The 108,873-nt window shown below is 35.2% G+C and overlaps 14 protein-coding genes and 1 long non-coding RNA gene across 30 annotated transcripts; 8 read left to right on the forward strand and 7 right to left on the reverse strand.

Moving 5' to 3' along the window:
- Nucleotides 1–1,904: 1,904 nt before the first annotated feature.
- LOC109158737 lies at nt 1,905–3,628 on the reverse strand. The gene is made up of 2 exons (XM_019306639.1): nt 3,617–3,628; nt 1,905–2,513 (listed from the first exon to the last, which is right to left on the reverse strand). The coding sequence occupies exons 1-2, from the start codon at nt 3,626–3,628 to the stop codon at nt 1,905–1,907; spliced, it is 621 nt and encodes a 206-aa protein (XP_019162184.1).
- A 1,856-nt stretch (nt 3,629–5,484) lies between these two features.
- On the reverse strand, nt 5,485–8,504 carry LOC109157972 (tRNA (guanine-N(7)-)-methyltransferase non-catalytic subunit wdr4). Of its 2 annotated transcripts, XM_019305790.1 has the most exons (11): nt 8,275–8,504; nt 7,985–8,146; nt 7,301–7,478; nt 7,072–7,128; nt 6,925–6,995; nt 6,745–6,823; nt 6,558–6,617; nt 6,343–6,446; nt 6,189–6,249; nt 5,694–6,096; nt 5,485–5,648 (listed from the first exon to the last, which is right to left on the reverse strand). In XM_019305790.1, exons 1-10 carry the CDS (start codon nt 8,406–8,408, stop codon nt 5,710–5,712), a joined length of 1,293 nt encoding a protein of 430 aa, XP_019161335.1. In that variant the 5' UTR covers nt 8,409–8,504; the 3' UTR covers nt 5,485–5,648; nt 5,694–5,709. The 2 variants fall into 2 exon arrangements, with proteins under 2 accessions (XP_019161335.1, XP_019161326.1); XM_019305781.1 differs by having other exon boundaries at nt 5,485–6,096.
- A 776-nt stretch (nt 8,505–9,280) lies between these two features.
- LOC109163989 (F-box/kelch-repeat protein SKIP30) lies at nt 9,281–11,977 on the reverse strand. 2 transcript variants are annotated; one of them, XM_019312725.1, is made up of 2 exons: nt 11,741–11,977; nt 9,281–10,654 (listed from the first exon to the last, which is right to left on the reverse strand). In XM_019312725.1, the coding sequence occupies exon 2, from the start codon at nt 10,566–10,568 to the stop codon at nt 9,531–9,533; it is 1,038 nt and encodes a 345-aa protein (XP_019168270.1). In that variant the 5' UTR covers nt 10,569–10,654; nt 11,741–11,977; the 3' UTR covers nt 9,281–9,530. The 2 variants fall into 2 exon arrangements, with proteins under 2 accessions (XP_019168270.1, XP_019168279.1); XM_019312734.1 differs by having other exon boundaries at nt 9,281–10,650; nt 11,737–11,900.
- A 1,494-nt stretch (nt 11,978–13,471) lies between these two features.
- Nucleotides 13,472–15,233, reverse strand: LOC109160872 (non-specific lipid-transfer protein-like protein At2g13820). The gene is made up of 2 exons (XM_019309121.1): nt 14,853–15,233; nt 13,472–13,942 (listed from the first exon to the last, which is right to left on the reverse strand). Exons 1-2 carry the CDS (start codon nt 15,178–15,180, stop codon nt 13,719–13,721), a joined length of 552 nt encoding a protein of 183 aa, XP_019164666.1. The 5' UTR covers nt 15,181–15,233; the 3' UTR covers nt 13,472–13,718.
- Nucleotides 15,234–17,414: 2,181 nt separating this feature from the next.
- LOC109160878 lies at nt 17,415–17,853 on the forward strand. Its single transcript, XR_002050822.1, has 2 exons — nt 17,415–17,668; nt 17,803–17,853. It is a non-coding gene; the product is annotated as an uncharacterized LOC109160878 (long non-coding RNA).
- On the reverse strand, nt 17,709–24,212 carry LOC109160835 (tRNA(His) guanylyltransferase 1-like). 6 transcript variants are annotated; one of them, XM_019309098.1, is made up of 14 exons: nt 23,973–24,212; nt 23,315–23,420; nt 22,855–22,986; nt 22,724–22,768; nt 22,369–22,538; nt 22,205–22,290; nt 21,197–21,307; nt 20,402–20,658; nt 19,639–19,770; nt 19,521–19,565; nt 18,931–19,100; nt 18,730–18,815; nt 18,217–18,321; nt 17,709–17,994 (listed from the first exon to the last, which is right to left on the reverse strand). In XM_019309098.1, exons 2-14 carry the CDS (start codon nt 23,416–23,418, stop codon nt 17,824–17,826), a joined length of 1,614 nt encoding a protein of 537 aa, XP_019164643.1. In that variant the 5' UTR covers nt 23,419–23,420; nt 23,973–24,212; the 3' UTR covers nt 17,709–17,823. The 6 variants fall into 6 exon arrangements, with proteins under 6 accessions (XP_019164643.1, XP_019164649.1, XP_019164638.1 ...); XM_019309104.1 differs by having other exon boundaries at nt 23,968–24,212; XM_019309093.1 differs by having other exon boundaries at nt 23,959–24,212.
- Nucleotides 24,213–32,200: 7,988 nt separating this feature from the next.
- On the forward strand, nt 32,201–33,543 carry LOC109159300 (classical arabinogalactan protein 9-like). 2 transcript variants are annotated; one of them, XM_019307413.1, is made up of 3 exons: nt 32,201–32,569; nt 32,702–32,821; nt 33,286–33,543. In XM_019307413.1, the coding sequence occupies exons 1-3, from the start codon at nt 32,221–32,223 to the stop codon at nt 33,519–33,521; spliced, it is 705 nt and encodes a 234-aa protein (XP_019162958.1). In that variant the 5' UTR covers nt 32,201–32,220; the 3' UTR covers nt 33,522–33,543. The 2 variants fall into 2 exon arrangements, with proteins under 2 accessions (XP_019162958.1, XP_019162967.1); XM_019307422.1 differs by having other exon boundaries at nt 33,289–33,543.
- A 4,609-nt stretch (nt 33,544–38,152) lies between these two features.
- Nucleotides 38,153–39,493, forward strand: LOC109159311. Its single transcript, XM_019307436.1, has 2 exons — nt 38,153–38,587; nt 39,234–39,493. The coding sequence occupies exons 1-2, from the start codon at nt 38,307–38,309 to the stop codon at nt 39,391–39,393; spliced, it is 441 nt and encodes a 146-aa protein (XP_019162981.1). The 5' UTR covers nt 38,153–38,306; the 3' UTR covers nt 39,394–39,493.
- An 8,184-nt stretch (nt 39,494–47,677) lies between these two features.
- On the forward strand, nt 47,678–55,152 carry LOC109160881 (protein NETWORKED 1D-like). Of its 5 annotated transcripts, none has more exons than XM_019309169.1 (6): nt 47,678–47,847; nt 48,196–48,290; nt 48,398–48,628; nt 48,872–52,934; nt 53,166–53,727; nt 53,831–55,152. In XM_019309169.1, the coding sequence occupies exons 3-6, from the start codon at nt 48,526–48,528 to the stop codon at nt 54,938–54,940; spliced, it is 5,838 nt and encodes a 1,945-aa protein (XP_019164714.1). In that variant the 5' UTR covers nt 47,678–47,847; nt 48,196–48,290; nt 48,398–48,525; the 3' UTR covers nt 54,941–55,152. The 5 variants fall into 5 exon arrangements, with proteins under 5 accessions (XP_019164714.1, XP_019164709.1, XP_019164700.1 ...); XM_019309164.1 differs by having other exon boundaries at nt 47,679–47,847; nt 48,872–53,059; nt 53,270–53,727; XM_019309155.1 differs by having other exon boundaries at nt 47,680–47,847; nt 48,872–49,696; nt 49,730–53,727.
- A 2,051-nt stretch (nt 55,153–57,203) lies between these two features.
- Nucleotides 57,204–62,572, forward strand: LOC109160914 (serine/threonine-protein kinase Nek2-like). Its single transcript, XM_019309179.1, has 15 exons — nt 57,204–57,349; nt 57,655–57,816; nt 58,019–58,085; nt 58,374–58,439; nt 59,075–59,121; nt 59,230–59,275; nt 59,404–59,484; nt 59,580–59,622; nt 59,997–60,046; nt 60,195–60,276; nt 60,366–60,415; nt 60,541–60,614; nt 60,782–60,833; nt 61,054–61,470; nt 61,768–62,572. The coding sequence occupies exons 2-15, from the start codon at nt 57,731–57,733 to the stop codon at nt 62,410–62,412; spliced, it is 1,806 nt and encodes a 601-aa protein (XP_019164724.1). The 5' UTR covers nt 57,204–57,349; nt 57,655–57,730; the 3' UTR covers nt 62,413–62,572.
- Nucleotides 62,573–64,153: 1,581 nt separating this feature from the next.
- On the forward strand, nt 64,154–68,271 carry LOC109158383 (VAN3-binding protein-like). 2 transcript variants are annotated; one of them, XR_002050378.1, is made up of 7 exons: nt 64,154–64,595; nt 64,679–64,816; nt 66,600–67,026; nt 67,367–67,588; nt 67,659–67,766; nt 67,862–68,183; nt 68,230–68,271. XR_002050378.1 is itself a non-coding variant. In XM_019306299.1 (6 exons), the coding sequence occupies exons 1-6, from the start codon at nt 64,287–64,289 to the stop codon at nt 68,074–68,076; spliced, it is 1,419 nt and encodes a 472-aa protein (XP_019161844.1). In that variant the 5' UTR covers nt 64,154–64,286; the 3' UTR covers nt 68,077–68,213. The 2 variants fall into 2 exon arrangements, 1 of the variants encoding a protein (XP_019161844.1); XM_019306299.1 differs by lacking the exon at nt 68,230–68,271 and having other exon boundaries at nt 67,862–68,213.
- An 877-nt stretch (nt 68,272–69,148) lies between these two features.
- On the reverse strand, nt 69,149–70,979 carry LOC109164299 (BI1-like protein). Its single transcript, XM_019312955.1, has 4 exons — nt 70,620–70,979; nt 70,380–70,493; nt 69,623–69,780; nt 69,149–69,509 (listed from the first exon to the last, which is right to left on the reverse strand). Exons 1-4 carry the CDS (start codon nt 70,864–70,866, stop codon nt 69,303–69,305), a joined length of 726 nt encoding a protein of 241 aa, XP_019168500.1. The 5' UTR covers nt 70,867–70,979; the 3' UTR covers nt 69,149–69,302.
- Nucleotides 70,980–74,738: 3,759 nt separating this feature from the next.
- On the forward strand, nt 74,739–79,844 carry LOC109160962 (protein TIFY 4B-like). Of its 2 annotated transcripts, none has more exons than XR_002050844.1 (8): nt 74,739–75,067; nt 75,185–75,339; nt 75,500–75,645; nt 76,476–76,566; nt 76,654–76,816; nt 78,567–78,627; nt 78,719–78,822; nt 79,447–79,844. XR_002050844.1 is itself a non-coding variant. In XM_019309239.1 (8 exons), the coding sequence occupies exons 1-8, from the start codon at nt 74,929–74,931 to the stop codon at nt 79,458–79,460; spliced, it is 867 nt and encodes a 288-aa protein (XP_019164784.1). In that variant the 5' UTR covers nt 74,739–74,928; the 3' UTR covers nt 79,461–79,844. The 2 variants fall into 2 exon arrangements, 1 of the variants encoding a protein (XP_019164784.1); XM_019309239.1 differs by having other exon boundaries at nt 78,725–78,822.
- A 1,174-nt stretch (nt 79,845–81,018) lies between these two features.
- Nucleotides 81,019–86,731, forward strand: LOC109160927 (probable protein phosphatase 2C 51). Of its 2 annotated transcripts, none has more exons than XM_019309190.1 (7): nt 81,019–81,163; nt 81,488–81,805; nt 81,942–82,122; nt 82,556–82,658; nt 82,739–82,874; nt 83,020–83,194; nt 86,312–86,731. In XM_019309190.1, exons 2-7 carry the CDS (start codon nt 81,529–81,531, stop codon nt 86,583–86,585), a joined length of 1,146 nt encoding a protein of 381 aa, XP_019164735.1. In that variant the 5' UTR covers nt 81,019–81,163; nt 81,488–81,528; the 3' UTR covers nt 86,586–86,731. The 2 variants fall into 2 exon arrangements, with proteins under 2 accessions (XP_019164735.1, XP_019164739.1); XM_019309194.1 differs by having other exon boundaries at nt 81,503–81,805.
- Nucleotides 86,586–102,401, reverse strand: LOC109158745. Its single transcript, XM_019306647.1, has 22 exons — nt 101,923–102,401; nt 101,238–101,493; nt 100,941–101,046; nt 100,652–100,793; nt 100,251–100,515; nt 99,650–100,017; nt 98,985–99,040; nt 98,173–98,282; nt 97,879–98,105; nt 97,345–97,519; nt 96,697–96,862; nt 90,299–90,802; nt 89,783–89,840; nt 89,190–89,277; nt 88,777–88,851; nt 88,544–88,627; nt 88,210–88,353; nt 88,037–88,100; nt 87,676–87,758; nt 87,475–87,529; nt 87,179–87,300; nt 86,586–86,875 (listed from the first exon to the last, which is right to left on the reverse strand). Exons 1-21 carry the CDS (start codon nt 102,203–102,205, stop codon nt 87,217–87,219), a joined length of 3,393 nt encoding a protein of 1,130 aa, XP_019162192.1. The 5' UTR covers nt 102,206–102,401; the 3' UTR covers nt 86,586–86,875; nt 87,179–87,216.
- Nucleotides 102,402–108,873: the final 6,472 nt, after the last annotated feature.

A 108,873-nucleotide genomic window follows, 5' to 3' on the forward strand; every position in this document is an offset into this window, starting at 1 on the left:
ACATTGATGATAAGGGATAGTCGATAGAAAGCCCTCCCTCTCGGGACATAGCTCAATCAATTGACAAATCAAAAGAAAGTTTAATAATAGCCTTGTTTCATTGGCAATCACAAGTTCATTTTTACGAGAGGTATAAAGTTTATCTTGGTGTGTTCTCTACCACTCTACGAGGACCACCAATTCTTCGGGACAGGGACATGTGAGAGCCATTGGGATTGAAGTGCAATCCGTTTTAGAATCTATTCCAACCCTAGTGCAAAACAAAGAAAGGGGAATGGACCAGATTCTCATAGACTGCAAAAGCAAAGCTATGAAAATTCGATATTTAAAAAAAAAAAAAAAAACTGTACTTTCCACCCATTTTTTATCTTAACATCATAAGCACTCCCTCTCTATCTATTGTCACATCACACAACATAATTGGTGTTGGAATATATTTATATATTAGGGTGAGAACAAAGGAGGTGAGAGGGTAAAGGCGTACCATCAAGAGCCCACTCATCCCATCTCCAAAGCCATTAACAGTTCAAACCTACAAACCAGACAAATCCCGCTGGACCAGCAGCCGATTCTTGAAAATTCTTCAGCAGAAAAAGAAAAATAATTGCGATGGTGACTACAGTCAATTGATTAAAGGAAGAATAGGGATATCCACGATAACTACCCATCTGCACAAAGAAATTAGTTCAATCATTCAAAATACTGCTTGTACACTATTAGCTTGTTCATATTCTCGACGACAACTTAATCCATTTAGTTGAGAGGAACATACCGCATAAAAACCCAAGTTGTGGGTCGTCTGGTCTGGTCCGTTCTCTAAATTTCACATCTTCACTAGGTACTGCAGATAAAAGATTATACCACTGTCTTCCAACATTCCTCTCTCTCTCAAAAAACACAGATTATAACTCATGCTAAAATTTCAGGAAAAGAAGCAAACTTTGAGGATACAAGGAAACTTTAAGATATGGGGTCAACAGCAATAACGTTAACTAGATCTACATCTGGGCTATGGTAATCAGTAAAGAATAATGAATTAGATATCATATAACCTAAAAATAGATAATAAAAACATGTCTCCAATTGTCTGTCAGAACACTTCAGACAGCAGCGACAGAGCATTATTTAAGGTTAATGCTCTGTTATATCCATCTTCAATAAAAATACAATCGACTAATCGAGACAAAGTGACAAACCACCTAACTTCAAAACAAATACAACTTAAACAACTACCCAAATCGCAAAGTGTTCTATAGCAGAGTAGCTGATACTCAGTAAGAGAAAAGACCACCGAGACTAAGGAATCGAAAAGGACAATAGAAATCAGCTGATCAAGAAAACTTAGCAAGTAGAGATGGAGGAGAATACAAACAACTAAAGTACTCAAATTCAAATGAATTTATTTAACACGTATAAAGGGGTGAACACAAGTAACTAAAGTCAACAAAGTTATCATTAAAGGAGGCATTAAAAAGTAACATGAGTTCCAACATAAATAACCACCATAAACCATTCCATTGGACTTTGCACAAACCTCAAATGAAACAGAAGATTAGTGCTAAAAAAAGGAATTATAATCCATTCCATTGCACTTCTGATCATGATGGCAAACTATGCAAGAAAAGTGTATTTTTTATCTAATGATTACAACTTTCAACTACTGGGTTATTTACCTGCAATTCAAGATAGCAAGCAATGATTCTGCAACTAATATTCAAGAAAACAGGGGAATGGTAAAAAAAGGAACACCAGTAAAAAAAAGATGAAAATAAAGGAAGGTAACATTTCATTTTACCATAACATCATTCATCTGTTGTTCCATTACCAGAACGAAGTCACAATTGAACCTTAAGAGAAACTGAAACAGAAAAAAATAAACCAAGCAGGTTTGTTTTGATGAAGAATTACTGTACAAAAACAAGCTGCTCAGCTCCAATATCGCCGGCATCTTCACCCTCGCCGTCTTCTTCGTGGGGCCCTTTAGGCACGGTGACCACCAGTTCGCCGTCGCTAAACGCCGCGCTGGCCATCCCGGGGAGAGTCGACGCCGGGAGCCGAAACCGCCACAGGTCGAGCTCCAGCTCAGTAAGAGGCGAGTCAACTAGGCCGTCCCCTCGGATAACAATCTTAGTAACACCCGGGTAGATCTGGATGGTGTGGGCCCTGATATTATCCCCGCTAACGTCGTCGGTCGGGACGATGAAGCGGAAGAAATCGTGGGTCTCTTCAATCAAAACATCGGCGTCGGAGCGGAAAGGGAGCTCCAGTACCTTGGCAAAGATGTGGGGCAGTCGCCGGAGCTTCTTCTGTCGGCAAGCCACGGCGGCGCCGGCCTGAGAAAGCGCCGACGCGATGTCGTATCTGACCGTGATGTTTCGTTTCTTGGGCACCGGGTGAACCTTCATGGCTTTAGAACCTGCAAACTCTGGGGTGAATTCAGAGGAAAAGATTCCAACTTCCGATAAGAAACGGGTGATTTCAAGAAACAGAGAGAGGAACGCAGAACCCAAACCCTAAAACGAAACAAAAATTTTATCAGATATGCAGTTTACTGAGTAGAAATTGAGTTCTGGGCATTTGAGTTGTTGGTAAAGAGGACGTTGCGGGATATATATGGAGGATGAGGATGGCAGGAATTGTTTATTACTCCGGGACTACGGAGAAGTATACTTATGCGCTGTTTGGAGCAATTCAATTACAATTTACAACAACATTTTTTGGTCACTTACCATGTTTGGTTAGGGAGGGAATTGCAATTTCGTCAAATTACAATTCTCCCTCTATTTGTAAAATTAGAATTTTTAGATTCTGTCCGTATGAGTTTAACTTAATGGTTCAGTGGACAGTATTTGAGAGAAGAATTAAGGTTCGAATCTCGACGGGTGACAGTGTGCGCACCGAGACGGGCGGCAATGTGCGCACCGATATTTGGTCATGTCTGTTGAATCATTGAGTCATCCGGATAGGAATTGTAATTTGGAGTAGTGGGAAATGAAAAAACTAAAGAAATGACCCTTTTACCCTTGATAATGATGATTATTATGGAGTATTATTATTATACAAATGCATTTGAGTCTTTATATCACTTTTTCCTTTTCAATTCCCAATAATTTGATTCCTCATTACCAAACAATATAATTTGAATTCCTATTTTATTCTCACTTTATTACAATTCTTTTCCACCTTAATCCCTCCCTTCTAAGCAAACGTTATGTTAATATTTTATGAGGGTTTAACTGCGTCCCGAAAGACAAAGGACCTGGTGCAAATTTCTTAATAAATTCACTTAAAAACAAATTATTAATATTGTGATCATACGCAATGGACCACAAATACATCAATTAGGTTAAATTGTTTGATTGGTTCATATTAAGGTCACAACTTTCCTAAAAAGTTAAATCTCTTAAAAATAAGTTAATTGTCTTACTAACCTTATTGAGTTGTCTTAAAATAAAATATTATGAAACAATAGGTGTATGATGTGTTCCGGCTTAGGAAATGAACAATGCACCAAAATGGTATAGTGACAATGTTGTAGTCGACCGAAGACCTAGCCCAAGGGAGTCTAATATGGAAGCATTTGGAATGATTTCATATAAGTTGGTTTGCCAATTACCTTAGCAACCATAATATCACAAGTTTGATTCCTAGCAGAAATAGCATATTGACTTTTTTTATTTGAGTTTGTCAGTAACTTAAGTTTATTTATCTCATTGTGGTCATTTTTCAGTTAGGGTCACAATGTAAAGTTCATTCAGTGCATATCATTGGATAAGTATTACGGGTTCCTCTCATCACTACTTTATTTATATATGGAAGCATTTTGGTGGCTTAAGAAATATGAAAGAAACCCAATGAGGAATTTACCTGCATAATTGGAGTCTAATTAAGGCAATTGCATAAATTTTAGAAACTTTGTCCTAATTAAATGAGGATTCGAACGCGTATAATTCAAGAATATAATGCAAGTTTTATTATTTTATTAAGATATATATGGTTCAACTTTTAGTTAGTTATCCAAAAAATTGGTTAAAGCTACTAATTTTGATGTATAATTTTATTTGATTAGTTACATGCATTAACTAATTCGTAAACAATTAATAAATAATAAAAAAATAAAATAGGAAGTTAAGTAAACATTACCATATTGCATGCATTCACATATCTTGCATTATTACGCGTTTTAAGGAAATACTATGAAATGAGGAATGATGGCTGCTTCATTCTCTCGTTTGTCTTAATCCACTCTTTTCTCTTTCTCACTTTGGAGATATATGGTAGATTGCTGGTGTAAGGTTTCTCAATTTGATATTCAGGCCGATTATGACATGTGTTGATAGTTAGATAAATGATAGATTACTGATGTAAGGTTTTTTGATTGGATACTGTCGATTATGACACGTGTTGATAAATTTCTGGTGTAAGATTTTTTGATTGGATATTTAGGTCGATTATGACACGTGTTGATTGTTGATGTGATGATTAGTAAAGTGATATCAGAACATGCAATTTATATCTCAATTAACCAACATGGTTGGCATGGTGGTTCAGCACCTTGTCCCTTAAGCATGAGGTTGGAGGTTTGATCCGCACTCATGTGAATAGAGCAAATCATTTAGTCAATCCCCACTCATGTGAATAGAGCAAATCATTTAGTCAATCCCCTATTACTTATTAAGAATTAGTCTTCTGGCTATCGGCTAGAGGGATGCCCAGTCGAGATAAATGTTTATAGGGTAGAGAGATGAATATTTGAGGGGTTACATCCCTGGCGAATTGAATAATGGGAGGGGACATTTCGTATTGGTTACATATTGTTTTCGGCATGCAAGCAAGACGAAAGAGGAAGTTGCGTGGATGTTTCCCTTGTTTTTTTCAAAACCTCAAAGACCTTCAATTCAAATCCCATAAAACAAAAAACCCAATCTTCCTTTTCGGCCTCAAATGCAACAAGCATTTTTCCTAATAATAATAATAATAGAATAAAGAAGCAAATGTAATGTTGTTATTGAGGAAGACGCAAGTGCAACATAAATAATTGCATGCGTCACACCACCGATCACCAAAGTCAGCACGCCTTTGAAGCCTCGAAACGGAAATTGTTATACCATGGACCAGGATTCGTTAACAGTTTCACTTCATGTAAACAAATGACTTCATAATATGATAATAACTACAAATACAGAAAAATATAGAAACTATCAGAATGTATAGAATGTGACTATAAATACAGAATCTGACTTAATAATTACTGACACCTAATACTAACTTGATAATTGCTGACACATAATATGAAAGCAGAATCTGAAAGTTATTTTTAGACCAGCATCTACAATGCAAGATAGACCCTGGTTTATGGTATAATTTGCCTTAAAACGGGTAGAATATGATTCAAAAAGTTATAATAATAAAATAAAGTGTGTTTGATTACGTAATTTTCTTTGGCACCACCAACTCCATTGACAGATAAAACGCGGTGCAAAATTGTTGCATGAATCAGCTCATTCGTACTTTCGTATTATAAATAAAAACTGGAAAGTAAACAAGTTCAAGAGAATTTGGAAGTCCATCAAAAAGATAAAGAATGAAGCAAAACCAGGGTAATAAAACACTGTTCCAACTAGTTTTTACAACAATTATCATCAGAAGACAATGCCAAATTGCAAAATCAGCAGCCTTCCATCTTTATAGAACAAGAAATAATATTATCTACTTTTTCTTGTCGTTCCTGCCTCGCTTTCTGAATTCCCGTCTCTCTGAAGAGTACTGCTTCTTGATCAAGAGATTTCGCATTGCTGTCTTGACTGCTTCAGCGGCTGTTAAGAAGACTTCGGTTTTTATACACAAATCTCCTTGCAATTTCTGGAGCATTGCTTCTCCCCCCGGTACGTCTTTATCTTCTAAAAAAGATGGTTCTTGATCGGTAGAGCCTTGGTTGGTCTTCCCGAAACCAGAGAGGACCCTCACGCGTGCCAAAGATCCTGATTCCGAAGCATTTAAACTCGAGACACCCATGACCAGCCATAATAACCCTGCTGAGGTAGCTCCCGCTCCCAAGCTCGTGGGAATGAAAGTCTCCCCATCAATTCGCACCACCTGCAAAAAAACGAAACAATTTGTGTATTGGGGAACGGAGCGAAATGACAGTAGAACAAGTTCAAGGAGAAGCATAGTGGTAAAAGGGTTACTTTGAAAACAGAGAGACTTTTCGTTGAAAGGTCACAGCTCAACAACATCACTCCCGGTAAGCTGCATTATGATCGAAGAACGGCACGGAATACCAATCAGAGCTTGAGAAGATGAAGAAGAAGATATATTAAAAATATAACAAGATGGTTTTACCTCTGAATGGCCACTGCAACTAGAGATCCATCAGGCGTCGCACAGAGATCAGTGACAGCAGGAATAATATCTTCTTCGCCGCCATTTGACTCTGCAACTCCTGCCTTGAGTAATGTTGGGAGAAGTGAAAATGGAGTTAGAACTAATAAATACGGTCTAGAAGAAAAACGATAGTATAGTTCAAATGTTTCTGGGTACTAGAGAAGAAAAGCTACCAATGATCCAACATGGCATGTGTCTAGAAGAGAACCACAAGCATAGTCCCATAAGCGAATCTGAAAAAATTTCTGCAGTGAGATCCGCAAGACACTATAAAAAAAAATACAATGGGGAACTGGACCCTAATATACTTAATATAAACATTCAATAATGCAATATCTTGGATCGGCCACTTTCACTCACAGTTGAATCACCACCTCCCGAGACTAGAAAACCCTGTGGAAAATCCGGATTGCAAACAAAGGCAAGGCAGGTGACAAACCTGACAACAAAGAAGTCCAAAAAATCCACAGCACTTGTTAGCTTAACTATCATCTTTCAGGAGATAATTGTCAGCAAATGCACTTGAAGAGAGATACTTACTCGGTATGGCCGAGACAAAAGCTCTGAATCTCATGAGCTCCATTCAACGGGTTTTGGGGAAAGAGAGTAACCTAACATTTTGGATTATAAGTGACCTCAAAAGTTACAAAATCACATATTACTAATGAGTATGGAAAGTTATATTACTCGGATTTTGAAGTCCCGATCAGCACTAATGATAAATCGCCCATCTGGTGAAAACTCCTGCTTGGATAAGCATAAATTGAAAATAGCATTAATTAGTTTATTCAAAAAAAAAAAAAAAAAAAAAAAAAAAACTAGATAAATCTCAAGACACCTCCTGACAGGAGTATTAAAATAAAATAAAACAAAAAAACAACAACATTATGTAAGGAGCAGGCGAAAAAGCCAATACCAGGCTAGTAATGATGCTGCAATAGTGGGAAAGAATTGGAACTGCCTTCTTATTGGGAATATCTTGCTTTTCAGAACTCTCTATATCGGTTATATATACCATCCCAAATTTGTCTGCAAAGCACACAAAGCGACCATTCTTGCTTATAGCAACAGCACTAACTCTTTTCTCCGATAAACTGTTAACAGGACCAAGAGTAAGATAAATATGCATTAGCCTATTAAACATGCAATATTTCTATGAGCTTTTGTTGATTGAACTATCTATTTTAAGAACGAATCACCCATGTGGATAACACAAGCAACAAAAATTAATTTTATAATTTACCAATATTTATCTATGGAAAAATCAATATTCACCACATCAAAAGCTGAACATATAAACATCAGAAGCTGAGTGCAGGTTTGTTTATTACTTCATGCATAATAAGACAAAAGAAAGCAAACTCCTACTAGTTAAAACTTGAAAGTTGAATGAACATAATCCGTTATTCTTTCTTTGCATTTCTTACTGTCTAAATCCAGAATATCCAAGTAAAAACTCTATTAAACTGAAATGTTCAAAACAGCAAGGAAAGTTTAAAGTTAGTTAATTTTTGCTTGGGATATGGTCAATTTTAAGATTGAGCTAATTATAAACTAGCTTTTATACTGAACTGGATGAAATATGGCATCAGAAACTTACACAGAATGTGTACAACGCCAAGAATCAGTGACCCAAATCTTAACAAGCTTGTCATCCCCTGCAGATACGAATAGCTTCCCTTCTGCTCCATATCGGATCGCTCTAATTGAATCCTTATGCTTGTTTCCTCCAGACTCATCCAGCAACGATACTGAATGACCTCTGCCAGGTAATTGTTGAGTAAAAAATACGATATAGCCGTAACAGCAGTTTTGTTTTTCTTCCAATTCCGCTTTAACAAACAAAAAAAAAAAACAAAAAAAGGTTTAATATCATCTAGGGTGGCTTACCGAAGATTGAAGACGCGGAGGTCCGAGCCAACAGCGACGGCAACCGATTCTTGGGTCGGATGAACTGCAATTAGTGCCGGAGCAGCCTCCGTTTCCCGGTTCTGCTCGTTATCATCCATGTTGGTTTCCTCCATTCCTTTGCAGATCGAAATTCGAGTTCGGTTCCTTTCAGGGTTTAATGATTAACAAACGTTTTCACCTAGGGTTTTTCGATTTTGTTTTAGCGGTTTTGCATCGGATTATCGAGAGGAGATCTGAGAAACCGTAAAGCCCAATAAGACAATTGAAATGGGTTTATAAGCCTAAGGCCCGTAATTAATTTGGGCCTGACCCTACACTGTAGTGCTCCAACAGTTATACCATGGACCGAGGTCCACCTTAAGGTGGGCGGGCAAATTATGCTGTGGAACTGTGTCCACCTTGCAAGGTGGACACGGTTCTAAAAGTTTTTCATAGTTCAAAAATTATGAATGTATAGTTATATAATTATGAATATAAAGTTGTGAACATAATTATGAATATATAATTCTGTAATTATGAATATATAGAGATTCAATACTTGTGAATATAAAGTCCAAAATTTATGAAAACATAGCTTTATAATTATGAACATAGAGTTCTGTTATTATGAATATAGAGTTAAATAATTATGAATATATAATTTTATAATTATGAACATATAGTTTAGTAATTATGAATATAGAACTGCGTCCACCTTGTAAGATGGACACAGTTCCACAGCATAACAATTGAGGTGAACCAGGGTCTAAAGTACACAAATAACATACTGAATTGTGAATATTTAGTATGTAAATTGTAAATATTTAGTATGTAAAATTGTAAAAATTCAATATACAAATTGTGTATTTTTAGACTTTTGTGCCTTATGTGCCATACTAAGCAATGAGGGTACTATATTAAGGGGTATAATCAGGCTTTACACAATACTAACAGATAGAAAGACAACATAAATTAGGGAATATGCAGCTAAAGAAAAGAGGAAGGGAGCAAAACAAAGCAAATTTGTCATGTTAACATAGTAAAGCTGGATTTCAAGTATCCACAAAGCTACAAAGTTTCTTGATTGTAAAAACTCTGCAAACAGAAAAGCAGTATGGTTTACATGCATGCAATTATGCAAAAACAAGGTAGCTAAGCTAGCAGGAAAACCCGATTCCATAAACCTTCATCAACACCATATCTGAAAACAATAGAAAGAAGTAACGAATAACCTTCTCCACATTATCGATGGTAACCTAAATTCTCAGCTGGGTGCACCCAAGAATCGTTCCCCGGCATAATGTCATGGGAGACACCTGGCGCCACGCCGGTCTTTCGCTCCCAAGCGTCAGAACATCGACATCAGACGTTGATATGATGTCCCAGTTCCACCTCTCGGGGCCAATGACCCCTCCGATTATGTAAATGTCGTCCCCGAGTCCTGTCATGGCAAACCCAATTCTTCTACGAAACTCAGATGCCGAAACTACCACCCTGTTCGATTCCGTTTCCTGTTTGTAAATGAGGCCGTGGCTCATAACATAAAGCTTTCCCCTAACCACGGCCATGGGGCCCTGGAGCCAACCATAGTCATGAACGGTCCAACCTTGCTTCGCACTTTCCAAGACCTGAACTGTCGACAACCCTTTGTGCAAAACGTGAACTTTACCGTCAATAACCACGCCCGTACACGCGGTATTATGAGTGTGATGGAGATCGGGTATTGAAACCCAGACGTTTTTCTCGGGGTCATATATTTCAGCTTTAGATATCGATTTCCGGCAGCTAGTAAACCCCCCCGCAACGACTATCTTCCCATCCAATACACAACAAGCGAACATTGCACGTGGAACGATCATCGGTGCACAGAGGGTCCATTGCCAGGTTACCGGGTCATATTTCCAGACCTCATCGGTCGCAAAGCTTCCGTCTTGGTCACCGGTCAAGGGGTCCACAGCATCACTGCCACCACCGAGAACAAAAAGCTTTCCAGCAGTGGAGACAACGCCGAAATGGGCGAGTTGTCTTATATTCGAAGGGAGGACGGGGAGTTTAATCCAAAGGTCACAAGCAGGATCGTAAAGCTGCCATTGATTATCAGGCTCAAAAGCGCATACACACAAAAACTCTTCGGATGAATTGACTTCTTGTCGAGCTTTGAATAGTTCACCACTTCGAACAGCTGCCCTCCAAGAATGGGAAACGAGTTCTAACTTGGGATGAAGGTAGAAGGGAACCCATGCAAGGCACCTTAGGGCAACCGCATCGGGGAGACCTTCAATGAGTACAGACATAACAGTTAAACTTGCATCAATCTCTACCTGGCAAAGAATGATGGCAATTTGCAGCTCTCGCCAGAAATGCTTTTGAAATTTGAAACCTGCATGATTACATAAAATTTGTAACCGGCAAAGAATTATGGCAATAGATGCTGTGTTTGGGATGCATCTACCTTTTTTTTTTTTTTGAATGTTACTGGCCCTATTACATTGTAGTATCTGTTCATATACTTTCTCAACCTACTGAAACACAAAGAACCAATAACGCCTTCACTGAGGCTTGAACTCATAACCTTCCAAATGGAAGTCCAACCCAGGATGCATCTACCTAGTATTAGAAGTTACCTCTAAACCGGGCTTTACACTAAGCCCTTCCCACCTTTAAAACTCGAATTTTGTTCCAATTGGTAAAAGATAAGAGAAAAATAGAACCTAAAAATGTTGCAAATTGGAGATTTGGGAGAAACAAGTAGGCAGCAAAGAAGGGCAACTGAATAGTTCGAGGAAAACTAATCACCATGTCATAAGACCAAAACTGCAAAAACAATTGTGATATCGAAATGCACATTGGCAGTTTCGCATCAAAACCTCAATCTTGAGTCTTGACAATCAGACATCGTATTGGACAGTTACAACCGAGAAGACATAGACTTCTATTTTAACAAGTATATAATATGAGTTCATTTCTCTCCAAAGTTCAAGAATCAAATCAGCTTCTTGGCTTACTAGTAGTTAAAGGTAATCCCAGAGTTAATACATTCTCATTTCAGCAAATTATGATCAAGGCACTAAAGATCAGAATGAATCAACAAGCACTATAACGCACAGCCAAAGAATTAATAAAAATCAACTCCGCAACACAAGAATTTAATCTTTCCGATAAATTCAAAAATTTATTAGCAAAAGAACATACACCCACATCTTAAATTCATGAATCAATCCATGCAAACCCCAAGGGCAAGATAAATCAGCCCAAATTATAAAAATTAAAGCCCTAAAACAAGATTCCGAACGAAAAAAAAAAGGAAATCTGCAAAATTCACAATCTTATACCAGAAACAACATTACGAAACAACGCAAAACATAAATGGGTTTTACCGGAACCCCAAAAGGAAGTCCAATTTCAGCAGATTTGAACCAAATTTGCAGACAAAAAAATAAAAAGAACAAGAAAGATGAACACTTGCCTGCGAAGCAACCGCAACCCGAATTAGCTGTGCCCTTCAAGAATTCAAAGAGTGTTAAAGAAGGGTGGAAAAGGGTGCCCGAGAGGCCCAGTGGTCGCAGAATTTCGTGTGGAATTACAGAGTTATTGAAAAATAGCTTAAGGCTTGGTGTGCGTTTACCTTACCCTAGGACATGGGAAATGTAGAAATAGAATTAGGCACCAGTATATTCGTATTCCTCAATCGCTGTTGGTGTTCTGGGTTCTGGTTGTTTGGACAACCCGTATGCCACGCGCACAACGTGTTCATTTTTCGTTGAAAAAAATCATTTTTATTTTTCTTTTTCACTTTTTCTTGCTCTCCTTCTTGCCTTCTTATTCCAATGGACAACTCAATTGGTCACATAAATTTAGAAACAATACTTCAAATATTCAGTTGAATTACTATAATTTACATCTTTTCAAATATTTTATCAGGTCGAAACGTGGAACCCTTAGAGTTGGGGATTCATTATCTATTGATTGGAATTTGAAAATTTCCTCACATAATGATAGCAAAATGCAATTAACCATATCATACATATCACATATCCAACAAGTTAATCTTTCTTTCTAATTTCTATTAGTAATATGATAAAAATGACATTGACACATTAACAAAAATTGACATGGTAACTGTGAACTATGTAGTAATCGAATTATGAAATAGTTATACTTTTTTTTTTCAATGTAATAGTCGGATTATGAAACAATTAGTACTTTTTTTTCAAATTTGTACGTTTGTATGAAGTTGTTTCCAATTCAAAAACGGAATTGGATGTTCTCGAACATTGTATGAATAACAAAGAAAAAATATTGGATAACGTGACATAATTAACTATATAATTAAAACACAAACACGTTATCTTAAAAGAGGTGGTCGAGTGATGGACTATAACTTATATACTTTAAAGTCATGATTCGCACTATAATTTATATACTTTAAAGTCATGATTTGTAATTTTTACCAACACCTTTTCAATTGAGTTTATTACATGTCGTATATGATTTATTGCATAGAAGTGGGGTTAATGAGAGTTTTAAACGCAACCTAGCACCTAACCCATAGCTTGGTAGTTGGTAGACTCCAGCTGCTCACTGACTGGTACCATCTCAAATACGAAAATGCTATCTTTCCACTGCCTATATTGCTTACTAAGAATGATATTTTCCACACAGTTAGGCAGCCTACAGATTTGCAAATTATGTTCTGGATCTGAGTCCATCTTGCAGTGGATTTGGGTCCGAATATTCATAATTTATCTTTTAAAAGTTTATAATTTGTATACTACAATGTTAATATATATATATAATTGATTATCTTGTCTTGCGTTCACAAGTTCCTTTCAAATACTGCACTGAAACAATATGAACAGATTGTTGTATTCACAAATTATCTTCTACAACGATTATATTGTAGAAGTTCACAATTCCAATACTAAAAATACACAATTCATACGTCATTTAGGACTAAAGTACACCTTGCAAGGTGAATCCTGGTTTATGGTATAATAACTCCTACAGATTGGGTCAGGACTATATGCCGGACTCGCTCTCATTTTATTTTATGATGAAAGGAATTGATATTCACTATTGATTGTATATATTGAGTAAAAATTAATGTTTGTATTTTTATTTTGCAGTATTTTGTATTTTAATTGTGTCTTTTGGACTCGGTTCCATGGTATACCAATTGCAAGATCCCCCAACCAAGTGAGAAAATGGACCAATATAATATAATGCAAACTCTCATAGTGAAGCAAATACAAAGCATTACAATCAATATAATCACACCAGTTACATATATACTCAAAAACGTAACACAAACTAACAAAGAATAATGACACGTTTCGGAATTGATACAATAATAATGGTACAAGTCAAAAGCTGCTCCGATCCCTCTCGATCGAGTAGAAATGATGCATTGTATGATCACGCCGATCTATATACGCCGTCGGAAATTAGATTCCGAAACCAGCCATAGATAACGTTGCAGCGAATACGAGGAAACCCAGAAAACGGAAAGAAGCTTTCGCCGTTCCATCAGCCGCCGATGAGGGGCCGCCGGCTGTTGTTGAGGGAACCGTTTTAGACCCTGCCGGCGTGTTGGGAACTTGAGGCGTTTCCTTCGGCTCCGACGTCGGCGGTGCTTGGGAACCAACCGGAGAACTCGCCGGCACAGCAGCTTTAATTTTAAACACCATTAACAACCGTAAGAGAGTGTTTATCATGTAATATATATATATGAGTTAATACCCAAAATGGTCCCTCGATTATGTCATAATTACTAATTTGGTTCTCAACTATCATTCTTACCCAATTAAGTCCTCAACTATGTAACTTTTACTCAATTAAGTCCTCAACTATACAATTCTTACCCAATTTAGTCCTCTGTATTAATTTAACTGTTTGTTGACTGTTAAAAGTCGGGATAAAATTATAATTTTACAAGATTTCTCCTTCCTCTCCATTTAGCAGCGCCAAACCATGCAGCAATACACTCCGATCAGATTTCGATCGTCAAAAAATCGTTGGAAATCAAATTCATGGGCTATCCGATGCATAACCACTACTTCGATACTGACAGGTTTAGAACCCAACCGGAGCTTATTGCTACATGGTTTGGCGCTGCTAAATGAGGAGGAAGGAGAAAACTTGTAAAATTACAACTTTATTTCCACTTTTGACAGTCAACAAACAGTCAAATTGACGAAGGACTAAATTGGGTAAAAATTGTATAGTTGAGGACTTAATTGGGTAAGAATGATAGTCGAGGACCAAATTGGTAATTACGACATAGTCGAGGGACTATTTTGGGTATTAACTCTCTCTCTCTCTCTCTCTCTATATATATATATATATATATATATATATATATATATATATATAAACGTGTAGTGGAAATTAAAGCATGTGCTCACTAAAAAATCTAAACTCATAGTTGGATTGCACATTAATGGTTATCTGCTCAACACATCCCCTCAGGTGCGGTGAAACAACACGTGGACCGTAATCGCTTATTGGGTGACGTGGAGATTCGAATCCATAACCTTTGATATAGCTCTTATACTAAATTGAACTCCTAAATATCTTACCATTGCATTGGCTGACCGGAGGAGTTTGAACCTTGCAGGCGGCGGGCAAGGCGAGGGCGAGACTTTGGTTGATATTCACTCCGAGATTCGAACCTCCGCCGTTGAGCAACAAACAGAGGCACTGCGGGTTCGATTGAACCACGCCGGAGAGCTGCGTGCAGCACGAAGACGACGGCGCCGACGAATTCCCGGTGACGTAAGTCAAGCACGGCGTCAAACCAATCAGTGCGCTCGTGCAGCTGTTAGACTGAGCCGTGGCTCCTTTCCACAGCATCATCATGGCGGCAACAGCCAGGATTAAACCCATCTCAGCCACCTTGGAAGCCATTGCAAGAAAGCTTGAAGAATTGAGATGAGATGGTTGGGAAAATTGGAGTTTGAGTGAGGGAGTAGGGCAATGATGTCTGCAATTTAAATGCGAAGAAATGAAGAATCATCTTCATAATACAGATGGGTAGGTTTTGGTTGGCCAACTCTAACGACGAATGATTTGTTTTTGCTAATTAGATGCTGGTTCCATAACTAAACCGGTTAAATTAATAGGATTATTGTTGGATGATGATAACTACCCATACTTAGTATTGTGACAAGTGTTCAATTTGGTGTGATGATAACTACTATACCCACCCTAAGTCCGTAACCCTGTTAATGAATTTTGCTAAAAGTCATAATAAATGATTATTGGGTTTTAACGATAATTGCCGGTTTGATTGGTAAAACTAAGATTGTTATTTTTTTTTGTGTGGAGAATTTCGAGTTATTATCTTAGGTGTGCATAGAGTAAACTTGCACAATGTTTATTTTAAGGCTTTAATGACCATATTTTAGATATATATTACTATATGATTTTTGATATATCATCAATCCATGGATAGATCTCATAGTTTTGTTTTCTAAGGAATTAATTGATGAATTTGGTGCAACAAAAAGTAGTTATGATTTTCATATACAAAAATTATGTTTCACCCACTTGATCACCAATTGAGACATTACTGGAGTTGGCTACCAATTCTCAGAGCATCCTCTTTGATTTTGCAAAATTTTTATGAGCCAAGTAAGAAAGAGGATGGAAAAAAAGGGTAATAGATTAGTTGGCAACCACCTTCAACACGGTCACTGGGCGTAAGAGCATCCAGATTAGTGAATTTTTGTTGGTTTTTGGTGGAGCTCGTGGTGAGATGAATGTGAGAGAAGCAAATTTTAACTCCGACAAAAAATAGTTTTTTTGTGTGCCCAAGGAGAGAGAATGAGAGGAATAGATATGACAATTGTTGTTGTTGTTTTTTTTTTTTTTTTGTTAAAAAAAAATTCTTTTTCTTCCATTTTCTCTTTTTCTTTCCTATTTGGGTTCTAAAACAATTGTTCAAAAAAAAAAAAATTGATGTGGATACTCTAAGCACATTAACTGTCTTTTTTTTCTTTTCTTTTCTTTTTAGTCATTTGGTAGGGGCCCACATCAAGACCCAACTTTCTCTCTCTCATCCTTCTCTCAATAAGTTCCACATAGGACTCCAAGTCTCAAAAACCTCCCCAAAAACTCTATTGGGAATGTTCTCAGAGCCTAACATCTATTGTGATTTGGATTATGCCAATCTTGTGGGCTTGACCGAACTATTTGAACTCTTCGAAGACAAATTATATCGTGGATTTTGGATCCATTTAACAATATTAATCCTAATAAAGTTCATTTTTTATAGGGAAAATTGCACTTTTTCTCCCTAAATTATATATTTATAGCACTTTTTCCCCTCAATTATTTATGTAAGCACATTAGTCCCCTCAATTATTTTAAAAGTAGTGGTTTTTTCCCCAAATATATTAAATTGACATTTCTACCCTTAAAGCAAACATTTTATTTATTTTACTTCTCCAACAAATTATTGTGTATATGTAGCGATTACCACGGTTCGGTTCGAACTGAACCAGACACTATAGCAATCGAATTAAAAGTTTTCAGTTATGATTCAGATCTAGAATCCAATATTTGAATTTCAATTTATTAAATTTAAGAATAAAAAAAAACTGGATCATGAACCGTGAACCGACGGTTCCGGATCCGATTCGCGATTTTGAACCGTCTTTATTTAAAATAGTCTAAATTCAACAATAAATATATTTTATTTTTTCAGTTCGGAACATGAACTGGCCATTCCAGTTCGCGATTTTAATAAACTCTAAATATCGCGTTTTGATTATAAATTGTAATTGAAATATTTTAGTTTGGTTGCTATAGTATCTCTTTGGTTTGAACCAAATTATAGTAATAATTTGTTGGAGAATAAAAATAAATGAAATATTAATTTTATATATTTATTTTAAGGGTAAATATGTCCATTTAATATTTCAGAGGAAAAAAGAGCCACTTAAATAATTGAGGTGAAAAAAGTGCTATAAGTATATAACTTAGGGAGAAAAAGTGTCATTTTCCCTTTTTTATATATTCATTATATTTTTATACGTGTTCATTTTTAATGTACTAATACACTAAAAATGAATGTGTATCTATGATCTATTATATAAAATGAACCCTAGTCCATAACATAAAGATTGCCCCATGAATGGTCAGGCCTGATCCAAGTACCATATGCTCCACCAGAATTCATAACTATAGCAAAGCCAAAGCTAAAGATAAAAAATTACCAATTTTGTGAAGATTGCCAAACAAAGCCAAATGTTATTTAATAATCAACGAGATTTAAATCCTAAATTCACCACCTTTGCTTCATTTTAAAGAAAATGTACAGAAAAGAAAAGAAAAAATGCTTTTGGATAGGTACAGGAATCAAGATACATAATGAAATATTGGTGTAAATACGGTGACTCAATGGCTTAGTAGACAGGGCCAAATGCTAGTGCGCACTCCACACTGCCGCCGCCGAAGTTCAAACATTGGTCTCTTCTCCCAAATATTGCCTACTGAACTATTGAGCTAAACCCATGCGGACAAAAGCTACGAGTATCAAAAGGTGCATTAGCTACAAGTTGAGGTACCTAGTGCTTGACAACAGTGGGTACCCTCTTCAAGTATTGTTGGGTGTGCTTTCCAAAAGCTTGTATCGATTATATTGCAATGCTCAACCACGACTTTCTTGCGACATTTCTCAATTGCACCTTCAGTACTGCAGTCTGATTTTGTTTCCTCCTGGACAAGTCAGCATAAGCCGAAGTATATTTAAGTACCCCAATGTCGAAATATATGTGCATATATAGAAAATGTTCATTGCAAATGAAATAAATTTTCATGCTAGTATTGATCAACATCATAAAACAAAATGAAGCGAAGATCACGTAACAAATAAAGTTTAAGGAGCAAAGGGTAGTAAGTTGTGGCAATCAATGCCAAATTGGAAAGCAGAGGAACTACCTTGTCCCAGAAAACAGAGGACCCCTGACGGAAAATGGCAGGTAAATTGTGGTAATCAATCCCAAATTGGGAAAGCATTTCATTTTTTTCTCGCGTTTGAGTGCCCTGCAAAACAAAGATATTCAGCATGGAGTATATGATGCTTGTTCCAGTGGGTAGTGATGGTCTATTTTCACATTGATGGTTCCATAAAAGTATGAAAGGTTTTTTGGATTGCTTTTGGATATATAAATCTTATTTTGTCCCAAAAGGTTTTGCTCAATTGAATCACATGATACATACACCTTAAGGATTCTATGACTGATTATTAGAATATTTCTCTTTTCTCTTCACTATTTTCAAAGTACCAAATTATAAATAAATAAATAAAAAGTACAAACATTTGCTGGAGAAATATGCAAAAGATATCAATTTGTTCCAACAATTGTATATAAGTATATAACAGATAGGCCACTGCCACTTCAACTTAAAAAAAGACATCCCGAAAAGATATTCCAAAAAGAAGCAATGCACCTTAAGGCAGTTTTGAGACTCAGTTTTGCTCTTGCCAGATTTGACGAGCATCCAGAAACAAGTATTGTACTGATTATTAATGTGACCTGCATGTTCCGAACCAATGATCAAGAAAAAGGGACATCAAACTTTATTATACTTGATATTCTCAGACTACCTCACTCAAATTTTTATATAAAACTTATACTTAAAAGTACTCACAGTCAACTTGTCTCCAAGCCAAATAATCTTGGAGAATCTTTGAGGAAGGATAGCAAACAGATCGTCCATCAAAGAATGGTGGGTACTTCAAGTCTTTTTGGGGGAAAAACTCATTCCACTTCATCATATATTTCGAAGAGAAAAGAGAGACAATGGCAGAGACTATTTCACTGCACACATGATCAAAGTAGCTAGTAAATAGTCAACATTTTTTTTACATTTGCCAATCAAAAAGGTCCTAGTGTACTGTTGAAATAGGTTAAATGTATTAAACCTCACTTAAGAAAACATGATTTGTTAAATGATGACCTCAAAGCAAAAATCGGCAAAGGTCTTTTACTCTTTTCTGCATAGCATGCATAAGGATACAAAGAAAGTAAAAGAAGGGAAGATAATAGGAATAAACATATTATTCCTTTCCATATGCTCTACATATTATGGTTAATTATACAATTCATTAAGCTACTTCTCGACATATATCTACAATACGCAAAGAGCCAAGGAGTATACAATTTCATCTTTCTTTATAATACTAATTAACAAAGAGAAAAAAATATATTTAAGACTAGGTGGGATTATGAAAGAGTTACCTGGCATGCCTTTCATAGAGCAAAGAGTCTTTCTTCAGAACAAAGCTGAAAAAAAAAGTGAATCAGAATCTGTTATAAAGAAAAAGAACTATCACACAAGCAAATAAGTAACTATTACCTGTATTCATCGCTCACCCCATATGCGAAGACAATATCTTTAAACTCCTCCACCACAGAAACTGCGCAAGAATTCATAAGGTTCAAAGCTTGCACATCATTTGGTTTGTCAAAACCATGAGCATCACAAAACCTATCAAATGTGCAAGTATATTGAATTATTTCAGAGTTAGTACACAAAAAATCACATTATGAAGCACCACTATTCATTAAATATCATTTTTAAAGCTTGTCAAGCTAAGACTATTATCCACGCTCCTTATTAAGCAATGACTAATTCCATATTACAATTTGAATACAGATATTGATGCTTCAAAAGTAAGTTATCAACCAATAAAGGAGAACAACAGAAATACTAGCACATTTCAAAGCAGAAAATAAAGTAAATATTTCGTAAGGAAATACAGATAAGCCAGATAAGTTTTATACTAATTTGAGGACTAAATAAATAATTAGCTACTGCATTGTTCATTTCATTAATTTGACCAATTATGAAATAAGTTTCAGTAATTGTAAAATTTTTATTTTTAAAAAATAAAACAGAGTAGTTAAAAATTAAACCACATGAAAATTACTACTTTTTTTCAGCAATTGAAATCTCATAACTTTGGAAGTGTATAGTTGACAATGTCAATCAAAGATTACTTTAGCTCACCACATAAAGTGATTAAAATGCATTAGAGGGAGCAGTTATCTTATTTATTCAATAAGATTGCACCCAATGGAACAATGAGCATTAAAAGGTGAAGTACAAGGAACTTTACCTATGGAAGTGGCAACCATCAATTCGAATGACAATCCAAGTAGATGGCATCAGTTTGGTTTCAAATTGGAAAGACTTGATATACTCAGGTTTAATATTTTCAATGCATTCTCCAAAAGAGCCCACATCTTTACTAAGAGATTGCTGATCATTCCAGAAGCTTCTAGCTGTTATATTTTCAGAATGCTCAATAATTACTTTCTTCCTCCTCCTCCTAACAGGAGTGCCATCTTCCTGGTACTTCACAATATCTTCAACCTGAATCATAATGGATAAAGAATGACATAAAAGTTGGAGGTGCGCAGATATAGAATAGCACTAAATCATATGCTGATTTGCAAACTATACCTTATGTTAACTCCAACATGGTGGTGGGGGCACTGGGGGAAGGGGGGCTTGGGATGTTACTTCATGAATTACACAGGAAATGTCTAAAAATGTGGTGAATAGCAGTTCCTGGTATTAAAAAGTGGAAGCTTTGATCCCCTAAAGTGTGTTTGTCATACATTGTGGGGATTACACAAATGCCAAATGTTGAAGGAATATGATAAAAAAAATAAAAATAAACCTGGTTTTCACTCAGTGTGGTACTTCCCAAGTAAGATTGATCAGAATGCAATATCATATGGTCTGTAACCTTAAAGTCTCTGATAGTATGCACTATGCAACATGGAACTAACATGAAATGGAGCCCATTATAGTGTTTTCTACCCCAACTAAAACTGATATATTTCAAATTGGACCAATTAGAACATTTGAAGAACCGAAGGATGTAGCATATACTTGAGATTGATACCTCTTTCCTAAGAGCACATGATCCCTGACGAAATATCTCCTGAACATCTTTTTTGTAGTTAATACCAAACTGTTGAAAAAGAAGTTCATTTTTCTCCTGTTTTTGAGTTCCCTACCAAAGAAAAAAATAAATAATAATTGAAAATTGCATTTCAATCAATATCAACTTTCTCTTCAACTAAATCTATGCTGAATATACCCAAATATATTATCAGTAAGCTACTAAGCTGTAAGTGAACTATAAACCCATGTAAAGTAAACAAATTGTAAATTGCCTTTGAACAACAATCAAGTGGATGAAAGACATGACAGCTGTGGGAATACTTAATTGAGAAAACTACAAGTAACCCAAAATAAAACAGCAGAAACATTAACTCCAATTTGAGCGATAGGATTACAGATAAATACATGAGAAAAAGTTAATATAAAAACTCCAAACTCACTACATTCAAGTAATATGAATTATAAGTGTTTTGAATTACATGAGTCATATATGCTGGAAATCATTTAAATGCCTATTTTAAGAACAACTGGTTCTCCAAGATATCCCATCTCAGAACATTACTAAGGAAAATGAAAAATAAGATGATGTCTGGGAACTTTAAATTTCTTATAATCTTATTTGCATCCGTTTCCTTCATTTAAATATAGAGGAGATGCCTCCATGGCACCATGCTCCTTGAGTGAAAGAACAAATATTTATCAATCTCATATTCATATTTGAAACCTCCCTCTAAACAAATTGAAGATTTTTCAATCCAACTGGATCAAGGGGATAAATATTATAAGTTGTTTCATTTTAATATGTAAGGTCACCATGAGAAATGCAAGTCAGAATTTCTTGTTTATCATAGAACTGGGTTCCACACTGTCTTTTTCTCCTCTTTTTTTTTTTTTTTTTTCCTTTTTTTTGCTGTGTGTGTGTGGGGGGGGGGGGTAGGGGTGGGGGGGGGGGGGGTTGTAAAAGATTGAAGAAAATATTATGTATAACAGACTAAATGGCTACCACCTTCAGAATCAATTTAGCCTCTATTTCAGGCTTTCCACATTTTACAAGCTCCCAAAAACAAGTAGCATACAGATTTTTTATGTGACCTGCAAAGAATAGGACTCTATAAAATAAGGCAGTAGTATCCATTTTGCAACATTAATTGGAATTATTCACTAGCTTACACTCATTTTGTCTCCAGGTAAGATATGCTTGCAGAACCTCCATTGATGCACAAAAAATGACGCGTGATTTAAATGAAGGAGGAATCCTTAGTTCCAGTTGAGGAAAAAAGTCCTTCCATTTGGTGACAAATACAGACGTGAAAAAAGACACAATAAGGGAGTATATTTTGCTGCAAAGTATGATTACTAATGTATGATTACTTACAAATATTTCAAGGTTATCTGGAAGAAAGGGATACAAGACCACAATACTCTTTTTTTTTTTTTTTTTTTTTTTTTTTTTTTACATTCTACACTTCTAATGTAATAAGACACTGCAAATATAAAACATTCGGACTATCAGGTAATGCAATACCTGGCTCGTCTCTGGTAAAATTTGGTTTCTTTCTTGAATACAAAACTGCAAAGGCAAAAAAATAGCACATATTAAGTTATAAATTTATAATACACGTACAGTGAAGAAAAGTAAAAGAAAACACACTGTACCTAAACTCATCACTGAATCCATATGCAAATGCGATATCTGGAAACTCCTCCAGGACTGCAGTACTGCAAGCATTCATCAAGAGCAAGGCCTTTGCATCATACGGTTTGTCAAACTCATGAGCTTCTGAAAACCTAATGAAATGAATGCATAATCATAATTAAAACCCAAACAGAAAATGTGGCAATCACAATGAGTCTCATTTAGAAGGAGTTTTGTCATTAATGACTGAGGGCATCAGAAATTATTTTTGACGGTAAGTTGTACTAAATTACAAGTTCTAATAGGTTTGGCTATAATTGACACAATACAAGAAGGTTTGAATTTTTTAAACCAATAGGCTAATTTTAAAATTAATTCATTGATGTTGAAATGTAACAATGAGGGATAATTTTTTTAATAGAGAAAAAATGGTAAACAACTAAACACATTCTTTCAGCCATTGCCATGCATGTATATTACCTTCCAAAATCACGGCCATCTATGCGCACAACTATGATGTTGGGTACCATGACTTCGTCTTCAACTTCAAATGACTTCACATACTCATACTTGCTGTTCGCCATGCCTGCCGGATGATTTTCAATTAATTTATTACCCTATACTTCCAAGTGCACAAGTTTAGTGTGGTATTAGACTATTAGGTGCGTATTGAGGTGTCATAGGAATATCTAATTTTTATCCTAGGAGTCAACTTAAATCAATCTAAGTGATTATACAAGTTTTGAACATTGATCCTCCAAATCTGAAAGGCACTCTAATACTATGTATCATCCAACAACCACTCAACCCCAAACAGAGCTACAATTTTAGGTCAAAACCCTATCAAATGGTTTAATGAGGTGTAACAGAACAAAAAATTCAACAGAACAATGAACAGAAGAACACAATCTCTTTAGCTATTAGTGAGCAGTACAGTTCCTTTTGAATTTTCACATATTCACCTTTTAAAATATCCTCATCCTTATGGCTTATTAGATTGTTCAATGCATCTCCGAGAATATATGGTAGAATATAGGAGGAACAAACAATTTAGCATTATAACTCCACAGTTCAAAAACTAAGAAACAAAAAACAAAATGAACCAATTAACATAGCAATAGTACGTTTATAACTCTACAGTTCAAATATATGGGAGTGCTGGAGCTGCTGCTTTCCTCTGTCGATGTGGGCCGTGAAGATGCGGTGGCGAAGTGGCGTTAAGTGGAGACGCGGAGTTGCGGTCTGATTTTTTGCAGAACGCCCAGAGGAGACTAGAGATCGGCGCTGGAGCATGAAGAGACCTGAAGGCTGAAGCTGCGTTAATTTTTTGGTTTAACTAGAGAACGACGTCGTTCTTTAAACTGAATTGTATACATACACTAATACACATACTATTTTTATAACTAGTAAATTACTCGTGCTATAGAGGATAAAATCTTTTTTATTATATATTTAGATAATAAAATTAAAGATAAAATTATAAATAATTCTAATATTTGAAAGTGTACATTTATTTGATTATAAGATTAGTGCAAAAAGATCACCAATTAATTGAATAATATATAACTCGGTTGTTTGCAAATATCTTGAAAAAAATCATATTGTAATATTATTTAGGTAATTATATTATTATTACTAAAATAAATATGAGAAAAAAAAAAGAAAAATAATTTTAAAAGACATTAAGCTAAGAAAAAAAAAAAAGAAGAATGAAATCACTTGATTTAAAACTGTTTTGCTCCCATATATGATTTATGTAATTTTTTATTGTAAAATAAATATGTTTCAAAGAGAAAAAATTATGCGTAGTATGGAATTAAAAATGCTTGGAATCAAAACATGATGAATTTTATTATTACTTTTGCAAATTTGTGTTAAAAAGTAAAAAAAAAAAAAAATATAAGAATATAATATTAAAATATGATGATATAATATGGTCAAATTTGGGAAAACTTCATTGTATATAATGCTTATTGTTATCACCGTCACAAATCATGAAATCAATATTTTCAACTCATTTAGAGTAGTGTAAATTTGTATGAATTTTCAAATGGAAAGTATAAGTAAGACAATTATGTTACGGAGTAATAAATAATTATTGTTTCGGTACATTAATTTCGGCCTGTTAGTACATATAATTAATTCTTTAATTATAATAATATTATACCTTACTAGTATTTTCATCCGTGCGATGCACGGAATGGAAATGTGGTAATATATTAAAAATATTTAAATCGATAAAGAGTTAATTTCACCCGAGGTCGCTTATCTTTCCTGACAATTCCAAATTTAATCTTAGATTATAGTTATTAATTATTACGATTTATTCTATGTTATAATTCTTATAATAGAATTTTAACCCAGAATTATTGTACGAATAGGAAAGTAGAAATCAACATATTTTAGTAGGAAGAGAGATTTTTTAGGTATTGGGCGGGAAGTTAAAATTGCAGGATTTTGTTTTTATATATAGTATAGAAGTATAGATGTATAGATAGATAGATTACAATAGGAATTGTATTACAGTATTTTATAATATTAGTATAGAATTTTAACCTAGAATTATTGTACGAATAGGAAAGTAGAAATCAACATATTTTATTAGGAAGAGAGATTTATTAGGAATTGGGCGGAAAGTTAAAATTGCAGGATTTTGTTTTTATATATATTATAGATATTATAGATGTATAGATAGATAGATTACAATAGGAAATGCATTACAGTATTTTATAATATTAGAATAAAATTTTAACCCATAATTATTGTACGAATAGGAAAGTAGAAATTAACATATTTTATTATGAAGAGAGATTTTTTAGGAATTGGGCGGGAAGTTAAAATTGCAGGATTTTGTTTTTATATATAGTATAGATTATTGTACAAATGGGAAAGTAGAAATTAATATATTTTATTGGGAAGGGAGATTTTTTAGGAATTGGGCGGATAGTTAAAATTCCAGGATTTTGTTATTATATATAGTATAGAGTATAGATGTACAAAGGAAATTGTATTACACTCTTTTAAAATTTTAGAATAGAATTTTTACCCAGAATTATTGTACGAATGAGAAAGTAGAAATCAAGATATTTTATTGGGAAGAGAAATTTTTTAGGAATTGGGGGAAGTTACAATTCCAGGATTTTGTTATTATATATAGTATAGATGTACAAAGAGAATTGTATTACACTATTTTAAAATTTTAGAATAGAATTTTTTCCCAGAATTATTGTACGAAAGGGAAAGTAGAAATCAATATATTTTATTGGGAAGAGAGATTTTTTAGGAATTGGGCGGGAAGTTAAAATTCTAGGATTTTGTTATTATATATATATATATATATATATATCTACTATACTAATAAGAGCCTAAGAGAGTTAGGCCTATAATGGGTAGAAAAAATGGCGGTCAAATTTTTTAATCAAATGAATGGCTTAGATTGATCAGATTTTAATTTTTCCTTAAGATTTACTAATTTATCCTTAATGAATATGATTTTCCTTTAACTTTTCCGTTAAATATTATCTTTTCCGTTAATTTCTGTTAGTTCACTGTTAACTTACTCATTGATTTCAATAAGAAAGGTCTTAGGTTCGAACCCCATCCCAATCAAAATTGACATAATTAGTACTCTATTTTACTCTTGCCTATAATGGGTATAAAAAATGGCGGTCAAATTTTATAATGAAATGAATGGTTCAGATTGATCAGATTTTAATTTTTCCTTAAGATTTACTAATTTATCCTTAATGAATATGATTTTCCGTTAAATATTATCTTTTCCGTTAATTTCTGTTAGTTCACCGTTAACTTACTCATTGATTTCAATAAGAAAGGTCTTAGGTTTGAACCCCATCCCAATCAAAGTTGACATAATTAGTACTCTATTTTACTCTTATTAAATTAAATAATAATTTAGTAGCTACAACCAAAAATAATACATGCATATGCATTTCTTTAAATTATGTGTCTACAATGTCTTTATTCAAAAAAAAAAATTATTCATTATCAATAAATTAAATAAGATAAATAAGCATTCAAAAAAAAAAAAATAAGATAAATAATTTAATTAGTTATATTGTCTTTATTTTTCTCCATTATAAAAATTCTTTACATTCAATTTCATCAATTGATTATATTCGCTACATTATCCCTACAATGTCTTTATTAAAAAAATTTATTCATTATCAATAAATTAATTAAGAGAAATAATTCTATTAGTTATATTGTCTTTATATTTCTCCAATGTAAAAATTCTTTACATTCAAATTCATCAATTGATTATATTCAGTACATTGTCTATTATCTTTTTTGTGCACCATTTTTTAATTAAATATCAAAGTTATAATACAAAATAATGTTATATATTTATTTACCAACTATTTTATTAATACCATGAAAAAATTAAAAAAATATATAATTAATAAAGCCAATCATATTAACTACTTGAGGGATTTGTTGACAAAGAGAGTATTCAAATCACACAACAAAAAGTGAGAACTACCTCGCAATGTCCTTGTTTGACAATCAGCAGTTAACGGATTATATTAGCGGATTTGACCTGCGAATTATATCAGCGGTTGGTAATATATTTGAAAAAATTAGCTGTATAAATTACCATATAAAATGACCTAAGGGTATACATAATAATAATAATAATAATAATAATAATAATAATAATAATAATAATAATAATAATAATAATAATAATAATAATAATAATAATAATAATAATTGTTATATATATATATATATATATATATATATATATATATAATTAAACCAATCATATTAACTACCTTTGGGATTTATTGACAAAAAGAGTATTTAAATCATTCACACAACAAATTGAAGTGGAAAACTACCTTGCAATGTCCTTGTTTGGCAATCAGCAGTTAACTATTCAATATTAGTATATATTTAATATTTTATGCATTAATTTTTATTTGCTCTCCCTTATGTCCCGTATTTGGTTTCAGCCATACCTATACAATTATAATCAATCTTGAGTATAGTATCTTGCATTTGTAAACTTAGAATTACCTATTTAAATACACAAATTCAACATTCAAGTATCTATGCATGAACAATTCCAATATAATCTTGCATTTATATACTTTAGAGTACTTATTTAAAAAAATATTGGGCATTATCCCAATCGCGCAATGCGCGTAAAAAACTAGTATATAGTATAGAAGAGAATTGTATTACACTATTTTAAAATTTTAGAATAGAATTTTTTCACAGAATTATTGTACGAACGGGAAAGTAGAAATCAATATATTTTATTGGGAAGAGGGATTTTTTAGGAATTGGGCGGGAAGTTAAAATTCTAAGATTTTGTTATTATATATAGTATAGATGTACAAAGAGAATTGTATTATTTTAAAATTTTAAAATATAATTTTTACCCAGAATTATTGTACGAATGGGAAAGTATAAATCAATATATTTTATTGGGAAATGAGATTTTTTAGGAATTGGGCCGGAAGTTAAAATTCTAGGATTTTGTTATTATATATAGTATAGATGTACAAAGGGAATTGTAATATTGTATTACACTATTTTAAAATTTTTGAATAGAATTTTTACCCAGAATTATTGTATGAATGGGAATGTAGAAATCAATATATTTAATTGGGAAGAGAGATTTTTCAAGAATTGGGCGGAAAGTTAAAATTCCAGAATTTTGTTATTATATATAGTATAGATGTACAAAGAAAATTGTATTACACTATTTTAAAATTTTAGAATAGAATTTTTACCCAGAATTATTGTACGAATGTGAAAGTAGAAATCAATATATTTTATTGAGAAGAGAGATTTTTTAGGAATTGGGCGGGAAGTTAAAATTCCTGGATTTTGTTACTATATATAGTATAGAGTATAGATGTACAAAGAGAATTGTATTACACTATTTTAAAATTTTAGAATAAAATTTTTACCCAGAATCATTGTAAGAATTGTATTTTTTAGGAATTGGGCGGGAAGTTAAAATTTCAGAATTTTTTTTGTTATATATAGTATAGATGTACAAAGGAAATTATATTACACTATTTTAAAATTTTAGAATAGAATTTTTACCCAGAATTATTGTACGAATGGGAAAGTAGAAATCAATATATTTTATTGGGAAAAGAGATTTTTTAAGAATTGGGCGGGAAGTTAAAATTATAGGATTTTGTTATTATATATAGTATAGAAGTATAGATGTACAAAGAGAATTGTATTACACTATTTTAAAATTTTAGAATAGAATTTTTACTCAAGAATTATTTTACGAATGGGATTTTACCCAGAATCATTGTACGAATGAGAAAGTCGAAATCAATATATTTTATTGGGAAGGGAGATTTTTTAGGAATTGGGCGGGAAGTTAAAATTCCAGGATTTTGTTATTATATATAGTATAGACTATAGATGTACAAAGGGAATTGTATTACACTATTTTAAAATTTTAGAATAGAATTTTTACCCAGAATTATTGTACGAATGGGAAAGTAGAAATCAATATATTTTATTAGGAAGAGAGATTTTTTAGGAATTGGACGAGAAGTTAAAATTCCAGGATTTTGTTATTATATATAGTATAGAAGTATAGATGTACAAAGAGAATTGTATTACACTATTTTAAAATTTTAGAATAGAATTTTTACTCAGAATTATTTTACGAATGGGATTTTACCCAGAATCATTGTACGAATGAGAAAGTCGAAATCAATATATTTTATTGGGAAGAGAGATTTTTTAGGAATTGGGCGGGGAGTTAAAATTCCAGGATTTTGTTATTATATACAGTATAGACTATAGATGTACAAAGGGAATTGTATTACACTATTTTAAAATTTTAGAATAGAATTTTTACCCAGAATTATTGTACGAATGGGAAAGTAGAAATCAATATATTTTATTGGGAAGAGAGATTTTTTAGGAATTGGACGAGAAGTTAAAATTCCAGGATTTTGTTATTATATATATTATAGATTATAGATTATAGATAGATTATAGATATTATAGATGTACAAAGTGAATTGTATTACACTATTTTAAAATTTTAGAATAGAATTTTTACCCAGAATCATTGTACGAATGGGAAAGTAGAAATCAATATATTTTATTGGGAAGGGAGATTTTTTAGGAATTTGGCGGGAAGTTAAAATTCCAGGATTTTTTTATTATATATAGTATAGATGTACAAAGGGAATTGTATTACACTATTTTAAAATTTTAGAATAGAATTTTTACCTAGAATTATTGTACGAATGGGAAAGTAGAAATCAATATATTTTATTAGGAAGAGAGATTTTTTAAGAATTGGGCGGGAAGTTAAAATTTCAGAATTTTATTTTTATATATAGTATATATATAGATTTTGTGTGTGTGTGTCAACTAAAATCACAAAAACTCTGAATCAATCCCAATCAAGTTGGTCAAATTATTAGTTTGTTAATCACAAAATTTTAAATTTGATATCAAGAATTTATAGTCCATTGATACCCAGTTGCTCCCATATGTGGGAGGTGAATGATGCGATTATAATATCATTTGATATATATTGTGGTCTATTAAATTTATTGGGTTAAATCAATTATGAGCCGGGAGCCACGTAAATTGTATTGGTTTTGATCTTTAGTGACTTCATATGCATAGTCATCCTTTTTTGAGATTATTTTTATATTTTTTTTAATAATACAAAGTGCATTAAATTCACATCTCCAATACTACCTTAATTTTTTTGAATCAATGAAAAACACGCAATCACCATATACTAAGTAAATGTCGCAAACTATATCAAAAAACACTAAGGGGGTGTTTGGTTAGATGTAATTTTAGTGTTATTGAATTACAATTATGTGGAAGGTCCAATTACGCTGTTTGGTTGGAGGGAATTGCAATTCCCTTCAAATGCTGAATTGCAATTCATACCTCCCCCTATGAATTGCAATTCGATGGTTTGATACTTTGATGGGAGAAGAAAATATAGTGTAAAGACCATTTTACCCTCCAATATTATTTTGTCTTATTAGCTTTACTTCCTTCTTTTTCTTGTTCCTTCTTCCCCATTCATCATTCTTTCCTTTCTTTTTTCTTTTCCCTTCCTTATTCTTTCGGCTATTCTGTTTCTTCCCCATTCTTTTTTCTTTCCTTTTTGTTTTCCTTTCGTCCTCTTCCTTATTCTTTCCCCTTTCTTTTTTCTTTCATTTCGTCATCTTCCTTATTATTTCACCTTTCTACGTATTATTATTATTATTATTATTACATAAGGGCATTTCAGTCATTGTATCACTTATTCCCTTTCAATTCCATGCCTTATTCCTGCATACCAAATACTGTAATTTGAATTCATACTTTATTCTTACCTGTATACCAAACAATGTAATTCGAATTCCTACTTTATTCACACCTTATTCTTTTCCTACCGAATTACAATTCCTTTCCACCCTAATTCCTTCCTTCCAACCAAACACCCCATAAGAAAACTCAGCTCAAATCCTTTGTTAAAAGATCAAAGTCATGACATTTAGACAATGTCGCAAAAAACGTTAGGCGCCCCCTAGGCGCCGATTTTTTTTTTTTAATTAAAAAAAATTCCAAAATTACAAATTTTCAAAATTTAGTACTAAAATATAAGGTTTCCATAGTTATTTCTTAGAAACTATTTATAAAAGTGGCTGTAAAATTGTTCAAAAGATTGTTTAAACCATCTAAATACATAAAAAAACTAAAATTAAGAGCTAAAGAAGTATTTTTTTTTGAGAAATTAGTGGACCTAGGCGGTTTGCCGTGTATAGATCTCGAAAAAATACGCGATTTGAAGAAAAAAATTGTCCAAATCGGATAACCGAGTTAAAAGTTATACCTTCCGAAAGTTTTCTGACATTTTCAAAAAAATAAAAAATAAAAAATAAAAAATCGCCGAACCGCCAAACCGACCGGTTAGGCGGCCGGCCACGGAGGAGGTCGCCGAGGCCATTCCTCGCGGCGGTCTTCTACCGCCTAGCACCTAGGCCCGATTTTTGCAACCTTGCATTTAGATATAAAGAATTATGATATAGTAATTAACTTCGGATCTTTTCAAGGATACTTACTTCAATCTTTCTTGAAAGAGTAAGTAAGTTGGTCAAAATATGAGCAGTGTCATAACTGTCACCACCTAACTGGCTAACTTGCTCCCATCTATCCAACCCAAAATTTCTGGAAACAAAACAGCACTACTGGTCAATATAATAGAAACCAGTCAAAGAAGTTGATCCAACTCCATAGATTCAAAACAACCATCTTTACCTCCAACTCTCCAAGAAAGGTCACAATCCACAGAAAGCTATAAATCACGACATCCTTAATTAACTCCCACAATCGTCCAAGGATTATTGACGACGTCGCATGCAATGGCACATCTGAAGGCTTCTGGGAGCCTGAGCGCAGTAGTGACAGCAGGTTTAGTACTAATATTCTTCTCGGGGATTTTAAGGTCGAATGGTCAAATAAACACAGCATGCACTACTACAGCACTCACCACCTTCACCCCTTGCTTCAATTACCTCACCGGAAGTAGCCGCAACGGCGCGTCGCCGACGGAGGACTGCTGCAATACACTCAAGTCGGCGATGACTGATAGCATTGACTGCGCGTGCCTCATCGTCACCGGAAACGTCCCTGTCTCCATCCCGTTTGTTCGGACCTTGGCACTTGCCCTTCCTCAGATGTGTAACGCCGGTGTGCCGGTCCAATGCAAAGGTACGATGAACATATATGATTTATTCGATCTCTAAACCTCGTGATTTTGCACTGTTGATCGATCGAGAAACTAAGATATGTCTGATCTTTTGTCGGTACATTCGATTTGATATATATTCGATCTGCACGCAGCCACCGGCGCCCCTCTACCAGCTGCAGCAGGTCCGGCAATTCTGTCGCCGCCGGCGCCTCACTCTCGTCCTCGTACTCCTTCACCCCATCCACCTGCGGCGCCTCCCCACAGTCATAGAGGTACGTACCACTGCATGCACCCTTTAATGCTGACAATAATGCCCCGGGCCCACTCAAGTCAAGGTGGACGAGTTGTTGACTCGGAGAGAACAGTTTATTAAACTTCTTGATTTGAGCGAATGAGCTATGAACTATCTAAATTGCTTCATTTCTTATGATCACTTATCAGCTATGATTACAATGTCACATTTACTTTCCTGCACACAACACAATGGGTTTATGACGGTATAACTGTGGTTCGAACCTAACTATTTTAGTTCTTGTCCTAATAATTATAATTTTGTCTACTCCTTATGATCTGATGTGACATGTTTTGATTGCTGAATATAATGGAGTTATGATTCTTATCTTTTTTTTCCTCTAATAAAAATTGAATACAAGTGAAAGTAAAAGGTAGGAGTAAGTTTTTGGAGTTGAAGTAGTATTTTTGTAATAATAATGGACATGAAAAATTTTGTATGAAGCAGCGGCGGCAGTGTCAGTTGTTAAAATGGAGAAGGCAACATTAAAAGTTGAGCCACCAACTACGCCGCCCACGGCGGCAGCCGCACCTCCATTGTTCGTCCCAAAGACAACTCCGGCAGGGATCAGACCGGTGATGGTTCCAACATCTGCTAATTCATCATCATACCTTATTTCTTCCTCCCCGTCTCTTCTTCTTTTGTTTTTGGCATTCCTAAATATGTTCCTCTATTATTAATGGATGAGTATGAATTCCGATCCGATTATTATTATTATTATTATTATTATTATTATTATTATTATTATTATTATTATTATTATTATTATTATTATTATTATTATTATTATTATTATTATTATTATTATTATTATTATTATTATTATTATTATTACAGTAAACTATATCAATTACATATATACTTCTCACCATGTCCTATTTTATGTCATATTTACTATTCATTGGATATTGGTCAACTCAACTCTTTTTTCTTTGTTTATTTTTTTTAATATTGTTTACTTATAATGATTTTCTTTTAATAATATAACTAACTTCACGAATAAGCAACATTAAATGCATTGTAATGTACTATTTTTGTGACTCGGACACATGTAATATAAATGTTTTGACTTTTTTCCAGAAAAAGGAAAAGAAAACGTACACTAAACATGGCATTTTCTTCGTCTTCGTCGTCGTCCTCTTTCTTGGCTATTGCGAGAAAAGACGACGAAAAGGAGCAAATATCGTTGTAAGGTAACAAACTAATAAAAGCAAAAAATGGTCATATCCACGTTCACGTGTAAGGGCAAGGATGGCATCACGTACCAACCAACACCGCAATTATAATTAATATAAATCTAAACAAATACTTGTCACCAAGAGTCTACATACATAGTATCCCGGTTGTTCAGACAGTTGTCTTATTAATCATACAACATTTTAAATTTGATATTTTGTGAAAGTTGTTTATTGATTTTTTTAATTTGAGTCTGTCATCAGTTATGAACAACCTAAGTTTGTTTATCATGAAGTGTTGTATTGACTTCTTGATTTGAATATCGTCAACTTATTATAAGTAACATAGGTTCAGCTAGTTCATTTTATTATGGTTATAAGACATACTTCACCCATAGTGTATGCATATGCTACATTTTATCCCGTAAATAAAAAAGACGAACAGTATATCTGGCATAGTAGGTGCATTTAAGGAGTGGTTAAGTTAATAAAACATGAATATCGTACTAAGTCATGAGTTTGATTATTGTCAATATTTTTTTGATCGAACTCGTTATAATACTTTAATTGCACTCTACAACATAGTAGCCGTACCAGGCAAATTATATATCAAATACGTCATATATATATCATATGAAATAAAAGTTCATATTGTTATAAACTTATAATCACACATACAAGCATATATATGGTAAATAATTCTTTATAAAATATTAAAGTACGTTTTTCCATACTATGAAAAAAAGTGTGTAACATAATGTACGATATTATTAAAGAGTATAAATATAAATATAAATATAGTTAAGAGATGACAATGGTAGGAAACTACATACAAAAAAGTTAACATGCCAAGTTGGGAAAAAAAATTAAGAATAAGTAAAGAGTAATGGTCTGATACAAATAAATAAATAAAATATTACATAATATTGTAGTCTATTGCATGACCTTATTGATTTTTTACCGGGTAATGTAATAAGGCAAAATGTATACACTACACACAATTGAATAGTGGATGCGAATTCTCATTGTTAGAAAAATAAAAAATAAAAATTATTACATAATATTTATGTGTTTAATTTTGAGCTAAATTTAAATTATAATTTCTCTTGAGTTATAAGTATGTCTCGGTTTAAATTGAATTAGTCTCACGGTGATATATCAAATTATGTCCTATGCATGCTCATATACATTAACAAATTATAAAATGAATTTTATAGAGATCAATTGCTAAAGTTAGATGGTGATATTTTTGTATTGCTTTTTTCTTTTTAAGACTTATGATTTCTTACAAGATAGTATTTGTTCTAAATATACTTTCGCAATAAGATTTAATCTTGTGACTACCGATTTGTATTGTTGTTATTATTGTAACTAGTTTTTTTACGCGCTTTGCGCGAATGGGATAATGCCCAATGATTATTTTAAGTATATTAACGCAATATTATATCGGAGATGTTCATGCATATGTAAATAAATATTGAATTTGTTTATTTAAATCGGTAATTCAAAATATATAAATGCAAGATAATATTGAATTTTCTAATCGATATTTGGTAGTGGTAGTTTTCCCCTACATGTTTCATGCATTGTGAGATTTGTGTCGTAGGTTATCATGTGAAAATATTGAACAACATATTAATATTTATTATATTTGTATAAAATACTTGGTAAATAAATATATATAATGCATTTTGTATTATAACTTTGATATTTAATTACAAGATAATGTAAAAAGAAGACAATGGACAATGCAGTGAATATAATAAAATTAATAAATTTGAAGGTAATGAATCTTTGAATTGTAAAAAATAAAGATAATATAACTAATGAAATTATATCTATTTTTAAATTTTTTATAATGAATAATTTTTTTTTAAATAAAGGCATTATATATAGACATCTAATTCTAAATTAATTAAATGCATATGTATTTTTTTTTTGTATCTAATACTTTATTTATAGTTTAATAAGAGTAATAAAGTGGCGTACATATTTTTCATCAACAACAACACAATCATTGATTTTTTTTTTTTAATTTACATTCGTTGTTGAGACAAATTGTTTTGAGAGTGTGTCAATGACAATTGTTACAATTCCTGTCAATATAGGATATAATAAATAATTCAAAATATATAGTTACAATAGATATTGTTATAATAATATAGTAAAAATTAACTTACAATTTTTTTTTTTATAAATTTTCATGCATTGATAAAATTCTGATGTCTAAACTTGTTCAATTAGAGCCAGCGGGATGTCAACATTGTCATTCGTTAGAAAATTATCCTACCGTTTTAGAGTCCAGCTGTAATTGTATTTATGATCAACAATTTTGTAGTTAGGTCGCGCAGGCCTGACAATGATGTAAGAACAATTTTGTCTGATAAAAAAATAATAGTATAATATTTGTAAAGTAATGTACAATAATTGTACCATTATAAAAATACATACAAAAAATATTAATACCATAACAACCTAAATCATACTAATAATGCAAAAGTATAATTGAAATATTAAATTTTTTTATGATCTAAATAATCAAAAGAAGATTAATTAAACAAAAAGAAAAAAAGAAAAAAAACTCAACCTAAATATGTTTTTTTTTTTAAATGCATAAAAATCAAATGATTTTTAAAGTTCTTGATTTATAATCTTTGATGTTTAACTTTGAATGTTATATATTTACTGAAACTAATTATTTGAACAAAGTTTATGTTAAATTTTATATTATATATATTTTAAATATATTTTAACATATTCGTAGTATATGTTTAACAATTATGCCAACTCTAATTGGGATGTGGTTCAAAACTAAGACTTTTCTTATATAAATTAATGTGCAAGTTAAAATAATAAATAGTTAACGGAATATTCCGTTACTAAAGTTTATGGTAACGGAATTTAGGTTATTTAAGGGGAGAAAATAATATAATAGAGGGTAAATAAGGAAAATCAATAAAAAATACTAAAATAAAAATAATATGAACCATTCATTTTAAGAAACAATAGGACCGACATTTTTTTGTTTCAATTAAGGGCCTAACATTATTCGCTCTTATTAGAATTGTATATGTATGTAGATTGTAGATAGATGTAGAAATAGATAGATGTAGATGTAGATAGATAGATGTAGATGTAGATAGATGTAGATAGATAGATTGTAGATAGATAGATAGAAGATGTAGAAGATAATAAAAATAAAGATTTATATAATTCTAAAAAGTAAAAAATAAATAGTTATTACTATAAATAAATGTTTATATTTATGTAAATAGAACAATAAATTTGTATTTTATATTTTAAAAATGTTAACCTACTCTTGTGTAATAAGTCCTTAGAAAAAACCCTTTGAATTGATTTGATACAGAATGTATTGGTAATAATCAAATTCAACCACCTAGGAGAGATAAATTATGTCTGATTGAGGAGGTATTGACATATGTCCTATTTGGTAAAGTAGTTAGCATATAAGTCAATTTCGACTTATTTGATCACTATTAATTATTTAATTTGGTTAAAAATCAATATAAGTATTTGATTAATTAGTTTTTTTGTAACTCCAAAATACTAAAATTCAAAAAGCTACTCAAATCAATTTTTTCAATTAACTTTTTGGACTAGAAATTATACCAAATAGCTATCAGCTAACAACTAATTTAGCAAACAACTCTCTACAATCAGCTAATGTCATCAACTAGTTATACCCTATAATTAACCCAATCAGCTAACAGCTAACAACCATTTACCAAACAGGGCCATAGCTAACAACCATTTACCAAACAGGGCCATAAGTGAACTAGTTATATTCATGTACAAGAGTCGTGCTTCAACAATTTGACTACCATTTTGCGATAAGTTGTACTACATGTACTCTCAAATCTTATTTCCTTGATGTGACCGGCGCTAATATGTTATTTTTCTTTATGTTGACCCCTGTAAAAATGTCAACATCAAATATATGTGAAAATGTCAACATCAAAACTTTAAGAGTACATATAGTATTTTCCTGTGTTTTTTAAAAAGTTAAAGAATGACTAAAAAAGGGTATAAGGTAAAGTAAAAGGAAACTGAATGTGCTTTTTGGTCAATATTGTGGCCTATAAATACTTACATTACATGTAATAGATTCACCGCACTTTTCTACCTTGTGTCTCATCACTCACCTGCTCTCTTCCTGCTATAAGCTGCGTTTGTCCTCCGCTCTATAGCGATTCTTCCGTGTACGGTTCCATTGTCCCGTCCACCGAAAACTCTGCGCCTCCTTTTTCCCCCCTCTTCTCCACCGCCAAAATGCCATTCAAGCGATCTCGAGTCGACAGCTCCGGCAAGTTTAACGTGCCGGAATCCTCCACCAACTCTTCCTCTCATAGGACGGTTTCTTCTCCCTCTGCCGCCCCGCCGCCGCCGCCCAACAGCTTTCCGAGGCAATCGGCGGCGGAAAAGCCCACGGCTCTTGCTCCTCCGGCGGCTCGCCCCAGCGGGAGCAGTCACGTGAGGCTTGGAGAGTTCCTCGAAGAGTGTTTCTTCTGCCGGAGGAATATTGCCAGAGATTGCAACATCTTCATGTATCGGTCGGTATATTTATTCGATTTCGCCTATGTTTTCGCCGACCTTTTTCCTTTTCAGAACTTTGCCACTTCAGTAACTTCAAAGAAAACCCTTCAAAATTTTAACTAATAATAATAAATTTAGAGGCCCATATTGTATGAAAGACTCAAAATTGAGTCCCTCAATTCTAGTCCTATGTGTACGAGCAATTCAGTTGGTTACAATGGTGATATTTTAGAATAATGGTTCGAGATTGAGTTTCATAGTGTGGGAACAACTACTCAAAGTGAGGGGTTCGCAGTAAACAAAGATCTAGTCTCTTTGTTCAACTGAATTATCATACCATGATGTATATTGCATGTTCCTAGATGTTTTGTTGGACTGGGGCGTAAGATCCTTTGAATTGAGGATTCAATCTTTTAGGAATAATTAGACCTAATTTGATGAGTTCCTTGCAAGTGGTTATGTTACTTAATATGTTGTTAAGTCCGGACACAGAATTTGTGCACAAGAAATTTAATACCTTAATTGAATGGTATTATTAGGGTAATACGAAATTGAAGTATATTAAATCTGAAATTAATTGTATAAAAAACATGAAATTTTATCACACAAACATCATAGAATTTCTCTGTAATTTATGCAAATTTGTTGAATGCACGCATGCAGATCATATGCATTTTGCCGTGAGGAATGCCGGGACCGGCAGATTTCAATTGACGACAAAAAGGGGAGCACGCAAGATCAGGGAAAACCGGATCAGACGGTGCCGTTAGCGAGGCCGCCAGGCATGAACAAAGCGGAGGGGGGTCATGCCAACGCCCTCTGACCGCTCAGAGGGGTCATGTCTGGCCGGAACGACCGCACAGGGCCCAATATAATATATTATTTTTTTATACTTTGATAATTTTTTTTGAAGTCATAGATGGGTCTTAATTGTAATTAACAATAAAATTTCAGAAGAAACTGACATCGAAATTTGAGTGAATATTTTTCTATTTTAATATGAACGAAAAAATATCACTTTTAAATTAACTTTAGAATTGTATTCTTTCTCTGTTAAATTTTTATGCATTATATTTAGACAAAAAAAATTTAATTACATATTTAGTTTTGTTAAAGAATACAATAACTTGAAGTCTAAATGAATTTGAACTCAATTACCTTAGTTATAGAGATTGTCTAGATCCTCAAGACTTCCATCTTCATCGAGATCTTTTGAGATTATATTTTTTACCATTATAAATAAAAATCTTTGTTACTATAACGAAATTTAAATATTTAAAAAATCTCTCTCCCTATGTTCTTATCTTTTTATTATTATACTTTTGTTTTGTAGTTTACTCTATTATATTTAGATTGATCTCGAAACAAAAATAATGAAAGTCCAAATTATATTATTTTACGTAGGCAAATTAAAGTGAATACATGGCTGGCTATATATATAGTTGCGTTACGTTTCTGCATGGTTATACTGTAGGTAGTAGTTTTTTCTGCCAATTTACCTCTTCTTGTGCAGTATATAAGAGTTTTAGTTACTGCTGATAGGTTATCTTCTTATTGCGGGCCCTATAAAAGTATCTATAAAATTTTAAGTCTGAAAATAAAAGTTAAAAGTAGAGTATAATAATACATATAATATTTTTCTAGTATATAATTTAGGAATATACTCGTTATATATATATATATATATATATATATATATATATATATATATATTATATAGTATTTTAATTTTATTACTAGATTTACTAGAAAGCTTGCAATGGTATCATCTATTTCAATGTTATTTGGCCAGCACAAATGGTTTTGTACACAGATGACTATTTTGGACCAATTATATATATTTTGGGTATAGAATGTATGAACAAATGTTTCTATCAGCATCATAGGATGCTGTACGTAACTACTATGAACCAGACAAAGTTACGTACGTGATTGTGTAGTTATATACACTGAATACCGTCACTAATTACAACATGCACTACACGGTGTCTTAATGATATGCTTTCACATTAATTCCCCAAGAAATTGTAAGTATTCCGTATCTCATTAAGATCATATTGACTTCACGAAATATCCTTATATTTACTGAATAACACTTGTGTAAGACCGTCTCACGGGTCGCAATCTGTGATACGAATCGAATCTTTGATTAATGGGTCAGATTTGTGACCTCATTCATCAAATATCCAAACCGTCTCACACAAGTTTTTGCACTAGCGCCAGTATAATGAAGAATGAATGCCTAAATTGGATGGTTATGTATTGTTAATAAGTAGGGGTGTCAATAGGTTGGTCCATAAGCCTGCTTTAAAATGAGATAATTGAATTTTAATTTTGTACGATGACCCTTTGTTATTCAATTCATGTTACATGTGTTTTTTTTTTTTTTTTTTTTTTTTTTTTTAACTGTAAAGCATGTATGTGTTTATTGTGTTATACATTTCGGTGTATCATGTTATCCAATTATGTACCTTAAGCGTACGGATTTCGTACTTGAAATAAAGCAAATATAACGTGTGTTTTTTAGTCTTGTCTCTTATGCTATGTGTTTTTGTGTATTGTGTTATGCATTTCTGTGTCTTATGTTATGCAATTTTGTAACTTAAGATTATTGATCTTGTATCTGGACTAAAGTAAATATATATAAAACATGTGTACGCGTCTTGTGTTATGCGTTTATGTGTTTCATGTTATGCAATTCTGTACCTTAAACGTATGTATTTTGTACTCGAAATATATTATTAGTTGTGTAATACATAACATATTGTGTCTTATTTTCGAATTTATGTCTTGTATTATGAAATTATGTGCATATTGGACATATATTAATATATTATATACATAAATTAGAGTTGAGATTAAGTAAATATATAACATGTGCATGTGTATTGTGTTGTGAATTTTTGTGTATAGTCTAGTGTTATGAAATTTTGTACCTTAACAATATTGATTATGTAATTCTGTAATTTTAATAAATTAAAATTTGTGTTGAAACATGAGAAACGGGAAACTACATAGTCTGTTAAAGCTTAAATATCAAAACAGTATCGTTTTAATTCAAGATTCACAATGCTACGTGATCCACGATATAAATTGCCAAAATGGGAGCTATGATTCACATTAGGAATAAGGTTCAAATTGACCACTGAACGTAACCTGAAAATTCAATTAGGCCACTGGACAAAAAAAAGTGCAATCAGGCCACTGAACACTCGAAATGTAAGCAATTTCACCTAATAGCAGGTTACCATCAATTTTAGCAAGTTACCTGCTTACGTGGCAACTGAGTTGACATTTTTAATAATTTTAAATAACTTAATAATAATTTAAAAAAAAAAATTAAAAAATAAAACGATGCGGCCACCCCGTCGTTTAATTAATTAATTAATTTATTTTTTCAATTTATTTAATAAATTTTTAAAATTTATTATTAAAAATTATTAAAATGCCAACTCAGTTGCCACGTTTAGCAGGTAAAATTGATGGTAACCTGCTATCCGGTGAAATTGCATACATTTGGAGTGTTCAGTGACCTAATTGCACGTTTTTTGAGTGTTCAATGGCCTAATTGCATTTTTCTTTTTGTTCAGTGGCCTAATTACATTTTCAAGTTACGTTCATTGGCCAATTTGAACCTTATTTCTTCACATTATAATGAAAAATGAATGCCTAAATTGGGTGGTTCTGTATTGTTAATAAGTAGGGGTGTCAACGACCTAGCCCGGGAAACTCACCTTAAAATGTGGGTTATGATCCACAGTATAATGATTCACGCTTCTTCTATTGGGCCGGGTCTTACTGGATATCGAAACAGGCCTAGTGGGTATCGGATAATGATCTTGACCAATATTTGGGTTTGGGCTTCTTTTGATGTTTGGCATCATGAACATAAATAGGAGCACAACATGATAAAGGCAAATTATATTATGCACCGCGGTTATGCACCGCGCATCTTTTTTTTTAAATGAAAATTAACAGTGTTTGTTTTCGCCGTTTCGCACCCTTTTGCAAAATGTAACTCTGTTATTCAGTGTCATTTTGTATACACTGCAGTTTCAGTTGAACACAACTACAGTTTCATTTCGATATAACTATAGTTTCATTCGATATTTATAGACTCAAATATGTGAAAATGTTATTTAATTTTATTTTATATACACTATAATTTCATTAAAACACAACTACATGATCATTTTGATATAATTACAGCTTCATTGTACAATATACACTCAAATATGTGAAATGTTATTCAGTTTCAGTTTATATACACTGCAGTTTCATTTCACTATAACTACAGTATCATTTTGATATAACTGTAGTGTCGGTTTGGATATACTATAGTGTCAGTTAGTGTTTAATACACCAAATAAGCGGACTCCGTTAACTCTAACGGCGGACCGTTTCTTTACTTAAAGAAACGACGTCGTTTTTTACCGCGGTGCACATGCACCGCGGTCTATAATATAACGACTCCATGATAAAGTGCTAAACCCTATCCAAAATTGGGTTGATTTGACCCAAAATTATATGTCTGACATTTTTCTTTAAAAAATTAAATTTTGCAGGTATGATTCAAAAGTTTAGATCGAATCTAGATTAGTCTTTGATAGTTAATTTTTATTTAACTACCAAATTAAATAATATTTTTTTTTTAAAAAAAAAAAATCCTATTCCAACAATAGAGGGTTCGGTCTGACATGTCTATTCGAACCGAACTGTAATCATATCTAATCATGGAGTATGAATGAGATGTTGCGTATCTCTTCTAATTTAACCAGATTTTTTAAGTTTGAGCCTGACAAGCTTAGTATGGCATATTTTTGACTAGATTATTATTGTGTTAATAATAATAATAATACTAATAAGTCATAAGCAATTTATGGATGCTAACTCCCACATATTTTTTTTTAGAATATAAGTTTGTATAGTTGTGGTGAAAGTGGGCATCTCAAGTTCACATCAACGTCTTTATTGTCCTAGCCTTAACCAAACAGCATCATACGTGCAACTACTGCCTTTTCTTCAAGGGGAAATTTTAATTAATTTGTACAAATGCAATGTATTATGGAGTACACGACACCAATATCTAACTCTGGGTAATTTAGGATATGTTTTTATCCGAATTTTAAATTTCGAATTACTTGTCAATTTAAAAGATATAATGAGTATCAAAGTTATATCTCTCATTTATGTCCATGATTTTAATGCTAATCATTTTGTACATTATGCTTTTAGAATTGTACTATATAAATTGTTGGACAAAAATACCCATACCGTTATAACTTCCGTTATCTTTTCCATTATTGTTACTATGCACATGCATTCACCATATATTTTCTTATATTCTTTAATAATATTATTATTTGTAAACATTATATATTAGATTATTATAATAAATAAATTTGATTTCATATAAATTTTAATTAGTAGGGATTTGTTAGTTATTTTTAAAAATATAAATATTGGACATATGTTTTTACGCATCACACATAGAAAAAATTAGTTTAAAAGATATGTATCTTTTTTTATGAAATTAATTAAAACGGGATTTGTATATTTAATTCAAAATAAATTTTAAAAAATGAACAAAATAATCTAATAATGAAAAGCCGACGAACCTCTTTGAATTAAATTAATAATAATCGTACACATTTAATACTTACACCTAACATCAATATAAATGACAATTTACCCATCCATAGTTTAATCTCTCACAGAAGTACTCAATTTTATATTTGTATGTATATATCTATTTCACTTGTCATCACATCTCACTACACACATTTTTCACTGCATTTGGAAAGCACATTTCACTTTTTTTTTTCTTTTTTTTTTTCTTTTGTAATACGCCGTATCAATATTTTGCACGTTCTGTATTGAGTCACCGTGATTTACATCCTCCCACATGTTCTGTCGGGTCGGAGTGTGGGGACCCTTACGGTTGGGGATTAAGCTTTTTCGGGTAAGAAAGTATGTATTGAATAAACTATGTTTCGCAAATTACATTAAGAAAACAATGTGCGACGAACTCGACTGAAAAAAGTACGTAATCGGAGATTCATATTTCACCCGATCCCTTGCTCGATCACCCATTTTGATGCCCGATATGATTATAGTTTTTCATTTTATATATTCCCGTTCCAATAAGTACCAACTTTTGCCACGTTTTTAATTTTGAACTACATTATATATTTCTATATGATTAATGAAAAAAGCGACTAGTTTAATAGCCACCAACGTAGATACATTAAACAAACGTACAAATTAAACAAAATATAACAATATCACATGGCTATTCATCGTCCAAAGCCGTAGCTCCATAATATTTCTTAAATGAAACAACCATATCTCTTTATTATAAAAAGATATCTTCTCCGTTCCAAAAGGTTGAATCCTTGACCTCAAGAGTTACCCACATATCGACCCGAAAAAACATTTAGGGGGATGTAAATCACGATGATTCAATGATTTAGCGGGTGAGACTCTCAAATACTCACTATTGAACTATTGAATTAAGCTCGTGCATGTAAGTGTCAATAGTAGGAATAGTGGAGATTGGAGGATTGCGAAATTATTATCGGCTAATCATGCATGCATGTTATTTTATATATTCAGGGTTAATTATATATTATCGGCTAAACTCTATACTTGATAATAATTGCATTGCCTTAATTAATATTACACGAAATATATTGGATAATAATTACTGATTGTAATTTATATTTATTTTTTCTTTAATGTCATTAAATAAAAAGCAAATGCATGCTTTTATGTAGTGAAATTATTGGAGGAAACAGAATAATTATAGACGCACATGGCTTGATTACATTCTTGGATAATTGACAAGTAACTTGATAATCATCACAGCTAAAGTACTGAGTGCACAAACTAGTAAACGAAAGGCAAATTATGGATGGGAACTTTTAACTTTTACCAATTACCATAGTGTAAATATGTAATCTTTACTCATTGAATGTAAATAAGATGACGTAAATTAGGAATAGTAATTTGCTCCGTCTTTGATGGGGATCTTCAATCCCTGTCCCATCAGGGACGGGAATACCCCTTGATGTAATTAGAATGTAATTGGAGTTTTTGTTTTTTGTTTTTTTTTTTTTGTTTTTTTGTTTGTTTGTTTGTTTTTTTTTTGTTTTTGTTTTTTTTTTTTATTAAATGCAATTCAATATGAAAGAAAGCTACATTGTTTGGTTAGCTCATTGAATTTGAATTCATACCCCTACCCATGAATTATAATTCAATGGGAGAATGAAAAGGGAAAAATGAAAATTTAACATATTTGTCATCAATTATTATTATTATTATTATTATTATTATTATTATTATTATTATTATTATTATTATTATTACACCACAAGGGCATTTTAGTCTTTATATTATTTTTTTCCTTTCCGTTCTTAATAATATAATTATATTCTTCTATACCAAACAATGTAATTTGAATTTCTACTTTATCCTCACCTTAATTTTTTTTTCCAAGGAATTACAATTCTTTTTCTTACTAATTCCTCCCCCCCCCCCCCCCCCCCCCCCCCCCCCAAAAAAAAAAAAAAAAAAAAAACAAATGCCATGTAAAGTTGTGGAATTGGAATTCCATAATAAATTACGATTTTTCTATTTTTATTACTATTATAATACAATGACATTTTAGTATTTATACACTACTTTTCTCTTTCAATCGTAACAATTATACTTATGCTTACTAAAAAAATGAAATTTGAATTCCACATTATTAATATTTCACGAAATTACATTTTTTTTTTGAAAACACGAAATTACACTTTCTTTCTCCTAATTCTATTATTCCAACCAAACGTCCTATAAAATTCATGTGGGAGTGCTTTGAGTATAGTTTGACATATAAGATAACAATTTGGTTATGATTTTAAACTAGCAAGCAACTCATGGGTTTGTATATAGTTTGAAGTTTGAACTAGAGTTGAAACTTGAACCTTATGAAAAAGTGTCAGTTCCAATTTCGCGAACATATAATTAAAATTTGCAATATGCATTGGATAAATTCGGTTTCACAAAAAAAAAAAAGAAGATAAATTTATATTGTGAAGGCCTTATCGGTGTACTTGATCAAGAGTGTTGTAATAATAAAAAAGTTGCGACTTGCTAAACTCATCATATCCAACCACTCCTTTATGAACAAGTTTTGTCACTTTTGTGCATACATGGTATGTGTGCATATACATAATACGGCATCCAAGGCGAAGAGAATAATCCAAATGGGCACTTATTATGAGAGTTATAGGAAAAAAAAAAAAAAGAAGAAAGAAATTGATGCATGACACACGTGGGCCCTATGTAATTGAGAATTTTGTGTCGTGTGACGAATAAAGACCACTCCGAGTGGCTCCGACCCACCGGCCAAGCCGCCCCCCACAACCTGGTAAGTACATTCACCTTACCTCGGCGCTGTCTTCCATCCTTTTTATGCATCAACTGAATTTACACATTTACCCCCACCCCCTCACCTACCTCTCTTATTATGAGACTTAATTAGCTACGGATATTATTTATTTTATTCGTTAGGTGTATTATTCAAATTGAAAGTAATTTTGCTAATTTTTATTCATTTTAAGACAATGACCAACAACTAAGCCGACCACATGCGTGGCCACAAATCAAATCCTAATATTATATTTGCGGTTTCCGGTGAATTAATTAATAATTAAACAAACGCTAATAACGTGCTTTGACTATAATTAGTAAATTACATTTCGTGATCCTAAATGATTTACTTATGTACTAAGCATAACTATTCTCGAGGCTGGTCAAAAGTCAAAACACCCTCAAGCACAATGAAGAACAACATCTTCGAAGTGAGGAATCCGGTCAAGGGACAACATCGTAATTTGTGAGAGTATTGAGTGTTAGGTGATTCATGTAAAACCTTCTTATTTAGCAATGATGGCAGCCAATAATAATTTCGAGGAAATTTATTTATTTATTAAAAAAAAAAAAAGAGAAGAGAAAGAGAAAAGACAGAACACAGGAAATATTGGATACACACGTTAAAAAGTTTGATTATTTTGTCTTTTACTGGGATTGCCCCTCTTCTCATAACGTTATTTCCACTTTGACACTTGCTCCAAAGCTGACACACTAAGCGAAAGCCAGCCTAACTGCAGCCAAAAAGCCATCAACGCAAGCAAAATTCCAGAGAGAGAGAGAGAGAAATGGGGTGATCGAAACGGAAGCGTTTTCTTGGCGGCCATTGAAGTCACGCGATCCAGTTTTTGGTTTTCTGGTCAGTTTCTGATTCCCAAGATTTCATCTTTCAGTTTCAGCATGCAAAATTAATGACCTGTTTGGTTCAATATATGTAAATTTTGCTTCTGTTATCTTCTGATTGGGCTGTGATCATGGCGCTGAAAATCATGGCTGATCAGCTTATTGATGACTGAGATTCCCAGATTTCGTTGTCAAGTGGGTGTGAGGAAAAATTGTAACTTTTCTGGGTGATCATGGGATTGTTAGAACTTAGAAACAAAGTGTAAAAGTATGATTTTATTGATGTTTAGCTGGTAAAGTTTTTTGATTTCCTGCAATTATGACAGATCTGATCTGGGGTTTTGATCTTCAACTTGTTTTGCAGTGTTCTGCAAGGTAATTTTTATCCAAAAACCTTCAGAAGGCAGCTTTTACTCTATCTATTTTGTTGGACTTGGATAATTGCTGTTCAAATTTTAGGTATTTTGCTTACCTTTTTTTTTTTTTACCATATGTGATCTTAACTGTATGATGGTGATTAGTCCACTTCATCTCATTTGAATCATTGCTGTTTGTTGGTTGGTTAGGTGTAAGGGTGTAGAGATCAGAGGTTTTATCAACTGTAACTGTCAAATTGGGTGATCAAAAGTTCTGGTTTAACTACAATAACCTTGGGGGTGGTTTTGGCATATTCCCTGAGTTTCAAAGTTGAGGAATGGCGAAATTGTCGCACGCAGACTCTAGGCGAATGTACTCTTGGTGGTGGGATAGCCACATTAGCCCCAAGAACTCGAAATGGCTTCAGGAGAATCTCACAGGTATTCTTCCTTGAATCCTCTTGATCTGAAATGTGTAGCTTTTATAGGTTTATTGCCCGTTTTGTCTTGCTGTTATCTAGTGTACAAGGTTTCTTTAATTTGTTGTCTTCTTGTTCTTTGTGAGTTCTGCTTGATTTGTTAGTCGGTTTGTGCTAAGGTTGTTTGAAAGAAGCATTAAGGAGAAAGGAAGATGTGTTTGTTGCATTTTACTGAATGAGTTTGATTCCGTTTTCCCTTTGTTAGATATGGATGCTAAAGTGAAATCGATGATCAAACTCATTGAAGAAGATGCTGATTCTTTTGCGAGAAGGGCGGAAATGTACTACAAGAAGCGTCCCGAGCTCATGAAAATGGTGGAGGAGTTCTATAGGGCGTACCGTGCTTTGGCTGAAAGGTATGACCATGCGACGGGGGTGATCAGACATGCTCATAGAACTATGTCCGAAGCTTTTCCGAACCAAGTTCCTATGGGTTTTGCCGATGATTCGCCCACGAGTGCTGATTCCTATACGCCTAAGTCAACCCCGGTGCGCTCCCTCTTTGAATCTGATGAAATGCCGAAGGATTTTAGCTCTGATGCCAAGAGAAACGGAGGAGCATTCACGGAGGATTCGAGTTCTGTAACGAAAGTGCGGGGGTTGAAACAGTTTAACGATCTCTTCGGGTCCGGGGGCAATGCGAAATTTGCAGATGGGAAGGTGAGGAAGGGCCTGAATTTTCACGAGTCGGGCGACGAGTCCAACAGTTTTGAAGCTCAATCGCGGCCCGATTTGGATGAGGCGGTTGAATCCGAGGAAGCTCTAAGGAAGGCGCTTGCCCGAGTGGAAGCTGAGAAGGAAGCAGGTCGTTTGCAGTACCAACAGGCGTTAGAGAAGTTGTCGGAGCTGAACTCACAAATCTCTCGTGCACAAGAAGATTCTCGGGGACTTGGCGAGCGGGCAAGCAAAGCCGAAGCCGAAGTTCAAACTTTAAAGGAAGCTCTCTCTAAATCGGAAACCGAAAAGGAAGCTAACCTTCATGAATACAGGCAATGCTTGGAGAAGATTTCTGAAATGGAGAACACCCTCTCTTGTAACACGGTGGAGCTTAGTCAAAGAGCTACTAAAGCCGAACTCGAAGCCCAATCCGTGAAAGACGATCTCGCAAAGATAGCTACCGAGAAAGACAAAGCTCTTGATCAGTACATGCGGTCTCTGGAGACGATAGCTAAGCTCGAGAATAAATTACAATGTGCAGAGGAAGATGCCCGGAAACTAAACGAAAGAGTCGAAAGAGCTGAAAACGAGGTCGAGTCTTTGAAACAAGCCGTTTCCGAATTGATTCGGGAGAAGGAAGCGGCAGCTCTCCAGTACCAGAAATGTTTGGAGACCATCGCCGCTCTCGAGGCTAAGCTGTCTTCTGTTGAGGACGAAACGCAACGACTCAACTCGGAGATTAACAACGGAGTTGCCAAGTTGAAAGACGCAGAAGAGCAGTGTCTTCTATTAGAACGCACAAATCTTTCTCTTCAATCCAAGGTCGAAGCTTTAACCCAGAAGATGGGCAACCAAACTCACGAGCTTACAGAGAAGCAGAAGGAGCTCGGGAGACTATGGACGTGCATACAGGAAGAGCGATTACGCTTCGTGGAAGCCGAAACCGCCTTCCAAACTTTGCAACATTTGCACGCCCAAGTTCAAGAAGAACTAAGATCTCTCACCGCGGAACTGCAAAACCGGGTCCAACTCTTTCGGGAGCTAGAAACCAATAATCAAACACTCCAAGACGAAATCATGAAGGTCAAAGAAGAGAACAAGAGCCTCGAGGAACTGAACGTATCCTCGTCCATGACGATAAGAAATATGCAAGACGAGATCTCGAGCTTGAGCGAAACGAAAGGGAAACTCGAGCAGGAGGTTGAGCTCCGAGTGGACCAAAGAAACGCTCTTCAGCAAGAAATATACTGTCTGAAAGAGGAACTAAACGATTTGAACAAGAAACATCAGTCCATTTTGGAGCAAGTGCATGCAATAGGCTTCGATCCCGAGTGCCTCGAGTCATCCGTGAAGGAGTTGCGGGACGAGAATACCAACTTGAAAGGCACGTGCCAGAAAGAAAGAAGCCAGAAGGAAGTTCTTCTGGAGAAGCTCAAGTTATTCGACCAGCTTGTCGAGAAAAATTCTGTCCTGGAGAATTCCCTATCGGATTTGAGTGCTGAATTAGAAGCAATTAGAGGGAAAATAAAGACTCTGGAGAACTTATGCCAGTCTCTCATAGCCGAGAATTCAACTCTACTCAGCGAGAAAGAAACTCTCACCACCGAACTCCATGTAACAAACGAGAACTTGGGAAAGCTCTCAGCAAAGAACACCGTTCTCGAGAATTCCCTTTCTGATGCACACGACGAACTCCAAAGCCTGAAGGAAAAATCGAAAGGCTTAGAAGATTCATGCCAGATATTAATGAACGAGAAGGCGGATCTTCTTGGTGAGCAGGGAAGGTTGATTGATCAGTTGCAAATCGCACTTCCGAGACTGGAAAACATGGAGAAAATGCATGCAGATATCGAACAGAGATACTCGGTTCTCGAGAAAGAAAAGCAAGCTGCTCTAGGCAAAATAGAAGAGCTACAGATATCTTTAGATGTGGAAAAGAACGAGCATACAAGTTCCATTCAGACGAGTAATAAACAGTTGTCTGCTATGGAATCCGAGATGCACCTTTTACGAGAAGACTTACAATGCAGAACTCGAGAATACTCCGAGGAGCTCGATAAAGCTTTGGACGCTCAAATTCAGATCTTCATCTTGCAGAAAAGTGCACGAGATCTTCAAGGAAAGAGTTCCTCTCTGCTGACCGAATATCACAAGCTTCTAGAAGCATCTGCATTGTCAGAGAAACGGATTCTAGACTTAGAGCAAAGGAATCTCGAACAGAAAACCGAGGCAAAATCTTTGTCCGATCAGGCTAGTACTCTGAGGAACGAGATGCACAAGTTATTGAAGTCTTTAACCAGAACTGAGGAAGAAAATCAGCAAAATATTGTAGAAAATTTCGTTCTTGTCGCATTGCTGAGGCAGCTAGAATTAGCGGCAGAGAATCTCCGTTTAGAAAAGACCACCATCGAGCGGGAGTACAGGAATGAATCTGATCGGTTTTGCACGTTGCAGAGTGAAGCTGTTAAACTGCAAGAGACAAACGAAGAAATGGAATCAAAGATAAAGGAGAAAGATCACAAGGAGAAGCTGCTAGAAGTTCAGGTAGAGAATCTAGGCAGCAGGTTGATGAATCTACAAGGAGATTACAACAATTTGGAGAGAGAGCATTTAGAACTTCACGAAGAGAAGGCTTTAATGGAGGAAAGGAGTCGTAGCCTAGAAGAGGAAAATTATGTAATCTGCGGTGAAATGCTCTCTCTCGAGAGCCTTTTTGCGGTTTTAAAGAACTGTGTCAATGAGAAATCTTTGGAACTAAAGATGCTTGCTGCCGAGCTAAACGAGCTTAATGAAATCAATGGTGAAAAAGGCGAAAAACTGAGCTTAACCGAGAAGATGGTGGAAGAGCTAAAGCTTGAAAATCTTAACCTTATGAAGACACTGCAGAAGTCGGAAGACGAGTTGAATACCATTCAATTTGTCAAGAATCAATTGGATCGTGATATTGAAATAAAAAATAGTTCTTTGTTGGAGAAGGAACATAAACTTCAGGAAGTCGAGGAAAAACTGAGTCTCACCGACAAAGAGAAGTTGGAGTTGCATGAAAGTTTGCAGAATCTGATACGAGAGCACGGTGAGGCTAAAAGGACCACAGAAGATCTAGCAAAACAGATAACATCGATATCCACAGAAAGTGATAATTTGAGGACCGAGAATGGGAATCTTCACGAAGCAACTCGGTTATTAGAGGATGGACTTTGGCACTTGCGTGAGGAGAATGGAAAGATGAAAGAGCAAAACGATGCATTGCATTCTGAGCTCCAAAAACAAAAGAGCGAGATCTGCACATTGGAATCAGAAATGGAGGAGCTATTTAGTGAATTGCAAATCTCCAGTTTTTGTCATTGCTTGTATGAGCACAAGGCTTATGAGCTCATGAAAGTGAGCGAAGGACTCGAAGCCGAGAGTACTTCCAAGGACATCGATATTAAACTTCTGAAAGAACAAGTAAGCTCTCGAGATGCTGATAATGAAGGTCTTAAGACTCAACTGGAAACATGGCAATCAGATACCGAAGAGCTATTTGGTGAATTGCAGAGCTCTACTATTTGTCATGGTTTGTATGGGGAGAAGGTTCGTGAACTCATGAAAGTGAATGAAAGCTTTAAAGCCGAGATTAATTCGAAGGATGTTGACAATAAACTTCTGAAAGAACGAGTAAGCTCTCTAGATGCTGATAATGAAGGTCTTAAGACTCAACTGGGAACATGGGAATCAGATGCCGAGGAGCTATTTGGTGAATTGCGAAGCTCCACTATTTGTCACCGTTTTTATGAGCAGAAGGTTCATGAACTCATTAAAGTGATTGAAAGCTTTGAAGCCGAGATTAAATCTAAGGATTTCGACAATAAACTTCTGAAAGAAAGAGTAAGCATTCTGGATGCTGAAAACGAAGGTCTTAAGACTCAACTGGAAACTTGGCAATCCGATGCATTGGAGCTATTTGGTGAATTGCAAAGCTCTACTATTTGTCACGGTTTGTATGGGGAGAAAGTTCGTGAACTCATGAAAGTGAACGAAAGCTTTAAAGCCGAGATTAATTCCAAGGATGTTGACAATAAACTTCTGAAGGAAAGATTAAGCATTCTGGACGCTGAAAACGAAGGCCATAAGACTCAACTGGCAACACAGGAATCAGACTCGGAGGAGCTATTTGGTGAATTGCTGATCTCCACCATTTGTCATAGTGTGTACGAGCAAAAATTTCATGAACTCGTCAAAGTGAGCAAAACCTTTGAAGCCGAGATTACTTCCAAGGACGCTAATATTAAACTTCTGAATGCTGAAAATAAAGGTCTTACGACTCAACTGGCCGCATATAGCCCTGCTATTGCTTCTTTGAGCCAATGCATATCATCCCTGGAGAGTCACACCTATGGAAAACTCCAAAACCCCGAGAACGAGGTATATATATATAACATGCCACGGTTTTATATAAGATTGAATGAGTATGTGAATTTTTCTTTTTTTTTTTTTCTATTTTAACCATCTCCTCGCTTATTTTCAGGGAATTGAAGTTGCGAAGTGTCATGATGAAGGTAATCTCGGAGAAATGAAAAATGCTACTGTGATGGGTGCATTTCTTGACCTTCAAGATATGGTGGCGAGGGTTCGAGATGTTGAGAGGACATTGGTCAAAATCGAGCAGGTTGTAGCGGAGGATAATGTTAGCATGAATGGTAAACTGCAGGCTGCGATGAAAGAGATTGAAGAGTTAAAAACCGAGAGTAGTAAAAACTCTAAGCGCATGTCTGAAGTCATGGAGGCAGACAATGGGATTTTGACAAAAGATATCGTGCTTGACCAGATATCCGAGTGCTCACGGGCCAAAAGAGAGCACTATGAAGCCGATAATCAAATTCTCGAGTTATGGGAAACTACCAACCCGGATGGCGACAATGATGGGCAGACAAGGCAAAAGGTTCCTCCGACGGCTCAGAAATATGGCGATTTCCCTCGTGTTAAGTCGATGAAGAAACCAAAAACCGAGCGTCCTGGTTCAGATGCACTATCCGAGAAGGAGTTGGGAGTGGACAAACTGCAAATATCCAAACGATCTTCGGATTTTCGAGAGGGAAACAAGAAGAAGGTGTTGGAAAGACTTAATTCTGACGTCCTGAAACTGACGAATCTTCACATTACAGTCAAGGACTTGAAGAGCAAACTCGAGAGCACTGAGAAGAGCAGACGAGGCAAAGCAGTGGTCGAATGTGAAAGCCTGATGGGGCAATTGAATGAATCCGAGGCTGCTGTCCTGAAGCTGTTCGATCAGAGTGGCAAATTGATGAAAAATTTCGAAACCGGATCCTTCTCGTCTGATTCCATGCCCACATTGGGGTTAGACGAAAACGAGAGCATCAGCAGGAGGAGAATCTCGGAACATGCTCAAAGGATATCTGAGAAAATCGCGAGGCTGCAGTTAGAAGTACAGAAGATGCAGTTCGTTCTACTGAAACTAGACGGGGACGATAAAGAAAGCAAAGGGAAAACCAGATTCTCCGAAACCAAACGGAGAGTTCTTTTACGAGATTATCTCTATGGCGGCATTCGACCAAGCCACAGGCAAAAGAAAAAACCGTTTTGTGCATGTGTTCAGCCTCCAACACAAGGAGATTGATACATTCCAACGTAGCTTCAAGTCATACAGTACTAGAATTCTTTCTTTTCCTTTTGTCCATAAACCTCAGTTTCTCCAAATAGACATTCTAGACATATGTACCACTAGAATGATGTTGCATGGTCTTTCCTCAAGTTGTTCATGTCTCTCCAGAGTAACTTCTGTAAATTTTTTGAGGCTGCATCCAGCTCAAATAAACTGCCTTTTGTCTACTCACTTCCCATTTTTCTTTCTTTACAGTTTTCCATTCAATATCCCTACCACTGCTTTTAGCAACTTTTTTGATTAGCTTTTAGAGAAAGTCATTTTGTATATAATCAGCTATAATACTATCAACTAATCAAACTCACTAACGCAAATAGAATTTTGTATATAATCAGCTATAATACTATAAACTAATCAAACTCACTAACGCAAATACCTAATCAGCTAATAGTTATCAGCCAACAGCTATTTACCAAACACCCTCATAACCTTGTGATTATCAAATCAACAACCATACCAACTTGATTGGAGATGTCCCGTTTATTGACATTTTTGTCAAAGACAAGCTGATGATGTTTCCTTGTAAAACTAGAGTGTCGGCATCTCTTCAAGAAGTATGATTATTTAGAGTTTCACAGACTGAACATTTGCAAGGAACATGTGAACCCTGCTAACACAATGAACCATCACCAAACTAAAGTTCAATTTATTTAACAATAATAATAACTATTATTATTATAAAACAAAGGACAGTGTTTAAATGATATGCAATATTAATCAATAATGGAGAGTGGACCGACCTTTCTTGGAAATTTTGATTGCAAGACAGCTCTGCCTCACCAATAGCAATAATTCCATTGAATTAAATATCAGATTTCGCTAACCTCCCTTCGCATCTCACCGACTTCATTCCTTCCCCCCTTCACACTTTCTTCAACATACACTCCTCATCATCATGGCGAATCCGCATCTCAAAATGCCTTCTAAAAGGAAAAGAAAGTTCGCATTTTTGTATAATATACCAAAACATACACTATCATACTTGTTGTAGGACTTCCATGAAACTACCTTTCCGGAAAAAATGGTTTGTAACTAGTCATTTTAAACAAAAGTTACTAATGATTTTAGATTTTAGATTATAGTATATGAATTTTGTATATTTATATGTTTAAAATGGTGTATTTTTTTGGGTGACGAAAGAAACCTGCCGTTACTATCAATGTTGCAGAAGGCCTAGGCGCTAGTCGAGCACCTGGTGCTTAGACACTGCCTAGGCGACTGGTTAATATGAGTATATCGTCCCCTTTTTTTCAACTTAGGAATGAGAGTTGTAAGATTATTATAATCCCTTAAACTAGTCAACTACATATGTTATATGTTTACATGACTAGAGGAATATAGAAGATGAGTGGCTGAGAAAGTAAAAAAAAAAAATCATTTGACCGAGTTAGACACTGACTAGGTTGAGTTAGGCACCCAACTTGGGACTTGGCACCTAGTCGGCCGACCAACTAAAAGCCGCATAGCTCTGAAATCGCCTCGGCCTAAAGACACCTAGCGCCTAGTTGGTTGCCTGGGTCGATTTTTTACAACACTAGTCACTACTCAAAAGTATGCACGAGATAAAATGGTGTCACTTTGTTTCTATTGATGATATACTTAATTAATGAAAAAGTTTGTAGGTGCTCTCGAAGGCCTTGTGACTCTAGAATAGACACTCATAACTGACTGCTCATGTATCCAACAAGATATTTAATCCAGTCGATTATATGCAACTTAGAATAATTTATTCATTATCGGTTAGGATTACAAGCGAGATTTACCTAGTGGACGGAGTTTGTAATATCTGGATTATGGATTGTATAGTACAATGTAAGAGAGAAATTGTACTATGTGGTAGCACGAACGACTTGGTGGCATAATGCATCAATAATCCGAATCCCTACAGGCCTACCTAATAAGCTGGCTATATCGTCCGTGCACTCTCCTGTCCTTTTCCAGAATCTCAATGAAGTAAAATACGAACAAACAGTACACCAATTCAAACACTATACAGTTGACTATTGGTCCTGTAAGGTGTTTTGAGGTAGGGAGGGGCCTCCTATAAATCCTAATCGTGTAGTCGCTGCGTGGCTTCCACTTCCCACAATCCCCCTTCTTTCTTTCTCGCCTTCTCAAGTTTGAATTTTTCATCTTTTCAGCCTCGTTTTTGCTTCGTTTCCAATTCTTTTGCCGCCCCCTTCCAGATAAAATATTTCGCTAAAATCCCTTTGGATAGTTTCCCAAGAGATAAATTGCTGCATTTCGCCTTCTTGGGTTCCCATATACCCTTCTCTCTCGATAATGGAGTGGCCGAGGATCTGCTTTGACTGATACTCTTCGCCATTCATCTGCCCTCTGCAATTTCAAGTTTCAATCTTTCAGGTAGTTTTATATTATCTTGTTTTTCTTTGTTTGGGCAGATTTTATCACCTTTTACTTTCAATGTAATGGTTCTTGGATTGAGGATTTTAGGATTATCTTGTCTTGTAATCTGTGCAAAATTTGAACTTTTTTTTTCGATGTTCTTTTATGTTGCCTTTAATCTTCATGAGTTCATGGTGGAGCCCTTAAAAGAAATTGAAAGTTCAAAAAGAATGGAATGGTGGAGAGTAGGCATTCTTGAATTACTTTTCAATTTCACACATTTCTCTTTACATTTTGAAAGTTTACTTCTTTATTGCTTGTAGGATTGTGGCATATCAGCACAAGTGTTGTGCTACATTGAAGCATAGGGGTAGGCCACTGGGCCAAAGAGACTAAGAAATGGAAAACTATGAAATACTGGAGCATATAGGGAAAGGTTCTTTTGGTTCTGCACTGCTTGTGAGGCACAAGTTAGAAAAGAAGAAGTGAGCCATCTTTGCTTTCTTTGATTTTTTTTTGGTTTTTTTTTTTTTCGACTTCTACAGTTGAATGTGTGTATGTTAATAGTTTCTGCCATTTAGTTTAAATTGTTGACTTATGGTATATACATTCTATTTTTGGTCTTAATATTTTTTGTGTGTCTTATTTTGATTTTTCTGATTTCAAGTTTCCCTTTCATCTTTCAAGGTATGTTTTGAAGAAAATACGCCTTGCTCGTCAGACTGAGAGAACACGTAGATCTGCCCACCAAGAGGTTGGCCTTGGCCTTATGGCAAACTGTCATCCATTTATCTATGAAATGTGATGGACTTCCTGTTAGATATTAATGATAATGAAGAGTATAAAGTTTTTAAACAATGTAATATTTGTCACTGTTTTTCTTAGAATTTCCAGTGATGCCTAGATTTTGTATAACCTATTGGCCTTGATTGGTTCACAAATTTTCAATTTGGTTTTAAAATTTTGGCTGCAAAGCGTTCCATAGTTTTTAAAGAAAAAGGTTGATAGCAACGGGTCAGTGACTGACTTATTTTGTTTTCAGATGGAGCTGATTGCCAGAGCAAGAAATCCATACATTGTGGAGTACAAAGATTCTTGGGTCGAAAAGGTTTGTGAAGCTTTTAATCTATTTTATCATAAATGGTTCTCATGATGAACTGTTACCGTAAGATGACTTCAACTTTTATATTATTGTGCTCTCGTGTTTATAACCTGTGACCTCTCATCCTTGACCGTGAAGAAAAGAGGCACTTGGTCTATTGTCTAACCCTTGCTTTGGATTAAAACAAAAAAGAAAGAAAGAGAAAGGAGAAAATAATAACACTACCAGCTTGGTTGGCGTGAGCGGCCGTGCACTCTCATCCCTTAAGAGAGGTCGGGAGTTCGAATCCCCCTCTCATATGGAAAAACCAATCTGGCCAACACTTTGCCCCTTAATTGGGCTGGCCCGGTGCGAATGGGGATTAGTCTGAGTATGGTACGGGCTTAAAGGTGCCTCCTATAGTTAGGGCCTACTTAGGACACCTCATGGCTTGACCAAAAAGAATAACACTAAAATGAAATACAACGAAAAAGAAAGGTGCTACCCAAGTTGACTTGAAGTTCGCAGACAGTCAAACACTACTTGGTGTAAGATGTCATTGCAACATAAGAATTTTTTGTATAATGGCTGTATTTTATAGCTTTTGAAGTGTCTAGAAATTTATTTCTGTGCCATTCACGAAGCAATAATGTCGATTACAGGGCTGCTATGTTTGCATCATAATAGGGTATTGTGAAGGCGGAGATATGTAAGTAAAGCTCCATTGTTAGATATTTTAGGAACACTGAACCTAAGACCTCCACGTGTTGTCTTGTACATCTCTTTATTTACTTTTGTCATTTCTTCGTTTATGTAGGGGAGATGTCATCAAAAGAGCAAAGGGAGCTCTTTTCTCCGAGGAGGTTATTTGAATTACTTTTCGTAGCTATGCACCCTTTGTGATTCATAGGCTATTGCAACTATGTAGATGATTTTCTTGCTAGTTTTTTTAATTTATGTTGTTATTATCCAAATTTCAAACAACAAACAGAAGCTTTGTAAGTGGCTGGTTCAACTGTTGATGGCTCTTGATTACTTGCATTCAAACCATATTCTTCACCGTGATGTTAAGGTCGGTGCCTATGTTTATGATGTATTGATATAGAGTTGCATTCTATCTAATATCCTCAAAGCTATATTGTGGCTGATATAATGCGTTTGCTTCAGTGCTCAAATATATTTCTGACGAAAGATCACAATATACGCCTAGGTAAGCCATTTAGCTCTGAGTGAATCTTTGATATGGTTTATACCACTATTGCAAAAATCGGTCTAGGCGCCCCTAGACCGTGGCGATTTCCCCCTAGGCGCCCACTTAGGCGACCGGCCGCCTAGCGCCTAACTCGGCCGAGTTAACTCGTCCATTTCGGTTGAGTTAGCTGAGTTAACTTGGCAGGCTCGGCCTTGCCAATTCTTTTCATTATATAATATGACATATATACACACACATGTGCATTGTTTTTTTTTTAGTTAGCCGCCTAGGCTGTTTAGGTGCTAGGCGCTACTCTACCGCCTGACTAAAGCCTACTGCAACCATGGTTTATACTAACTTGAGGTTTTAATCCAAGTTGAATTTCGTTGCAGGTGATTTCGGTCTTGCAAAGATTTTGTCTTCCGGTGATCTTACTACTTCTGTAAGTAATTTGTCGACAAATGTACAAAAAATGCTCGCGTATTTTCTGCTTTTTCCTTCCTCCCATCATCTCATCATCGTCGTCGTCTTCTTTTATGGAATAATATTTGCATATACTGATTATGATGTACATCTGTGCTACACAACAGGTGGTAGGCACTCCAAGTTACATGTGCCCTGAGCTTCTTGCCGATTTACCTTATGGTTCAAAGTCAGACATCTGGTCTTTGGGTAAACCCGTTAACTTCGTAAGTATAAAAGTAGGCCACATTTGTACACTCCTATTCTGACCGTTGGGTACACTCCTATGTGTAATCCAGGCTGCTGCTTGTATGAAATGACTGCTCACAGGCCCGCATTCAAGGCATTTGTAAGTTAGATTCTATTCTGTGATAAGATTGAACTGTGAAATTGTTGTTCCGTATGACATTACGTTTTCATGATTTGGTTTTGCAATCGTTTTGATTCATGCCCGGTACTTGCCTCATGACGCAGGATATGCAAGGTTTGATTAATAAAATAAATAAATCTATAGTCGCTCCACTGCCAACCGTATATTCCGGTGCACTGTGAGTTTCTTATGCTCATTAATTTTTATTTTTTTTTTATAAATATTTTCGGCTGTTGTTTTTACTTTTTAGTAAAAATTTGTTCGACTAAAGATTGATTAATTGCTTTTGCTAATGCCACACTCAAAGTCTCAACTTTCTCCTCTTTTTTGTGTTTTTTTTCCCAGTCGGGGGCTGATTAAGAGTATGCTGCGAAAAAATCCTGAACTTAGACCAAGTGTACGTGTATCCTACATCTCTTGTTTCGATATTTTTAAAATGAATCAAAATTTCAAAATAGCTTCGAAGAAACATGCTTGTAAGCAGATTTTGCAATCCAAGGAGACAAACAGAATAGCGGTTTTGAATTTTGATTCATCCTCGACCCTCTGGAAGTGCCAAACTTGATAATAGTTGCAATCATTACATTAATTACAATCTCTCCAAAATTTTGTTCCAGGCTGCAGAATTACTGAGACACACGCATCTTCAGCCTTATGTCTTGAAGGTTCATATGAAGTTGGAAAGCCCTAGACGTCACATTGGTTTGAAGTATGTAACGAGAACAAGATTTGTAGAGCCTGAAACTGTTCCCGGGCTTACTGATGGAGAGAGGAGATCATTTTACAGTGATAGGGGATTGAATCCTAGTATATCCGGAGCTGAATTGGACACCCCCCGGTTGTCTCTAGGAGCTCAAGATCTTATTAGTTCTCTGAGGATAAATTTCTCCGAGCCATCAGTTGGAAGTACTGATGATGACATAGGTATTAGAAAGTCCGCTATCCCAAGATTAAGTTCTCGTAAAACATCAGCCACTACTCGGGGACAGTCAAATCCATTAAGGATATCCAATCCTGGTTCAACTTGTGAATTGGTAAGTTTTTTTTTTTTTTTTTTTTTTTTTTTTTTTTAGTGCATTAAACCTGATTGTTAAGAGTCCCCCCACATCTATAAAATAACAGAGAACATATGGGTTTATAAGGCCATGGGTTAGACTAGCTAATAGGTTGGATTCAATCTTTTAGTGTGGTTTGGCCCAGGTGCATTATAGCCCAGTTGAGTGACCATGACCCAATCGTGCATTATACGCCCAGTTGAGTGACCATGGCCCAATCTTAAATTATAACACTGATCATGTTATCTTCATTGGTCTTTCGTTTCTCGTGTGCAGCTTCCAGTGTCGCATACTCCAGCCAACAAACCTTCCCAGTCAACACGGAGGGCGTCTCTGCCATTGTCTACTAGAACTGCAAAGGTGGAACAACCTTGTAAACCTAGTATTGGTCTGCTTCACAGTCTAGATTCTCTGGATGTTTCTATGAATGCTCCACGAATCGACAAAATGGTCGAGTTTCCCTTGGCTTCCTCGGAGGACGCTCCTTTCCCGATCCACAGAACCCAATCCACATTTACCCGGAGCTCCTCTCCCTCCCCACAGAGCGGGGACTGCTCAATCACGAAAGACAAGTGTACAGTACAGACACTCGACAGCGCCTTCCCCAAGCCAACACACGCTGTTGATCATTCTCATGAGATTCCTCAAAACGAAAGCGAAGGCTCGGAATACAATCAAACCACCACCGGTGGGGCATCGAGCCGCTCATCCTCGGATTCAAGGCAACGCAGGTTTGATACCTCTTCTTACAAGCAACGGGCCGAAGCCTTGGAAGGGTTGCTGGAGTTTAGTGCACAACTTTTGCAGCAAGATCGAATCGATGAGCTCTCTGTGTTGCTGAAGCCTTTTGGACCAGAAAAGGTGTCTCCCAGGGAAACAGCCATTTGGCTGACAAAGAGTTTCAAGGAGAACACATCTTAACCCCTTTACAATGTCTTTGTTTGTTGCTTGTATCAAACCCTCTGAGGCATACATTTTGGTTACTTATTGTAGTGAACAAGTAAAAGAAGAGAACATGAATTGCTTGTTCTTGGAAATGCAAAGTGTACAAAACTTCCCACAATTTTCTTGTGTTTCTTAATGGGCTTTGTATCTTGTAGGAATATGTGGTTATGTGGGCTTCAGCACAAACACATTAGAGCCCAGTTAAGGCCTAACTTTCACATTTACCCAATATCAACCAATAGATTCAAGAAAATCATAACCAATACTTTTAAGCGAATTGTTAATGCCCAAAAAAGGCGAAATTCTTCATCCCAAGGGCCTTACATCCTGGTCCGATATGATTGTAGAGGAGTAAATCATGGAGGCTTGGTGGCTCATTAGATGGGAGGACCAATCCTTGTGTCACAAGGAGCTACTTCCACAAGAGAATGAAACTCTCATATTGTGGCCGTCAGGACTCAATCCTGCGTCATTATCCATAATATGCCCTGTTGATTTTACAGCCTCGGGGTTCTAGAAAATCTCCTTCCATCGCTCCGGAGTACGGCACCTGATCGGCCCCAACCGCCTACGGGAGGCGGGCAGCCTGGCTACTGCGCCATGCCCATTATTTGGGTGACGTGGTCAAGCTGCAAGCTCCGAATGCAAGGATATGCTCCTAACTAGGTTTTCTATTCGGGGGTATCCATCATGCCCCATGCGGGCATGAAAGATAAACTCTTATAAAGGTGTGTCATGTTAAAGAGTTTTGGGTCAAACTTTTTTCTGATTAAGAGTCAAATACTGTAAACATAATTCTCACCGATTCTGAATTTGCTTTGATTGCCTTGTAAATTGTAATGGTATAAATTTCTCTTATTGAAAGTGACAAGAGAATCAAAGTGTTGAATTTGGAGTGTTTTGAAAGAATAGGTAGAAGGAATGTGGGCTGGCTGATGAATGAAAGGGAAAGGGCAGAATGATTGTTGGTAATTTGAAACCCAATAATAGTTTCTCAGATCGCTTTCAAGCTGCATGCTAATAGTTGAATACTTCTCAACTCTGGTCTCTGGTAAGCACTGCATAGTTTCTTGGGATAGTTGAAATGGCATGACTTATGTTATGTAAACAATGTTTATATGATTATATCTACACATGATATTTACGTGAAAAATTCAAAAAAATAAAAAATAAAAAAATTGGGTGTGATTATAGACTTACTTTTATATGCCACACAACCCTTTGTTATACTATGGACCTAACTCTATAAACCCGGATACAAACTTATTTTTATTATATCACATGTTTATTTAACAAATTGTATAGATTCATGAACTATGTTACAAATTTATTATAGTTCAATAATGTGTACTCCCAACTTTGAACTCCACTGATCCCGCCTTTAGAGAGCAACACTTGTATTGAACTCCACTGATCTCGCCCTTAGAGACCAATCAGACCATCTTATTCACATTTCGAGTGTCTCGCGGTCATAATCAGAACTATTAGACTAATTTTTTTAATCCCCCACTATCAGGGTAATCAGGATGCCATCACACTACAGTAGTTGGCATGTATCAACAGATTTATTTATACTAAAATTAGTTATATGTCTAAGGTAAAATCATTGCAATCATGGTTAATAATATGAAATTTGAGTCGGATCCACGGGTCCGGGTGGACCATGTGGTTGATATCATTACAAAGTGCGCAAGTTAGTTTATTAGCAGGTGGACGGTGGACCATGCTCTTTATTTCCTATACAAATTTCCTATTCCCTCCCTCCTCAAACTCCGCAAACATAAACAACAAACCCGTTTCTACTCTCTATTACTTTACTGTGGCACTCTAGTCTAGTGAACTCGGGAATCATGGATACCAGGTGGTCGGAGAAGACCCTCGCCACCGGCAACGGCGTTACGCTGCCGGAAAGCCCAAGAGAGCCCATGGAGTTCCTCTCTAGATCATGGAGCGCCTCCGCTCTGCAGCTTTGCAAAGCCTTAGCTCCTCCGCCTTCTCTGCCTCCCAAGGCCAGCGCCGCCGCTACCACCGCCAACACCATACCGGAAACCACCGCCGACGCCGAGCCCGAGGCGGCGGCGAAGCTCTCCGGAAACACATTCTCCTTCGGTTCCTCTGCAACTTCTCAGCTCGTTCTTGAACGCATCATGTCACAGTCGGTAAGTATCTCTTGTTGAGGATTTTTAACCAAATTCTTGAACTGAATCTCAGTTTCATATCATAATTTTTCTCTGAATTTTAGATGCATAATGGGCAAGAAATATCGCCATTAACGTCGGGAAGGCTGTCTCATAGCAGCGGACCGCTCAACGGTTCTCTTACAGAGGAAACCGATAGCCCTCCCATCTCCCCCTCCGAGGAGTTTGAAGATGTCATTAAGGTTTCTTTCTCCCCCACCACCTTAATTCAATCATGGTTCATTATTGTTTCTTACTTGTGTCTATTTACTATGCATTATTGCTACTAATTAAGTGTTGTCAAACTATAATCATTATTATGGCCAAAATACATTATTGTTGTGAAGTAGGGGAGTCATGCTATATTTCACCAAGTAGAGCAACCATATAAAAAACCATCAAATTGGAGTATTAAAGTAATTCTTAAATCCATCAAATATGTAGATTGAGATTATCTTATGTGCACACAGTTTAACTGGTTGATCAATTAAACAAAAAGTTAATAACATAATTTCATATCAGATTTTTTTTTTCATTCCGTACCGGCCTATTACTCAAATGTGCGTTTTGAGTAAAACCACAATGCAGTAAACTCAATCTAAGTTGTCAAATCAAGAAGGCAAAAAAAGAGTCAAACATAAAATCTTATGGTTATCAAGCCCATTACTTGACCAACTCCATTGAAGTTGCTTTTTTTTTTTTCTTTTTTTTTTTCATTCTCTATTTTTCTTTGCGTTTTCTTTCTTTAACTTTTTTATTTTTCTAAAGAAATGAAGAATATTTTTGGCTACACATTTCAAAAAAAATATATATATATATATATATAATATGGATAGTTGGATTGTGATGAGATCTCTTTATTCCCTTTTTCCTTTTTAGGTTAAGACAACTAATGTACTTGGCCTTGTAATCAATGAGAACCCATACATTATTAGTCAATGATGGCGTCTTCCTAGGTGGAGAGGCTATATAGGGATTAGGTTTGCTCGATCTGACCATGATCTGAAGTGCAAATTTCAAAGCTCTGCTAGCTTAGTGTTTCGCAGCCAGCAAGGTTAAAGAAAAACACAACCCCACTTTGATGCTTTTGAAATGAACTTTTCTTTCTTTACAAGAATGCTTTAGCCGTCTAATCCCTCACCTTTTGACTTGTTTTATGCCAAAATTTATTAAACTATATTGTGGAATTGAAGAACACTATCGACTTTGAGTTCTTTATGCAAAAGAAAAGGATCAAATATAACTCTTAAGATTAAAGGTTACAGAAATCAAAAAAGAAAAAAGGAAAGCCTACCCAAAGGGTGATATATCAAGTATGGTACAAAGCTTTGGTAATTTTTAGGAAATGGTAATGAATAGATTTACTAATAGATAAAATATGCTGGCTTAGCTTGCAAGTTGCAATGTACTATACTTTTTGAAACATGGCCATGCTGGCTTGCAATTTACTATACTGACCTTCATTTTAGTGCTGTTATTTCAAATCTAGTCCTATTTAAGTTTGTCCAATATTGATCTTAATGATATTTTAATTGAAAATTTGGGTTCGTGTAGCTCTCACTTGTTTTTGCTTGTTTGGAAGGAAAAAATCAAAAAAATATTTAACTGAGATTAAGATAACTACAAAATTTCAAATTCCACTTCTCTTAAGAGTGCAACTAGATTGAGCTTAAGTTTGCTTACCTCCTTATGATTCTTTTCGGGTTAGAATCACAAGACAGTTTCACCCAATCAGTAAAAATTTTCTTGTTTTACATGCTGTCTAATCTATATCAAATCTGCCACTCTTTTTTACCCTACTGCCAAATGATCTGAGTGTATACAGTGATACAGTCTAGGTAAAAGGAAAAAAAAAAAAAGGTAAATTAAACCACGGCTAATCAATGCAAAATCTGTTAAAACAGAACCACTAATTAATCACCCATTAAGTCCAATGTGGTAGCTCAGAAGTACTGAACTGAAAACATGGGTGATGAATGCATGCAGTACTTGAGAGCAAACAACACCCTCCAGCCATTGTTCACGAACATGAAGAACGGCAATTCCAGCGGCGCTAACACGCCGAGCGGGAACGCCGTGAGGAAGTGGCTGAAGGAGAGGAAGGACAAGAAGAAAGAAGAGACGAGAGCGCGGAACGCGCAGGTGCACGCGGCCGTTTCGGTCGCCGGACTTGCCGCTTCGGTGGCCGCAGTCGCCGCCACCACGGCGGCGGCGTCCTCGACCGGGAAGGATGAGGTGACCGCCAAGAATGACATGGCCGTGGCCTCTGCCGCAATGCTGGTGGCCGCGCAATGCGTGGAGGCTGCTGAAGCCATGGGCGCTGAACGTGAACGCCTCATGTCGTCCATTAGCTCCGCTATAAACGTGCGCTCCCATGAGGATATATCCACTCTCACCGCTGCTGCTGCTACAGGTCAGGACTAAGTAACATAAGCCCCCCCCCCCCCCCCCCCCTCCTCTCTCTCTCTCTCTCTATATATATATATATATTCAGGTTCCCATGCCCCGATCACGCACTAGTACGCATAAATGCACCACAAAGTGTTTGAAAATGCACAATTAAGTGTAATGCATTTGTACATTTCTTACTAATTGCACCGTTAGCATGGGAAGTCCTGTCCTAATTTGAACTAGTATATATGGGATGGTTTAGGTGAAAATATGCTCCAGTTTGCTGAAAATAAGGAAAAAATGGGCTGTGGAAGTATAAATGGAAAATGACTTTATGTTTCGTTTTTTTTTTTTTTTTTCAGCTCTTCGTGGAGCAGCTACTCTGAAGGCAAGGGCATTGAAGGAAGTTTGGAACATCTCGACGGTTAATCCACACGACAAAGGGCATGGAATTGGCGCAGGTAGCAACAACAATGGTGGCGGCTTGTATGAGGGGGTAGTTGAGGTTGAAGAGAATTTCTTGGGAGTGTGTAACCAAGAATTACTGGCCCGGGGTCGTGAGCTTCTCAAGCGAACACGCAACGGTAAGTCATAAAGGCAACTAGAGATCAATAATTACGACAGTTTAAGGTTTTGACATGTGTTATGCTACAGGTGACCTTCATTGGAAGATTGTGTCTGTTTATATTCACCATGGTGGGAAGGTAATCTTGAAGATGAAAAGCAAGTACGTTGGAAATACCATCACCAAGAAGAAGGAAAGTAAGTGATTAATTTCATAAAAGCAAATCTTGACCTCATAAATAAATAAATTACATTCGGACATAACTTATTTTTGAACTTATAACTTCTTGCAGACGTAGTGTTGGACGTCTGCAAGGACATTCCGGCGTGGCCGGGGAGGCACCTGTTTGAGGACGGAGAGCAGCGCAAGTACTTCGGGCTGAGGACCGAGGTACGTGGACTGGTTGAGTTTGAATGCAAGAACCAGAAGGAATACGAGCTGTGGACGCAAGGCGTGGCAAGGCTTCTCACTATCGCGGCAGAAAGAAGAAGGAGATTCCGCCGATGAATGGACAAGAAAACAAAAAAAAAAACTAGAAATGGGGAAGCTAGGAAGATGAAGTTTAGTGAATATATGCTTGTGTAATGCATTTGAAACTATTCTAACCTTTTGAAGTTTGGGTGATCTTTGCGATCCAAAAAAAATTCTAACCTTTTGAAGTTTGGGTGATCTTTGCGATCCAAAAAAATTCAATCTGTCCCATATTGGTAAGGCCCTCCAAACAATATTAGTTAAAACAACTAAAGTCTAAATTAATAGTAGAGTACACACATCAAAACAAATACAGCCCAAAAGATAATTGCAAAATGTAAATCACAATGAATTAGTTGTTTCCCTTCAAAAAAAAAGATGGATAATGTGAAAATAACCCCAATTGAATTGTTAAACTTAGTATTATGAAAAATTGGATTAAAAATAACTTTAGTCAAACTTCATTAATCGAACCAGACACATAAAATGAAATGAAAGGAGTAAAAATTCAACTCCTAATGAAAGCAATATATTAACCTTCTTGATTTGAATCGATCAAATATGAACAACCTAAATTGATTAACCTCCTAATAGAACCTTAGTTTGAACATATCAATTATGAACATTGTTATAAAAATCAACTTAAACAGCCATCTAGGCACTAAGCACTGATGAGGAGATTTCAAACCTAACTCGGCCGAATTGAGCGCCTAACTCGGCCAAGTCGGGCACCTAACTCGAGTCAGTGTCCAACTCGGCCAAGTAATTTTTTTTGCTTGCTCAACTACTCCTATATATTTCTCCAGTCATGTACTCAACTAACTATCTAACATATGTAATTGACTAGTTTAGATTGCTCCTAGCCCTGAGTCAGGAAAATGAAGACAATATATTTGAATTACTTGACTGCCTAGACGCCTGACTAGCACTTAATGCGTTCTGTAACATTGACTATAGACAAACTAAATTAACTTAGCTTCTAGTGATTCTTTGCCATCTAAGATAACAAGACAATGTTCACCATATCCGTCACATAGTAAAGGTGAGTTTCCAGCTTCATCCAAAAACAAAGATGATATAGGCCAAATGTGGGCCAAAACTAAGAGTCAACGAAGTGGAAAATAACCATATCACGGCATCAATAGTGCATACAAATATACAAATATACAGTTCAACAACGGTGCCACGAGCATCATTCAAAATAATCCATGATGGTTGGGAGAGAATAGAAAGAAAGCAATAACTGCACACTCTTCAACAGTTCAACTATCAGCAGCTCTAAAAACAGTCAAGAGGGATAGGAATAGGTTGATGACATCAAGGTACAAGGCGACGGCGGCCCAGATATATTCATCGTAACTGTATCGCTTGATAAGGTTATCCGTGTCATATACGATGTACCCACAGAATACTATGGATGCCAGACAGCCATAGATCATCACTGAGATCTTCCCCATAGGAAAGAATATCTGCAGAGCAAATATGAACATATTGAGCTTTCATCTAACAAGAATTTAGCTCTGCAGATAAACATTGGAAGCAGGACATAATTGCAAATGAAACACGGGTGAAATCCACAAACCTGGATCAGTGAAAACAGCATAAGCACCAGAATAGCACCGAACAAGAATGGTCCTAGGAAATTAAAATCCTGGCCTCTCTTTGCCGCCCAGAATGTGTACAGAGTAAGAGCAATCACAACTGCAGCTGTTAAAATGGCTGCTTCTAGGATCACTTTCCCTGTTGCCAATCAACCCAGAGATTAATATTCCCATCTTAAAGACAATTTCAATTCTAAAATCACAGATACCAACCACCACTCCACACCCAAAGTTGGAACAGATTAAGATATTAACTTTGATTTATCATCCGAGAATGATTAGGAACCCGGTTGAAGCTCAAGAATGTCCATGAGATATAATGAGCAGAAAGTATGAAAAATGCAACTAGCAGTTTCCATAACCATAAATATCAGTAGCATTTGTTGAATGGTACAATGTTTGATGATACTTAATGATTAACATCACACCATACAAGATTTCACAGTTCAGTTTATTCGATTATCCTAGACTTTACCAATCTGATTAATCTTTAAAAGGCAACTAACACAAAATTACTGAATAAGCCAATAGCAATATCATACTATTTCTGTGATTGTTTATAGTTGTAAGACCAATGGAATCACAATTGGCACAAGCAAGGAATCTCGAAAAGAAAATAACTTTCCATCGATCAAAGCATGAATAGGGAACATCGAGCTAAAACTAACCCTAGAAATGTGAATGAACAGACAACGTAAAATGGGACAAAAAAATTAAAAATTAAAATGAGTTGCTCACCACTAGTGTATGCACAAGTCAATCCGGTGGCGAAGGAAAGAGCCACCGTGAAAATGCCAAGCAGTATATAGTTGTACGGATGCTTCTGGTGGTAGTAATACAACGGGCATAGCACTGCGGCAATCGATTAAATTAATCACATTAAGAAAACATCAACCCTAACTGAGAACAAAGAAATGAAATCAAACGGCAAAGAGACAAATCAAAGGAAAAAAAAAAAAAAAAAATAGAGCAGCATACCAATGAAGGGCGTGATGATGAGAACAATATAGAGAGCCAAACCAGCGCCAGTAGTTGCAAAGAAGCGAGAAATATGATGATTAGTGATGACGACGGCGCCGACGGCGATGGACAAGACCAATTGGATGGCTACAATGGAATACACTTTCCGAATGAATGACCACCGGAGTTCCGGATTCTCCAGCATCGTCGGATACAGCGGCGCCGACCCGGACTCCTCGTCGCCTTTGTACGCATAGTTCCACATCTCTCCGATCAAACCAATGTCTTCCTCAATATTCCGATTACTTGACTTTGAAATGCGCGGAGCGGAGTGTATATATTTTGATTTTTGAGAAGTTGATCAGAGTAAGCAACAACGGGTCGGTTCAACGGTTTTGAGATTAACCCGGATGGAATTCTCGAGATGCGTCTAGGTACGTGTGTGGCAAAGGGTTCGCACGTGTTACGAGGAATTTCTCCCCACTTCGCCTACCATTATAGACTAAAAATGAGGCCCACCTCCTTCCAATCCAATTCTTATAAGAGCATCCACATTGGTTGGGGAGAATGAGGGGATAATGTAAGAGTGATTAGGAAAGAGAATGTGGGAGGGGAGAAAAAAAAAAAAAACAAAAAACAAAACAAAAAAAAATTAAAAAAAAAAAAAAGTAATCAGATGCGTCAGGCACGCCAGTCGGCGCGCCTGACGCGCCACCGGGCTGCACGCGCCCGGCTTTTGCCCAGGCTGTGCGCGATTGCTTCTTCTTCTTTTTTTTTTTTTTTTTTTTAAAAAAAAAAATTTCTCATTATGCCTACACTTGCAGGACAACTATTTCTAAATTATCTCCCCCTCACATTAGTTATTATCTCTACATGGGAAGAAAGCAAACTGAAATAACTCCACATTATCCACTAGTGTGGATGCTCTAAGGTATATAAGGTGGACCATGGTTCACACGACAGTTTATACATGGTCCAAAATTTACCTAGTATTATGAACCATAAATTGAAATATCGACGTATTTGTACTTGTAAAATATAAAATTTTATAACATAAAACATAAAAAATCACAATACAAGATACACAACATATTATTATGATTCAACTAGATTGAAAAGACGAGCTACAAAATTCATACTTGTAAGGTACATAATTTTATAATACAAGACAAAAAAATTACACATACACATGTTATATATTTACTTATTTTTCAAATTTGATATAGGTACATAATTTGTGTTTATAGGCACGAAATTTCACAACACAATACACAAAAATTCATAACATAAGACACAAGTACTAATTTATTCCAGGAGAAAATTTCAATTTTGGTCATATGACTATAGGGACTTTGTTAATTTCAGCACTTGACTTTTAAAAGTGTCAATTTAGTACCTTGACTATGCAATTTTTATTAATTTTGGTCACTCCGGCCAAATTGCCGGTCAAATTTGGCCGAAAAATATTAAAAGGTAAAATAGTGAGGATAATTTTGTCATTTTATATCTCTTTTCTTTCTTCTTCCTGGAGAATCTGCATAGTCATCGGAGAACCGCACGCGTTTCGCCATTTCCGCGAAATAAGAGAAGAACCCTGTCGCCGAAACTCCCCAGATTTCACCATTTTCCGATGATCACAGTCGTCGCCGAAAAGAGATTCTTCGAGGGGCGGATGAACCAGCGATTCTTGCTGCAAAACCTCACGAATGCCGATTTTGGTTTCCGGGCCAGGTAGTCCGCCGCATTCACGGCGTTCACTTCCGTGAATCTGCCCGACAGTATCCTCTGTCTTTTCTACGGATCTTGCAACGCCTCGCGCGGAGATGCTGAAGTTTGGGTGGTTGAAATCGTCGAACATCTCCCGACAAACATACGATTCGAACGTGAAACATTGGCGATTTTTTAATTTCAAGAACGCGGCGGAATCAGGCTGCCGCGTCCAAACCCCACCCTGCAGATTCCATCTCCCAACACAGCTCCCGGACAAAACTTCGGAAAAACACTGTTTAAGCTCCGACAACAGCTTCAACTCTGTCACCACCGTTAGAACTCCGGAGTTTTTAGTGTTCCTCATGCTACCAGCTCTCCAACGATTCTACGACGGATTCTCTGGAAAGAAGAAAGAAAGTAACGTAAAATGACAAAATTATCCTCACTATTTTACCTTTTAATATTTTCCGGCCAAATTTGACCGGTAATTTGGCCGGAGTGACCAAAATTGAAAAAAATTACATAGTCAAGGTACTAAATTGACACTTTTAAAAGTCAAGTGCTGAAATTAACAAAGCCCCTATAGTCATATGACCAAAATTGAAATTTTCTCTTTATTCCAGGTACATAATTCATACTCATAAGGTACAAAATTTCATAACTTAATACACAACAAGACATAACACAAAACACAAACACATGAACCAAGGTCCATAGTGCAATGTGAACCATGATCCATTGTATAATAATTGATGGTTCACCCAACTATGTGAACTATTACATATGATATATTATTTTTAGACAGAAATGCCATCCCACACCATGAACTACCCCATATTATTCATGTCGCACGTTAACTTTTCATAACATTTATTTAAATTTACTTACCATTATTTTTTTTCGTCTAGCAATTTTCACATGTTCCCCACTTAACAAGATGATACATTACACTAGTTTTTAGCTTATGTGGACCTTCTTTCGTACCAGTTCATGAAACTGATACAAAAAAATGTCCACATCAACTAAAAAACGGTGTATTTTACATAGACTTTCATTTTTCTACTCACTTTGACATTGCATGCTTTGATTGCTTCATTTAATAGGAGGTCATGATGTTTATTCATTTTTTTCCGTCCAATTAAATTTAAATATAAATGAGAGTAAAAGTTGATAGTAAGATTTTGGAAATTCATTAATTATTTAAATAATAAACGAAAAAAATTTATGATAAGTAAATTGAAATAAATGTTATGAATGATCAATGTGTGACATGGACCATCCTTGATAATTCATAGTGTGAAATGACCTTAATATGGCGTCTAATCATATCCGTATGTTGGCCTATAAAAGGGGTGCATGAAAGCCATATTGTTATAAAATTGATAATGATTACATATTTTGAGCAATTATAATCCAAATTATCCATTATCAATTAAGAATTGTAGGCAAAATGGTGTTACTCCAACATCTCCCTATCAAATCTATTATTTTTGCTATCTTTACATTACATGAAACTCAGGTTTGTTATGGGCATAAGATAAAAACACCATCAACTATGTATATGTGTCATGTGTGAACCTAACTCTATAATACAGTTATAATTAAAAGAATATAAGTATTAATTTTTCTTTATATTTTATAAAAATTTGTCTATAATACTGATAATAATATATTAACATCATATACAATAAAGTATGTCATACAATAATATAAAACATATTTAATTATGTCGAATAATATTATAAATAATGTAGACAGTGGCGGAGCCACAATGCGGGCAGGGGACAGCTACCCCCACTCCCCCACCCTATCTTTTATATATATATATATATATATATATATATATATATATATATATATATATATATATTGTATAGGTCTCTAGTGAATACATAGTTAACTTATAAATACTAAATTTATATAAACTTAATCAAATGTTGAGTTAGTTTAGATGGTAAAATATTTGATTAAGTTTATATATTCAATTTTAGAGTTAATATCATATGAGGTCCTCCGAGTATAGTGGTTTTGTCATCTTTAGTCATACACTTTCAAATTGACCATCCGTGGTCCTTCAACTTTCAAATTTAACCATTCGTGGTCCAAGTTAATCACCCATGATCCTTAAACTATTAAATTTTAACCAACCATGGTCCTTTCAAGAGGACCATAGCTGGTTAAATTTCAAAACTTGAAGGACCATGAGTGGTTAACTTGGATCGCGAATGGTTAAATTTGAAAGTTTAGGACTGAACGTGGCAAAACTACTATATTCAGAGGACCTCAAATGGTATTAACTCTTTAATTTTACAACATGAATTTATAATAAGATTAATTCTAATTGAAATTTTTATTTGTAATATTGTGTTTTTTAATATTAATAGTGATATTTACAAACAAAATGAGAAGGGAGAGTAACTAAAGCTATAGACCTTCAAGTTGGGGGGTTGGGCAGCTAGCTAGCCAGGTAGGCCGCGGCCAATTTCATGCTGGTGAAAGCCAACTCATTGTCCCTGAGCTACCCAACTCGCTCACCAAAACCCGGTCTGCTCACTCTCTCATCTCTCAAATCCATCCCGCCAAAGCACCGAGCAGGTTCCCGCTAAATAGATGCCTGATGCCGCCCGAATCTGACGTCATCTCACCGGTGGAGGCAGTCTCCAAGTCGCTTCTCGACAAGCCCCTAAACCAGCTAACTGATGACGACATTTCTCAGCTCACTCGCGAAGATTGCCGCCGGTACCTCAAAGAGAAAGGTATGTCTCCCAAGTCCGAAAGTTCTATCTTCACGATAAACATAAAAAAGGTATAATTGTCCGAAAATAACACATGTGGATTATGATGATCTCCCTTAACTGAAATTCTCCGGCCAGGTATGAGAAGACCGTCGTGGAACAAATCGCAGGCGATTCAACAAGTGATTTCGCTGAAAGCGCTTACCGAAATGCCGCCGGATTCTGACTCCGGCAGTTACAAGAAGCTGTACGCTCCTCGGTCTCCGAGCACCAGTAATAATCACGAATCTCGTGTGCGTTTCAATCATACTTTAGATTATTTTTAACATCTATTTAAAAATCATTTATTAGTTCAAAATTGTTTATTGGCTATTAATTTATTGTTGTGAATGTCGTAGCGCATTGTTTATAGCTATTCAGTTGATGATTATAATTGTTTAATGCAAAATGCAGGTCTCCAAAGAAACGGATATAGATGCAGAAATTTCGGAATCAGCGGAAGTGATGCCATTTAGGGGAAAAAATCTGGAAAAGACTGATCTATTTGGTGACCTACCAGCTCACCCAGCGGCTGCTGTCAAGGACTCTGCTCCATCTAGGCAAGCCTACTTTTATTTTCTCCACTGCTAATTTATGCAAATGTTTTTGAAATTAACTATTCGAGTTCCAGAATGTAAGTCTGCCTCACATGTATGTTCTAATGTGTACTGCAATTTATTTGTGTTGGTAACTTGTTTTTTTGTGCTAATTGCTTGGACCATTTGTTTAGAACATGTTCAAGACTGGCTGGATTACTAGGGCGGCATTGACATGCTTGAATCTTAGTGCACTACATAGCTTAGTATGTTGCATCTGACATAAGAGGAATATGCATACACTGCCATCAAACATGCAATGAACTTCTTGCATTATTGCTGGATCCTAATACTGTACCCACTATGTGGAATGTGTCATCTGTTGAGTCCCATCGTAGAGACTGTGCTTTCTTACTGTGCATAGAAATGTTGACCCCATAGTGCCACACACTCACACATTTAAAGATGTAGAGGGCCCATGCAGTAACATGTAGTGTTATGAGTAGGACACACTGCTGAAGTTTTTTATTGTGCTTTCATCATAACGTATGGAACTACTGAACTATTACATCTTTCATTCAAAGTTGATGGTTCCATGAGCTTTTCATGTAAGATGATTGTAGATGTGGCTTATTATTACTACTTCGTGATGTTTTCCCACTAGTAGAGTAGTAGTAGTGGATGCTTCATGCCATTGCAAATTTTAGCAAAATTAGCTTTCCATCAGGATTCTTTTCCCCTTATTCGTAACATGCTATTACTGTGAAGAGTTGTTCATGACTTGAATTTCTTATTAAGAAGACTCCATAAATATGAATTCAAAAACTGTTCTTGTTACTGGCCTCTCTATTCAGAAGCACAGAGTCAACATGTATTCCAGCTAGGCAAATGGCAATCTTCTATTGTGGCAAGGTGAATGTCTATGATGATGTGCCAGCTGATAAGGTATTAAAATTTCTTCTGAATTAGAAATACTCTAAAATTATTCTAGATGTTAAGTCCCAAATATGTGAGCAACAACTCATGTTATAGGCACAAGCACTCATGCATTTTATTGGAAGCACACTCCCTGTTCCTCCTGACTCTCCATATGATGGTGCTGTAACTGCACAACATTCAGTGTGCCATTTACAAGCTGCAAATGTTAAAGTATGCCAAGAGTATGCAGTGCCGCTCTCACCAGCAGTGCAAACAGGTGGTTTAATTATATATGAGTATAAGAATACTGGAATAATGAGTTTTTGTTTTGAAACCATATTTTGTGGAATGCATTTTCTTTTGTTCCTGTTGCCCAATGACCACTTTCTTGATTTTACAACTTAAAAACTCCTCACTGGGCTTTCAGTGGTATGAAAACTCTCTCTGAAAGATGGTTTTTAACCTTAGTTGACTTAACAAATTATCAAGGACATTACAAGAAATGCATTAAATTTTTCTATATATTGCGAAGGATATTGGTTCAAGTTTTACAGTAAAAAATGTGACAACACTTGAGTATACATGGAAGAAAGCAACACATTTCGTGAAGATAACCCTGGTAAACTTTTTGTAACACTCTTGCAGTGATTGCCACATATGAAATTTTTATTTATGGTTCATGATTCTTTAAGATGGGAAATATGGAATTGGTGACCTCTATGGCTCTATCACTCTCAAGCTCAAGCTCAAGCTCACTGCACAATTCAGATGCATTTTTTGTAGGGATGACAATGGGTCGGGGGTGGATCGGGGAGGGCTACATCCACCACCCGACCCACCTTATACTTTCTCCACCCACCCCACCTGACCCGCATCGGGTGAACTTTTTCAAAACCCACCCTCACCCCACTGGGTGCAGGTGCCCACTACGGGTACCCACCACTTATTTATCTTATTTTTTTTAAAATAATATTTAAATTACTTACACATACTAAAATAAAAAATTCATTAGTTATACTAAAACATAAAATAATAGAAATATTCGCATATAATAATTAAATTGTTAACTTTTTAAAATAAACTTAGTAGTTTAGAAATAAAAATAGTAAGAAGTTAGCAAAAGTTATAGAAACTTTTATAATTAACTACATACTAATACTTATTTTACTATTATATACACACACACACACACACATGGTGGGTCAGGTGGGGTTCAAGGCGGGTTTTGTACATAGAACCCGAATCCAACCTGACCCACCGCGGGTTTAATTTTTTAAGACCCACCCAGCCACCTCCAACCTACCACCCACTATCACCCCCAAAAAAAAACTGATTTGTGCGGGGTGGATTCGGCCATTCGGGTGGATATCTGCGGGGCGAATTGAAATTGTCATCCCTAATTTTTTTCATTGCAAAACTTTCACCTTCTATCCATTGTCTTCTTCCTGTCCTTCATTGTAGACAAAGTCCATCATTACCTCATTACCAGCTTCAATAACTACTCAGTGCTCACTCCACTTCAATAACTACTCAGTGCTCACTCCACTTGCCTGCCCTTCAAGTTCCATCCATCTTGACCAGATTTTTACCAATGTGAATTTCATTAATGAACATTCAAAAGGTGGTTAGTTCTCTCTGTTGCAACCATTTGTTTTGAACAGTGTGCTGTGAGTTCTCTGTTGCAGCCATTTGCTTTGAACAGTGTGATTCACAGCCCTTTACATCAAACACTGATTCTTTTACATGCATTATCTTGAGGATTGGAGGAATTAATGCCCTTGGAGGCTTCCTGGCTGGATTACTTGTTAATTTCCTTTTGTCCTTTTAGCAATGTCCTGAAATGAAGAAAGGCTGTGGGCGTTTCTTTAGGGTACAGCTATAAGGTTATTTTTTGTCAGACTGTAGGCAAATATTTTCTATCAGAACAAGATGTATGTTGAAAGCTTGATGTAGATCAATGGATTTGAAGTGTTGTAGACCATTCTCTCCTAAGTTTGATTTTCATTAGATGTTATTTTTGCAAACAGTGGAAGGCCCAACAAGCAGAAAAGCATCAGTTCAGAGATATCTTGAGAAGCGAAAAGACAGGTATTCCTAACTATTCTGTGTTTGGAAATAGACAAAAAATGCATTTCTTTTTTCTTTGTACTTCTTTTCTAGCCTCTCACATCTCTGTTAGGTGAAGGTTCAAGAGCAAGAGTAAGATAGAAACCGCTTCAACGTCTAGCTTAGACATCTACTTGAACCATCAAATGGGAAGTCATAACTCCAATGAGCACTCAAGTAAGGCAATGCTTTCAATTCTCCTAAATTAGGCTTTCTTCTGCTCTGTCAATAGAATGGTATGCTAGAAAATGCAAATCTTTCTACTGAATTTAATGACAAAGGGATATAATTTCTCCTTTAGCAGACCACCTGTGTTATCCCCCACAATATGCAAAATTCTGTACTCGTGTCTTTGGTTTGGAATCTGCCCCTTAGATATGTCCATATTTTGCTTTTAAAGGTACTCACCACATGTATAAGGACCTTATTATAATAAGGTATTGTTACCATGCAAATATATATTCTTAAGTGTGCTTAGTAAAGATAGTTGTCCACAAATCCTATGGCAGGGCTGCATTTCATACTCTATATATCTTTGCCCAACCCATTTTTTCAAATTAATCAGGGATGATTTCTAGGCAGCCATTTTTCACGTCATTGAACTGCTAACCTCAGTGGAGATTCATGCTCGCTTCTGTTTATTTGAATATATAGTGTAACAGTACTCACATTACCCTGACACTGCACTCCACCCTACCCCCTCCAATGAAGAATTACTAGTGCTTGTAGTTTTAGACAATGGTCCTTAGCAGTAAATGACCAAAAAAAATTGATTAACTGTTCATTTCTGTTGCTTTTCAGATGTTAAAGACTGAATGTTGAAAGGGACCTATTACACTTTATGTATAGTGTCTTCGTGTTATGAAAACTGCGGGTGCAATTTCAGGTTGTAGCATGTAGGTGGTTGACTAAAATTGAGGAGCTACATTGATGTAAGAAATTTTCAAGTACATACTCGTCTTGAATTTGATATCTGTGCTAAGAATGTAACTATTCTTCAACTACAAGAAAAGTTCCAAGCGAGCTGTTTACCGGCCATAAGCTCCTTCCCTGTAAAATGCCATTCTTTTTGGGGGTCAGAACTAGCACTTCCCTCTTTCAATGGCAGTTGCCAGTCGGTCTCTGGTTACCAGTAATGTAATGAAGCTATGCTTATTTTTCTGCATGTCATGGTAATGATCTAGAATTTTTTTTATTTTTTTTTTTTTTGCCAATTCCAGTCTGCAATGATAATCCTAATCCTCTTAACCAGAGGAATAATTTATGGCATTATTCTTCGAGTCCCAACTCCCAAGTTGCACTGATCCAGCATAGTGCTGGTTATACATGTTTTAAGGCAAATTATACCGTGCTTGATGGTCGAAGGTGCACTGGTAAACAAATCAAGACAGTTAATAGACTACTCTCATTGAAAGTGGAATTTCGAAGGTTGTGGTTACTAAACCAATAATCTAATTAATTTGGTTGGAGTTTGATGGATTATATTAACCCGGGGTCCGAATTAATTAACCGGATTAAAGTAAGGGATGTGACAAGTATATGATTCAACGAATAAAGAATGTGACAACATGACGAAACATGTATGAATACACGTCGCGAGACGAATATTGTATTAATTGTGTATAAAATGTTATTACAAAGGTAAGGATTATGTAATAACGAGACAAAGTATGTGATTAGGACAAGAGATGTTTGAACAAGACACAAATGAGGGTTTTTATATTCCATGTCGCCCTAACAACCCCGGAGAAATCAGTGGAGGTCCCCTCAATCGTCGCCACGAGATTCGAACAAGGCCAGGACCCTGCCCCTTAGCCAAGCATGGAGCTCGGCTAAGTGGCCGACCACGTGATGGCCGACCTCGAATGGTTTGCTCGGCCGTGCGTGTGGTCAAGTCGGGTCCGGTGCGCCGGGTACAATTTGCTCCGTATTGTTCCGCTCCGAACCCGTTCGTAATTATTCCATCAGAATTTTGCTCACTACTCTTGCTACCATCAAATCGTTTTACCTTTCACCCATAATTTTTATAGTATAGTTTACTTCTCTTATATAGTTTGTAGATTATTACATAAGAACAAAGTTTAATAGTGATTGCAAATATAATTCTAATAATAAAAAAAAATCATGATATCTTATTGTACAGGCATTCTGTTTTTTTTTTTTTTTAATTTTCCTTTTTACATTAGCATTTATAAAAAGTGCATAAACTGAGTGGGGCGTATGACAGCTCAACTGATTGCAGTAGTAAAATTTAAGAATCCAAGTCTTATAAAAAACAGCGTGAGAGCAATATGATTTAATTTTGTCACCGGAGTGGGGGCTACGGTTAGGCGGTTAGGCCTACACTATATATTAACATCAATAGTGATCTCGTTACTAGATATAAGAATAGATTTCGGACAATTTTATTTTCCCTCTCCGGTTAGGATCATTTCCCTCGAGTTCACTCCGAAATCAGGGATGTCGCCGGACGCCGTGCCGATCAAGCCGTCAGATTTAGCTCTAACCTAATGTCTAGGTCTCTCTCTCCTCTCTCTCGCTGCGTATTTATGTCGATTATACACACACGCACACACGTCTACGGTTCTATAATGGCTGATTCATGGTTTTCTGTTTAGATATAATTTCAACATTTTCGTTTTGAATTTGAATGCGCAACCGGCAACTCCATACTACTGTGCTAATATTTACTCATTTACTAAATTCTCTGTGCTTGTATTGTTTGTTGAAAATGAATCCTGATAAAAATGGACCGATAAGGAAGAAAACTACGGAGTTGTTAGTGTACTCGTAGTCTCGTATAGTCCTATATCATCACTATGGAATTTTGAAGTTGTAGCAGTTTGGAATTCTGCAGGAACCTAATTTTGTGTGGAGTGAATAATGGACAGATTTAAGATCATAGTTCTCGTAGGAGTGTTTTTCTCTGCTGCCTCGGGCTATGCTCACGATGTGTTTGTTTCCTGTATGAGAGCTTATGATGAAGGAGGTGCTCCAGCCTTTTTTGGATTGCCTGAATGCCCTCAATGGATTCTATTGGCTTCCCCTGAGAAGAAAGCACTCAAAGAAGGGAGCTGCCAGTTTGCTACACTTCAGGGCCACAAGAAATACCAGGAAGACCGTGTTATTTGCTATCCTAATGTAACAATTCCGGTTTTAGGTGCATTTCTCTTAGCTGCTCCTCTCTAGTGATTGAATAATACTTGCAATTTATTTATTGCTTAATCTGCATATGTCTCTGACTGGATTGTCTAGTTTGCATTGCTGAGGTTTGTCTCCTTTTGATGATGCTCAAGATGTCAGTGTTGCTGTGGGGGCAGTATTTGATGGTCATGGGGGCAAGGAAGCAAGCAAGATGGCTTCAGAAAAGTTTTTGGATTACTTTTTCCTTCATGTTGTATTCAACACATACAAGAAATTGTTCCTCCATAAGAAAGATATTGAAGAAATAGATATCCGTATCTTCACTCGTAAGAGGTTTGAACCAACCAAAACTAGGAATCAGATCATTCATTAATTGCAATTCATCTCCATTATCAGCCCGCAGAGTATACTTTCCTAACAAGAGTACAAGACCAACTTTAGTTTGATTTAGCAATTGAGTTGAATTTTCTATAAATCTTAGTTAAAGTTTTAAAAAATTCGAATGTTTATACCCTCAAATATTTGAGATCTGTTAGGTTTTCAACTGGTTTTGCTGGTGCCTGCATGACTCAGATTACGGGGCTCAGCCTTTTTGAACCAAGTATATAAATTGTTTTTGGAGTGAAAATCTGTCATTTGGGTTGGGAATTGAGTTACTGCATGGCATTCTATAGCAGTTAAAGCTATTTTAACTTTTCTATTATCTTTTTAAAAATGTTTTCAAGTTGTAATTAGTTAAGTCTGCTTAAGTTTGATATTTTTGCAGTTACAATGAAGCAGTTCCTGTCATAGATGATGAATTACTGCGTGGCATCTTAGAGACAGCCCTGTTGCAAACAATCCAAGATATAGATTCAGAATTTTCTCAGGCATTTATCATTCTCTTCATTTCTTTATTTTTCTTTAAAGCTATCTTCTGTGATTTTTCAAGTTAGTATTTCTTCTCCAGGAAGCCATGAACCATGGCTATATTTCGGGATCAACAGCAACAGTTGTTGTTTGGGTGAACAGACAGATTTTAGTAGGATCCCTCGGTGATTCAAAAGCACTTCTATGTTCAAGAAGAAATCATCCCGATGCTGAAGGTATTATTTATACTCTTCTCCTGCCCTTTTCTGTTATTCCTGTTTGATTGGAGAAATGATTAGCAAACCAAATTGAATAATTGACCATAAAATCTGTGTTCTCCTCAATTCTGCAACTCTTCACTATACTATAATGCTGTTTCAGGTGAACTGGAGTCAAAACTTTATGCTGAGGAACTAACAAGGGATCACCATCCAGATAGAGAAGATGAAAAAGCTCGAATAGAAGCAGCTGGGGGAGTTATTCGTGTATGGGGTGTTCCTCGTGTCAATGGCATATTGGCTGTCACTCGATCTATTGGTGGTATATACTTGAAAAGGTATTTTCCCTACTCCCAGGGCCTCTTCCTCGCATTACTAATAGCTTATAAAGGTTTTGTGTGGTAAAGCTTAGAATATAAGAATTACATTTACAATTGTGATTTTGATTATAGATTAATCAAATACTCCAAAAATAGACATAAGAAAATTAAATAAGCATGCAAAAGACATAAACACTTATATGTCGAGTATTATATATTTAAATAAATACATACATACATAAATACATGTGCACACACACATGTATATATATACTCTAAATAAATAAATAAGTATACACATTATTTATTTAATTTGATACGGAGTATTAATTAAATGAGGGCAACTTTGGCTTAGGAATTGGCAAATTGCTAATACTAAGGGCCTCTAGAAATATTCTCCTCACGAGGAGAATGGTTTATTCGCATGAACAGGTCTATCATTGAGAATGTTATTTTTATGTCTATTCTATGAATCAAAGATGATAACATTGGCCAACTTGAGCTCAACCGGAAAATTATTGTGTGAATTATAACAAAAAGTACATTTTTAATATACTAAAAATACATTATTCGTATACTGAATTACATTATACAAATTATAAAATAATGTACTTTCAATATTCAAATAATATATTTTCTCTGAATACAATGTACATTTTTAATATATTAAAAGTATATTATTTGTGTAGTAAATGTACATTATTTGATAGTATGTTCCACACAATAATGACTGAGTTCAACCCATGTGCTATAGTACTTGGGCAAGTCTAACGAGGTCCTTTCATTTAATCTTGGATGTACATTACTCTTTCTCTCTCTCTTTCAAGTTGAGCTTGTCTTGAATTATTAATATTTTTTTTTTTGTTATAATAAGTTAAATATTAAAAGTTACTCCATATTTATTTATATATTTTATTTAAAATAACTTAATAATAGATTTATGTTTTAAAATAATAAATCAAACCAAAAAAATAAATTTTATGAGTTTTAACCAAACAAGTGGTTTTCATACTTTCAACCAAATACTAGAAAATGGAAATGTTTTCTAAAAAATGATTCGTTTTTCAAAAATTATTATCTAGAAAATTTATGAATTCCTGTATTTATTTATTTTTATTATAATAAGTTACAAATTAAAAGTTATTTATTTACATATTTTTGTTATGAACATTACTAAGCTTTATAACTGTTATAAATTCTAAATTTATTTTAATATAAATAAATAATTAATATTTATTTATGAAATAATTATATTATCATAATCATCAATAAAATAATTAATATTTTATTAGAAAAAAAAAACTTTATAACAGATTTATGCTCATATCAAACAAAAAAAATTATTTTCTTAACTTTCAACCAAATATCAAAAAATGAAAACAATTTCTAATTTTATTTTTCAAAACAACATTTTTCATGTCATATTTATCAACTTATTTAATTTTTATTATAATAAATTAAAAGTAAAAAATTATTTATTTACATATTTTTATTGTAATAATTATTGATCTTTATAACTATTATAAATTACAAATTAAATTTTATTTTAATATAGATAATAATTATTATAATCAGCAATAAAATAATTTATGATAAATTTATGTTTGTGTTTTAGAAAATGAATCTAACAGAAAAGGATATAGTATTATGACTTTTAACCAAAAAGAAATATTTTTTTCTAACTTTCAATCAAATATCAATATAAGAAAACTTTTTCTAAAAAATAATTTGTTTTTTTCAAAGATCATTTTCTAGAAAATATTTTTAGTGTTATATTTATTAATTTTTGTATTTATTTTTATTATAATAAATTACATGTTAAAAGTTCTTTATTTAATATTTTTATTATAATTAATATTAATATTTTTTCCTTTGTCTCATTTTGCATGTCTTGTTTATTATTTTTGGTTAAACAAAGTATTTCTTCATTGCTTATTTTTTTTAGTAATTTTTAATTATTTTGAAATTTTATTTTATTTTATGTTTAATAGTAGTTTTAATGTAGTTTCTAAATATATAAATTTTATATACTAATACCAAATTTTTAATATTATAAAAAATTAAATTAAAATAACTTTAATTAAGCGTTGTTATCAAATTAGACAAATAAAATGAGAACGGAGTAATATTTATAACTATTATAAATTATAATTTTAGTTTATTTTAATATAAATAATTATATTATTATAATCAATAAAATAATTAATATTTTATTATAAATAAATGAAATTTAATTTTTATGTTTAATAGTAATTTTAATGTAGTTTCTAAATATATAAATTTTATATATTAAATATCAAACTTAATATTATGAAAATTAAATTAAAAATAACTTTAATCAGGCGCTGTTAATCAAATCCGACAAACAAAATGAGACAGGAGTAATATTTGTAACTATTAGAAATTATAATTTTATTTTATTTTAATATAAATAATTATATTATTATAATCAATAAAATAATTAATATTTTATTATAAATAAGTTTATAATAAATTTATGTTCATGTTGTCAAAACTTAATCAAAGAAAAAAAAATACAATTTTATGACTTAGACAAACAAAAAAAACATTTTGACATTGTTTTTTTTTAATGATTTAATTTTCATAAATCATTTTCTAGAAAAAATTATTTATGTTATATATTTATCAATTTATGTATTTATTTTTATTATAATAAGATCAATTTATGTAGTTATTTTTTTATTATAATAAGTTACAAACTAACAGTTATTATTTTTTACGTATTTTTATTATAATTATAATAAATTATAAAATATAATTTTATTTTAATATAAATAATTTAATTATTAGGGTCATGAATAATATTTTATAAGCAATAATTTATATAAAAAAAATTATGTTCATGTTTTAAAAAAAAAATAAATCAAACAAAAAAATATAATTTTATAACTTTTAATCAACAAAAAAGAGATTATTTTCTAATTTTCAATTGTGCACCAATATATGAAATTATTTTCTAGAAAAATGACTTATTTTTCAAACTGACTCTTAAGTAAAATCGAACTAACAAAATGCGGCAAGAAAGTTTATTTGTTTCCCAGATGTTAGTAAAACATCAAAGGATTGAGTAAAAGCAGAAGCAACTTTGATATATTTGCTATTGGTTAATCTTAGATATGGTGTTATTGCTGAACCGGAAATAAGTTGGCGAAATCTGACCAGCAAGGACTACTACATAGTCATCGGAACTGATGGCGTATTTGAGACTATGGCTCCACAGAGCGTGTGCAATATACTACAGGCTCAAGAAAAGGAGGCCCCCAACAACTCTCCTTTACGTTCATTATCCTCCCTAGCAGATTGCATAGTCCACAAGGCATTTGATGAGGGGAGCATGGACAACCTGTCGGTTATTGTGATTCCAATAAAGAAGAATGCAGCACAGTGATAGTAGGTAGGTCTAATCTATTAATTCTTTTGCTGTAGCGCTACAGATGGAATGGCCAGTTCTCTATAATTCTGTATCTTGGAATGCATAGTACAATACAAAAATGCTTCTGTTGTCGAGTGTAAGATGTTTACTGTTGCATTTTATTTTTTTCTTTCTATTTCTTTTTTAATCAATGGAATTGCATACTTACAGTGCCAACGTTCTCATACAACCACTTTGGTAACTACTCCTGCCTGCTTGAGGAGCAAACATCCCAACTCAAAACTCGCAGTCTGCTCGACACATTTCTGCAATAAATTATGCCAGTCAAAACTGGGACTAATGAACCTTCGAGCTTAAAAAGGGTGGAGCAAAGGAAATGGGGTTAATCATCAGATTATTGTGATTTGTGAAAAGAAAAGGGTTGAACAAAGGAAATGGGGTTTAATCATCAGATTATTGTGAAAAGAAAAAAGAAGAGAAGGGTGGAGCAAAGGGAATGGGGTTTAATTATTACATTATTGTGTAAATAAAAAGAGGAAATGGGTTTAATAATCAAATTATTGTGGAACTTGAGCATATACAGAGGCAATAAAAGAAGTTATGGATACCTTCAAAGCATGTGGAACTGAGCATAGACAGAGGCAAGTTAAACCTTTCCATCAGTTTGATTGTGTGCATGTTGTGAAAAATATGGATGCTTCAGAGCTTCATCAACACTCAGTCGATCCTCCTAGTTAAATTTAAAATGTATTTGTTGTTAAAATATACTCCGTATCTAATACTTTAGATGCACCTTCAAGTACCAATGCCATAAATGACAAAGATAATCCTAGCAATGATACTAGCAAACTACAGTAACAGATTCTCAATGCAATTCATAATAACTTATTGAGGGCTGACTCACAGGATTCCAGTGTAGCAGTTGGCGAACTAATCGCAAAGCCCATATATTCGGAAACCTGCAGACAGTGCACAGTCAAAAATAGAAAGAACTGACTAGCACCATGAATCAACTACTTGATCTCTCACCCTCTATGCATCTTTATGTATTCATTTTGTTATTAGGGGGCAGGGGGAGGTTTTTGGTGGTATCACATATACTGACCCTATTTTTAGAGGATCTCTGTTTCTAATTTGATGCAAAAAGAACTCTTCAGAGCATTTCCATGGAGCCGGTGAACCTGAGTCCTGGACGATTACAGTATAATGAAGCTCTGATTAATAATAATTTATTTCAAGTTAATGGCAATGCTAATAAGTAGGAGTAATATACTTGTAATGCAAGGTAAAGTGTCTTCCCTAAAGAACGTTATTATATACATCCACTTTTAGAGTAAAAACCACCCATGAGTGGGAGGTGGTGACAATTACTGTTTAGCAATCTGCAACTTTTATTATTTCTAGAGTGAAAATATATAGCACAAGCATGTCAATTAATCTCACAAAACACTAGAAGTTGAACTTACCGGGTAACGCGGCTTTGTTGAACTCCCAGGGATCAGGATACATAATTCCATGAAAGCTCTTAGTCTATTCAAGACACATGGCAATCAGATCCTCATTATTCATAAAGTATTGAGATCAATTTGTAGTAATAGAAACCATTCATTATAATTATGATACTCAATGCCAGACTTACTTGAAGGCAAGCTCCTTTATACTTTCATTCCACCCTTCTAGATGCTGATCTAAAAGAGCACGTGTCCTAGAACTTATCTGGAACACATTTGGTGATCCTAATATTAGTTCCAACATCACAACCCCAACACTCCACATATCGTACCTGTCCAACATGGGTAACAGTTAAAGATCAGTCACTTAGGTGAGATGAGAGGAAGTTCATAAAATACTGTATCCACGAGTCCCATTACATGTCATCTGAAAGCTATGGGAAGGAAGGAAGGAAGACACAAATGGAAAACCAACAAGAAAGAAATTCAACAGTAGTAAACGATTAAATGAAATTCGCATACTTAAGACTTGCTGAAGTTGGCCCCTGGTACCAGCTGGCATTAAGAAAAGCCTCAGGTGGAGTATATTCACAAGTTTGTTCAGCCCTGAAACAGTAGGAAGTATAATATACTCATAACAAAAATATATTCTTATGATCCTTGAAGCTGTGCCAAGCGGTTAAACTCTCTACCTTTGTGACTGTGTCATGAAATCTTAATATAGAAAAGGAAACTTTTAGCTACAGATAAAATACCTTGAAGGTCCAACAGAGCCATACAAATGCTTCAATGTGAAGTCATCCAGTGCACTCCCAAAGTCAATAATGCGCCTAATAGATGATAGAATACACATTAAGACAAGATAAAAGCACCTATCATAACATGTCATATACTATGTATAATTTTGTGGATAAACCAGGGTTTGGGGAAATGTGAGACTTCACAAATTCTAAATACCCCAGTAACAGCTGCCACTGCAGGTTTAAAACAACGTGAACAATGACATGGGAACAGCATCTCCTATTTGAAATTTTAACTAAACAAAGGCAATTTATATAGATTTAGAAGCCAAAGTAAAACTAGAAAAGCTAAAATTCAGTTTAAAAAAAAAAAAGGTGCTATAAGACTTCAAGTCAAACATATTGTGGTAAGAGATAATCTGAATTACATTTTTGTGGTATAATTGTTGTCCCCACTTGGATGTCCTTTCAAGCATCTCCCAGAATCCATATCTTCGAAGCAAATGACCATATTCTCTAACCAGAAAATGGAATTTCAGGTAGATTACTGGAAGAATAAGGGAGTCATTCTATATAAAGGAGAATAAAAAGGTTAACTGATATACTGGTAAATAAGAAGATAGCGATATGATCCATATTGTGTATAAGCTAGATATTTATGTTACTTCTGGATTGTTTTATCATTAAAATTCACACCTTAAAAGGGAAAGGAGGAACTAAACACTTGAGTCATCCTCATTTTAAGTGCAACTACTATACACTAACCATCATTTTGATGTAAATCAGTAGCACCTCTTAAGACAGGAAGTCTCTAAGGTACAACATGAAGTTCACCGGTGCATAGCATCACTACTGTCATGTTCCAGTAATGTTAACTGTAAACATACTGCATACAACACTCACTCTTAACATGGCAGGTTACAGCTAGCTCTTATGGTATCTTAATCTAATAATCTACATGTGAATATAAGAAAGTCCAATCACATCGAATTCATATCATATGGTATTTAGAGGTTCTTACCAGGTTTAATATCTCTATGTGTGATATTCCGGTCATGACAAGACTTGAGTGCCATGAGCTGAACAAAAGAAAAGAAGATAGAGTAACTCTATAAGCAAAACTGCATATAGATGTTACTTCTAAAAGATTGGCCCAAAGTCCAAACTAGAATTACTAAATGTAAGAAATTCCAACCAAAGTCCATCTATTAGCACATTTGGGGATAATGCTGTTAAAAATCGGAAGCTTAAAGCCAGAAATGAGTATCATTTGGGTTTTAGACTAACAATCTAGCAAAGTAAAAGATTAGATCTTAGTTCTTAAGCAAAATATGTGATTATGTTAACCAGTTTGCAGTATTCAACCACACCATATTTGATACTCAAGCAGCTTTCAATAGAAAAATAAATACCCCATTGACTAAAAGAAAGAGTTCGAGATTCATAAACCAACCAGACCAGAAACAACATTAAAACTGTGCAAAAAACCTGACCTGACCATAAAAGCGAAAGTGATGCAAATTATGACATCACGTACCAATTGCCATATAAGATTGCGCATTTCCTCCCGCCCTGCTTCTGTTGTCTTTAACCAGTACCACCATTTTGATGGGTGCAATATCTGAACATTCTTTACTTGTTCATTTCTCTCTCCTACACTATTTGCCACTTCTTCAGCTGTATACAAGATCTTTGACAAGGATACTCCTTCATGGCGGAAAACAAGCCATATTTCATTAGATTGGGACTCAAAAGATTCAATATATCTGGCAATGTGATTAAGACCTTCTTCATAGGTAGCTTGCATCACTTCACTTCTTCCACCATAGATATTGTCAAAATTCAAAACTTCACCCATTTCCAGACCAATTGAGTCATTTTCCATTAAATGGCCATGTGGCTCTAGACAAGTATCTTTTGAGAGGCAATAGGATTCTCTAGTTGACAATGGACCTCCAAGAACAGTAGATGCATTCAAGAAAATTTCACCAAAATGTTTCTCCCTTAGCCCACTTAGATATACAGCAACCCCTTTCTCCACCTTTTAACAGAAACAATTTATGACATCAGTACGACTCCAGAATTACAGAGTAGAAAATGACATCAATTCAATAAGCTTTTGACCAAAGAATTGGAAACATACTTAAACATAAAGCCGACTTGAAACCAAGTAGCAAGTACTCAGATTATAATAAATATGCTCTAAGTGCATGAGATGTGTGGATGGAGAACATTTATGATAGACAGAGTCACTGACAGAGAGCATAGAAGACATACCAAGCTCCCACCACTGTTACCAGAATCTAAATGATGCTACAGCACCAATAAGAAATTCTGAAACCTTTACTTCATTTTGCAATATGTTATAGAATATTCTGTGTGATTGAGTATCCCAGATTTTAGGGAACTAAATATTTGCATACCATATGAGTTTAGAATCTGCTTGTATTTAAGGAGTGGGTGACTAACCCTAGAGACACACAGAATGAGAGAGAGCTACACAGAGGTATGCTTCTCACTGCATTAACATGGTATCAGAGCTAGGGCGATAGTTTTTTTTTTTTTTTTTTTTTTCCGGCGTCTCCTGTTCTCACCGCCGGTCCACCGCTGCTCGCCGTCGTCCGGCGACCTTGCCTGGAAATTTTCAAGCCGAACCGACCTGCGCGTGAAGCTCACGCGGCCGCCGCCACGCGCCGGCGCGTGAGGGCTCTCCGGCGACCGGAATTTCTTCCGGTCAGTCTTCCAAGGGTCGCCTGAGTTAGGGGGTCTCGTTTCCGGGCTCAGTTTGGACCAGTTTCGCGTTGATCTTTTCGGTTCTAAGGTCAGGTTGTTTCGTTACCCTTCGGCTCCATTTTTTGTGTGTTTTCTGATCAGTTTGCGGTCAAAAAAAATTGTGGGTATAGCTGGGAATACGTCTGTGGTTGTCATTGATATAGTTCCTGTTAATTCTAAAATCACGGATTGTAAGCTTAATGACTCCAATTACTTGGAATGGATTCATGTCATTAAGCTTTATCTTACTAGTTTGGATAAGAGTGACCACCTATCCAAACCTTTGGCTGACCAAGATGCTACTTGGGTACGAGATGATGCCCGTTTGTTCCTACAAATCCGTAATTCCATTGATGAGGGTATTGTGGGGTTCATTAGTCATTGTGCATCTGTTAAGGAGTTGATGGAGTATTTGGAATACTTATACGCTGGGAAAGGGAATATCACTCGTGTTTATGATGTTTGTAAGTCCTTTTTCCGTGCTGAAAAACATGATTTGTCTCTCCCTGCATACTTTATGGAATTTAAGAAGACTTATGAGGCACTTAATCAGCTTATGCCATTCTGCAAAACCAACGTGAACAATTTGGCTGTTCTGAGTTTTTTGGCAGGTCTCCCTTCTGAGTTTGACACGGCGAGGTCTGCAATTCTTAGTAGCTCTGCAATCCCTTCTCTTGCTAATGTTTTTCCACGTCTGAGTTGATCGGTGCAATCGCAACCAAGTATGCCTGAGGCTGCCATCCCATCCAACAATGCTCTCGTTGGTCGTCATCCTCGCAGTGGGAATGGAAAGAATTCCCAGGGATACACTTCTGGTGGTATTGTATGTCATTATTGCCATAAGCCTGGCCACATAAAAAGGGACTGTAGGAGATGGTTAAGGGAGCGAGGAAATCCGACTGCTAATAATGCTTCCACAACTGAGGCATCTTCCAAGTTGATCACTGTATCTGCCGACGAGTTTGCCAAGTTCTCTGAGTATCAAGAATCTTTAAAGCGTTCATCCTCCTCGGTCACTGCTATTGCCGACTCAGGTAATGCAACTACGTGCCTTCTCTCATCCTCCTCCAAGTGGGTTATAGACTCGGGTGCCACGGATCATATGACAGGTAACTCTAGTCTGTTTTCCACACTTTCTTCTCGCCCACATAGTTCCCCCGTCACCTTAGCAGATGGTTCTACCTCCCATGTTCTTGGGTCCGGTACCATTACGCCCATCCCTTCGCTTCCCTTGTCTTCTGTCTTGCATCTACCTAATTTTTCATTCAACTTAATTTCGGTCAGCCAACTTACCCGTACTTTAAACTGTTCTATTACGTTCTTCCCTGATTATTGTCTGTTTCAGGATCTTTTGACGAAGAGGGTTATTTGTAAGGGGCGCGAGTCTGGGGGCCTCTACGTTCTTGACGCCACGAGGCGGGAGCCTGTTGCTTGTTCGAGTGTCGTCACTCCAGTAGAAGCTCATTGTCGTTTGGGGCATCCTTCCCTACCCTTGTTGAAGAAATTGTGTCCGCAGTTTTCAAGTTCGTCTTCTTTACATTGTGAGTCGTGTCAGTTGTCCAAGCACCATCGTGTGCCTTTGAGTCCTAGAGTTTACAAACGAGCGTCTGCTCCTTTTGAGTTAGTGCATTCTGATATTTGGGGTCCGTGTTCTGTGACCTCCAAACTCGGTTTTAAATATTTTGTTACGTTTGTTGATGATTTTTCTCGAATAACATGGTTATATCTATTGAAGTCTTGTTCTGAACTTTTTGAGGTGTTTTGTGGATTCTGCGTTGAAATAAAGACTCAATTTGGTGTTCCTGTCAAAATTTTACGCAGTGACAATGCTAAAGAATATTTTTCACTCCCTTTTGTCTCTTATATGCGTCAGAAGGGTATGTTACATCCAGTCCTCTTGTGTTGATACGCCTTCTCAGAATGGGGTCGCTGAGCGCAAAAATCGGCATCTGCTTGAAACTGCAAGAGCCTTGATGTTTCAAATGGGGGTTCCCAAGCAGTTTTGGGCTGATGCCGTTTCCACAGCCTGTTTCTTGATCAATCGGATGCCCTCTGCGGTCTTGAGTGGGAAAACACCTTTCCACACTCTGTTTCCTTCAAAGTCTTTGTTCTCTGTTGACCTGCGTATATTTGGCTGTGTATGCTTTGTTTGGGATGTCCGTCCCCATGTCACCAAGTTAGATCCCAAGTCCTTGAAGTGTGTGTTTCTTGGATATTCTCGTGTGCAAAAAGGGTATAGGTGTTACTCTCCTGAGCTTGGTAGGTATCTTGTTTCCATTGATGTTGTCTTTCATGAGGACGTCCCTTTCTTTCCTTCATCCCCAGAGGTTGTTCGTAAGGGGGAGGAGGAAGATATATTGATGTATACTGTCACGGCGTCTGTTCCTACCCCTCCTGTCTTACATGTGTATTCTCGTCGACCTCGGCCTGACAAACTCGTATCGGCACCGCCTCCCGCTCCCCTTCCAGATTCGGCTCCATGCCCTGACACCACCTCTGTGTCATCTGATCCAGTCTTAGTTGATGACCGTCCGATTGCTACCCGAAAAGGTAAACGTAGTTGTGCTTATCCTATATCCTCTGTTGCATCATATGATAGGCTGTCACCTGCCTCGTGTTCTTTCATTGTTTCCCTTGATTCTATATCCATTCCTAAGACAGTTAGGGACGCCTTGTCCCATCCTGGGTGGCAAAATGCCATGATTGAGGAGATGAACGCTTTGGATCACAACGGTACTTGGGAGTTGGTCACTATGCCTGCAGGTAAAAGACCTATTGGTTGTAAATGGGTGTTTACCGTCAAAGTTAATTCTGATGGGTCTGTGGCTCGATTAAAAGCTCGTCTTGTGGCTAAGGGATATGCCCAAACTTATGGAGTTGATTATTCTGACACTTTTTCACCTGTGGCTAAGCTTACTTCTGTCAGGTTACTCATCTCAATGGCTGCCATTCATGATTGGCCTTTGCATCAGCTTGATATCAAGAACGCGTTTTTGCATGGGGATCTTCATGAAGAGGTGTATATGGAGCAACCTCCTGGGTTTGTTGCTCAGGGGGGTCTGGGAAGGTATGTCGTCTTCGGCGATCGTTGTATGGGCTGAAACAAAGTCCACGTGCATGGTTTGGAAAATTTAGTCAAGTTGTTGAGAATTTTGGGATGGTGAAAGGCAAATCAGATCATTCCATGTTCTACAAGTGGTCCAAAACAGGTATCATCTGGTTGGTGGTTTATGTAGATGATATTGTCATTACAGGGAACGACACCGAAGGGATTTTGTCTCTCAAGTCATTTCTTCACAATCAATTCCAAACAAAAGATTTGGGACCACTGAAGTATTTCCTAGGTATCGAAGTTATGAGGAACAAGACAGGTATATTACTATCTCAACGAAAATATGTTATTGACTTACTCTCTGAAACAGGAAAACTAGGAACTAAACCATGCAACACTCCCATGATACCAAACTTGCAATTGACAAAGGAGGGGGAATTGTTTGAAGATCCTGAGAGGTATAGGAGATTGGTTGGGAAGCTAAACCACTTGACTGTAACCCGTCCAGATATTGCATATCCAGTTAGCGTTTTGAGTCAGTACATGTCATCTCCAACTATTGATCACTGGGCAGCTGTGGAGCACATCTTGAGTTACTTAAAGAGAGCCCCGGGACACAGAATCTTGTATAAGAATCATGGTCACACTCGGATTGAGTGTTTTACTGATGTAGATTGGGCAGGTTCTAAAGAGGATCGTAAATCAACAACTGGATACTGTGTTTTCTTTGGAGGTAATCTGGTTTCCTGGAAGAGTAAGAAGTAGAATGTAGTATCTTGTTCGAGTGCAGAGTCTGAATATAGAGCGATGGCACAATCAACAAGTGAAGTGATGTGGATACACAACCTTTTGTATGAGTCTGGTTTCAAAGCTCCAATTTCTGCAAAGCTATGGTGTGATAACCAAGCTGCTCTTCATATTGCATCAAACCCGGTGTTCCATGAGCGAACTAAGCACATAGAAATTGACTGTCACTTTGTACGTGAGAAGATACAACAAGGGTTAATCTCCACAGGATTTGTGAAGACAGGAGAACAACTCGGGGACTTATTCACAAAGGCCCTTACTGGAAACCGAGTCAGTTATTTGTGTACAAGTTGGGCATGATCAATATCTTTGCTCCAACTTGAGGGGGAGTGTTATAGAATATTCTGTGTGATTGAGTATCCCAAATTTTAGGGAACTAAATATTTGCATACCATATGAGTTTAGAATCTGCTTGTATTTAAGGAGTGGGTGACTAACCCTAGAGACACACAGAATGAGAGAGAGCTACACAGAGGTATGCTTCTCACTGCATTAACACAATATATCATACAATATCACAGATTTTGTCCTTAATCTCTAGTTTATTTTCACATAAATACTTTCACTAGAAGAAAAAAAGAAGATCCTTCTATTCACACAACTACTTGTTTGATTCTACATGTCAATGCACCTCTGTTCCATCTGAAAGCATGTGGTGCTGATTGCTGAATCTTATTTTCCATTTTTATTTTAATTTTTCCATGAGCTTGAGTGGAAGAGGAAAAAAAAAATGAAAATGAGCTAAAGGTCAGCGCAAACAATGAACAATGTTGCAGAAGGCGCTAGATCGGCGCCGAGGGGGGGCGGCGGCTAGCACCTAGGGGGCCAAGTAATCTGAGTATATCGTCTCCACTTTTCCCACTTAGGGCTGAGAGTTGCTACCCAATTATAATCCCCCAAACTAGTCAATTGTATATGTTAGATGGTTAGTTGAGTACATGACTAAAGGAATATAGAAGAGGAGTAGCCGAGCAAGCAAAAAAAAACCACTCGACTGAGTTGAGTGCCAACTCAGCTGAGTTGGGCACCGCCTAGGCCGAGTTAGGCGCCCAACTCGGCGCCTAGGGCGCCAAGTCGGCCGACCGACTAAAAGCCGCCTAGGGTTGAAATCACCTCGGCCTAGGGGCACCTAGCGCCTAGGCCGATTTTTACAACACTGAGCACAAATCATTTCCACCTCTTGACAAGACATTTTAAATTGAATATTATCAAACTTAAAATTAGTGTGTACAAAAAGAATATGATCTGAACTAGTAAATATGCAACTGAAGGGTATATAAGGTGCATATTTGAGATTAGTTTACCATTATACGCTTCAAAATGAACTCATCAGAATGGTCAATATCAGAATCTTCTGAATATGGAGTTTTGGCATTCTCTGAAGTCTTGTTGCCATGAGAGCAGTTCCAAGTAAAAGCCATCCATACTTCTCCATAAGATCCACGGTCATATCTTTTCTTTAGTATGTACCTGAGGCAAATGGAAACAATTTGCCACAAATATTAATTTAAACTGCTTGCATTAGCATTAAATAGGACAATAATACTTCAGAATCAACTAAATGAAATTGCTAACTATTTAAGTCCAGTGCAGTTAGGAAGAATGAAAAATAATGCATCTCATGAGCATTACTAATTACAAAACTGCTCCAACAGAACATCCTCTGAACAGGTTGCTTGTCCTAGACACCAACTCTATCAAAATGGACAGATAACTAGGGCAGTAGTCAATGAAACCCACACCCAACTCAATCTGTGATAGTAGTGCATGAAAATGAAGTTGAGATGTATCTAGCAGAATAGCAGATAAAGTTTTCACATAAAAGTTTGTTGCAATCTCTCTCAACTTGGGCAGAAGTCTATAAAACCATCCAAGTTACTAGAAATAGTTTATCGGCACCCATAGATTGCATGATGCAACAGAAAGGATTAAAGTTCAGTAAAGAGAAGCACCTTGAATCGGCTGTTGCATGCTCATTTGAAAAAGTATCATTAAAGGGAACTGATTCAAGCAAACCAAGGAACCTAGCAAAGCCTTCGGGATTTATGCACTGCTCTTTATTCCCTTCAAAGTTCATCCCAAAGTTTAAGCACAAGTGCTGATCATTATACAAGTTAACTGGTCCACCTTCACCAAGAAAAGGAAAATGGATTTAGATATTCACTTAAGTAGGCACACACCAAACTTAGTCTACCCAGTACCCACTATGAAGCAATATATAAGATAAAAGAAATATGGGATCTGAAAGAGTGTCACTGAAATATGAATATCAACAAACAAGACAGATAAGGGGTAAGAATCAGTAGAATGATTGTGAACAACAGTGTCCAACCCCATATGGGATCAAACACAAGTGCATAACAACTAGCCCTTAGTCCCCTCTCTTTAATTGGGGTAGCAAAAAGAGCAGGAAGACCAGCCCAAAAATCCATCCATATTATCTTCCAACACAAACTCTTTCAAGATTAACAACATTCACTGCTTACCAGAACTGTAACCAGCCCCTTCAGACAATCCAAGTCCTAGTTCATATGGATATTCCTGGACATCTTTTTGAATCCAGAATGTATTATCATCCTTTTCATCAAGGTTCTCAGAAAGATAGAAACATCTATCTTTACCTACAACCTGAAGCAAGAATGAAAGAGACCATTGTTCAGAACTATAAACATCAATTTTTAAAGGATAAAACACATGGAGTTTCCTGATAGAGCTATTCCGGGATCGAGTAAAATCATTCAATATATATATATATATATATATATATATATATATATATATATCCTAGTTCATATGGATATTCCTGGACATCTTTTTGAATCCAGAATGTATTATCATCCTTTTCATCAAGGTTCTCAGATAGATAGAAACATCTATCTTTACCTACAACCTGAAGCAAGAATGAAAGAGACCATTGTTCAGAACTATAAACATCAATTTTTAAAGAATAAAACACATGGAGTTTCCTGATAGAGCTATTTCGGGATCGAGTAAAATCATTCAATATATATATATATATATATATATATATATATATATATAACTGCAAGTAGTCACAGTTCAGCTCAAATTACACTGCTGAAAGAATAACTACAGAGCTAGCTCCAAAGAGAAAAGAAATCACTACTTTATTCTGTTCTAATTCATAAAATTGTTTGTAAATTTAAAATTCAATTACCTTATATCTTGTTAAGATGTGTATCAGTAAAAACCGATAAAAAGAAGGCACTCCAGTGTAAACAATTCATGCTGTGCATGGGGCATGGGGAAGCTAAAGATGATCAAGAGGTGCAACCCATAGTATAATATCTAACCAAACTTCATACTATAAAAAAAAAAAATCTACCTCTACGGTGAGTATAAGTGTACAACTCATCAAATCCATGATTATCTCCTAGACTGACAAGAGTAGTCAAACACCTTGAGTGCATAGTTGTCAGTAATTATACTAATTTAAGGGAGAAGATACAGGTGACAAGGAAAACATTGTTCTGGGAATTAAAGTCAGGGCCCAAGCATGCAGCCTGAAAATAACAAGCTAAATGCCTAAATAATGAATGGGAAATGTCATTCTGCTTGTTTCTAGTCTTACCAACAATCTGTCAAGGTAGGTAACAACTGGATGAGCTTGCTCCATTTCTGCAAGTTCTGATCCAAGTCATGGAAACAAAATAAGATAAGCATTATCAAGATACCTATGCAGAAACATGATGCATTTTTACACTTAAGACAACCATAAATACACTAAAAATAATTTACAAATGCAACTCATCTCTGTTTGCTAAATTTCTATACATACCAAAATAAATAAACCTGTTGTGCAAGAATTACAAACAAGGGAAATACATACTCAAATGTAAATAAAACTGATTCAGTTGAAGTACATTAAGAATTATAAATATAATAAAAGAAACAGTAACGATAACACTACAAAAGGAGGGGATGGAGATCTAGAATTTTGCAGCCAAAGCTTGGATGCAGTCCTGCACAAGATAGAACAAACATCTTTCCATGTACTTCTTAAATATTGAAATTAGAGTGAGATCAATAAGAAAATTAGCAACAAATTTCAAGATACCCTCAAGTCTACAGTTTAGATGAAATCACCATAGTTACATTAAAAAGATCATTGGCATTTGGCACTCATGTCACAAGATAATGTCAAATTAGGAATATAAAGTCCTATATGTCTTCTATGCTCATTTCTCATTGATATATAATAAGTATGAGCTATGAAGCAAGAATAGTGAAATTTACCTGACAGTCCAATGGAATAACCATTATATCCTAAAGCTGGGCAATCAGATATATGCAATCCATCACAGTCTTCCTTAGGCAGAGTCTTCATAGGCACTTTAGACCTAAATGGGAGGATTATGGCTGCCATATTATCTGTACTTCCCTTTTCGAATGCAGCATTTACTATGCAATCAGCTAATGAGTGCATACAGGAAGAATTTAGTTCTGATCTAACAGCGAAATCTGCACGTAACTTTGACAATATGTCACAAACATCTTGTGGGTTTAGTTGTTCAAAAACACCATCTGATGCAGCCACCAAGTAGCTGTCATTTTCTGTCAAAGGTTGCCAATCAGTGATCTCGGGCACAGATATAACACCATAACTGATAAGAAATCGAAAGACTGATAAGTCACATCTAAAGATAAAGATACTATTTGCTTGCTAGTAAAAACAGTACATTGGGAAGTCATTAGAGCTGAAGAAAACAACAAAACTGAAATAACCAGAGCATGCAATTCAAAGCCATATTTCAAATGATGAGTAAGGACAAACTAACCAAGAGAAGGAAATCTTAGAAATAAATATCTATGTGAAACACAGGCCTAAAGAGCTCACCTTTTCAGGTACACATCCCCAATAGCTCTAGAAACAGCCAACTGACCATTAACTCGAGCTACACCACCCCATTCAGAAACATGTCCCCCGGCAGACTCCACTCGAGACCTTTCGTCGTCCCTATCTGGGTGATGATCTCTAGTCAACTCCCTAGCAATCAAAAAAGACAACCTATCGGAAGCTACTGATTCAAATGTGCGATAATTTCTAAAGGGATGAAAGATCCCATCAACCTTTGTCTGCCTATACATCCTCAATAAAGCAGCTGCAATTTAAAAGACCATCTAAGTAAGTATTTGATGCTATCTACTCTTTACACTAATCCAGAATAAAAGGATGAATAGCAATCAAAATCCGGTTGTCCAATTAACTCATATCTGAGGTGAAAATGTTAACCTCACCCCTTGCCTCTGTTGAAGATTTATAATCCTCAGAGCACACAAACGCCTTTGAATCACCAATGTTGGCCACAAAAATTTGATTTTCCGCCATCAGTATGATTGCGGCAGTAGATCCAGAATCAAAATTATTTCTAAAAGCATCCTTCATGTGAAAAAAGTATACATCAGAAATAGGCAAATAGCAGCATTAGATGAATCAGAATCTGGTCAACCCAAGAAAAATTAGGCAAATAGCAGCATTAGATGAATCAGAATCTGGTCAACCCAAGAAAAATTATTCAAGACTCACCCTTGAAAATGCAGAATCAATATCACCAATTGCTCTTAGCACTGCTTCCTTGAATACTTCCAATGGAAAAGAGTCATCAAAGACTGATGACAAACTCAGCTTAAGCCTATAAGAATAAGGCTCAATTATACATTTATACTTCCTAGGTATTCATGAAATCTCAAAGTAGACATTGGTGATAACACTGTTTAAATTTCTGATAATATGCAAAAATTTCTTTCTGTGAATTCTAACACCCCAGTAATTTCTGTAATAAGAACAACCACTGAAACTTGTTTGCAAAAGGAGAAGGACTACCTCCCAAATTTCAACTGATGCTGGCCCAATTCCTCATCCCACTTCAGGTCCTGAAGTACATCATTCCCTCTTTCACTTGGTAGCCATCCCCTCAATTTCCTTAATAGGACGGAAAACGTTGTGTCAAGAAGAAAGAACATATGCACTGTAAAGTACTCCAGTAATAGCTTTGATGCCATTTCACTTGCTTCAGCACCATTATGGCCATCAAAAACTCCAACAATACCAACTGTAACCTCTGTGATACCTTTAGGACCTGCAACAGTAAAGGAAAAGGATGACAACAACCAACAGTGTGCGGATACTAATTCTAGACAAACAGCCCCCTTAGTGATTACCAAATCCTCTAAAAATATGTCATCTCAAATTCAGTATCTGGTGAACACTAGCTTTATATCTGATTAAAAGCAATCTATAGTAACAGCAGTGCTCACGTCATGTCATTATTTTGTTCCTAAAATAACTTCAAAGGACCTTTTCTTCCAATATCATAAAATTCCAGACTATACATGAGCGTAATTCTCCAATCTCAATACAGTAAAATTGAATGCTGAACGTATATTTTGAAAATGAATTGAAAATACACAATCTACCATATAGGAACCAGTAAATTTTATTCTCGCAGTCAGCAACAAAAAATATTCTATGAAAATGTAAATCCTATAAACAACGAAGGATATTTTACCGAGGAAAGGAACGCGAATATCTAGAGCGCAGATAGCGCGATCTTCCTGCTGCTTGCGACGACCTTGATGCAAGGCCGTCTGACAAATGGCGGCCGGCGATTGATACCGCGGTTTGGAACCGTAGCTCGGAAGTTTCCAGCGAGGACATTTTGGAGACTGAAAAACCGCCGGAGCACCGCCTTCTTCGTACACCGTCAGGCACGTCGACGATTCGCCGTAAGTACGTGTTCCTGCGCAAAGGATAAACCATAACACGAATACAAGCCTTTCACCTGTTGTCATTTTATGCGCCGATGCTACTCTTCACACTGAAGGCATCGAATCAAAACGAAATAGTACTATGACCTGACGATCATGAAATCGAAAGCACAGGAGTGACAACTGACAAGCAACAACAAATAATCGCGCGATTACTTTTGAAACTGCCCTTTTATATAGCATAGCCCTAATGATCCGGCCCGAGAAGGTTCGGAGCAACTACAGTCCCAGACGTTATGCCATGGAACCGTGTTCACCATTCATGGTGAACACGGTTCTAACGGTGTTAGTACACCGTTATCTTTTTTTTTTTTTTTAAATAATTAATTGCGTGACTTTTCTTCTTTATTTTCACATTTTGCGGTTTCACTTTAATTTGAGGTGAACAAAGATTTCGAACATTCATAAATTATGAATTCATGCCTGCACATTCACTTTGGAACCATGCCTACACATTCCCGTCCGCAATCACGGACATTCATAAATTATGAATCCATGCCTGCACATTCACTTTGGAACCATGCCTACACATTCACTTTGGAACCATGAGATTATGAATTTTCTGTTATAAGATTATGAATTTTCTGTTATGAGATTATGAATTTTCAGTTATGAGATTATGAATTTTCTGTTATGCGATTATGAATTTTCTGTTATGAGATTATGAATTTTCATTACATTCATAATTTCGGACATTCATAAATTATGAATTCATGCCTGCACATTCACTTTGGAACCATGCCTACATATTCCCGTCCGAAATCACAGACATTCATAAATTATGAATCCATGGCTGCACATTCACTTTGGAACCATGCCTACATATTCACTTTGGAACCATGCCTACATATTCACTTTGGAACCATGAGATTATGAATTTTCTGTTATAAGATTATGAATTTTCTGTTATAAGATTATGAATTTTCTGTTGTGAGATTATGAATTTTCTGTTATGCGATTATGAATTTTCTGTTATGAGATTATGAACTTTCATAAAATTCATAATCTCATAACAGAAAATTCATAATTTGATCAAACGTGAGCCGTTAACTCCACATCCGCGAATTTATTTTTTTTTGGCCTAAAAACGACGTCGTTTTGCCTTGTGTTCACCATTCTCGGTGAACACGATTCCATGGCATAATTTGCGCTACAGGGCACCGTAAGTTCTAACTTTAGTTATATTGCGGGCTGGGCCTCTCTAAGGTGCTCGTGTGGTAGAGAATAGGCCGCGTTTTTTCGTCTGAATGTTGTGTACACATGTATTGTGTATAAATGATGTCAATGAATCAACAACAACATTCTATATGCTTCGAAAGAAGTTATCAAACGGGTGAAATGTCAAAGAGTTTTACAATAATTAAACTAATAATATTCTAATATAATAATAATAATTATTATATTTTACTTATTTAATTGCTCTATCACATATTTACCCAGTAGACTTCCTTTAAAAAATAAAATAAAAACACTTTCACAATTTAATAGCAGTGCTTTTCTTCTAATTTATTTGTGTCCATGTAATAAAAACACTTTCACCAATCGTTATATGTAACAGAAAGATCGCTTGGGTGGTTGAAGCGGACAGGGAGATCAAGCGAGCCTTTGATCATCTGCATGCACAAAGCTCGGGCAGCTACAAGCGAAACGCCTTTAATCCTCACTGGTCCCCATCAAATGACCATGAGTGGACGTTGAACGTGGATGCTAGTGTCAAACCTTCATCTCAGAGAGCTGGGTTTGGGGGCATCCTTAGGAAAGCTGACGGCGAATGGATGGGAGGTTTCCATGGAAACTCAAGCTGTGCAGACGCTACCATTATTGAAGCCGAAGCCATATCGAAAGGCCTTAGCTGGGCTTGGAGGTCTGGCATTAGAGACATTGAAATCCAATCAGATGCTGAGAAAGTCATTAATTGGATTTTGGGTGATTCAGAGCTAAGAGGACCTATATGTGATCATGTTGAGAACATTCGACATTGGCTTAAAGAAAACTGGAAGGTTTCAATCCGAAAGATCGTACGCGAACAGAACGAGTGTGCAGATGCTCTCGCCAGCATGGGCGCTAACATAGACGTGGAATGGCGTGAGCTAACGAGAAATCCATCTGGTATGGAGGAAATCATTGGCAATGATCGCCTGCGTGCGACCTGGCATCGTAGTGAACGGAACTAGCTTCCCTTCGGAGTATCCCCCTCCCTGTCGATCCAAAAAAAATTAACCGGTTAGACCGAAGTTCAGTACAAGTCAATTCAGTTGGACCGATTGATGGCAATCCATTTTGCTGCAATGAATAGACTATGGCTAACTCATTTTATAATTTATACTATGCACATGGTTAAACTTTAATCTTTGGTCCATATATATTCTAATATCTTAAATTGTTGAAAAAATTACTCTCACTTAGTAGTTAGTAGTTGTAATTTATAAACTTATTCTTATTAATGTTATTACAATATTGATTATTGAATTTTTTTATTTTATTATAATAATTATTAAGTTAAATAGTTGAAAATAAATATGTAAATTTATAAAGTTAATTTACAGAAAAAAAAAACATAATTTAAACAAGTTGATATATAATTTTAATATATTTTTAAAAAATGTAAATTATGGTTCCGAACTATAAATTAATATCATATAAGGTTCTCTTAGGGGGTGTATTCAATCATGACTTTCATAGAGTTTTAAAGACTTTTATGAACTTTAAAAGTTTGGAGGTATTCAATTCAAACTTTTAGAGAGTCTTTAAAAGTCAGGCGGTATTCAATCAAGATTTTTAAAGAGTCTTTAAAAGTCGTGTGGTATTCGATTAAGACTTTTAATGAGTCTTTAAAAGTCATGTGGTATTAAAAAAGTTATGAACTTTTGTAGACTTTTTAATTTTAAGACTTTTGTAGACTTTTCCTTCTCAAATATAAATAGTTGAAATCCGACCATCAACCCCAAGATTTCAAATTTTCTTTCTAACAACTTTGAATGTTTTCTCTCTCTATTTAAACTCTATTTTTTCTCCCTATTTAAACTCTATAAACCTATCTAAATTCAATAAAATTATTTTTTTCTTCATTATCCTATATTTTTCTCATACCTAAACTCTACCAATTTTTCTCTCTCTCATAAACTGTAGAGTCTTCATCTAAAAATTCGAAATAATATTATTTTTACTTCATTAATGCTTGTTTATATTGGTTTTTATTTTTTTCTATGAATTTTTTATCACTAATTTTCTCTAATTCTCCCTAAATACATGAACAAAGCAAATTTTTCATCGTCAAATTTTAGTATATGTTTCATAATATTCATATAAATACTTATATATTTTGATTTTGATTATTTTTTATGTTTATATTCGTAATATACATATATATATATATATATATATATATATATATATATATATATATATATATATACATATATACATATATATATATATATATATATATATACATATGTATATATGTATATATATATATATGTATATATATATATATATGTATATATATATATATATATATATATATATTTATATATATATATATATATATATATATATATATATATATATATATATATATATATTAACAACAGGTTGCTACGAATAGCGAATTACTGTTCCTAACAACAATTTGGAGTTGTAAACAGTAGCACCTTGTTGTTGTTTGCAGTCTCAAATTGCTATTGCAAATAATAGTTCTTTGCACGATGCCTAGCAATATATCAAGGATAATTTTCTATATATTATTAATATTGGATTTTTATTTTTTTATTTTATGCAACTTGTAATTATATTTTTAAATATTTTATTTGATATATTTTATTTGATCAAGTCTTTTATTATAAATTTTATTATTCAATATTGTTATGAATTTCTAATGAAATAGTTTTTTTTTTGTTGATGTTTATTAATAATATATATAAGCTAAGTAATTAGCATATAAGTCTCAGCATACTATGGATAAAAATAATAATGTTATAAATGTTGATGTGGGTGAAGAACTATATAATAAGAAGAATTTTATGATATATTATAAATGTTTTGTAAGAAAATTGTAAATGATAAGAATCAAAATCATTGAAAGTTTGTAATGATGTATTCAATTTAGAATTTCAATGACTTTTGTAGACTTTTTAAAATAAAAAGTTGATAAAAGTCTATGAATGTTTTTTATATAGACTTTTATAGAGCTTTATAAAGTTTTAAAAAGTTTTGAACGACTTTATGAAAGTCAATCAAAGTTTATTAAAATCTATCATTTTAAAAGTCTTTAAAACTCCACAAAAGTCATGATTGAATACACCCCCCTTAGTGATTTTGTCAAGTTTAGTTCTAAACATTCAAATTGACCATTCATGGTCCTTCGACTTTTAAATTTGTACAATTTGCGGTCCAAGTTAATTACCAATGGTCCTTCAACTTTAAAAATTTAATCAACCACAACTCTCTTATAAAGATCTTGGGTGGTTAATTTGGACCACGAATGATAATAATTTGAAAGTCGAATAATCACGGGTGGTCAATTTAAAAATTTATAATTAAACGTGACAAAATTACTATACTCAGAAGATCTTATATGATATTAACTCTCCGAGTATATATTAATTTTTATTTTTCTGATATAACCAAGCCCAATTCAAAATTAAATCAAACTAGACCGACCCAATGACGCGTGTTTTACACCACCACCAGGCACCAATAACGGATAACATATAATACTACGTATAGCTGGTATAAGTTCCCCATTCAAGGATGTGCAACTGTTGCGCAGCTGACCCATTTTCCTTATTTAATTTATTCAGTTTTTTTTTTTTTTTATTGCAAATTGTAGGAAGTTTCGAATTTTCGAAGCATTACACTTCGCAAGATCTAGTAAAAACTAGAAGGTTGTAGAAGCCTCCATTTGCATATGGCTTCGAATAAAATAAATTATCTTTTTATTTTTGTTCTTGTTAATGACAAGAAGTCAAGAATAGTACTATTTTTTATCGTATTTTTCGAGCTTGTCGGCCTACCAGCGCTCATCTGGTGGCTGGTGCTTATCATCTGCCCTGAATCCAGAGTGGCGACCTCTTTTATGCATTTTTTTATTAATTGTTTTTCTGAATTATTTAATTATTCGGAATATAAAAATATTAACATGCCAACGCGTAAGCATTTTAGCACATGACATTGGCACGTGGCGTGTTGCTCTTGAGTATTAAGATTTGCACGAAAAGTGAAAGCGAATCTCCATAATCTCACCAAAAGATTATAAATAAAAAAAAGTTTGTGTGTCATTAGTTTATTTATTATAGATCCATTAATATAAGAAAAATAATATTTTTTTATTTGTTTAGCTTCGATTGTGGTATCTAATTATTCACTTAATGATTTCCATTGTTAATTTTTGTCCCTTCGTTTTATCAAGAGGTCAAATATTTTACGTTATTAAAAAACAGGTAAACTAAAATAATAATTTGAATGCATTCAAAAAAAAAAAAATAATTTGAATAATCAATTTACAATTGAATTAAAACTAAGAAATTCCAAAGTATCTTTGTTGTCACTGATATTAATACAAATAGTTATTAGTACAGTGACAATCCACAACCACATATAGTTTAAATAACAAAACAAGTATCAAAATAGGTGATTATATTAATAGATTACGATTCTCGTATCAAAATATTACAAATTTGATTATTGATAACACTCTTTCGGTCGAATTTGTTGTACACGATATTTTTAGTGTAATTACCTGTTATGCGTAATTTGTGCACTATTATACAAAAACAAAATTTCTATAGTGAATGCGAGTTTCCTTCGTCATATGAATGCAAAGATATATCCACACTCCTGCCTTGAAGGCAGATAGAAAAAGTAAATGACAAATGTGCTTAACCTACTTTAACAATTCTTCACTATTTAAAAGTGTGCTATGAGTGAAGTTTGAATTGTGATCATAACTAACAAATGTATATGAGGAAGTAAATTAGTTATGACTAAACATCATTTGTTAACTACTTAACTACCATAATTAGATACTAGAACCGACAAAGTGTGAAATCCTTCCTAGGAGCTTTGTGATAATGGAGATGAAGTGCCACGGCAGGTTTCCATGATGTCACCCAATCAAATTTCATAAACTTGCGTTGAAAACCAAAGCGACCATATGTGTGGTCCCATCCCATTCCTCCACCATATCCAACCCTCTTTCCCACCCCCATTATGAATTCCAGAACCTTCCAAAGAGCCTTTTCTCCAATTTCCATTCTGCCAAAACCACAAAACCGCAAATAATAAATAAATAAATACAGTGGATGGGAAGGATGCCAGGAAGTCCAGAACCTTCCATAGGTCAATTATCTTCTCTGTCCGTACAAAATAACGCCTAATTAACAGAAGTAATTACCCTGTAAATTTCCTTAATCATTCTCTTGTTATGGAGGTGTTAAGGTTTTGCCATTGACCAACCAACTTCTTAACGGCACAAACGACCTTCCCAAACGAGAAATCACGGCTCTCTGGAAAGCCCTTTTTAAAGTTCCCCTTTGTCCTTCGTTGTAATGCATGTCAACTTCACGCGAATTCTTCTCGAAAGTTCCTCGCTCTCTGTTTCTTCTTCTTCTCCTTCTTCTCCTGTTGCTATTTTGTTCCTCCAATCCACGGTCAACAATCTCTTTTGACTGCTAGTTTACATAACCGGTTGC

Source organism: Ipomoea nil, unplaced genomic scaffold (genome assembly GCF_001879475.1).
Source record: "Ipomoea nil cultivar Tokyo-kokei standard unplaced genomic scaffold, Asagao_1.1 scaffold0302, whole genome shotgun sequence".
Classification (NCBI taxonomy): Eukaryota; Viridiplantae; Streptophyta; class Magnoliopsida; order Solanales; family Convolvulaceae; genus Ipomoea; species Ipomoea nil.

Excerpts from the sequence above, each read along its gene's own strand:
- LOC109157972 (XM_019305790.1), bottom strand. The coding sequence starts at position 8,408 with ATGGAGGAAACCAACATGGATGATAACGAGCAGAACCGGGAAACGGAG. Across the intron at positions 6,447-6,557 it reads CATGCCATGTTGGATCATTG|GCAGGAGTTGCAGAGTCAAA; the intron begins GTAGCTTTTCTT and ends ACATTACTCAAG. Across the intron at positions 6,250-6,342 it reads GTTGCAGTGGCCATTCAGAG|CTTACCGGGAGTGATGTTGT; the intron begins GTAAAACCATCT and ends ATCATAATGCAG.
- LOC109163989 (XM_019312725.1), bottom strand. The coding sequence starts at position 10,568 with ATGTCTGTACTCATTGAAGGTCTCCCCGATGCGGTTGCCCTAAGGTGC.
- LOC109160872 (XM_019309121.1), bottom strand. The coding sequence starts at position 15,180 with ATGGCTTCCAAGGTGGCTGAGATGGGTTTAATCCTGGCTGTTGCCGCC. Across the intron at positions 13,943-14,852 it reads TCCGGTCAGCCAATGCAATG|CTGCTGTGCCGGCGAGTTCT; the intron begins GTAAGATATTTA and ends TTAAAATTAAAG.
- LOC109160835 (XM_019309098.1), bottom strand. The coding sequence starts at position 23,418 with ATGGCGAACAGCAAGTATGAGTATGTGAAGTCATTTGAAGTTGAAGAC. Across the intron at positions 22,987-23,314 it reads GATGGCCGTGATTTTGGAAG|GTTTTCAGAAGCTCATGAGT; the intron begins GTAATATACATG and ends TCATTTCATTAG. Across the intron at positions 17,995-18,216 it reads CCTCTGTTTTCTGGGACAAG|GAGGAAACAAAATCAGACTG; the intron begins GTAGTTCCTCTG and ends TGACTTGTCCAG.
- LOC109159300 (XM_019307413.1), top strand. The coding sequence starts at position 32,221 with ATGGCACATCTGAAGGCTTCTGGGAGCCTGAGCGCAGTAGTGACAGCA. Across the intron at positions 32,570-32,701 it reads TGTGCCGGTCCAATGCAAAG|CCACCGGCGCCCCTCTACCA; the intron begins GTACGATGAACA and ends ATCTGCACGCAG. Across the intron at positions 32,822-33,285 it reads GCCTCCCCACAGTCATAGAG|CAGCGGCGGCAGTGTCAGTT; the intron begins GTACGTACCACT and ends TTTTGTATGAAG.
- LOC109159311 (XM_019307436.1), top strand. The coding sequence starts at position 38,307 with ATGCCATTCAAGCGATCTCGAGTCGACAGCTCCGGCAAGTTTAACGTG. Across the intron at positions 38,588-39,233 it reads TGCAACATCTTCATGTATCG|ATCATATGCATTTTGCCGTG; the intron begins GTCGGTATATTT and ends GCACGCATGCAG.
- LOC109160881 (XM_019309143.1), top strand. The coding sequence starts at position 48,526 with ATGGCGAAATTGTCGCACGCAGACTCTAGGCGAATGTACTCTTGGTGG. Across the intron at positions 48,629-48,871 it reads GCTTCAGGAGAATCTCACAG|ATATGGATGCTAAAGTGAAA; the intron begins GTATTCTTCCTT and ends TCCCTTTGTTAG. Across the intron at positions 53,728-53,830 it reads TCCAAAACCCCGAGAACGAG|GGAATTGAAGTTGCGAAGTG; the intron begins GTATATATATAT and ends GCTTATTTTCAG.
- LOC109160914 (XM_019309179.1), top strand. The coding sequence starts at position 57,731 with ATGGAAAACTATGAAATACTGGAGCATATAGGGAAAGGTTCTTTTGGT. Across the intron at positions 57,817-58,018 it reads CACAAGTTAGAAAAGAAGAA|GTATGTTTTGAAGAAAATAC; the intron begins GTGAGCCATCTT and ends TCATCTTTCAAG. Across the intron at positions 59,122-59,229 it reads TATTGTGAAGGCGGAGATAT|GGGAGATGTCATCAAAAGAG; the intron begins GTAAGTAAAGCT and ends TCGTTTATGTAG.
- LOC109158383 (XM_019306299.1), top strand. The coding sequence starts at position 64,287 with ATGGATACCAGGTGGTCGGAGAAGACCCTCGCCACCGGCAACGGCGTT. Across the intron at positions 64,817-66,599 it reads AGTTTGAAGATGTCATTAAG|TACTTGAGAGCAAACAACAC; the intron begins GTTTCTTTCTCC and ends GAATGCATGCAG. Across the intron at positions 67,027-67,366 it reads CACCGCTGCTGCTGCTACAG|CTCTTCGTGGAGCAGCTACT; the intron begins GTCAGGACTAAG and ends TTTTTTTTTCAG.
- LOC109164299 (XM_019312955.1), bottom strand. The coding sequence starts at position 70,866 with ATGTGGAACTATGCGTACAAAGGCGACGAGGAGTCCGGGTCGGCGCCG. Across the intron at positions 70,494-70,619 it reads CATCATCACGCCCTTCATTG|TGCTATGCCCGTTGTATTAC; the intron begins GTATGCTGCTCT and ends CGATTGCCGCAG. Across the intron at positions 69,781-70,379 it reads GACTTGTGCATACACTAGTG|GGAAAGTGATCCTAGAAGCA; the intron begins GTGAGCAACTCA and ends GATTGGCAACAG.
- LOC109160962 (XM_019309239.1), top strand. The coding sequence starts at position 74,929 with ATGCCGCCCGAATCTGACGTCATCTCACCGGTGGAGGCAGTCTCCAAG. Across the intron at positions 75,340-75,499 it reads GTAATAATCACGAATCTCGT|GTCTCCAAAGAAACGGATAT; the intron begins GTGCGTTTCAAT and ends TGCAAAATGCAG. Across the intron at positions 76,567-76,653 it reads ATGATGTGCCAGCTGATAAG|GCACAAGCACTCATGCATTT; the intron begins GTATTAAAATTT and ends CTCATGTTATAG.
- LOC109160927 (XM_019309190.1), top strand. The coding sequence starts at position 81,529 with ATGGACAGATTTAAGATCATAGTTCTCGTAGGAGTGTTTTTCTCTGCT. Across the intron at positions 81,806-81,941 it reads TGTAACAATTCCGGTTTTAG|ATGTCAGTGTTGCTGTGGGG; the intron begins GTGCATTTCTCT and ends ATGATGCTCAAG. Across the intron at positions 82,123-82,555 it reads CGTATCTTCACTCGTAAGAG|TTACAATGAAGCAGTTCCTG; the intron begins GTTTGAACCAAC and ends ATATTTTTGCAG.
- LOC109158745 (XM_019306647.1), bottom strand. The coding sequence starts at position 102,205 with ATGACAACAGGTGAAAGGCTTGTATTCGTGTTATGGTTTATCCTTTGC. Across the intron at positions 101,494-101,922 it reads TATTCGCGTTCCTTTCCTCG|GTCCTAAAGGTATCACAGAG; the intron begins GTAAAATATCCT and ends TTACTGTTGCAG. Across the intron at positions 101,047-101,237 it reads CATCAGTTGAAATTTGGGAG|GCTTAAGCTGAGTTTGTCAT; the intron begins GTAGTCCTTCTC and ends TTATTCTTATAG.